Consider the following 143,788-nt stretch of genomic DNA (forward strand, 5'->3'; position numbering starts at 1 on the left):
TTGGAAAAACCTTCTCAGTGCAGAAGTTCACTCTGGACTGGGCAGAGGGCTTGGAGAACCAACATGTCAGTGTGGTGGTTCTGCTTTCATTCAGGGAGCTGAACCTGATCAGAGATGAGCAGTACAGTCTTCTGGAGCTGCTCCATGTTTTCCATCCAACATTACAGAAGGTCACAGCAGAGAAGCTGGCTGTCTCTCAGCTTTTGTTCATCTTTGACGGCCTGGATGAAAGCAGACTTTCATTGGATTTCACCAACAGGAAGCTGCTGTCTGATGTCACACAGAAGTCATCAGTCAGCCAGCTGCTGACAAACCTCATCCAGGGGAATCTGCTTCCCTCGGCTCTCATCTGGATAACTTCCCGACCCGCAGCAGCCAATCAGATCCCTCCTACATGTGTTGACAGGCTAACAGAAGTACGAGGCTTCACTGACGCCCAGAAGGAGGAGTACTTCAGGAGGAGATTCAGTGATGAAGAGCTGTCCAGCAGAATCATCTCCCACATGAAGACATCCAGGAGCCTCCACATCATGTGTAGTATCCCAGTCTTCTGCTGGATCACTGCTACAGTTCTGGAGCACATGTTGACTACAGAGCAGAGAGGAGAGCTGCCCAAGACCCTGACTGACATGTACTCACACTTCCTGCTGGTTCAGACAAAGAGGAAGAAGAACAAGTACCATGAGGGACGTGAGACGAGTCCACAGGAGCTGACGGAGGCTGACAGGGAAGTTCTTCTGAAGCTGGGGAGGCTGGCGTTTGAACATCTGGAGAAAGGAAACATCATGTTCTACCAAGAAGACCTGGAGCAGTGTGGTCTGGATGTGACAGAGGCCTCGGTGTACTCAGGAGTTTGTACAGAGATCTTCAAAAGAGAGTGTGTGATCTTCCAGAAACCAGTCTACTGCTTTGTTCATCTGAGCATTCAGGAGTTTCTGGCTGCTGTCTACATGTTCCACTGTCACACCAACAGGAAGACAGAGGTGATAGAAGGTTTTCTAGGGAATTTCCGAGAAGAATACAAAAACAGATCTTTTTTTAAGAACATGTTCAAGTCTTATAGCTTCCCATCAATGGATGTCTTTTTGACTAAAGGCATGTATAAATCCCTCCAGAGTAAAAATGGCCACCTGGACCTGTTTGTTCGCTTCCTTCATGGCCTCTGTCTGGAGTCCAACCAGAGACTCTTAGTAGGTCTGCTGGGTCAGACAGAGATCAGTCCAGGAACCATCCAGAGAGTCATCAACAACCTGAAGAAGATGAACAGTGATAAAATCTCTCCTGACAGAAGCATCAACATCTTCCACTGTCTGATGGAGATGAACCACCTCTCAGTACATCAGGAGATCCAAGAGTTCCTGAAGTCAGAGAACAGATCAGAGAAGGAACTCTCTGAGATCCAGTGCTCAGCTCTGGCCTTCATGCTGCAGATGTCAGAGGAGGTTCTGGATGAGTTGGACCTGCAGAAGTACAACACATCAGAGCGGGGACGACAGAGACTGATTCCAGCTGTGAGGAACTGCAGAAAGGCTGGGTGAGTCCAGATGTGATCATTAACATCATTGATCAGTGTAGGTTAGTAGTTTAATGTTGAAAATAAAATCAGATTGTAACCACAAAGTGTTTGTGTCCGTACGCTGCAACCTTCCACACCATTCCTTTATTGTACAGACTCAGCAGCAGCTCCATGGATCCCAAATCCAAGAGTGGAGAACAGATTTGAAGTGTGTCACATCCATGCAGTCACAGCTGTTTCCACCATGTTTCCACTGATATTAATCCTGTTCAATGACACGTTTCATATCAGTGAATATGTTCTTTAGGACGTCCACTGACATGTTTAAGTGTCCTGCTGGAAATCACTCAAATCATCCATGAAATCCATGAAAAATCCTTTTAGTGTTTCTAACTTCACCCTCTGTCCTCTCTCTCTCTCCATCCTCCTCACTGCTTCTTTCACTGATAATCACACAAACATCACAAACACAAACACAATAATATCATCTGATGATCATTATTATAAGAGCAGGATCCATATTTGATATCAGAGTAACACACTGCTTGGTTATGTGCAGTCATCATCAGTGACTGTGGGTCAAACAGAAGCTCTCTGATTGGTTGCTGACCTTGGTCAGCTGTCCACTCTCACCTGTTTGTGTTTGCTCTCTCTTTGCTGTCTCCATCCTCTCTCTCCTTTCTCTCCCTCTCTGTCTTTGTACGTCACTCAGGTCCAATGGAAACAGTGACATTTACAAACCAATCAAAGACAAACTGATCCATGTCAGGTTATAACAATATTCAAAGTGAATACAGGCTGCTGCTGGACACAGACAGGTAACATCATTTTGACTTGCTGTCACCTGGATCTGGACTCATAAACACTGAAGCCCTGAACAGGAATACAAATCATTTTCTGCCAACTAGCGACACACCAGCAGATAATGGCTCAGAAAGCTCAAATGAGCCAGTCATTTCTGTGTTTAGTTCCCCTGAAATCAGATCTGATATCAGCAGCTCTGAGTTCATTCATCATTATTGTCCAGTGATGAGATTTCTGCTCCGTTTGGTAACAGTCAGCAGGTTTTTCCTGCGTGTAGACGTGAACAGTCATACCTGACAGCAGGTAGCAAACAGAGATCATCTTTCCAGCTGGAACTCTTCACTGAGCTGAACTCATTCAAAATGTTCTGGAGTCAAAACGGGAAACAGTCCAAATGTGTGTCTTCACTCTGACTCTGGATCAGATCTCAGTGACAGACTGTGGACATTATGGAAGCCTAAATGTGACACCATCTTCCTCCTTCATCTGCAGATTAAAGCCAAACAAAGATTCTCATTAAAAGTCTGCAGGTCTGAGAGAGACTCAATCGTTGTGTCATGTCAAACACAGTAAGAGGAGCTGAAGCACAGATGTGAAGAGCAGATTCATCAGATTATGACCTCACTCTGTTTTGTCTTCATATACATTCAGTCTGTGTTTATAATGCAGATTTTCTGCTTTTATAATAACACATTTTATATTTTCTATCATCACAGACTGACTCAGTGTCGACTCTCAGAGTCTCACTGTGAAGTTGTGGCCTCAGCTCTGAAGTCCAACCCCTCCCATCTGAACGAGCTGGATATGAGTTGGAGCAAGCTGCAGGATTCAGGGATGAAGCTTCTGTGTGCTGGACTGGAGAGTCCAAACTGTCGACTGGAGACTCTGAGGTGAGTTCACTGACTGCGGCTGTTGTTGTTTTTCTATATTTCACATCTTTGATTGATGTTTGAAACTTTCTTTAGTTCCTAAATGTTCAGGATGTGTCTGAAGACAAATGTGAAGAAGTTTGAGTGCTTTCAGAAATGTTGTCTTTCCAAACGACTGAACAACAGTTTTTCCTTTTGGCTCCAAATAGAAGTGACAGACTTGAGCAGGGTTCATTTAAAGGCTGACAGAAGTGGAGTGGTGATGGGGAGATGTTTGACAGGACAGTGTTTCAGCCTCCACAGGTTCATGTTGTGCTCCATCAGTCAGTGAAGATGAAGTCAGTGCTGATGAGGCTGTAGAGTGTGTGAGGGATGTGAATGAGGATGATGAAGATCTGATGATAGCAGATAAAAACAGGCTGCAGAGACTTTGAGCCATACAGGGCGCACAGTGTGTGTACAGAACAGCTGAAATCATTATGGAGGCCTTACTGGAATATGGAAGCATCACAGTACAGCTTCAGTGAAGCATTGAAGTCTCTGATATGAGATGAGAAATGAAGCAGCCAGAGCTTTTTCATGAGTGGAAATCCGCTGTGACTGTGAGCTGCTGCTACAGCCTCCAGATTAGCCAGCAGCTCATCCTGCTCAACATTTTCTCACCAACTTTAATGGAAGTGTGATGTTTTCAGCTGGAGTGATGGTCAGGGTGGCCTCCCTCTCCTCTTCTTCTCCTCTTCCTCTTTCATTTGTAAAGCCACTTCTGCTGCTTTCATTCATTTGGAAGTCCTGTAGCTGAGTTTGGGAGAGACTAACAGCCTCGGCAGCAGAGGGGAGAAAGGCTGTAACACCACCACTTTACTCTGTTCTACCTGTCACATCATTTTATCAGGAAACAAATATGCTCATGTTTTTACTATGTTTGTCTTGAAGATGTAAGAAGATCACATGGTGCTTTTTATTATTGTGTTGGTTTGTTTCCTGTCTCTTGGATGGAGTCCAGCTGTGCGTGGCCTGTGGTCAGAGTGTGTGCTGGATAATCCGGCCCAGGATGAGGCCAAACTGACATGGGATGAAATGTCTGTCACATAATTGAGCTTAGTGAAGTTTCATTTCTGCACAATTTAAAAACAACCAAAACTTTGTTCTGTCTTTTCTATGTTATACTGTAGACTTTCTTTGATACTGTGTCCAAAAGGAGCAGCTTTTACTTTGAAGGGGAGGCGTCTCTGTTTCCTCTTCAGGTTGGATGATGGAAGCAAATGAGTGTGTGATGTTCTTTCAGTGTTGCACTTTGTAGACGCTCCCTGAGCACTGGTCTCACAGCCAGCTGCACATAGAGACCAGTGTTGTTAGTCCAGGTCAGAAAATGACTTGTTGGAATGAAAATGAGCTTGTAGTTTGTCTGCTTTAATAATGTGACTGGAAAAAGGTGTTGGACTTCAAATATGTCCATTTCTTTCACACTTCACCTTTAAAAGTGAAGCCTTGTGGTTCCTGGAAGGAAAAACACAACTTTTTCAAGTCTTTGTCCTGTTTTTATGAGAAATGTACGACTTTAATGTGAAACATTCAGAGTTTTTTCTCTTGTTGTGTTTGTTTGAAGCTGCTTCCTGTTGGCTTCAGCTGTTTGGAGTTTCCATTTTCTAAACTTCTACATTCTGAGCCTTCTTCAGCTCTGAACAGATGATGAAACACTGAATGATTTCAAGCTCACACTTTGTCTAATAAACTTACATCTTTCATTCTTTGTACAGATTGTGGGACTGTGGTTTGTCAGAGATCAGCTGTGATTATCTGGCAGCAGCACTGAAGTCCAACCCCTCCCATCTGAGACAGCTGGACCTGAGTAATGACTCCTGGTGGACGACTAACACCAAGCTGCAGGATTCAGGAGTGAAGCATCTGTGTGGTTTCCTGGAGAGTCCAGGATGTGGACTTGAAACTCTGAGGTCAGTCAGCATGTTTTAGTTGTGCTGAGATGAATATGATGTGAAAGTTGTGCAGACACTAAACTGCAGACATCAGGCTGATATTATACTGATCCACACTGAGGATCTTCATGGTAAAGTCTGTTTTCTTCTTCTCTGGTTTAGTCCATTGACTGCAGCAGAACAATGTTCACATTTCAAACCTTCAAAGAAGAAGAAAAATCCTCCACTGGATAATTCACTGTGGAACTCTCCAACTCTTCATTCCACCCTAAAGTCTGTCTGACACTGAAATCCAAAGCAAAATGTGCGTTTGCTTTACAGACAGCAGTCCAACACAAACATACACACATCATCCAAAGCACAGTCCAACATCCAAATCTCCTCCACTGCCAGCATGAATGATGGGAAAGAGAAGGAGGAACACTCTGACATTCAGGGTTAGAATGAGTTTCATGAAGCAGACTGTGAAGATCAAAGCTGCATTAGAAAGCTTACATGAATGAATGAGTGGACAGAAGTGGACAGAGATCATCTGAAGCACTTCAAAGGCTTTAAATCAGCACATTTCTCTTTATTCTTTATCAACTCTGTTAGTTTCTCTCAGTTTTCTGTGGAATGAAGCTAACAGCAGGCTAATAAGATGCTGACCAATAGGTTTCTATTAAAGGTTGTAATTTGTATATGAAAAAGTGCTTTGGCTCAGCAGGGATCAGCTTACAGGTAGAATACAGCTGCTGGATGGGATTAGCATGTCATAGCTATCTACCAAACTGCTAACTGGGGGATTTCAGGCCATCTATGGATCATTTTTGCTAGCTTAGGCTCACAGGGCTGCAGCCTGTGCCCTAGCTGTCATAGGGCAAGAGGCGTGGTCCACCTGCACAGGTGAGCAGTCCGTCACAGGGCCAACAGAGAGAGACAGAAAAGCACTCTCTCACATCCACATTTACAGCCAACTTAGAAGCACCAATGAACCTAAGCAGCATTTCATTGGACTGTGGGAGAACATCCAACCTCCACAGAAAGGCCAACAAGCTTCAACCTACAACCTTCTTGCTTTAAGGCACTAGTGCGAACCACTTTTCCCCATTTCAGCCCAAATCCTGCATCTTCCTGTTTCTGACTCCAGGCCAGCTCCACTAACACTTTCTCATCAGACACTGCCACCTAGTGGAGGAAGTCTTATTTCCATTTGAAGCTTCAGATTACAGTTAGTTCCTTTACAAAGAGGTGGAGGTGGTGGGGCCACAGCACCATCATCACTGATTGCCATAGGACACTTAACCTTTGTTTCCATATGCTGGGAACTTCCTGTTGTTCCAAGGAGGACTGGAAAATGTGTGAAAATCTCCCAGTCAGTTCCTCACAGCACACTTCAATCATTTCCCTCCCACAGCATCAGGACCAGGGCTTTTTCTCTCTTTGGTCCCACTAAGAGATTTCCACACAAACACCTCATCAGTGGGACTCTCAGAGCTACCAGCCCTTTGCTACAATCACAAAGCTCTTCATTGAAATCAATGATATCAAAGCTGGAATCCAATGAGTCCAAGTCTTCTGCTGATTCAGCATCACATTCATCTTTGCTCCTTGTTCTGCATCCCCACCATGGACTTCATTCCTTTCCAAGCCAGCCTTGAGTGTCCTTTATTCAGCTCATCCTCTGCTTTACTTTTACACCTGATTTTAGCTGCTTTATCTCTCTTTCAACAAGTTTCTGTGCCTCAATCTTTTTCTTCTCTCCCTCATAACAAGACAGCTTCTTCTGCCTGAGAACATGTTGGAGTGATTTACTAATCCAGGGCTGCTTATTGGGGAAAATACTTCCCGTTTTCAAAGTAATCCCCATTTTTCCCAGAAAGAAATGTAAGTAGAAATCGATGATCTAAGTGAGACCATGAGCCTTTAAAAAGTCCCAGTGGGTGCAGTCAAAGCAGTCCCCCAGTCCCAGTATAGTCTTTGGTCCAGACTGGAACAACTGTGTGCCCAGTTTGAGCTCTCTTCAGTCCTGTGACCTGACAGACCCAGAGGGGCCATCACATCACATTTAGAAGCTCCCCTAATGGAGCCACAACACATGTCCAACACTTAGTCTGTCTTGTTGGACCAACTGGAAGAAATGATTCAAGGACTTAGTCACAGAACAGAGATTCAAATCTCCAAAATCCAACTGGCTGCATCAGGACATATAGTCTGAAACTCTGCACAGTTTCCTGTTTGAAGCTGCTTCCTGTTGGCTTCAGCTGTTTGGAGTTTCCATTTTCTAAACTTCTACATTCTGAACCTTCTTCAGCTCTGAACAGATGATGAAACACTGAATGATTTCAAGCTCACACTTTGTCTAATAAACTTACATCTTTCATTCTTTATACAGATTGATCGACTGTGGTTTGTCAGAGATCAGCTGTGATTATCTGGCAGCAGCACTGAAGTCCAACCCCTCCCATCTGAGAGAGCTGGACCTGTACGGAAACAACCTGAAGTATCCAGATGTGAAGCAGCTGTCTGATCTTCAGCAGAGTCCAGACTACAGACTCTGTAACTCTCAGAGTTACATTTTCAGAAAGTCCGAAAGTCTCTCCCCAGTGGGATGATTGGGGTCCTTGCCAAGATATGGGAAGACATTGCAAATGTACTTGGATTTTAGGTCGCAAGCCACCCAAAACTTGATCCCAAACTTGTCAGGTTTACTTGCAGGTTATGTGTTTCATTGTGTGTAAAAGGGCTATGGAAATAACAATTTAACTTATTTCTTAGGTGTTTTCAACCTCTGAGAGTTACAGATCATTCACTGCAACAGATACACATGTGGTAAATGCAGACTACAGACACCATGGCAGTGCCAGGATTGTGAGTGATTGCTGAAAATGTTGAAATGTACTCACTTACTTTTTATTATTATTTGTAAATATGTGTACAAATGGTTGGTTTTTTGTACTGTTTTTATCAATAAATCTCAGCAACAAAGGACATACACCCATGTCTGTTGATTTCTCCCTAAGATGGCAAACTGAAACACTCCAAGTTGGTGACTTTTGGAGATTTATTTCCCTGGATGATTGAGAATGCTTCAAGATGAAACACAAAAGGAAGTTCACAGCTTTTAGCAGCTCCCCCACCCCCTCATTCACACACCCCCACTCCCCTCCCTCCTGAATTCCTAGGTAACAACCTAATATACATATGAATGACTAGCCAATTTAGCTTCCACTTGGCTGAAGCTAAAGCTTAGCTACCAGGCATTTGACTGCTCTCTGGCTTTTAAAGGTAGAAACGCAAAATGATGGCTCCGCAAAATGATGGCTCCGCGGGGGTTTAAGTGTTTAAATCATTAAATCCTAGCTATGTTCTCCCCACTAAAAGGTCATAAAAGCAGTGGAAATTTAGTTTTTACAGAATAAAATGTGAACAGGCAGGACTGACGCCTCAGTGTGTAGCTGTCCATACCTCAACGTTACAAAAGCACAACTACTGTCCACACCCCAACCACACCTCACCTCACAGTAAATGATCATTTCCATTTTAAGCATTTCCAAATGATCATTTTCCATACTGCCAGTATAAATATACACAGTATACTGCCATCACTACAATATAGATGTTTTACACACTCCTTTTGTTGTTGACATTTACAGGCTGTGTGCAAAAGGCCACACTCTTCAAATTCATGCCAACTACTATTTTTACGTCCAGTAGGTGTCCTACTAGAGCAAATGAAGCTTCAAGAAGCTTCGCGTTGGGGTGAACCAATTGGATGAAAAGCTTCAGTGCTTCATGAAGCTTCATCTGCCCATCACTAGTTTCTTTTGATTCGTAGACCCCAAAAATGGCGCTGCGCTCCCACAATGCATTGCGGCGTGACGTCAACTCCAAAGCCCTATACGAGGTGCTGTAAGCTTTTGCACTTCCACACACAAACTGCAGAGGGCGCCGCTGCTCACTCAGTGGAGGCAGCTTGAGGAAAAGCTTCATGACAACGCTCCTGATTGCATTTCGCTTTTGTGCAAAACAAAACAAAAAAACGACAAGAACGAAATATTTAGGAAATACACGAACTTATTTATTCTGTAAATGTAGAGAATGTCTACGGCTAGTCCGTCTGGGCTCAGTAGTGAGGAACTTGTTAGCCTTGTAGCGTGCAGCGGGCACAGTGTCAACCTGACACTCTTGTGCAACGAGTTTTAACTCTTATTGGCTGCCGACTGCGGCCCCGAAGAATACTGAATAAATGCGCATCAGTGTGCTACCCTGAGCAGGGAACATGATATCATGGAGTTTCTAACATGGAGCAAGGTGAAGGTGACGCGACTATGCAGGACCGCCCCTGTTTAGCTTCAGAGATCAGATGAGAACAGGCTGGTATGGCCGTAAGTGAGAGGCTTCCTCGACAACGGGGTTCATGTAGATACTGTAACCCATTTATTGGGATTTAAAAAACAATTTAGAGTGAAGCATATTGATTAGTTTCTACTTTTATTTTTAATAGCTGCCCATGACAGCACAGTTATAATGCATACTTAATGCTGCAATATTCACGTCATAAACAATTGTGAGTGTTTGCACAAAAACATCTACAGGTGCTCTGTGCATGTACAGTGATACTGATGTAACGCTTGAAGAATTTGACATTACTACATGAGTGGAAGAGCTCTTTGCACAAGACTCACTAACCATCCTATTCGAAAATGAGCTTAAAGAGTGCCTCAGATCCGTTTCAATATTTAAACTGTCATTTGTGTGTTGAAATGCAAAAGCTTACGGCACCTGGTATTCCCAGGCAGTCTCCCATCCAAGTACTGACCAGGCCCGACCCAGCTTGGCTTCCGAGATCAGACAAGATCGGGCGTGTTCAGGGTGGTGAGTATTGAGTTGTATTTTTGTTATTGACCAAATACTTATTATCCACCCTGATTTACGAATAAATTCTTTACAAATCCTACCATGTGAATTCATGGATTTCTTTTTCACACTTTTTCTGTCTCTCACAGTTGAAGTGTACCTCTGGTGCAAATTACTGACCTCTGTCATCATTTTAAGTGGGGGAACTTGCACAATCGGTGGCTGACTAAATACTTTTTTGCCCCACTGTATCTGGAATAACCCTGACATATTACAAAACAATAATATGATTAATTTCCCAGAATGGAGTTGTAAAGGAATTAAATACTTAGAACATATATTAGAGGGAACAGAATGTATCCCATTTGACAGACTAGTTGCACAATATGTGATCAACAAGAAAAGATTTTTAGAATATCAACAAATTAAATCCATAACAAAAAAGAAATTTAACCTTAGTCAAGTTGAATTACAAACACCACCAAGTGCGGCACATTTCCTTACTCTTAAATCCCCCAAATTATTATCTAAAATATACAGAACACTTTCTAAATTAGATGAATCAATATCCCTTCCTATTGCAAAGTGGGAAGCAGATTTATCAGTCAGTTTAGACCAAAACTTCCGGTCTCAGGTATGCTTAAAAACCTTTAAATTGATTAAAAATCCCAGTCTGCAATTAATACAATACAAAATACTACATAGAGTGCACTATACAGGTCATCGGATGTTCAAGATGGGCTTTACATCTTCCAACAACTGCTCACACTGTCAAAGCAATACACCAGACAATTACATTCACGCTCTTTGGTTCTGTCCACCAGTGCAGAAGTTTTGGCGCGAGGTATGTGAAGACTTATCAAAGTGTCTGAAATGTAACATTCCAACTTCCCCCTTAGTGTGTTTGTTGGGCAGCTTAGATAATGTCATTTCAGAAAAGAATATAGCCTATATGGTTTTCATTGCCCTATGCATAGCCAAGAAAACTGTCCTCATGAACTGGAAAAATAAAAACAATCTTAATTCTAACCAATATAGAAATTATCTATTAGATTACATTAGTCTTGATACAGCCTCTGCCACCACATCAGATCAATTGCTCTGGGCTCCTTTGATCAGCTTCATCACCTAGTGGGGGTGGGGGCTCATACTTTGGTCCCGCCTTCATTGTTGTGATTGGTGTGGGGGTAGGGACAGGCTTAGGGCATTGGGGGGTTCCCCGGAGGCATCTTCCTTGGGGGGCTCAACCCGGGGTAGCGCTCCTGTCCGGTTGGGGGCTCTTTTCTGACTGTTTCCTCGTGGCTGCGTGCAGCAGGGCTAGGGGAGGGTCTGTGCTGACGGACGTGGGTTACTGACCTGGTAGCCTGTCTGCCCCTGGGTGGGTCCGGGATGGGCGTGAGGTTCTAGGGGCGCTCCGTCTCTGGATTGGGGCCCTGGTCGGGCCTCGGGGCCTTGGGTCCTGGTTTGTGTGTTGCCGGGGTTGTGGGCGGGTGGGTGCATGGGGGCCCATCCCTGGCGCATGATGCCGCCGGTGTGTTGAGCCACCTGGGGGGCTCTTCAACTGGTGGGGGAGATTGTCACACCTTGCAGGAGCTTTCCTCTCCTCAGGAACTCTCTGCAGGAGGGGGAGATACAGGAAAGGTGGAGGAAGATCTCAGCCTGGGCGTCTATCGTCTCATGTAGTCTGGAAGATGAGTGGATGGGGGGGTGGGTGCAGTTTTCTCTGTGGTGGGGTTGGGTGGACTGTCCCGGGCTCTGTGGGGCCGGGGGGCGCCGCTGCGCTGGGCCCCGGTCTGGATGGGCCTGGGCTCCTTTTCCCTGGCGGGTCGCGGAGTATGGGAGTGCCTACTGGGGTCAGCGGGGGAGCTGGCCCATGGGAGGGGTCACCTGCCCATCCCTTCCTTCCCTCCCCATCTCCAGCTGCCTCCCTCTTCCCGCTCCACCACAACCACCCACACATGCAGGGCCTTGGAGTAGGGGTATGTCACCAGGGTGCAGAGGAGGCTACCCCCCCCCCCCCCCGTCCCCTTCTGGCTGCCTCTGCCTCAATTTTATCCCACAACTTAGACATTCACATTACTCACACCCTCATTACACATACATATAGGATCTTGGGGGTGGGCACGATACACGGAGTCCAAATTACCATCAGGGTGTACACCTCACCCCTGGCATCGTTGCCCACCTCTCACTTTTAAATACACATAGACATTGAGGGCTAGCAGGAGGGACTAACACCACCTGGGTCTGGGTGCAGTTCCCCCCTCCAGGGGCAAGGGTACCTAGACCCGGTTCGTAGAGTACGCTTGGGGAGTGTGATCGTGTATACAGCGTCTCTTTATGTCTGTCTCCACGTTGGTTGAGTGTGGAGTAAGTGCATATGAGAGCATGAGTGTGGGAATGGATGTTTGTGTCTGTGTGTGCCTGTATGTCTGTGTCTATATGTCAGGTTGGGTATCAGACGCCACCTCTCTGGGGACATCTCAGGCCCTCCAAGGTTTGGAGGCCTATCTCCACCCACCACCACTTCCCCTGCCAGTGGCGGACTCCCTCAGACATCGGTGCGTTGGTGGTTCTTTGTGTCTGGGGGTGGGCATCCGGGTACACACCGGCTCACTCCTTGGCGGCCGCTTATTGGGGCCTGGAGCCTGGGGCTCGCTCGGGCCACTTCGGAGGTGGGGTGCCCCCGGCCTCTCGGCCTGGGGCTCGGTCACTCAGGCACAGCTGGCTGCCGGCGGAGCTCACGGGCGCGTCACTGCAACTCCCCCTGGCTTCTGCTCCGCGGCTGCTGAATGAGCCCTCATCTGGGACTCTCCTCAGCTCTTACTGGGACAGTGGCGCGGCTGCCCCTCTGTTGGTCTTCCTTGGTCTCTTGTGTTCTGGGGGCCTCTGGATGTCTGTAGTTTTGATCTCCTCCATACCTGCTTCATACCCTGGAGGACGGGGCTGTGGCTCCCCACACTCCTGTTAAGGTTCAAAATTGAGGAAGGAGAGTACAAACCACCCTTGGTCCAGAAGCTCTTGGTCAAACAATGATTTTTAATGAATACACACGTGTGGGAAGAATAATCTGTACACAGACAGGAATTAATCTTCGACTTAATCAGAGCATACACAGATTTTTAAAGCATCAGGGTTTGCTTTACTGACGCCCCCTTCATACGTCACAGACAGGATATATACATACGTCAAATCAAAACCACAATGACCTTTTAACACAGTTTAAAAAGAACATCGTCTTCCATCTTCATAACAGGTGCATCCTGTCACTGCCGGATGCTCGCTTGTCATCTTGACACCTCAGCAGCAGTTCGGCGACAAACTGCTCTTTTTGCAACCCCAAGCAAAACATGATTAAACTTTCACCTATAAATGATTCTCTAACTGAGTGTGTGTGTGTGTGTGTGTCTGTGTGCTAACCACAATTGCACCCTGTTTCACCTCGCGACTAGCTCCTAACCTCTAACCAGACAGAGAGACAGAAGCCACTCTGATATGTAACAACTGAAACTATGTATGTGTCCTCTACTAAATAAATGTTTTAATCAAGAACCCCTACTAAAAGCTTAATACAAGAATATGAACATATAAAAGATATTAAAATGAACTGTTGTGTAAGCATGTACTGCAATTCCTTCTATGTTCTAGTTTTCCCTCAGCATGGATCATCTAGACACTCTCACTAGATGAAGCTTAAGACCATTAATGAACCTGAACATCAACTCAAATAAGCACAGATATGCATTGTGTACACAATAGTTATAACTGCATCTGAAATACAAAATTAACATCATCATAAACATCTTAAGGCCATCTTAAAGCTATCTGTTACATTGTCAAAGCAATGATCATACTGCAGATTATATTATTAATGCAATGGTAATAATGATGATTATTTAACAATAGCAGTAAAATAATTTCCCTGCTCCACACTCCCTCTCTCGACCTCTGGAACACCAGAGGTCGCAATACATTGTGTCCTCGCTCAGACCCTCTCTAGCCGTCCTCTGGCTCAACCAGCTCCCATTCGAGAACACTCCATGTGTAAGCTTAGGTTTTCTCGGTCCCTCTCTGGTGGCCTCGGACCTCCCTGTGGTCGTCGAGATCTTCTGCAAAGGAAACAAAACACCTTTTCCTGCACCTCCCTAACTTATCCTATTTGGGACTCTTTAATCAAAAGCATGATCCTAATTATGCTCTTAACTTATTGACTTGTATTTATATATATTCTTCAACGTTCCTCATCACTTTAAAATTCTTTAAGCGCTGGTTTCACATCCGGTTGCTCGCTCTATCTTTCCCTTATCTGATCATCACAAATTGTCGCTGCTGCAAGTTCCTCTACTCTAATCTTAAGTCACCTTTTTAACAAGAAATCATCGTAAGCGCCTATTCTACTAAAAGCTCCAAAAGAAAACAACCACTTTATTCAATTAAGTTTAAGCATATAAGCAATTACTCCTGTATACATTTCATCATAGCTAAATGCTGCCTAAAAACAACTCCTATGTGTTAACTTCATTTTAAAACCTCACATTTCCTATGTTATCACCTGTTTTTGGTATAGGCTTTTTATTTCATTTGCTCCTTTTAATTTAACAATACCTTCTAATTCTAATTTATCAGACTTAACCAAAATATATGCTTTCCTTCCTCTTTGGTCCTTCTTTAAGTTCAGTCAAAAAGCTAAATGAATTTGAGGCCTTTTGCCTGGAATCAATACTGTCATGTGTGTTTCTGTGTAATATCTGTCTGTGTAAGCCTACATTATAACCACTTCTTCTAAAGATCAAAAAAGAAATCAAACCTGTTCTCCTCCTTCAACCCTCACTAATTTTCCCTTAAGATTTATTCAAAGCTTTGAAAAACCGGCATTGTATCTTCTAAACAGGATTCAGTTCTTTAATCCTTTAACCTTAACATAAAAATAACAGTTTCAGTTTTACCATACCCAAATGATCAAAAACCCCAAAAGTCCTAAAATGATCCTAAATTATTAAACAATTAAATTAATACACCCTAAACTCCCTTTATTTTGACACATGAAATGTGTCAAAATACTATACAAAACTAAAAATGCTCAGTTTTCCCCACTCATGATCCAATCTATGTCATAAAAATAAACTTAAAACAGAACAGTTATCAGTCATGTGTTTCTACAATTAATGGTAACTGAGTTATATCAGAAAATGCCTCCCCCGTAACATTTGGCCTTCTCCCAACAATATACTATAATCCCATAATCTAACCCCAGTCAACAAAACAGAAATTTTCTCTGGTAAAAGCCAATTGTTTGTCCACATTAATTCATCCTCCTTCATCCAGCCACACATTCACATGCAGTCACACCATATATTCGCTAATAGTGGAGCGTCCCGCGCAACTTCTCCACCCTCAGCAAAATGAGCTCAGTCATTTTTTATTTTCCATAGGAAAATATTTCTTTATGCTTTTGGACTGGATTGACTCGCATAAAATCCTTTTTACAGGTAGCTTTCTCCTCAGCCAATTGTAATCTGGAAAGCCCCCTTATATTTGCTCTTCCCGAGAATTTTCAGCGCCGTTATTCACTGTTGCAGGCCTGCTTAAAACAGAAATGAAAAAATAGAGCTGATTGTTAGCTCACAAAACACAAAACAAAATCACCTGGCAGGTTTTCTTTAAGTGCACTGTTACAAAATAATGGGCCCAATTTTTAGACATGTCCATGTTTCCTAAAACTCCCTCTATTAAAAACAAAAACAACAACCCAAACCTAACTGACAGAATCAACCCATCACCACAACAACCTCAACAACCTTAAACACACAAAAATTTTGCCACCACATAATTTCACCTCCTCAATACACCGAAAGTCTCATTAAAACCACACAATTTGCACACAAAAATCACCCCCTTTAACATACTTAAATTCAGCATAAAACCCCCTTACGACAACATATAATCACTAAACTATAAACTATTTCCTACCCAAATCTGCACTCCTCTTGTCTGCCGTGCTTCCTCTCCTGAAAGTCACTTCCTCAGTCACACACACACACACACACACAGGAAGTTCCTTCGTCACCACTCACTCCAACTAATTTGCATACTGAGTCATCTCTCAATGAGTTGCTGTAACAACAGAAACATATGTATAAACATTATCTCCTTATTAAATTATTTTATTTCTTTCTACAGTGATCACTACTTGATCACTCAGTACGAGAGAGCACTCCTAAGTCACTCTTTTTAAAACTACTTTAATCACTTTTATTTTCATAACTCCCTTTGTCATATAGCTTCTTTGAGTTATTCCTCAACTACAAACTCAAATGTATTCCATTAACCATTCACACCATTCTACCACTCATACAAGTAGCAAACTGATCTTCATTGCGTATCTTTGTGTTCTAAGCCAGGTTTAATCAGTATCTATACAAATAATCATCATGAGCTTGTCTTGTCTTTATAAGGTTAATTCATTTTCTGTTTTTATATGTGAATTTGCATATGTTGCTTTTTCAGTGCTTCAGACTCCTGCACAATTCTCCACTTAAGCCGTCAGTTGTCTTTCCCAAATTTGCTAACCCAAATTTTAAGTTCCCACCTTATTAACAGCATTCCTGCTCCTCAGCCAGAAGTCAGGGCTCCACTTGCCACTTACCCCCTCCGCCTTAGCCCAGCGGCTTTACCCGTGAGGTCCCGTCTTCTTACTGAGGCCGAGTAATCATGACTGTGCCTGCCTTAGGTTGTCCCAGGGTTTCGAGGTGGGATCTTACCCGTCATGGGCTATCCAGCCTTCCATACTCGCCTGATACGGGGCCCAAGTGGGCAGGGGAGGGAACACACTGGCTCTGGAAATTAAAGGAGTGTAAGCTGGTTCCTTCATTGCATCTTATATTAAACTATCTCACTTCTGATTCCTTCCTAGAATAATTTCACATATGGCACTTTGTGTATGTGTGTTTTCTATTCATTAATGTAATTGTCAGTTATTTTCTCTCTTCATTTTACCTTCTTTATCTGTTTGTAACGTTCTACTTTAGTTCTACTAAATCTTGATGTAAAAACAATACTCCCTTATTTCACGCACACACTCTGCATTTTGCCTACGCACACACTTCTCTCTCAGACTTCCTTTGTTCACACACCGCCTTGCACTCACTCTACTATCAACTTTCATAGTGTCATTATTATTTAGTATTTTATACACCTCACACCCAATCCCTCAAAACCTACTACTCACAGCATTCACACACTTAGAATCACTCAAAATATGCTTTCCTAAAAGTATTTTAGACATGCTTGTCATAATCAAAAAGAGCAAGTCAAAAACAAAAAACAATTGAAACCCCTATTAATTCTCACAGCACACACAAGAAATTGAAAAAATAAAACACACCAGCAACTATTGCTTGAGAGAAGGTACTCAAGGTTCTTGAGTAATTTATAATACTTTGAAACAACAGTAAAACACCCAACAAAGTGTATGACTGAGGCAGGTCCAACCTTATAACCAAAAAATAACCAAATTCCCTAACATACTAAAATCATTGAGCAGTCCAACTGCTTACCACGGTCCAACCGTATTAAATCCTTTTAGCGGTCCAACCGCATTCAATCATTACCAGCAGTCCAACTGCTTTTAAATCCTCAGTACTGTCATGAGATTCTCATCAAAATCAAAGCAGACATTTACCGGCAACTTTTACTGAATAGACATTTAATTTTATCATCCAATTCAGCACACTTCGGATAAAATCAACAGGCCTGTGCCTACCTCTTTTTAAAGGCGCCTGTCCCCTCAGTTTGGTTGCCGGGTCACGCCTGCCTGTCTGACCACAACGGACCATACATCACCATCTACACCTCCAATCCTCCCTCCTCAACCACCGGACGAAGCCCCCAAATGTTAAGGTTCAAAATTGAGGAAGGAGAGTACAAACCACCCTTGGTCCAGAAGCTCTTGGTCAAACAATGATTTTTAATGAATACACACGTGTGGGAAGAATAATCTGTACACAGACAGGAATTAATCTTCGACTTAATCAGAGCATACACAGATTTTTAAAGCATCAGGGTTTGCTTTACTGACGCCCCCTTCATACGTCACCGACAGGATATATACATACGTCAAATCAAAACCACAATGACCTTTTAACATAGTTTAAAAAGAACATCGTCTTCCATCTTCATAACAGGTGCATCCTGTCACTGCCGGATGCTCGCTTGTCATCTTGACACCTCAGCAGCAGTTCGGCGACAAACTGCTCTTTTTGCAACCCCAAGCAAAACATGATTAAACTTTCACCTATAAATGATTCTCTAACTGAGTGTGTGTGTGTGTGTGTGTGTCTGTGTGCTAACCACAATTGCACCCTGTTTCACCTCGCGACTAGCTCCTAACCTCTAACCAGACAGAGAGACAGAAGCCACTCTGATATGTAACAACTGAAACTATGTATGTGTCCTCTACTAAATAAATGTTTTAATCAAGAACCCCTACTAAAAGCTTAATACAAGAATATGAACATATAAAAGATATTAAAATGAACTGTTGTGTAAGCATGTACTGCAATTCCTTCTATGTTCTAGTTTTCCCTCAGCATGGATCATCTAGACACTCTCACTAGATGAAGCTTAAGACCATTAATGAACCTGAACATCAACTCAAATAAGCACAGATATGCATTGTGTACACAATAGTTATAACTGCATCTGAAATACAAAATTAACATCATCATAAACATCTTAAGGCCATCTTAAAGCTATCTGTTACATTGTCAAAGCAATGATCATACTGCAAATTATATTATTAATGCAATGGTAATAATGATGATTATTTAACAATAGCAGTAAAATAATTTCCCTGCTCCACACTCCCTAGCAGATCATTACATGGAGAAACCTTTGGAATGCAAGCATGCTGATCCACACAGGTATGCACACAGGTGTACACATGGGTATTCACAGACGCGGACTACAGCTTTCTTGGCTGCTGCCTCAAAGCATATTGTGCACTGTCTATCTTGCGTGCTGCACAATATCGTTTATTATTTAGTAACTATTGATATCTACTGCTAGCTAGTTTATTGTGATGGTGCTGTTTTTTTTTCTTATTATGTTGCTCTTTGTTGTTTGCTTTCTCTTCTGTTTTTTTTTTCTCCATACAGGTGACCCAGGTGTTTTTTTTTTTTTTGTTTGTTTGTTTTTTTTCTCTCTTCCCCCCCTTCTCACCGTCTCTTCTCCCCTTTGGTTTTTTTTCTCTCTCTCCCTCTCTTTCTTTCATTCTTTCTCCCTGTCCTATCCCCCAGTCATGTCTGTCCCGTTTGTAGCAACTGAAAATAAAATAAATTCATAATTATAATAAAGGTCAATCAAATGGACCAATATGGCAAGGCCATGATGATCCACTTGGTAAAATAAATCCGCTTGGCATCTTTCTTGGCCTTAAGACAACAATTCTGATGGCTATAGATCCAAACGGGACAAAAAAACAAAACAAAACAAAAAAAACATGCATATTAGGGCTGGCATCGTCACTCATGTCTAGAATCGATTTGATTCAATTTGATTCAATGTGAATCGGGGAAATTTGGCCTCAGACAGTCAGAAATATTATAATTCAGGTCATGCATCAGTACATTTGTATATTTTTATATCTATAAAAAGAAATCTGACACTTGCGAGACTTTATCAAAGGTGTGAGCGTCACAGCAGATGCCTTTGTGTCAAAGTAGCTGAGGATCAAACAGAAAAACATGAAGGATTTCCTGGCCTGGGATGTTATACAAATATTCTGCAGTACATCAAAAACAAAAGAAAACCATTAATGAACATATGAACATTACCTGATGCTGCTGACGTGAAGCAGAGCAAAGTTACAGAGGTTTGATTACAGACACAGCTGAGCGGTTTGCAATTTTGCATCATTTTAAAAAGTTTAAATTTGTTCAGTATTGAACGGCAGAAACGAGACTTTGTTTTCGGAAGTAAGTAAAAGAAAAAAAAAACAGCGGCCGACAGGCTGTAAGAACGGTAGACTTGTGCGTAACAAGCAAGCGAATAATGCAGAAAACAGGAAACTGTTCTTGAAGTACAGAGAGAGAGAGAGAGAGAGAGAGAGAGAGAGAGAGAGAGAGCTGTGCATGAAGTGTGATTTTATCCTGGTGGCAGCAAAACAATCAGAGGGAATTCATGACGATGTTTATGTGAAGCGTAGTTTGGAGCTTCTTTTGCTGCTGGTTTACTCAATATTGTTTGGAGAGAGATCAAACCTGCAGCTTCAGAATCAGCGCAAAAAGGGCGTAAACACAAAGCGCGGAGCCGCCGAAACATCAGAATCAGCGAGCTGTCGGCTTTCAGCTCGTGTCCGTGCAGTCAGGTGAGAAAGTCACATCTCACTGATTCTGATGCGTCGGCGGCTCCGCGCTTTGTGTTTACGTCTTTGTGCAGAATCCGTGTTCCTGCTCTCATTTACTGTTTTAGCTGTTTGGTGGTTGTTGAAATTTTGGGAGGTTTAACCTGAGATTCTGGCGTTTTGGCCAAAATGAATTTATATTAAAAAATCGATTCAGGGTTTTAATGAATCGATATCACATTATCCAAGCGAGAATCGATTTTAATCGATAAATCGATAATCAAAACCACCCCTGTTGCATATACACGGGTCACACTGCTTATTGAAACCCCCCCAAACATCAGATCTTAATCAGACAGGTTTTTGTTTTTTGTTTTCAAAATTTAGACTTTGCTTCTATTGGACTTTTTATCAGTAACACGGGCTTACTTTTTGCAGGAACAGTTGAAACTAACATAAATAAATAACTCCAGAGGTGATAGTCAGCAGGGGGTTTACAAGTTGTGTGCCGCGTTGTCGCCGGTATAAGCTCGACCACTTGCAAGGTGAGCTGGCAGACATCACTGAACTCATCAGAGATGATTAGGTTCATTTTGACAAAGTGAGCAGATATTTAACCTCCTAGGACCTGGCGTCCACATATGTGGACATCACATTTTGGTAATTCTTTGTTTTTACATTCATCAGGTCCCAATCAGCCGAAATATCAAAGAGAAATTAAAAATGAATTCCACGGAGGAGTTCGGGTCTTAGGAGGTTAAAGATTGTGCCACTACATTCTTGTCTAGAAGATATTAAAGTGTATTTGGTGACACACAAAAAAGGGTAAAGTTTAAGTATAGTTTGGGTCCACACATGTCCAAACCCTGGTGTGTAGGCCTACTTAGTTTTGAGGAATTGTCATGGGACCGGGGTCTGGGTGACCCAGGGCCTGTAAGAAGTTATGGACATGTGTGTTTTTGGTGCTGCTGTCTCCTGTTTCCATGTTTGTGTATCTAGGTGTGTGTGTGTGTGGGGCTGTGTCCCAATTCAGGGTCTGCACGCTTGAAGTACGCGCACTACGCGGACTACGTACGGTGCGTACTATAAGTACGAGAAGTGCGGAAGTGAGAGGCTTGTGAAATGGGACGGTATACGCTTCGTCACGCTGTTCAGGTTGCCTAGCAACCATGATACTAACCGCGAGACACGTTACATACAGCATTGTTTGACAAAAATGAAGGAGAAAAATGTTTTGTTGGTCATTCATTTTTGTCATGACATCACTGTGATTAGTTGAGTATCTGAGGATGAGACCACAGGACTGTAAAACATGATTGTTGGGCTTCATTTCTGTACTGAACAGTCATTTAAGATTAGTTAGTAAATAACAATTAGCTAATGTTGTTCATGAGACTAAAGTCATCTCACTGTGGTAATGTAAATATAATATGGCCAATATTATAGTATTGTCAGATTATTATGATACATATATATACATATATATATACATATATATATACACACATATATACATATATATATATACATATATATATATATATGTATATATACATATATATATATATATATATATATATATATATATAGTTCTGACTACCTTCCCTCTCTTTGTTACCATCCGACTACACTTCTCCAGTCCGAACGACATTCCAATGTCATTGCTGTATAGCCTGGTAGTGTGGATCAGTGAATCGATGTCTCGTTCACTCTTGGCATACAGCTTGATGTCATCCATGTACAGGAGGTGGCTGACAACTGCTCCGTTCCGTAGTCGGTATCCGTAGCCAGTCTTGTTAATGATCTCACTGAGGGGGTTCAGGCCTATGCAGAACAGCAGTGGGGACAGAGCATCTCCTTGGTAGATCCCGCACTTGATGGTAACTTGTGCTATGGGCTTGGAGTTGGCCTCTAGTGTTGTACGCCACATCCCCATTGAGTTCCTGATGAAGGCTCTTAGGGTCCCATTGATCTTGTACAATTCTAGGCATTCCAGTATCCAGCTGTGGGGCATTGAGTCATAGGCCTTCTTGTAATCAATCCAGGCAGTGCACAGGTTGGTCAGTCTGGTCTTGCAGTCTCGGCTGATTGTTCTGTCTACCAGTAGCTGGTGTTTTGCACCTCTGGTATTCTTGCCAATTCCTTTCTGTGTCCCGCTCATGTATTGACCCATGTGCCTGTTCATCTTAGCCGATATGATGCCTGACAGGAGCTTCCATGTAGTACTGAGGCAGGTTATTGGTCGGTAGTTGGAGGGGACCGGTCCCTTCTTGGGGTCCTTGGGGATCAGGACCGTCCGGCCTTCAGTTAGCCATTCCGGGTGTCTCTCGTTAACTAGCAGCTGGTTCATTTGTGCTGCCAGACGCTCGTGGAGTGCAGTCAGCTTCTTCAGCCAGTAGGCGTGAACCATATATATATATATATATATATATATATATATATATATATATATAACTGACTTTAATTATTAAACATTCGCACATAAATAAGTGACGTCATATTCAGTACTTTTGACAGTCCACTCTTCGGCCGCTCCATCTTATTAGGGAAATTCCACATACATAAATGTAAATTTCAAAATTCAACCCCATCATTTAATTTGTTTTTGATTGAAATTGAATATTACTTAAACTCTCTTAAATTAACTTCCAATAAAAAAAGGTTTATCATTGATTGAAATTCATTCAGAAATGTTTAACGAATGAGCTGTCACAACTTTCAAGTACAAAGTTGTTATGAAGTCTGTCACATCCCCCCTTTTTTTTCTCCTTTATTTATTTATCCTTCTTATTTCATTGTACTGTATATTGTTAATCTTATTTGCCTTATATGTCTACTGTACAAACTGAACTGGAATGACTGACTGTTCGCTTTATAATTTCAATAAAGTTTGGAAAAAAAAAAGAAAAACTCTTCTGCTCCCTTCTGCCGTATTTTGCGGCAAAATTATCCACACCCACCGCCGCACTATGAATTGTGGGATATATGGGACCACGAAGCGTGCACCGGACCACGCTTGATATTTGGGGAAATCGACAGCGCATTTGGAGTATGCATTTGAAGTACACTTCGAATTGGGACACAGCCTGGGTGTGTCAGCCAGGAGCCTGGCCACACCTGCGGAGGAGAATTACTCACACCTGCAGCTGATCAAGCCTCGTCAGAGGAGCTACTTAGGAGTGTGGTGGAGCTGTCTCCGATGCTGGATCATTGCGTAACTTCACGTTAGTCTCTTGGCGAGTTAGTTAAGGTTAGTCTGCTGCATTGTGGTGTTGCTGACGGCTGCCTCTTTGTTATTCCCCAGGAGGAGTGTGGAGACGAGAGGGCAGCGAGCACGGGGTGCTCAGACACTGAGGAGTGGAGACAAAGAACACTAACACTGGCAAGAGGACATGTCAGAGTCGGGAACGCACTGGGGATTTATTGTTGTTTGGATTATTTTGCATCACTGTAAATAAACGCACTGACCTCATTAAAGAGTCCAGCATTTGGGTCGTCCTTCCCCTCATCAAAGTCTGCCACACAGGCCGTGACAGAAAAGCCCACTAAAAGAACGCCCACCAGACCAAAGCAATGGTTTTGACTTAACCCCGCCCACTGACTTTGATGGGTGAAGCTGACAAATGAAATGTATTTATGAACACCGATGCAGGGCCAGGAGTAGCAACGTAAATTAAATAAATACATTATTAAATAATTAATTAAATGTGTCAGTAAAATAATTAAAATAGAAAACAGATTCACTGTTATGTTTCTATTCTTACATTGCTGTGTGATCACTGTTCCCTCTGCTGACTGATGTGACCTTTTGTATCTTACACTGATACTTGTCATATTTGTATCTGCGCCTAAAAGATAAAAAGTTTTCCATGCTAAAACACAGCTCCACCTCCTGCAGTTCTCCCTCTGAACCACTAGATGTCTCTGTTATCTAAATGAAGACGTGCAGCACAGCAACCACAGCAGCGCTCAGACCACACGTGTCCTGTTATTATGTATAAAAGCATGAAACAGGTGAGGCAGGTGGGATCAATATTAATGTTGTGGAAATATATGAAAAAGCAACAGAAGAGTGAAAACATTTCCTGTTTCTAGAAAGATCTTTCAGCTCACAGCTGCTCACAGACTGTATTTACAAGTGACAAACTGCAACTCTACAGTACATCTACAGTATATATCAAATATATTCTGTATTCAAATCTATTGAGTGATGTTTGAAAGTCTTTCCAGGTGAGTTTGATCCAGGAGGGTCTGAAGCCAGAGTCAGACAGAGACTGTGCAGAGACTGTAGAAGGACAGAGCAGCAGCAGAGCAGTCCAGATACACTGATGATCCTCTGTCAGATCCAGAGGGACACACAGGGATGATGCTGGACTCTACATTGTGTCTGACAGTGGAGCTGTTCTCAGAGCAGTTCACTCTGCAGCACTGACAGTCATCTGCACTTCTTCTCATTCCTCTGTCAGTCACTGCTGGATGAAGCTCTCCTCTCCACCTCCCAGTAACATGGCCCAGTCAGAGCGTCTCTACACACAAGCTGCTACTGCTTCAACCTCTCTGGATCATCAGGACACAGCTCCTCCTCTCTCAGCACACACACCGTCCTGTTTACCATCATCAGCTCCACCTGCAGAGAGAAGAAGGAAGAGCAGAGGAGATAAACGAGTGTTTCCAGAGACTCTTCATCAGCTGTCAGTCAGTGATGCAGCACATCCAGTATAAAGAGCAGCAGGGACTTCAGTGCTGGGACTGTACTAGGACTCATTGTTGCTTCACTTTTTCTAATCTTTGGATTTTTATTGAAGTTGATGAAAATGTTTTTCCCTCCTAGTTTGAGTTTGGACTTTCATTCATTAGAAGAACCTTGGTGTGTCCACTCTGAGCTCTGTAGGAACCCCAACAACAAGCCCAACAATCCAGATGGACGGTTCCAGCTGTTAACTGGAGGAATTCCATCCAAACATCTGCTCTCACTAAATTCTTCCTCACCTACAGACTGTGTTCTTCACTGCTTTAAACTTGGAAATGAATGCAGTCATTGGTCTGCGTGCTGCTTTGTTCAGAGAGCTGATTGGCTGTTGACAGTGTTTGATCAGAGCGTGTCAGCCGTTACTATGGTGACCATAAAGGTCAGAAACAGGAAGTGTTTGTGTCCAATCCTGAAGCCTGTCACCACACTTGGTGTTCGCTCGCTCTGTGGTAGAGTATCACTTCCTGTTCCTGCTCAAACACAGTGGTGTTTCTGAGTAGCTTATTTGCTTAGCAATTTAATTAACAACTTTTAAATACATTCTTCTTTCATAGTATAATCTTCACGTGCTTCATCCGAAGCACACTTTCTGTTTACTCACTACCTAATTTATAGCCAAAGTATTCACTCACTGTCTCTGTACTGTCTCGCTAGCTTAGCTTAGCTCGTAGCCGACTCGTTAGCACCATGGCTACTTCACCTGTCCCTCCTGCACTTTCTTGCTCATTGTGTCAGATGTTTAGTTACTCCTCGGCCTCCTTTAGCAGTAATGATATATGTAACAAATGTAGCATATTTGCAGCGCTGGAGGCCAGGATTACTGAATTGGAGACTCGGCTTCGCACCCTTCATTCACCCGTAGCTAGCCAGGCCCCTGTAGCTGGTGCAGCCGAAGATAGCGTAGGCCCCGCTTGCTGTTCCCCGGCAGACCCCAAGCAGCTGGGGAAAGAGGGCGGCTGGGTCACGGTGAGGAGGAAGCATAGACCTAAACAGAAGCCCCAGGTACACCACCAACCCGTTCATGTGTCTAACCGTTTTTCCCCACTCGGCGACACACCCGCCGGGGGTCAAACTCTGGTAATTGGCGATTCTGTTCTCAGACATGTGAAGCTAGAGACACCGGCAACCATAGTCAATTGTCTTCCAGGGGCCAGAGCAGGCGACATTGAAGGAAATTTAAAACTGCTGGCTAAGGGTAAACGTAAATTCAGTAAAATCATAATTCACGTCGGCAGTAATGACACCCGGTTACGCCAATCGGAGGTCACTAAAATCAATATTGAATCGGCGTGCAACTTTGCCAAAACAATGTCGGACTCTGTAGTTTTCTCTGGTCCCCTCCCCAATCAGACCAGGAGTGACATGTTTAGCCGCATGTTCTCCTTAAATTGCTGGCTGTCTGAGTGGTGTCCCAGAAACGATGTGGGCTTCATAGATAATTGGCAAACCTTCTGGAGGAAACCTGGTCTTGTTAGGAGAGACAGCATCCATCCCACTTTGGATGGAGCAGCTCTCATTTCTAGAAATATGGACAAATTTATTAAACCCCCCAAAATATGACTATCCAGAGTTGGGACCAGGAAGCAGAGTTGCAGTCTTACACGCCTCTCTGCAGCTTCTCTCCTCCTGCTACCCCCCCAAAAACCCATCTCCATAGAGACTGTGTCAGCTTCCAAAAAGACAAAAAACAAACTAAAAACCAGCAACAAACAACTTAAACATAAACAATCACAAAGAAAGAACAATACAGTATCCACATCTGAACCAAAGAGTAAAACAGTGAAATGTGGATTATTAAATATTAGGTCTCTCTCCTCCAAGTCTCTGTTAGTACATGACTTAATAATTGATCAACAAATTGATTTATTCTGCCTTACAGAAACCTGGTTGCAGCAGGATGATTATGTTAGTTTAAATGAATCAACACCCCCGAGTCATTCTAACTACCAGAAATCTCGAAGCACAGGCCGAGGGGGCGGTGTGGCAGCAATTTTTCACACCAGCCTATTAATTAATGAAAGACCAAGACAGACTTTTAATTCATTTGAAAGCCTGATGCTTAACATTGTCCACCCCAGCTGTGAAACTCAGAAACCAGTCTTACTTGTTATCATCTATCGTCCACCTGGGCCTTACACAGAGTTTCTGTCTGATTTCTCAGACTTTATATCTAATTTAGTTCTGAGCTCAGATAAAATAATTATTGTGGGTGATTTTAACATCCATGTAGATGCTAAAAATGACAGCCTCAACATGGCATTTAATCTGTTATTAGACTCAATTGGTTTCTCTCAAAATGTAAAAGAACCCACCCACCACTTTAATCACACTCTAGATCTTGTTTTAACATATGGCATAGAAACTGAACATTTAACAGTGTTTCCTGAAAACTCTCTCCTGTCTGATCATTTCCTGATAACATTTACATTTACAATAATTGATTACACAGCGGTAAAGAGTAGACTTTATCAAAGTAGATGTCTTTCTGAAAGTGCTGTAACTAAGTTTAAGAATATAATCCACCCACTGTTATCATCTCCAATGCCCTGTACCAACACAGAGCAGAGCAGCTATCTGAACGCTACCCCAACAGAGGTCGATTATCTTGTTAATAATTTCACCTCCTCACTACGTACGACTCTGGATACTGTAGCTCCAGTGAAAACTAAGGTCTTTAATCAGAAGTACCTGACTCCGTGGTATAATTCTCAAACACGTACCCTAAAGCAGATGACTCATAATCTGGAGAGGAAATGGCGTGTCACAAATTTAGAGGATCATCATTTAGCCTGGAGAAATAGTTTGCTGCTTTATAAGAAAGCCCTCCGCAAAGCCAGAACATCTTACTATTCATCACTGATTGAAGAAAATAAGAACAACCCCAGGTTTCTCTTCAGCTCTGTAGCCAGGCTGACAAAAAGTCAGAGCTCTTTTGAGCCAACCATCCCTTTAACGTTAACTAGTAATGACTTCATGAACTTCTTCACAAATAAAATTTTTATCATTAGAGAAAAAATTACCAATAATCATCCCACAGATGTAATATTATCTACAGCTACTCTTAGTACCATTTATGTTAAGTTAGACTCTTTTTCTCCAATTGATCTTTCTGAGTTAACTTCAATAATTACTTCCTCCAAACCATCAACATGTCTTTTAGACCCCATTCCTACAAAACTGCTCAAAGAAGTCCTGCCATTAATTAATTCTTCGATCTTAAATATGATCAACCTATCTCTAATAATCGGCTATGTACCACAGGCCTTCAAGCTGGCTGTAGTTAAACCTTTACTCAAAAAGCCATCTCTAGACCCAGCAGTCGTAGCTAATTATAGGCCAATCTCCAACCTTCCTTTCATATCAAAAATCCTTGAAAGAGTAGTCGTCAAACAGCTAAAAAATCATCTGCAGAGGAATGGTTTATTTGAAGAGTTTCAGTCAGGTTTCAGAGCTCAGCACAGCACAGAAACAGCTTTAGTGAAGGTTACAAATGATCTTCTTATGGCCTCTGACAGTGGACTCATCTCTGTGCTTGTCCTGCTAGACCTTAGTGCAGCATTCGATACTGTTGACCATAATATCCTATTAGAGCGATTAGAACATGCTGTAGGTATTACAGGTACTGCGCTGCAGTGGTTTGTATCATATCTATCTAATAGACTCCAATTTGTGCATGTAAATGGAGAGTCCTCTTCACACACTGAGGTTAATTATGGAGTTCCACAGGGTTCAGTGCTAGGACCAATTCTGTTTACATTATACATGCTTCCCTTAGGCAGTATCATTAGAAGACATAGCATACATTTTCACTGCTATGCTGATGACACCCAGCTCTATCTGTCCATGAAGCCAGATGACACACACCAATTAGTTAAACTGCAGGAATGTCTTAAAGACATAAAGACCTGGATGGCCGCTAACTTTCTGCTTCTTAATTCAGATAAAACTGAGGTTATTGTACTCGGCCCTGAAAATCTTAGAAATATGGTATCTAACCAGATTCTTATTCTGGATGGCATTACCTTGGCCTCCAGTAACGCTGTGAGGAACCTTGGAGTCATTTTTGACCAGGACATGTCCTTCAATGCACATATTAAACAAATATGTAAGACTGCTTTCTTCCATTTGCGCAACATCTCTAAAATTAGAAATATCCTGTCTCAGAGTGACGCTGAAAAACTAGTTCATGCATTTATTACTTCCAGGCTGGACGACTGTAATTCATTATTATCAGGATGTCCAAAAAACTCGCTGAAAAGCCTTCAACTTATCCAAAATGCTGCAGCAAGAGTCCTGACAGGGACTAGAAAGAGAGAGCATATTTCGCCTGTTTTGGCTTCCCTTCATTGGCTTCCTGTTAAATCCAGAATTGAATTCAAAATCCTGCTCCTCACATACAAGGTCTTAAATAATCAGGCCCCATCTTATCTTAATGACCTTGTAGTACCATATCACCCTATTAGAGCGCTTCGCTCTCGCTCTGCAGGCCTACTTGTTGTTCCTAGAGTATTTAAAAGTAGAATGGGAGGGAGAGCCTTCAGTTTTCAGGCCCCTCTTCTGTGGAACCAGCTTCCAGTTTGGATTCAGGAGACAGACACTATCTCTACTTTTAAGATTAGGCTTAAAACTTTCCTTTTTGCAAAAGCATATAGTTAGGGCTGGACCAGGTGACCCTGAATCCTCCCTTAGTTATGCTGCAATAGATGTAGGCTGCCGGGGGATTCCCATCATGCATTGAGTTTTTCCTTTCCAGTCACCTTTCTCACTCACTATGTATTAATAGACCTCTCTGCATTGAATCATATCTGTTATTAACCTCTGTCTCTCTTCCACAGCATGTCTTTATCCTGTCTTCCTTCTCTAACCCCAACCGGTCGCAGCAGATGGCCGCCCCTCCCTGAGCCTGGTTCTGCCGGAGGTTTCTTCCTGTTAAAAGGGAGTTTTTCCTTTCCACTGTCGCCAAAGTGCTTGCTCATAGGGGGTCATATGATTGTTGGGTTTTTCTCTGTATCTATGAAGCGCCTTGAGGCGACTTTTGTTGTGATTTGGCGCTATATAAATAAAATTGAATTGAATTGAATTGAATTGAAACACTGGATCTTTGTTTCATACTGACTGTGTTTAGTACAATACTGCTGACAGCACCACCCACTCACTCCATCACTCTACTTACACCAGAGTCTCCAGTCTGTAGTCTGGACTCTGCTGAAGATCAGACAGCTGCTTCACATCTGGATCCTTCAGGTTGTTTCCCGACAGGTCCAGCTCTCTCAGATGGGAGGGGTTGGACTTCAGTGCTGCTGCCAGATAATCACAGCTGATCTCTGACAAACCACAGCCCCACAATCTGTATAAAGAATGAAAGATGTAAGTTTATTAGACAAAGTGTGAGCTTGAAATCATTCAGTGTTTCATCATCTGTTCAGAGCTGAAGAAGGTTCAGAATGTAGAAGTTTAGAAAATGGAAACTCCAAACAGCTGAAGCCAACAGGAAGCAGCTTCAAACAGGAAACTGTGCAGAGTTTCAGACTATATGTCCTGATGCAGCCAGTTGGATTTTGGAGATTTGAATCTCTGTTCTGTGACTAAGTCCTTGAATCATTTCTTCCAGTTGGTCCAACAAGACAGACTAAGTATTGGACATGTGTTGTGGCTCCATTAGGGGAGCTTCTAAATGTGATGTGATGGCCCCTCTGGGTCTGTCAGGTCACAGGACTGAAGAGAGCTCAAACTGGGCACACAGTTGTTCCAGTCTGGACCAAAGACTGTATACTGGGACTGAGGGACTGCTTTGACTGCACCCACTGGGACGTTTTAAAGGCTCATGTTCTCACTTAGATCATCGATTTCTACTTACATTTCTTTCTGGGGAAAATGGGGATTACTTTGGAAACAGGAAGTATTTTCCCCAATAAGCAGCACTGGATTAGTAAATCACTCCAACATGTTCTCAGGCAGAAGAAGCTGTCTTGTTATGAGGGAGAGAAGAAAAAGATTGAGACACAGAAACTTGTTGAAAGATAGATAAAGCAGCTAAAATCAGGTGTAAAAGTAAAGCAGAGGATGAGCTGAATAAAGGGCACTCAAGGCTGGCTTGGAAAGGAATGAAGTCCATGGTGGGGATGCAGGACAAGGAGCAAAGATGAATGTGATGCTGAATCAGCAGAAGACTTGGACTCATTTGATTCCAGCTTTGATATCATTGATTTCAATGAAGAGCTTTGTGATTGTAGCAAAGGGCTGGTAGCTCTGAGAGTCCCACTGATGAGGTGTTTGTGTGGAAATCTCTTAGTGGGACCAAAGAGAGAAAAAGCCCTGGTCCTGATGCTGTGGGAGGGAAATGATTGAAGTGTGCTGTGAGGAACTGACTGGCAGATTTTCACACATTTTCCAGTCCTCCTTGGAACAACAGGAAGTTCCCAGCATATGGAAACAAAGGTTAAGTGTCCTATGGCACTCAGTGATGATGGTGCTGTGGCCCCACCACCTCCACCTCTTTGTAAAGGAACTAACTGTAATCTGAAGCTTCAAATGGAACTAAGACTTCCTCCACTAGGTGGCAGTGTCTGATGAGAAAGTGTTAGTGGAGCTGGCCTGGAGTCAGAAACAGGAAGATGCAGGATTTGGGCTGAAATGGGGAAAAGTGGTTCGCACTAGTGCCTTAAAGCAAGAAGGTTGTAGGTTGAAGCTTGTTGGCCTTTCTGTGGAGGTTGGATGTTCTCCCACAGTCCAATGAAATGCTGCTTAGGTTCATTGGTGCTTCTAAATTGGCTGTAGGTGTGGATGTGAGAGAGTGCTTCTCTGTCTCTCTCTGTTGGCCCTGTGATGGACTGCTCACCTGTGCAGGTGGACCACGCCTCTTGCCCTATGACAGCTAGGGCACAGGCTGCAGCCCTGTGAGCCTAAGCTGAATAAACAGTTAGCAAAAATGATCCATAGATGGCCTGAAATCCCCCAGTTAGCAGTTTGGTAGATAGCTATGACATGCTAATCCCATCCAGCAGCTGTATTCTACCTGTAAGCTGATCCCTGCTGAGCCAAAGCACTTTTTCATATACAAATTACAACCTTTAATAGAAACCTATTGGTCAGCATCTTATTAGCCTGCTGTTAGCTTCATTCCACAGAAAACTGAGAGAAACTAACAGAGTTGATAAAGAACAAAGAGAAATGTGCTGATTTAAAGCTTTTGAAGTGCTTCAGATGATCTCTGTCCACTTCTGTCCACTCATTCATTCATGTAAGCTTTCTAATGCAGCTTTGATCTTCACAGTCTGCTTCATGAAACTCATTCTAACCCTGAATGTCAGAGTGTTCCTCCTTCTCTTTCCCATCATTCATGCTGGCAGTGGAGGAGATTTGGATGTTGGACTGTGTTTTGGATGATGTGTGTATGTTTGTGTTGGACTGCTGTCTGTAAAGCAAACGCACATTTTGCTTTGGATTTCAGTGTCAGACAGACTTTAAGGTGGAATGAAGAGTTGGAGAGTTTCACAGTGAATTATCCAGTGGAGGATTTTTCTTCTTCTTTGAAGGTTTGAAATGTGAACATTGTTCTGCTGCAGTCAATGGACTAAACCAGAGAAGAAGAAAACAGACTTTACCATGAAGATCCTCAGTGTGGATCAGTATAATATCAGCCTGATGTCTGCAGTTTAGTGTCAGCACAACTTTCACATCATATTCATCTCAGCACAACTAAAACATGCTGACTGACCTCAGAGTTTCAAGTCCACATCCTGGACTCTCCAGGAAACCACACAGATGCTTCACTCCTGAATCCTGCAGCTTGTTGTTGGAGCTCAGGTCCAGCTGTCTCAGATGGGAGGGGTTGGACTTCAGTGCTGCTGCCAGATAATCACAGCTGATCTCTGACAAACCACAGCTCTCCAATCTGTATAAAGAATGAAAGATGTAAGTTTATTAGACAAAGTGTGAGCTTGAAATCATTCAGTGTTTCATCATCTGTTCAGAGCTGAAGAAGGTTCAGAATGTAGAAGTTTAGAAAATGGAAACTCCAAACAGCTGAAGCCAACAGGAAGCAGCTTCAAACAAACACAACAAGAGAAAAAACTCTGAATGTTTCACATTAAAGTCGTACATTTATCATAAAAACAGGACAAAGACTTGAAAAAGTCGTGTTTTTCCTTCCAGGAACCACATGGCTTCACTTTTAAAGGTGAAGTGTGAAAGAAATGGACATATTTGAAGTCCAACACCTTTTTCCAGTCACATCATTAAAGCAGACAAACTACAAGCTCATTTTCATTCCAACAAGTCATCTTCTGACCTGGACTAACAACACTGGTCTCTATGTGCAGCTGGCTGTGAGACCAGTGCTCAGGGAGCGTCTACAAAGTGGAAGGTGGAGGAAGAGGAGAAGAAGAGCAGAGGGAGGCCACCCTGACCATCACTCCAGCTGAAAACATCACACGTCCATTAAAGTTTGTGAGAAAATGTTGAGCAGGATGAGCTGCTGGCTAATCTGGAGGCTGTAGCAGCAGCTCACAGTCACAGTGGATTTCCACTCATGAAAAAGCTCTGGCTGCTTCATTTCTCATCTCATATCAGAGACTTTAAAGCTTCACTGAAGCTGTACTGTGATGCTTCCATATTCCAGTGAGGCCTCCATAATGATTTCAGCTGTTCTGTACACACACTGTGTGCCCTGTATGGCTCAAAGTCTCTGCAGCCTGTTTTTATCTGCTATCATCAGATCTTCATCATCCTCATTCACATCCCTCACACACTCTACAGCCTCATCAGCACTGACTTCATCTTCACTGACTGATGGAGCACAACATGAACCTGTGGAGGCTGAAACACTGTCCTGTCAAACATCTCCCCGTCACCACTCCACTTCTGTCAGCCTTTAAATGAACCCTGCTCAAGTCTGTCACTTCTGTTTGGAGCCAAAAGAGGTTAAAGATTATGCCACTACATTCTTGTCTAGAAAATATTAAAAGTGTATTTGGTGACACACAAAAAAGGGTAAAGTTTAAGTATAGTTTGGGTCCACACATGTCCAAACCCTGGTGTGTAGGCCTACTTAGTATTGAGAAAAGCCCACTAAAAGAACGCCCACCAGACCAAAGCAATGGTTTTGACTTGGTCAGCATTAACCCCGCCCCCTGACTTTGATGGGTGAAGCTGACAAATAAAATGTATTTATGAACAGCGATGCAGGGCCAGGAGTAGCAACGTGAATTAAATAAATACATCATTAAATAATTCATTAAATGTGTCAGTAAAATAATTAAAATAGAAAACAAACCAATAATTGATTAAATATGTAATTAACTAATTTGAATTGTACATAAATACATAATGAATTATTTTAAATGAAATTAACTGATAATTAATTATCAATATATTTTTTTTAATTAATTATATACATTTTTAATTAATCACTGAAATAAATAATTCATTAGTGATGTATTTATTTAATACAACCATAAAATTATTGCTAGTTTAATCAAAATAAATTTAAGACATCAATATTAAAGGTTAAATTATGATAATGAATACATGCAACTATAACTGATGACGTAAGAATTTGGATTTTTTAAGCTAAAGCGAAGGTGCTGACTCACTTGGCATGTTACTCTCAAATCCTCCCTAATAACAATAACATAATTACACTTTAGCCACAAGAGGGCAGCAGCATTAATACAAGTCACGTGTATATAAAGGTACAGTGATTATATTACAGTGATTTTGACAAAAACAAAACAGAAGTTGATGGCAGTGTGTTTTTCCATAACAAACCAACCAAATTAAATAATAAAAACTTTGTAACTTACAGAGCTTTTTTAGCGGCTTTGACCACTGGCAGCAGCCTCAGAAGAGCCTCCTCTGAAGCAAAGTATTTCTTCAGGTCAAACACATCCAGATCTTTTTCTGATGACAGTAAGATGAAGACCAGAGCTGACCACTGAGCAGGAGACAGTTTATCTGTGGAGAGATGTCCTGATCTCAGGGACTGTTGGATCTCCTCCAGCAGAGAACGATCATTCAGTTCATTCAGACAGTGAAACAGATTGATGCTTTTCTCTGCAGACAGATTCTCACTGAGCTTCTCCTTGATGTACTGAACTGCTTCTTGATTGGTCTGTGAGCTACTTCCTGTCTGTGTCATCAGGCCTTGCAAACGAGTTTGTTTAGTCTTCAGACCCAAGAGAAAACGAAGGAACAAGTCCAGGTGTCCATTGGGGCTCTGTAAGGCCTTGTCCACAGCACACTGGTAGAAGTATTTCTCTGTCTGAGAGCTTGTTTGTTGCTCTTCCAGCAGATTGAGTCCAGAGTTGATGAAGGTCAGGTGGACATGAAGAGCAGCCAGAAACTCCTGAACACTGAGATGAACAAAGCAGAACACCTTGTCCTGGTACAGTTGTTTCTCCACTTTAAAGATCTGTGTGAACACTCCTGAGTACACTGAGGCTGCTCTGATATCGATGCCACACTCTGTCAGGTCTGGTTCATAGAAGATCAGGTTTCCTTTCTGCAGCTGATCAAAAGCCAGTTTTCCCAGAGACTCAATCATCTTCCGGCTCTCTGGACTCCAGTGTGGATCTGTCTCAGATCCTCCATCATATTTGATCCTCTTGACTTTGGCCTGAACCACCAGGAAGTGGATGTACATCTCAGTCAGGGTGTTGGGCAGCTCTCCTCCCTCTCTGGTTTCCAGCACATCCTCCAGAACTGTAGCAGTGATCCAGCAGAAGACTGGGATGTGACACATGATGTGGAGGCTTCGAGCTTTCTTGATGTGGAAGATGATCCTGCTGGCCTGCTCCTCATCTCTGAATCTCTTCCTGAAGTACTCCTCCTTCTGTGGGTCAGTGAACCCTCTGACCTCTGTCACCATGTCGACACACTGAGGAGGGATCCGATTGGCTGCTGCAGGTCGTGTTGTTATCCAGAGGCGAGCAGATGGGAGCACGTTCCCTCTGATGAGGTTTGTCAGCAGCTCATCCAATGAGGTGGACTTTCTGGTTTCAGTCAGGATTTTAGTTTTGTTGAAGTCCAAATTAAGTCGACACTCATCCAGACCATCAAGTATGAACACAACCTGGAAGTCTTCAAGCCTGCAGATTCCTGATTCGTTAGTTTGATTAAAGAAGTGATGAACAAGTTCCACCAAGCTGAACTTTTCCTCTTTCAGCACATTCAGCTCTCTGAAAGTGAATGGAAATATGAACTGGATGTCCTGGTTGGCTTTGTCTTCAGCCCAGTCCAGGCTGTATTTCTGTGTTAAGACTGTTTTCCCAATGCCAGCCACTCCCTTTGTCAGCACTGTTCTGATTGGTTCGTCTCTTCCAGGTGAGGCTTTAAAGATGTCTTCTTGTCTGATTGTTGTTTCTGGTCTGTCTGGTTTCCTGGATGCTGTTTCAATCTGTCTGACCTCATGTTCCTCATTGACCTCTGCAGTCCCTCCCTCTGTGATGTAGAGCTCTGTGTAGATCTGATTCAGGAGGGTTGGGCTTCCTGCTTTAGCGATGCCCTCAAACACACACTGGAACTTCTTCTTCAGTTGGGCTTTAAGTTCACGTTTACAGAGTGGAGCAAATATTTCTGAAGGTAAGAAATTCAGAAAAAATATTATATAATAAATATCATAGCCTTTCAGTACCCTGAAAGGATGAATGTCTATTGGTCCATTTCTTGAGCTATTAGGAAAGATCAATATTCAGTCTTTAGAGAAATTCTCTTACTGCTCTGCAGATGGTCAGCCATCTCATGCTGCTTAAGTCTCCTCAAGAAGTGGAGTGTGATCTTCAGAAATGCTTCTCTGCAGCTCTTTCTTTCATCTTCATCCTCACCTTCAAACATCTCCTCATCCTCCATCTGGCTCTTTAAAGTTTCTGGGTGATCTGGACTCAGAAGCTTCTGGATCTTCTTCAGCTCATTCTTCACAAACATGGTGATGTTGTCCTCCAGCCGCTGGAAAAGAAGACTATATGAATTACCCAGTGGTAAATGGACTGGTTCTTATATAGCTCTCTTTGATACTCTGTGCACACAAAGCATTTTATACAACATGCCTCATTCAACCAAGCACATTGTTCTATGCTTAAATACTTTCTTTCACACTCTGATGGATGCATCAGAGGGCAGCTTGGGTTTAGTACGTTACCCAGTACATTTGCCAGCCAGGGTTTGATTCACAAACCTTCTGACTAGTAGCTGATCTGCTCACCTCCTGAGCTACAGTCACCCCAATCTGACTGAAATCATGGAGCCCAAACTCTGATGTATGTTGGACACACTGACAATCCTCTGGTCCACAAAGTGCAGCATAGAGGTGACTGAAAAGAACAAATGTAAACGTAGTACTACAAACCATAACCACAGAGTCCAGGTGTGTTTGATGTTGCTGTGCAGACTGACCAGTGGAAACCTCTGCTCTCTCCTGGTCCACTCTGTGGAGGAGTAATGAATAATTAGCTCATGTTATGTCTGTCCACACACAGACACAAGCTAAAGGTCCATGAAGTGATGTTTGGATGGGTTCAGTCAATCAGATGACTGTCATGGTGAAGCTTTGCTAGTCCTGGTGATCCCACTGAGAATTAACAACTCAGTTTCCAGATGTCTGTAGTTTTCTGCTCAGTTTCTTTAGTCCCAACAGCTCTTACCATCTCCTGCATAAAGCTTTCCCTCCATGCTCAGATGCCCTGGAACAAGGTGCTCTCTTTATATCAGTGACTGGTTTAAAGTGCCAACTTGCAGTGCTCGCCAAACTTTGTGTCAGCAAAAGTAGTTCTAATGTTTCTTACATTTATTATATTTTTTACATTTTTACACACACAAACCAATGAACGCAAAAACATAAACTTTTCAGATATTTTGTTTTACAATGTTACAAAACTCAGTTCACAACTACACAGTCTGATTTACAAGTACAAAATATTTATGACCACAGTTTGAGCAGATGTATGTCCCGAGTCTGTGGACTCAGTGGTTTTGTTTTGATTGTCATTGTCTTTTGTTACAATTTCATTCTGATTAAGATTTTCTAGTTCTGAGGTTTTGGTTTCTGTGTTCCCTCTGTACTGTGTTAGTATTGTGTCTCTGTGTTCACTTCCTGTTTTATTTTGACAGTGCCATGTCCTACGTTAGTGTGTCTACTTTTGCTTCCCCTTGTCTGTTTATGTCCAATGAATCCTGCTGTGTCTCCCTTTTCTCATTCCCTGATGGCTCTTTTGTGTATATGAGCCCTTTGTTTTCTCCTGCTTGTTGCTGGTTCGTCTGTGTTGTCTCCCCGTGTCTCCGTTTAAGGTTTCAGGTTAGTTTTTTAGTTTTTCATTAGAGGTTATCTTAGCTTCTGCACCGGCCATCTCCACTGCACTTCACCGTTTCAATAAAGCTCACTCACGTCACAGCAGTGTCGGCATCTTGGGTCCTTTATTAGATTCAACATGGCTCGCCCCGCTAGCCGTGACATAAGATGTGAAAACAATATCCAAAAAACATGAGGGACAAACAGGGAATAGTTTTAAGGTGCAGGGCCAACAAACTGAGTCTAGCCATGAACTCAGAGTTGATTGAATTATCATTTTGAATTGGCTGATCTTAGTTACTTCAATCAAGTCTATGTTCACTTTGAGTTAAGATTATACATGATTAATGTAAAAGAAAAAAGCCATCATCAGCAACTGATTCTGATTTAGCAGGTTTTCAAATCTAAACGGTACCCATCCCTAGCTGGCTGTAGTTAAACCCATAGCTGGACTGGCCATCGGGCATACCGGGCATTTGCCCGGTGGGCCGCTGGCGATTTTTTGTTTTTATGGGCCGATGGATTTATTTATTTTTTTTAGGAAGGGTATATATAATGAAAGGTGTTGGATTGGCCAATTGGTCATGATCGACTCTGGGCTGGACCAATTACAGCCGAGGAGGCTGGATGCACCCTCCCCCTTGTTTAGCAATCACGTGATTTTTGCGCATTGCATGCCGGGAACTCGTGGCAAAACAATCCAAGTACCGCATCAAATGCAAGCGTTTGCAGCACCGCAAAACGTTCATTCTCCGGTTCCAATACCTTCTTGTTTTTTCTTTGCCACACAAAAAAGTAATGTACAAAACAAAAGGAGAACAATGCCGGTCCGTAAAAAGACATACTCGACGAAAAGACAAAGAAAAGATACGAGGAAAAAATCAAAGGAGTGAAAGGGTCAGACCCTTACGAGCACACAGAGTAGACAAAAGACGTCAGCGTGCTGCCCAACTTTCACCACGCTCAGATTTTTAATTATACGGTTCTTGGAGTGAGTGCATACACTCATGAAGTTTAGTAACTTCAGGTCACTGCAACAAGCCCAGGTACAGTTTACCGACGGATGGGTACAGGACCTTGAAATGCACCGTGTAGAACGAAAGACCATCGTACGAACAAAGGTAAGTTTACCAGTCTCACAAACCGTCGTCATGAATACACATTCGTTAACCGTTTATTAATATAACCTTTGAGCTCAACGGTAATTAATTAGTAGTGGAAATAATTTCTGGTAGCATTACAGAAATGTAGCAATGACAATAATATTGTATGTTGTAATCGCACTGGACAATTAGTGATACAAAACAACTGTTTTACCCTGTGAATAAAAGTATATGTTTTTGGCTACGTTCACACTGCAGGTCTTGATGCTCAATTCCGAATTTTTGATCAAATCCGATTTTTTTGTCTGCTCGTTCACACTACAAATAAAATGCGACAGCAAACGCGCTCTAGTGTGAACGCTCAAAGCGGCCCGCATGCGCAACGCGCTCTGTTTAGACCCAGAGCCAACAATATGTTTGACTGATGGCCTTAATATAAAGACTTCGGACTTCACGTTTCCCAATTTTTGCTTTAAGTTATTTTGTTATTTACATAATAATGCAGATAACATAATATTGATCCTTATTGCTGTTTTAGAGGAGCGGTGCTTCAAAGGATAGCTGCAGATTTCTGTCAGAATCTGGAGATTATACAGTACAAATAAAATGTTCACGTTTCTCCAACGTTGTCTTCCTAACAGTTTCACCGGATGGCCAGGAAGCGTGCACGATGTCTTCTCCGGCGCTGATAATTGGCGTCTGTCTTGTGTCAGTGAATTAAAAGACGGATTTAATGCGACATGACCGTTCACACAGCAGTCGCTTTCTGAAACATCGGATATGTATCGGATTCAGTACCACATACGAAAGTGACCCAGATCGGATTTGAAAATATCGGATTTGTGCCGTTCACACTGTCACACCATGATCGGATATGAGTCGCATAGGGTCAAAAAAATCGGATTTAATGCGCTTTCGCCTGCAGTGTGAACGTAGCCTTTGTCAATGTACCATGGTAATAACAGAAGCGAAACGCAATATTGTGTCAGGACAATTCACTATTTATGCACAATAAATAAAGGAGCATAGCGCGACAATTTCTGTTCAGCGCCAGACTTGCTTGTAACCTATATCACCAATTATATTAAGAAAAATGACGTATTAACTACTACAAAACACTGACTTTTGTGGGAATGCTTGGAGCAGACTAACATGTGAGCTGGAGTGTTCTGAGACGTTATATTTGGTATATCCAGATCATCCGTCGGCTCTTACTTCGGAAACATGGCTTAAAAAATTTCTCTTCAACGACGTAATCCGATTAAAAAAACGATCTCTTTACCCTTCGGCTTCCCGTGGCTGTCATGCGACCGGCTATTGCAGTTAATAATACAACAGCTTCTTGCCATTTTTTGGGTTTCTTTTTATCGCTGTGTAACTGAGTTCAATTGAACGCCTGCGTGCACTAGTACCTCTTGCCACAAGTTCCCAGAATCGTTTGCGGTTTTACCCCTGAATGACGTCACACATTGGTGGCCTCAGAATCTCATCTCTGATTTTCGCAGATGATGTGGTTCTGTTGGCTTCATCGGGTGAGGGCCTCCAGCTCGCACTGGAACGGTTCGCAGCCGAGTGTGAAGCAGCGGGAATGAGGATCAGCACCTCCAAATCTGAGGCCATGGTTCTCAGCCGGAAAAGGGTGGAGTGCCCTCTCCGGGTCGGGGATGAGTTCCTGCCCCAAGTGGAGGAGTTCAAGTATCTCGGGGTCTTGTTCGCGAGTGATGGGAGAAGGGAGCCGGAGATCGACAGATGGATTGGGGCTGCGGCTGCAGTAATGCGGACGCTGCACCGGTCCGTCGTGGTGAAGAGGGAGCTGAGTGTAAAAGCGAAGCTCTCAATTTACCGGTCGATCTACGTCCCTACCCTCACCTATGGCCACGAGCTGTGGGTAGTGACCGAAAGAACGAGATCGCGGATACAAGCGGCAGAAATGAGCTTCCTCCGAAGGGTGGCTGGCCTCTCCCTTAGAGATAGGGTGAGAAGTTCGGCCATCCGGGAGGGGCTCAGAGTAGAGCAGCTGCTGCTCCACATCGAAAGGAGCCAGCTGAGGTGGTTCGGGCATCTGACAAGGATGCCCCCTGGGCGCCTCCTGGGTGAGGTGTTCCAGGCATGTCCCACCGGGAGGAGGCCCTGGGGCAGACCCAGGACACGCTGGAGAGATTATATCTCTCGGCTGGCCTGGGAACGCCTTGGTGTTCCCCCGGATAAGCTGGAGGAGGTGGCTGGGGAGAGGGAGGTCTGGGCCTCTTTGCTTAGGCTGCTGCCCCCGCGACCCGGCCCCGGATAAAGCGGATGAAGATGGATGGATGGATGACGTCACATTTTCAATGTTTATCCTGGTGGGCCGGTCTCTAGTCAAAATGCCCGGGCCAATTTTTTGTCCCAGTCCAGCCCTGGTTAAACCTTTACTCAAAAAGCATCCCTAGACCCAGCTGTCTTAGCTAATTATAGGCCGATCTCCAACCTGACAATCCTTGAAAGAGTAGTTGGGGGGAGACAATCAGAGGGGCAGTGTGATGATCTTAGGTTACAAACGACTGCAGTCAAGTCATTAAGGGAGACGGGATCAAACTGCTCTAAGACAGCTGAGCACACAGGAGAAAGACTCGGATCTGAGGCAGCAGTCGGCGAGACAAGAGCCCTAATAGATAGAAGCTTGTTGTTAAAAATGCTAAAAAATCATCACAAATACTTGGTGAAGAAATGACTCTGACATTATCACATGAACGAAGAAAGCGATTGAGGACATTAAAAAGTACCTGAGGCCTGTGACTGTTTACTGACACTAAGTTTAAGACAAACTGTGTCTGCAGGTTTTACAGCTTCTTGGTGAGCAGAAAGACAGAAAGTCCTTAAAATCTGTAGAGAAACATACAATCTGTCCTTTTTCCATCTACTTTCAGCGCGTCTACAGTCACGTCTAAGGGAGCGCGCATGTTCATTCAACCACAGCTCTGATAAATGCTGAGTGCGCAGAGTCCTGAACGGAGCAATAGAGTCCAAAATATCAGTGCAGGTAGAATGAAGAAAGTCCGAAAGGTCCTCAACACTTTAACAGCTGGAGTTCATTATTCCAGAGTCCATAAAGGCAGCAGAAAAAGCGGCGCTGTTAGAGCATTAAGCGCTCGCTTTTTACGCGCTGAGGCACACGGCTTATCTACCGAGCGGCGCATAGTTAGAGTGAACAACCAGTGTTGGTCAAGTTACTTGAAAAAAGTAATCAGTAACTAATTACTGATTACTTCCCCAAAAAAGTAATCCCGTTACTTTACTGATTACTCATTTTCAAAAGTAATTAATTACTTAGTTACTTAGTTACATTTTAAAAACACGATTTACAACCTGAAGAGGTGATAAAGCGATAGATCTTTCAGCCCAATTCTACTTTTTCTACATAATCCATCATACAAAATGTAATCAAATGGAAAAGTCTCTTTTTTTTAACTTGTTTTATTAGTTTTAATCTTTTAACTTTATGCATCAAGCAAAGATTTAATTATATGCAACATTCTCTGACTTGAATAAATTAGTTTAACATTTAAACCTATTTTCTACACATTCCAGCACATAAAATAAAATATTTGTTGTGTTTACACTCAGTCTTTCAAATAGATACAAGTAAAACACAGCAGAAAGTAAATAAAGTCAAAGACTCAGCGGTCCTGTTGCTCTATTTTCACCTGTAAAGCAGGAGTGGGGTAGGCGGAGGTTTACCCTGGTGCAGGTGTGCAGCGGTCAATGGAAGTATCCGCGAGTTTCTCTGTGAGTTTCCCATTACGTCGTTGCGCACTCGGTGCTTGCTTGGAAGTTTAGGGGTTTTTTTCGCTGTAAAAAGAAGTTTTCTTCCCACGCACAACGGACGCTAATGTTTTTGTCACTTTTTATGGAATCAAACTCAAAGTAAGGTCAGTACTTCCACGCTTTAAACGCTGCACACTCATACTCTCTCCTGCACTCGATATATGATCCACTGTTGATCTGCACACAGCTGTTGTCACTAACGCCGCACTTGATTACTGTCGTGAGACATTCTCGCAAAAAATCACGGTTTTAGTAACGCAGTAACGCAGCGTTCCTACGGGAAAGTAACGATAATCTAATTATCGTTTTTGTAATAGTAATCCCTTACTTTACTCGTTACTTGAAAAAAGTAATCAGATTACGCGTTACTGCCCATCTCTGTGAACAACACAGGAAGATGATCGCAGATGCACAACTCAGATATTTCAGTGACGCACACATCCAGCCTGTGGGAAAGCTCCAAGTCTAGTGTGTGACCTTTTTCATGAGTGGGACCAGTAACCCACTGGGTCAAGTTAAAAGAGTCAATAATATTTAAAAAGTCCTTGACCAGAAGTTTAGAGTCACAGCAGACATGGATGTTGAAATCACCAAGGCAGCATCATCAGAAGACATAGCACACCCAGCTCTATCTGTCCATGAAGCCAGAAAACACACACCTATGAGTTAAACTGCAGGAATGTCTTAAAGACATAAAGACCTGGATGGCCGCTAACTTTCTGCTTCTTCATTCAGATCAAACTGAGGTTATTATACTCGGCCCTGAAAACCTTAGAAATATGGTATCTAAGCAGATTCTTACTCTGGATGGCATTACCTTGGCCTCCAGTAACACTGTGAGGAACCTTGGAGTCATTTTTGACCAGGACATGTCCTTCAATGCACATATTAAACAAATATGTAAGACTGCTTTCTTCCATTTGTGCAACATCTCTAAAATTAGAAATATCCTGTCTCAGAGTGACGCTGAAAAACTAGTTCATGCATTTATTACTTCCAGGCTGGACGACTGTAATTCATTATTATCAGGAAGTCCAAAAAACTCCCTGAAAAGCCTTCAGCTGATCCAAAATGCTACAGCAAGAGTCCTGACAGGGACTAGAAAGAGAGAGCAGATTTCTCCTTTATTCCCTTCATTGGCTTCCTGTTAAATCCAGAATTCAAAATCCTGCTCCTCACATACAAGGTCTTAAATAATCAGGCCCCATCTTATCTTAATGACCTTGTAGTACCATATCACCCTATTAGAGCACTTTGCTCTCGCTCTGCAGGCCTACTTGTTGTTCCTAGAGTATTTAAAAGTAGAATGGGAGGCAGAGCCTTCAGTTTTCAGGCCCCTCTTCTGTGGAACCAGCTTCCAGTTTGGATTCAGGAGACAGACACTATCTCTACTTTTAAGATTAGGCTTCAAACTTTCTTCTTACTTAACGATTAAGTCCCTGTATTCCACCGTTATATGGAAATCAGCCATTATAACTTGTGTCAAATCTACTTGTACCTCACAGTTTTCTAAGCACACAGAGAGCAGTAAACCTCAGAGCAGCAGCACATCAGACTGTGCAAAAAATCTAGAAGAGAAAATATTTCGACCCATTTCTAAATGATTCTTGTGACCATGCTGCACCACAACACCTGATCTCTGGTTTCCTGACCTCTTCAATCCCACTTTAATACTTGACTAAACTCATTTTCTTGTTTAGGTGTTGAGGCAAAGCCACCCATCTACAATGCAGGCAACAGCTAATTGAGCTATTTTTTATTCCCTTTGGGTTTTTTCTACTTTTGTGCTACAAAATGTTCAAGCTGATTAAATTCATTAGAATAAAAGTTCAGATAATTTTCTCATATTAATGTTGGAGGTAGAAATTCAGGTAACTTTGCTCAAAAACTGGCAGAAATTTCCTTCAAAGATGGAGTTTTTACTTTAATACTGTGAGTACATTTCAGAGCCTGTACTCTTTTACCTTTACTTGAGTAAAGAAGTTGAATCATTATTTCAGCTTTAAGAGGGTATTTTAACACAAACATCAGTCCTTCTACTTAAGTATGTTTGACACTTTGTTTACGTCTAAATTAACTTTACTGTTAACGAGTTTTCATGTTTCTGTAATCCACCAGTGTGCTCATGCTTTTTTAATTGAAAACATATTTTTAATGATCAAATATAATTATGTTTGTTATTTGTGGATTTTAAATGTCCTTGACAGAGACAGATGATGATCATTATCCTGCACTGTGGTCTCAGGTTTGGTCGAGCTAGCACAAAGAATGGCTATGTTGAACTTCCTCCTGGGATCTACACTAAGAAGTGAGTCCAACATTAGCAGGGTCTCTTTCCTTTATCTGGATTCACTTTAGCATTCACAGTCACGTGAAGCTTGTTAATAACTCGATAAGTCAACCCAGGGTTTCAGCTGAGCGCTCACATGAAACACATGGTGTTGGCAGCATCTGATCAATCATATTCATGGAGACGTGTATCAGCAACAGAGCAGCTGAGTTTGCAGAAGGAAGTCAAACTAAACCATAGGAACAATATGAGGAGATTACACACATAATAAAATACTAGCAGTAACACAGCTGCTGCAGACAAATCAGTCGTGTGATCGTGTGTGAGAGGAGAAGGACTGTAAAGGAGTTTGGTGTTAAAAGCTCTGTATGAATGTGGGAGACTTTGAAGGGCTTTAAAAAGGCCAATATAAAATAAAAGGCAGCAAAATTGCTGAGTGTGAAAGTCACCAGACTTATCAGAGCTCTGTGATTAAGACCTGTAAGAACACCTGTTTGTACTTGTTGGCATTATATCAAACACACACGTATATTAAGCCTTTGTTTGAACTCTGGTTGAATTTGTTACTTTCAGACTGTGAAACATCACAGAGGCTGCAGCTGCAGATCTTTTATTCACCTGGAAATTTACTTTAAATGTTAGATGGAAAATGTATTGCTCAGTTTAACCAAAGTAAGAACAAGAATCCATAAACCTTCATAAAGACAAACATCTCCCAGAACATTGAGCTGCTGAAGTGTCACTGAAGGGAAAAACTATTTGTCCTCCTCCATCCAGCAACACCTGAAACACCTGAGTGGAAGCTCCTCCCTACACTGTGTTTGAAGCAAAGCACAAAGGAGACACCTGCTGGAGCAGCTGGAGTCCTACAGACACTCAGCCTCTTCACTACACAAACACCTCCTACAACATCCACTCTTTCCACTCTGACTGCTGTGTTTGTGGAAACACTCCAACACACACCGCTTCACATACCAACATAGAAATGTGTGTGAAAAAGAGCTGAGCTGATATTAAACATGAGGATTTATTCAGAAATACAGAGTCAGGAACAACATCTAGACACACATTACCTCTCAGCAGCAGAAGAACAGCCTTTAAAGTAAACACCAAAATCCTTCGACCTGTTGCTCTTTAAGGAAACACAGCTGGGTTCAGGTCCAGGAGATTCTGGCCTCTTATTGATCCTAAAAGAAAACAGCTTCATGAGACAGGAAGGAAAAACTGGAAATATTAAATTAAAGACATGATGAACAATCTCATAAAAATAATGTACTTACTCTTTGTCACATAACAGTCTTTTGTTAAAGTTTACACGAATATCCTTCGACTCGTTGCTCTTCAAGGAAACACAGCTGGGTTCAGGTCCAGGTTCTGGATTAGTTTCAGGGTTATGTCCAGCTGAGCCTGGTACGCCCCACAGCTCTGGGCTTTAAAACAACACACACAGAGGTATGAGTGTGAATAATGATGGAGCAGTGATGTGAGTGCTGAGCTGTGACATGGAGAAGAGTCATGGACAGTTAGAGATGGTCATCTCACCTCTGAGCTTTGGTCTGGCTCTCATGTTCCCCACACAGAGTGCTTTTAGAGGGAGGGACTCCCTCCTCTCTGTCCTCACACTGATCCATGCTGCTCAATTCACATCAGCTCACACACACTTTCTACCTTCACCTGCAGAGGAAACACCAATCAGCGACACACTGACTGACCCACTCAGCACCCACTGATTAATTCAGACACGTTTTAATCCCCAAAAGTTGATTCTGTTCATCTGGATGTTTTCAGTGGGAGAAACGTTTCATGACTCATCCAGGTGACTCCTTCAGTCTCAGCTGACTGCAGGTTTCCAACCTTATAAACAGGACATTTGCACAATGGCTGGGAGGTCATGACCATTGATCAACAACCACTGATCAATGGCCATGAGTCCCATTCACAGAGAGTTGGGGAATGTCTGCAATCACAGCATTACTAACCTAACCCTTACCTGGATGATTGAGCATCAAGACACTTTTTAATATTTTACTAATTTCTGAAGCTTTTTACCAACTTTGATCAAATTGGTCTGCTGTCATTTTATTGTTGACAAAAAGAGATTTTGAGTTTGAGTGTTGACGTTTCCATGTGGGACTGTTGCTGCAACACCAGGATGTTACTACAGAATACACTTTATATTGTGAGCACTTGGATGTTAGTCCAGTGGTCCTAAACTGACACACCTCCACCTGGATTCATTCTGACCAGATTTTAACCCAACAGTGTTTCATACTTAATACATCAGACACAAACTCTGCAGCTGTCATTGTGTGCAGTGTGGGTGCAGCGGGACACTGTGTCCTATGTGTCCTCTGGAGTTCCCTGTATTAAGCATGTAAACCTGTGACACAAAAATCACAAAACTCGGACGACCACAGACTGTTTTCCTTCCTAGTGATGAAGGAAAACGCTGGGCTGGCATGCAAAGGGGCATTTATTCCCTTCAAGGACCCGAAGCTTCATAAAGCACCCCTCCAATAGCCAAACCCACCTGTTCTCTGATTGGATTGTTAAATTTGTGATTGACATGACATTGGCCAATCAGATGAAAGGAAGAAAAATAGGGACGTACTTGTAACTTGAAACTTGAGTGCAGAGTTTCACACGTAGTTCACACACAAATTCTTTTTCCACCTACAAATCCTGATTTACAAGTACAAAATATTTATGACCACAATTTGAGCCCATACATCCACAGACTGATGGAGGCAGGAGAAGCTGCCTACAGACATCAGTCAGTGGATCCACAGTAACATCGAGTTCAGCTGCTGATCATCAACTGTTTCTGTCTCGTTCCCAGACTCTGATCTCACATAAAACGAAGCAGATTTATGCTGAAACTAAGCTGCACACAGCTGATGTCAGCCAGGAAAACAGTACAGACTGCTAACGTTACCTTAACTTCGAGACGATCAACTGCGCCACAACATTCACGAAAGCGAAAGTAAAAGCGACGGAAGGAAACGCCCAGAGAGGCGTTTGAGGGACGGTCAGAGTCAGGAACCTCAGAAACGCATCAGGCTGGAGTTTAATTCTGTTTTCATCTTTAGAAACATCTGGAAATAGTTATAAAAACGCTGCGTAATAAAGAAAAATAGTGTAGATTAGTTTGAGTTGTGTTTAGCTGAGCTGTGTCTTTAATCTGAAGTTCATTTTGTGGAGGAGCAGCAAGACTTTCAGTGTTAATCTCAGAGAAAGCCTCCCAAATGTCTGTTGTCTTAATAGTGGAATTATCTGGAAAATGAACCAGTTCTTATGAGCTGCTTTTCTGTATGAGCAGTCAAAGCATTTTATACAGCGTGCTTCATTCACACAAGCACTTCTTTTTCTAACAATGACACTATGATGGATGCATCGGAGAGGAAGTCGGGGTTCCACATCTTGCCCAAGGATACTGTGGCGTGCAGACTGGAGCAGCCAGGGATCAAACCTCCAACCTTCCAGTTAGTAATTCTACCTGCTGAGCTACAGTCTGTACTTCCTGAACAACACACCCTCCTTTTGTTTCTTTATTTCCAGTAGCAACCAGGACCATAATGAACCCTGACTCCAACAGACACTCAGGATCCACCTGCCCAGTAAGTCACCCGCTAACTGCAACTATCAGAGCCCTGACCTTCTGCAGAGACGAGTCACACTGAACACAGCAAGTGTCCCTGCTCTCAGATACAAAACCTGCCTTTAAAAGTTCAGAGTAATGAAATCAGCAGTTCTGATTCTAGAATTTGTAGTCTCACACACTTTTGTTGTTTTGGTTCACATCGGTTGATTTTCTGCTGCAAACAACTAATGAGAACATTTTATAAACCTTTGAGTGTCCATCAGGATCCTGTAGAAACAGCTTCCTTCTCAAATACTAAACATTATTTACATTCTGTTTATTTATTTTTTAAAGTCACTCTAGCACAGATTTCTTTAGCTGAATGTCTTTCTGTGTCTTCCATACAAACATTAAACATGAAAACACACAACACAGCAACACTGAAAGCATTTGAGTGTAACTTTCATTCAAATCAAACTTTATACACAATTACAATAATGGAAAAAGACAATATAAATAGTAATACACAACAACCACTGCAGAAATAAATAAAAGAAAACCAAACACAATCCAGGCATGAATACACAAATACATCTACACACACACGTATATATGTATCACGATCAGAATCAGAATGAGAATCAGAGAGACTTTATTTATCTCCAAGGAAGGCGTAGTAAAAAGTCATCATGATGGGTGTGCTGACTCCAAAGGAGTTGAGTTTCCTAAGGAGGTTTAGCCGTTGGTTTTATTTCACATTCACCGATTTTCACTAAGCTTAAGTTCACACAGCAGAGAAATTTCTGTCTGACTCAGTGACTGCAAGGTGTTGCGCAGGTCCTGTGGCTGCAACGCAAAAGCATCCCTATCAGGCGTCCTGTGCTAATACGCCATGTTTGGTTTTGGTCTTGTGTTTGTTTAGATGCAACTTTGCAAACCTAAGCTGTACTGCCATATCATTGTTAGAGAGGAGGAAAGCTTTCCAACAAGCAGCACTGCATGGTCTAGGATTCATCTGCTGGGACAGCCACTGCTGCACTGTGTTGAATCCTCCAGAGCAACAAATGACCAAAACTTCTCTTTTTAAAAAGATGCTCACACTCGCTGATCCATTTATTAGTTACTGTGAAGTCCGACCACAGCAGGACTCTGAGGACTGGACCCTCACACGTCTGTACTTTGTGCTTCTACACAACTTTACATTGATGTTCTAACTTTAGCTACCAAACACAGTGATGTAGAGATGTGACTCTACAGTGAGGTTATACAAACAGCTGGTGAGAGTCCTGTTTACAGACAGAACCACAGAGAAAAACATAACCTGGTGGAGTTCCTGTGTCGCTCTGTTAGCTCCTCAACACAGAGCAACATGAACGTTACGACGCACCTCGTACTGCTCTGATTTAACTGTGAGCTGAGGCACCAGAGCCAAAAGCTCAGTGATGGCTTGAACCACCTCTGGCTGTGAGTGACAGCTGAGCTCAGGCCAAACAGTTCTCCATGCTGAGATAATATCCACCACCTGAGAAAGAAAGATTTGTTTTAAGACCAGAACTTTGGAAAAGATTCAAAAGTTATGATCCAGAAAAATGATGATTCCTGAATTTAAAGAGACAAATGGAGACAGGCGAGGTACCTCTGCTCGACACAGCTGCTGTAGTCCCTGCAGGACGAGAGCAGCCGGGGTTGCCAGGTCTGGTCTGTTGCACTGTTTTAAAGTGAGTGAAATGGCAGCCACCATGTCCCCTGCATGCTGGTAAGGCCTGGTTAACACACACATCAGCGTGAACAAAGTGGGAAATGTGTTTCTTCTAATTTTGTTACCATTTTTATTTTTAAAAAAAGCATTAAAAGTGCCAGGACACGTGTAAGTAAGTAAATGCCAAACACAGCTTCTTATCATTGCAAACTCTTCTGGCTGCAAATGTTTTACAATAAAAGCAAACGTAAGCATTTGTGAAAACAACAAAACAGCTCAATGATTTGCTAAATTTGTACTGTAGCATCCATCCAGAGGGTTTCCCAGGTTTTCACTAATGCTGCTAAAAAAGCTGCATGTACATGTTAGCAGGCGTAACAGGCCCCAGGAGGATGGACAGTGTGCACCAGCTGGTTAGAACAAAGGAAATAATCAAATAAAATCATCGTTTTATTTCATCAACACACATAAAGGCCAGTTCACAAAAACTGACAAGCATTAGCTAACAGCTAACATGTAAAGGACGTGTGCAGGAGCCTGGATGCAGTTTGTGGAGTTTATATGATCAACATAGTTTGGGTTAAAGGTTAAAAGTATAAAGTTATGGCTCACTTGCTTAGAGTTGTATTATATGGGAAACAATGCTTACAGACTGACATAATAATAGTTTGATTTCTTTTGCTTCAAATGTATGCTTTTATTTTGACAGTCTGGCAGAGACAGGAAGTTAGCTGCCTCTCAGTCTCTCTGTTTGAACTGAACTTTGTAAGACTTTGATCCTTCTGGATTCAGGCACATGTAGCTGCTCTGGACATTTGTACGGAAATATTTAAAACTGGACTCCTGCTGATTTTTGGAGAAACAGGGACTCAGTGGAGCGTCGAGCTGAGGCTTCATTCACTGCAAAGCTACAAAGTGCATTCATTTATCTTAACAAGCAAAGTTGATGTGACTGAAAAAACAAATATTTCTATTTTTCTGAACTTTCATCAGCTTGCTGAGCAGAAACATCTATGAAGAGTCCAGTCAGTGATTATTACTCATTAGAAGGGAAGATGAAGAATCCTGGTGTTGGAAGCTCACACTGTCTGCACTGTGCATGCAAAGTCCACTGAATGAATGAACCAGTGAATGTAGGAAGTGCCCACTGTTTCTGTAAGTATGGGAGGACCCACCTCTCTCTGCAGATGTCCCTGACACAGGCGGCCCTGGCCAGGATCTGCTCCCACTGGGCGTCCCTCCCCAGCACCACCCTGCTGTCCTGCTGGCTCATTAGACGCTGCAGCTCTGGGTAGACCCGGTCCTTACAGACATGACCAAAGCAGCACACAATCAAAGACAAACAGAAGCTTTGAACACATGAATATGACATTTATAGTAATGTGTTATTATTGCAAACCTGTTTTTTCCACAGAGCGGTCATGAGGCGCAGTCCCACTGCTCTCAGCTTGGGGGAGCCGGCCAGCATGTGCAGACTGTGCAGCACGATCGGGAAGCAAAGCTGGAATATTACAGCACATATGATCAGAGCCAAGTTTACAAGAGAAACACACGGTTACAGCTGAAGAAGGCAGATGTTAGACGATGACTGCTGGTTTGGAGAGTCCAGCTCACTGACAGAGTGCTTTATACTACAGAGCACTGCATCTATCAGAATCAGAATGAGAATCAGAGAGACTTTATTTATCTCCAAGGAAGGCGTAGTAAAAAGTCATCATGATGGGTGTGCTGACTCCAAAGGAGTTGAGTTTCCTAAGGAGGTTTAGCCGTTGGTTTTATTTCACATTCACCGATTTTCACTAAGCTTAAGTTCACACAGCAGAGAAATTTGTGTCTGACTCAGTGACTGCAAGGTGTTGCGCAGGTCCTGTGGCTGCAACGCAAAAGCATCCCTATCAGGCGTCCTGTGCTAATACGCCATGTTTGGTTTTGGTCTTGTGTTTGTTTAGATGCAACTTTGCAAACCTAAGCTGTACTGCCATATCATTGTTAGAGAGGAGGAAAGCTTTCCAACAAGCAGCACTGCATGGTCTAGGATTCATCTGCTGGGACGGCCACTGCTGCACTGTGTTGAATCCTCCAGAGCAACAAATGACCAAAACTTCTCTTTTTAAAAAGATGCTCACACTCGCTGATCCATTTATTAGTTACTGTGAAGTCCGACCACAGCAGGACTCTGAGGACTGGACCCTCACACGTCTGTACTTTGTGCTTCTACACAACTTTACATTGATGTTCTAACTTTAGCTACCAAACACAGTGATGTAGAGATGTGACTCTACAGTGAGGTTATACAAACAGCTGGTGAGAGTCCTGTTTACAGACAGAACCACAGAGAAAAACATAACCTGGTGGAGTTCCTGTGTCGCTCTGTTAGCTCCTCAACACAGAGCAACATGAACGTTACGACGCACCTCGTACTGCTCTGATTTAACTGTGAGCTGAGGCACCAGAGCCAAAAGCTCAGTGATGGCTTGAACCACCTCTGGCTGTGAGTGACAGCTGAGCTCAGGCCAAACAGTTCTCCATGCTGAGATAATATCCACCACCTGAGAAAGAAAGATTTGTTTTAAGACCAGAACTTTGGAAAAGATTCAAAAGTTATGATCCAGAAAAATGATGATTCCTGAATTTAAAGAGACAAATGGAGACAGGCGAGGTACCTCTGCTCGACACAGCTGCTGTAGTCCCTGCAGGACGAGAGCAGCCGGGGTTGCCAGGTCTGGTCTGTTGCACTGTTTTAAAGTGAGTGAAATGGCAGCCACCATGTCCCCTGCATGCTGGTAAGGCCTGGTTAACACACACATCAGCGTGAACAAAGTGGGAAATGTGTTTCTTCTAATTTTGTTACCATTTTTATTTTTAAAAAAAGCATTAAAAGTGCCAGGACACGTGTAAGTAAGTAAATGCCAAACACAGCTTCTTATCATTGCAAACTCTTCTGGCTGCAAATGTTTTACAATAAAAGCAAACGTAAGCATTTGTGAAAACAACAAAACAGCTCAATGATTTGCTAAATTTGTACTGTAGCATCCATCCAGAGGGTTTCCCAGGTTTTCACTAATGCTGCTAAAAAAGCTGCATGTACATGTTAGCAGGTGTAACAGGCCCCAGGACGATGGACAGTGTGCACCAGCTGGTTAGAACAAAGGAAATAATCAAATAAAATCATCGTTTTATTTCATCAACACACATAAAGGCCAGTTCACAAAAACTGACAAGCATTAGCTAACAGCTAACATGTAAAGGACGTGTGCAGGAGCCTGGATGCAGTTTGTGGAGTTTATATGATCAACATAGTTTGGGTTAAAGGTTAAAAGTATAAAGTTATGGCTCACTTGCTTAGAGTTGTATTATATGGGAAACAATGCTTACAGACTGACATAATAATAGTTTGATTTCTTTTGCTTCAAATGTATGCTTTTATTTTGACAGTCTGGCAGAGACAGGAAGTTAGCTGCCTCTCAGTCTCTCTGTTTGAACTGAACTTTGTAAGACTTTGATCCTTCTGGATTCAGGCACATGTAGCTGCTCTGGACATTTGTACGGAAATATTTAAAACTGGACTCCTGCTGATTTTTGGAGAAACAGGGACTCAGTGGAGCGTCGAGCTGAGGCTTCATTCACTGCAAAGCTACAAAGTGCATTCATTTATCTTAACAAGCAAAGTTGATGTGACTGAAAAAACAAATATTTCTATTTTTCTGAACTTTCATCAGCTTGCTGAGCAGAAACATCTATGAAGAGTCCAGTCAGTGATTATTACTCATTAGAAGGGAAGATGAAGAATCCTGGTGTTGGAAGCTCACACTGTCTGCACTGTGCATGCAAAGTCCACTGAATGAATGAACCAGTGAATGTAGGAAGTGCCCACTGTTTCTGTAAGTATGGGAGGACCCACCTCTCTCTGCAGATGTCCCTGACACAGGCGGCCCTGGCCAGGATCTGCTCCCACTGGGCGTCCCTCCCCAGCACCACCCTGCTGTCCTGCTGGCTCATTAGACGCTGCAGCTCTGGGTAGACCCGGTCCTTACAGACATGACCAAAGCAGCACACAATCAAAGACAAACAGAAGCTTTGAACACATGAATATGACATTTATAGTAATGTGTTATTATTGCAAACCTGTTTTTTCCACAGAGCGGTCATGAGGCGCAGTCCCACTGCTCTCAGCTTGGGGGAGCCGGCCAGCATGTGCAGACTGTGCAGCACGATCGGGAAGCAAAGCTGGAATATTACAGCACATATGATCAGAGCCAAGTTTACAAGAGAAACACACGGTTACAGCTGAAGAAGGCAGATGTTAGACGATGACTGCTGGTTTGGAGAGTCCAGCTCACTGACAGAGTGCTTTATACTACAGAGCACTGCATCTATCCCACACAGAGGCTGCTGTGGTGGAGTCCAATCCCAGCTCCTACAAACAGGGTACAAGAAACACTGTCTGTGTTCACACAGAGAAAACTGTGTGGGAGACGTGGGAATTTCTCTTTGCTCCTTTGTCAAAGTGCTAAACATCGAGAGGGGAACATTTCAGTTATTCACTGTTATTGGTGGATTGTGCTCACAGGCTGGTATTTGGGACACGCGGGTCCCTGGTTTTTAAACTCTAGAAGCCTCCTGGATGAAGAGAAGCTCCTCAGACTACATGACCTGGATGACCCCACAGATAAAAGCTCATCTGTGTGTATGATGGACTTAAACACACTGTGAGCGCTCAGATGAAGTAGAAAGGTGCTGCTGATGTTCCAGCCCCGTCTCCAGACGCTCACAGTCAGTACAGGTTCTTCTTAGTCGTGCTGCGTACCTTATGAGTGCCAAGGTTTGGCAGGCTTGTGAGAACAGCGTGAGCCAGGATGGGATTCTTTTCTTTGGTCAGTTTGAACAAAAGAAGCAGCACGAGGGGCGGGACCTGCAGAGGGAAACACCCACATCAGCAAACACACCAACCAAACATTAAATGCACTTTGTCAGACCGTACAGAGGCTGCATCACTGACCTGTACGTGCACACAAACTGACAGCTTCACAGGATGTTCAGCATAAACAGATAGAGCAGGGTTGAGTCTGCCCTTGTGATACTAAATGTGTGCTGCCCATCTTGTACTCTGCAGTCAGTTAAAGCTTCATAGATCACACATGAAGTCCTGACACTTTAGTATGAGACAGGTTACAAATAAGGAAACAGTGAGACAGCATCATGGTCCTTAGGTACACCACGCTGCTGTGCAGTGTCACAGCTTAATTACCACCACACACCTAATGGCACTCCGAGCCTTAACTGTTGCAGAGCGACCGCTTCACCTGCACGGCCCGAGAGCGAGAGGGAGGGGCAAAGAAAATAAAGCTGAGCGATGACACGTTTAATGCTGGGAACAACATGCATTACTTTATATTCAGTCCACAGATTTAAGAGAACAGTTGTGTGGGTTATCTACCTGGCAGGGGTCGGCAGCAGCGACAGCCTGGCTTGCTTTCAAAGCCAGCTGGCAGATGTTTTCCTGACCCATGATGATGAGATAAGTCACAATCAGGACAAGAGAGGAGGACAGGCGCTGGCTGGACGACAGGGCGGAGCTGACCGCCAACAGCCAATCGGTCGCTGCTGCTGGATTGTTGGCCACTTTGCGCAGTACCGACAAATAGGGATGGGTATTGAAAGGAGACGCTACCGGTAGACTGCAGCGAGAACTGCCAGCATCTGAGCCAGACTCTGTCTCTCTCATCATGGTCACTAAATGCACAGTAATGGCAGGTTTTGTAATAAGGCAGATCACACTAACATAATATGCACTGTTAGTTGATTATTTACCTGCCGCATTAACGGGAGAGGACGTGCAAACGTTACCGCTGCTGCTGGGTTGAGATTCACGAGTCCGGAATTAAAAACACGACATTCATTTAAAGTTATCGTGTGTTATAATATATATAATATATAATATATATAATATAAACTTCTTCCTCTCAAACAAATATTCCCAAATGTTTGTCCCAAACAAAGGAAACCAAGATTACCCTTCAGCCATCCATCCACTAACTAAACAACACTTTGGTTTTCTTACATATTTTAATAAGAATTTATGCTTCTTGATGTTATGCAAACGGAATATTTTGCACAAATAGAAATTCTCTTTGAGTTGGACTGAATGAATTTCACTTAACCTGATAATAATAACAATTATTTATTACATATACTAAACAATGAGGGGATGAGCAGCATCAGTAAATACATATTGTTTTTGAATACTATTAATATACTAACACAGTAACCCAACCCCCTCCCCAAACACACCCAGTCCCACCCACCTGCTGTTACCATAACGATAAGCCAGGCTGTACTGTCCACCTGCTACCAGCAGCCTGTTTACTGGCTCCCAAAAACAGGAACAGGTAAGTCAGCACCTGTTCATCTTATCAACAGCTTATTTACTACAATATGTAGAACAGAGTTACTGACCAGTCAGAGCATCGTGACAGTGCACACACACACACACACACACGCACACACACGCACACACAAACACACACGCACACACAAACACACACACGCACACACACACACGCACACACACGCACACACACACACACACACACATGCACACACACGCACACACAAACACACACGCACACACAAACACACACACGCACACACACACACGCACACACACGCACACACGCACACACACGCACACACAAACACACACGCACACACACACACACGTGTGCTGGACATTCATGGCTGCTTTGTGTAGTTACAGTTGAATAGAGGAAGTGTAGGATTCAAAATAAATAAATAAATCAAAATTTAGTTAAAAAAAGAGTAACAATTAAAAAGATGCAACACTGTTGTAATCTTGTTGAAATTTGGACAGCAGGAGGTGTAATTTCCCTGAATTTGTTTTCCTGAATTTCTCTGTATTTTTTGTCACTAAGAAGTCAGGAGGCAGCATGAAATATGAAGTAGATTCACAACTTTTTTAAAATTTGATTAATTATCCTTTACATTTGAGAGTAACAGATAGTTAAGTAAACTAGTTATCATACACTCTTTAAAAAAATGGAAATATAAATATTTAACATCAGATTTCTCACAGAAACACAGAATTTATATCAATAACCCTTAAACATAAAAAGCAACTAGTCCACCCAAGTTGTGAATGCAATAACATGAAAACGAAGGGACGTAGGAGTTTCAAACTGATACCACAGGTGTATCTATAATTGGTTTAAAATCAGTAACCATGACCTTGAGGTCAAATGTTTATGAAAATCTTGTAAATTGATAACTTGAGAACATGGCGACATAGGATATAGAAATTCATTACATAGGTACATCTGCTGGGAGGCTGAGGGGCACTACTGGCTGTTGCTAGTAGTTTTTCTTTGAAATTTTCTGTTTAATTAAAACAATGCAGACTGAGTCATCTACAACAAAGATATGATTACCTGACAAAATGAATCTCATATACATGTCTATTCAGCAAAAGAAATTCATTGTGTAATTGGTGACTGGCCATCCTGAGGTAAAATTGCCTCAGTCCCACCGTTCCTTTGTTTTCAAAAAGGGGGAACGGCGGGGTGTGCTTCAGCAACTCACACATGCAGGAATTTTTAAAAGAACCAAGAGAGGCACTGCAGAGGATCTGCATCAGTGAGCTGTTTTGATTTGGGAGGGTTTTATACGGGTGTAATTCATGGTTTGTATCACTGCAGTGAAAACTGATGTTACTGATCACGAGAGAGGAACATATGTTAGTGACAAGTTTCTGTGTTGTGTCCCACCTGTATCTACACAGACCCTGTGGTCTATATCATGAGCACCTACACATTAAACAACTGTAACATTATAATGGCATCAAGCTCACACTGAGGCCTGTGGGGCACTATCTGTTAGGAGGTGGTGGGTAGTTGTATTGTTGTTTTTGGGTTTTGTTTCCCTTTTTGGCATAGGTAGGCAGGGCGGGGCTTGATGGCATTCCGGCACACCTGCGGCGCATCGGACGTCATCAGTGAGCGCTTTTATGGAGCTGAGTCACGGACGTCTGGTGTCGGAGTATTGTCGCTGTCATAAGTGGTAACGTGTTGGTGCAAGCTGAATCTGTTGATTCCACGCTATTACGCTGCATGTTTTGAGGATCCATCTCCTGCCTGCTTCTCCTTTTTCCTAGCCTGTCCCGCTGCCTGCTTGCCTGCCTAGTTTTCTTTGTGTTGGCTTCTTTGGATTCGTGACGGAAAGTTACTTCATACCAGTCTGTGACCACCGCTACAGCTGTAGTTCTGTGTTTCAAGTAAGCTCTCCAACTCTCCCCGTCCACTTTAGTTTAACTCTCGGCTATCGACGTTACTCCGTAAACTTTGTTTGTCCCTCGTTTTCAGGTAGCTCCGGTGCGTCATCTGCCCACTCGCATACCTCGGCTCCGTCTCGTCTCTTCAGCTCTGCTCTCCTTGCACATTTTTACCTGTCACTGTATATAGCCCCTTCCCTTGTAAATATTTCCCATCATTGTATATAAATCTGCATCACTACTATCTTGTGCCCGTGTGTGTTTCTGCCACTAAATCCATCCGTATAAGTTCTCCTAACACTATCAGCCAGTGAGACAACAGACAAATTTCAGTGTTTTAACATATGAATATTAAATACTTAAGGGCTACTTGTTTAAACAATGGAGGTGAACGATACATCATCATTTTACATGATAATATCACAGATGATAGACTAAATGAATAGATTTTAGGTGCTTGTGCATTCTTAAAGTCTGATATGTTGAACTGAACTGAGTGTGTCAGCTGTTCAAAGCCTCTCCCAGTCAGTGCTGTTCTCCATGCCTGTCTTACTGCACATGGTGTTATTAGCACAAACACTTTAAAGGTGAACATTTAGGACTTACTGCAAATGTTACTATGTCAAAGTTTCTGTGACTCAAACAGAGGAAATTTTGATTTTTTTATTTCCACACCTAATTTATTTAAAAGTATTTAATAGCATATAACACCCAAAATATGCTTCGGTTCACATTTAACTCCAGAAAATCATCAATCAAAACATGGATATTACCTGACCACAGATTCGTGGTGATGTCACTGCTCTTTTAACTGTTTGGTGTCTTTGCTTTGTTTGCTGGTTGTAGAAATGGTTTATTTGAGCTTTGAGCTGAGATTCAGAGGTTTCTGTGGACACTGCTCATGTCGGCACTTATATTTCTGACCTTTTCTTATAGCCGATTAAACATGATCTCCTCCCTTTTGCCCCCATTTTTGGTGGTGTAGGCACAAATGATCAGGCATGACATTTTCATAATAAATAAGATACTGCAAATAATTATTTCTGCATTTGTGCGATTGAAGTGAATTGAAAATGTGTATGCAATCATACAGTTTTAAAGATTTGGCCTAAATAACGTTGGAGTGAATGAGTCTAAACATGATGACCAAACTAGTGATACCCTGACAAACACACACACACACACACACACACACACACACACACACACACACACACACACACACACACACACACACGCACAGCATGTTATGCCAGTTTCAGCTGAAACTATGTTTCAAACCATATTCTGGGTCTTTAGTTCACCATTTATGAGGTTTCAAGAAGAAAATAAAAGACAGATCTGAATGTTTGAAAATGTTTTGGAAAGATTCTGTAAAGATGAGATGAAAAATACTCAAAGGATAAATTTAATTGGTTTATTATTTAGATAAGGTGAAAAAAGTTAAACAAGCAAGTAAATGAAGAAACAAGGCAGAGGAGAGAAAACCCCAACAATCCCCTCTGAGCAAGCAGTTGGCGACAGTGGGGAGGAAAAACTGCCTTTAAACGGGCAGGAACCTCCGGCAGAACCAGGCTCAGGAGGGGACAGTCAACTGCCGGGACTGGTTGGGGGGGTTAACAGAGGTGGAGCAAGACGAGGCTACATCAGGTGAGGAAGCAGTAGCGTCTCTCCTCCGGAACATTTTTTCTTTTTTTTCATGCACTTTTCCACGAGCGCTTTTTTCTCCAGGATGAGATTTCTCAGCTCATCGATGGTTTCTGCGTTTTGTTCTTCAAGTTTCTCACATCTTTGTTCCACCTCTTCCAATGTTGCTTGTTGTTCTTCAAGCTTGTCTTTGAGTTGTTTGGATGTTGCCTCCTGTATCAGCTTGTCCTTGTGCATGTCTGCATTTCTCTGTTGGACCTCTTTGTGCTTGTCTTCTAACTGCTCGTTTCTTTTCTGGATTTCTTGGAGCGTGAGCTGCAGGTCTTCATGTATTTTGTCTTCTTGTTGTTTTTGCACCTGCATTTGAGTGTGTTCACGCTTCAAGTTATTGAATTCCACCAAAATCCCCTTAACGAGCTCGGAGTTGTTTCTCGCTATCTGATCGATACTTTTCTGCATCTGTGAGCAGCGTTTCTCCAGTTTGTCCTTTTCTTCTTCCACTTTAGTTGCTTTGTCCTCCAGCTGATTACAAAACTCTTGCAGTTTTAGATTTTTAGACTCAAAGTCCTGGACGATACGTTTTCCTTCTTTCAGTCTTTCCTGCTGTTGCTCTTTCTGTTGAAGAAGGTCTTTATTTTGGCGCAGTGTTTCATCCAGGCTTTCTTTCAGCATGCGGTATTTTTCCTGCATGCTCTTCAGTTTGTGCTGCATGTCTCGTTGGTTTTTGTCCTGCTCTTCCTTCTGTTGGAGGAATTCTTTCTTTTCTTCCACAGCTTCATGGAGCTGTCTTTGGAGGAGCCGATTTTTTCGGTCCATGTATTGGAGATCCCGTTGTATCTTATCAGTCATCGTTTTCTTGTCTTGGAGCTGGTTGGTCATTTCTTTTAGTTCTGCACTCTTTTGCCTGTTTTCTTTAATGAGGTGCACAATCTGCTCTCAGGTCTGAGCAAACTTGATTCCCCAGCCCTCATTAATAATTTTTATGTCCGGCTGGCGCTGTTGTCTTTCTTCCAGCTCTTTATTTTGGGCTTCCATTCGTCTACATTTGTCCTCCAGTTGAAGTTTCTCTTCTTCAATTTGTTGCATTTTTTTCTGGAGAAGGTAGTTTTCCTTCCTACTCTCCTCTAATGCCCTTTGGAAGGATGAGACGCCATTTGGGGAAATTGGCCGGCCACGCCAGGAAGGAGAGGCGGCGTAATCTTTTGGAATTGGTTGTTTTTTTCTTGGAAACATGTTGGAGTTTCTATACGATGACTTTGAAGAGCTTTCCAAATGTTTCTGTGGTGAACGTTTTGTAGGCTGCAAACACAGATGCTGCTGAGACGAACTAAACCTTGCTGTTTCTCACCCCTACTTAAGGAAAAACATCAAAGGACTTAAGATTCTTAGGATCTATGACATCATCACTCCCTAAGCCAATGAGATTGTCACAAGACATTTTGGAATGGGGTATTTTTTTTTTAAACTGTTTTCAAACTTAACTTAAAATTTCAGTGTTTTATTTGTATATTTGTATATTGCAAAATCACAATAATCTTCCAATTTAGAACTACAAGTAAAAAAAAAGAACTAACACAAATAAAATACACTTCAGCTAAATACTAATTTATTTTCATAAACCACGCAGAGCCGCACCATAAGGACTAAAGAGCCGCGTGCGGTTGCCGACCCCTGATCTAAAGGGTTTAACAAAAAGGGGGAGCTTCCTGCTGGAAAATGAAATGTCCCCACTGGGCGATCGTGGCTCAAGAGTTAGGGGTTCACCTTGTAATCGGAAGGTTCCTGGTTTGAGCCCCGGCTTGGACAGTCTTGGTCGTTGTGTCCTTGGGTAAGACACTTCACCCGTTGCCTACTGGTGGTGGTCAGAGGGCCTGGTGGCATCAGTATCCGGCAGCCTCGCCTCTGTTAGTGAAAGTGAAACATGCTTTCATCTGTTTTTGGTAATGTGCTGGAAAAGCTTGAAAATCGACCTTGAATGTGCTTAAAAAGTGCTTGAATTTGACCCTGAAAAATGTGTATGAACCCTGCATATATTGCAGTATTTACAGTTTATAGTAGGAATTTCATGGCAACAGCTAATCTTTATTTTGTTTACTGGGAAATGAAATGCTGCCAATTCACAAAGCTGTGTTTCAGCTGCACTTCCTGTTGTAGACTTGTGATGCACACAGGCTCTGTTCCAGCACTCAGCATGTTCTTCCTTATTTGCTCCACCAGGGGGAGTTCTGAAACTATGACATCCTGATAGGAGTGAACCAGGGAGAGGGGCTGAAGTTTGTGGACGACAGTGAGGACAACGACGGCATCTCAGCTGCGGCGTTCGACTACACCATCTCCAACTTTGTTGACAACCTCTACGGCTACCCAGAGGGTGAGGATGCCACCTCTGTACACTGCCACTTTTTCAGTTATTCCATTTTACAGCCTCCTCTCACTTAACTGCATTTTGCAGCATCATCAGGTTTTGTCTCATTAGGAGCCGCGTTTGTTGATTTGTTCGTTTTTTTCTGTTTGCTGTATTCATTGAAATAAACGAATAATCGTTAAAATGACAAATGTGGACAATAATCAAAGCTTACATTACAATTTTGACAGCTTGAGTTCACATGAATTTTCAAAAGAATATCAAAACCTGTGAAAGTGCTTTAAGCGTTTAAAACAGGGGTGCCCAATCGCGGTCCTTGAGAGCTACCGTCCTGCAGCTTTTAGATGCATCCTTGTTCCCACACACCTGAATCAAATGAATGGCTTGTTATCAGGCCTTTGCCAAACATGATGGCATGCTGAAGAGATCAAACCATTTGATTCAGCTGTGTTGGAGTAGGGATGCATCTAAAAGCTGCAGGACGGTAGCGCTCGAGGACCGGGATTGGGCACCCCTGGTTTAAAACATGCGAGTAAAGAATGGAATCAGTAACATGTGAGCCCAGTGAAGTGCAAGCGTCAAGAGACAAGCGTGCTAAAGAGAGCCACTCATCCACATCACGGCGTGTCTGCGCCTTAACCTTTGAGGCTCTGTGGGCAGTAATGCTATCATCCCCCAGGTAGTCGGCTCCCAATCTCAGTGTCGGTGTTTCTGACAGATCGGCCTGTGATAAGAGATTGTTTAATTTTGTGATTATGTTATTTGTAGCTTCATTAAAGGAAGAAAGCTTGTGAATTGGAGCCAACACAGAGAGAGAGAAATTGAAGCCATATGTTTAAAGGAATGTGGTGACATCCGGTTTTAACAGACAGACTGGCGCTCCCCCTCTCTCTCTTCCCTTTTATGGAGATGTCTGAATTTTCTATACATACCAAGTTATCTCCTGGTTCAGCTGACAAGCGAACAGTTTCTCCTTTTATGGAAATGTTTTTGCCACTCCTACTTCCTTGAAAACTTGTATAAATAAGGCAAGTCCTGGATGCCCGGGGCGGTTTTTCCTCTGTCTCATTTCTGTCCTGCACACGTCTGCTGCAGGATGGATTGGACGGTGGACAATCGTCCATGTGTGCACATGTAAAGATATCTTGAGTCTGAGTTCCTTTGCCTTCCACAATTTCTCCTCACAGCCTGCGAACCCCTCACAGCCGGACCACAGTCACAGTACAGACATGTTTGGATAATACAGTCATGCTTCCTCTCTGCTGCCTGTCACTCCTTCTGTTATCAGAAAGAGTTTTTTTTCCTCTCTAGATTTCTCACTCGCTTCCTGGCTCTTGGTTCATCTCACCAACATTTGCTTTGGTTTCATATCTGTTGATCAGACCGATCTCTTAAAAAATGTCTTGCACTGCTGTTACTTTACTCTTAGCAGTTTTCACTTTTATCTTTCTTCCCCCTCCTTTTGTCCCCTCCTGTGCTTCTTCACCAGGCAAAGACATCCTGAGGGAGACCATTAAGTTCATGTACACAGACTGGGCGGACAGGGACAACGGCGACATGCGGCGGAAGACTCTGTTGGCCCTGTTTACGGACCACCAGTGGGTGGCACCAGCTGTGGCCACTGCCAAACTCCATGCTGAGTTTCAGTCCCCAGTTTACTTTTACACGTTCTACCACCACTGCCACACCGAGACGCGGCCCGAGTGGGCCGACGCCGCGCACGGAGACGAGATACCTTACGTGTTCGGCATACCGATGATCGGTGCCACGGACAAGTTCCCGTGCAACTTCTCCAAGAACGATGTGATGCTGAGCGCTGTGGTCATGACTTACTGGACTAACTTTGCAAAGACTGGGTAGGCCTCATGTCACAGTAGTGTAAACTGTACACGTTACTGTATGTTCTCTGATAGCCATCTAGTCATCTTGAATACTTGAATCTGGGTTGCTAGTTTAATTCCCGTGTGGCTTTGAAGAATTGAACATACTGGTTCACCAAAAGCATCCAGATCCCAGAGCAGCCGGTTGGTCTTAGATAGTTTAAAGGTTGCACAGAGAATGGGCCTCCTGTCTGTATTCAGTGTATTGATGCCACATGTTACTTATAATGGAGACTGAATATAACTTTGAACTGAAACGTTTAACCTTTATGCTCCACCAGGGACCCCAACCTGCCCGTCCCTCAGGACACCAAGTTCATTCATACCAAGCCCAACCGCTTCGAGGAGGTCATCTGGACCAAGTTCAACTCGAAGGACAAGCAGGACCTTCACATCGGTTTGAAACCACGTGTCAGAGACAACTACAGAGCTAACAAAGTGGCCTTTTGGCTGGAATTAGTCCCTCATCTTCACAGCCTGCACGACGTGTTCTTTCCCACCACTACGTGCTCCCCCGCAGGCCGTGACCCCGGCACCATGAGGCCCAGAAACAACGTTCCTCAAACCACTCGTCATCCAACTCCCTACCAGATGAAGGACTGGGAGCACAACGCTCACCACGACATGGAGCCCCTGTGACCCCACGACATCCTGCGGTCCGCCTGCCCTGCCGACTACACCCTGGCGCTGCGCCGCGCCCCCGACAACGTGCCGCTGATGACGCCAAACACCATCACCGTGACCCTCAGCACCATCACCAGCATGCAGCCTCTTCACGCCTTCAACACATTCCCCTCCACCGGCCACAACAACACCCTGCCCCACCCCCACTCCACCACCAGGGTATAGTAGGGACAGGCCCGACACAGCGCCACCTAGGGACCAGGAACACTGGCTCTGCTACCCCTCTGGAAGGGAGGCCTCTGGAGGTGGGCCTTCGTTCTGTCCTCTGATTCTCTTTTTTCTCCAAAAGCAACTACACCTGCTGCGTCATCTGCTGTAAAACTCGGCAGCTCCCTCCACTGGTGGCATGTGGAGGTGCAACTGAAGTGTCCAGCAGCAGATGAGCAGTTTGGGGTGGGTGACTCAGATCTTTCAAAGATACTGTTTTCAAAGACGGTCTGCTGTTTCCAGGCTCAAGACCTCCAACATTTGTCAAAGGGACGAATGCTCTCTCGCTCCTCGCTGTTTTCTCTTTTTTACGTTGGCGTCCTCTCTTCTTCCATCTCCTGTGTGTTATGTGCACATTATGCTTCTCTTTTCTACATCCGTGTTTTATTACTGCTCTCTTCCTCTCATTTGACACGCCTCCCTCCTGCTCTTCTCTAAAAATTCTCGATCTTCTGAGCAGTTTGGAGGGGGAGGCGTGCACTAAACATATAACTATGAAAACACTGATATCTTTCATTCTACCAGCATTTTTAGGTGCCAAGTAAGTACTGCTGTGTTTCATTTCTCATCGAGGGAGAAGAAAAAAGAAAGAAAAATAGAGTATCGCTATTTACCGTCAACTAACAGAGTTCTGTCATGTTCTCATGACAAAGTGCCAAACTGGCCTCTGTTAGATATTTTAGTATTTTGGGAGCATGTACTGAATACCTTTTTTGATGATATTATACAAAGGACCCTGTTTCTGCAATGCCCTTTGTTTAAACTTCATCTCCTCTTGCTGTCACCCCACGGCAACTTCCTTTGGCCTGCTGGTCTGGAAAATCCAACAGTTCATCTATATGTAAAGAAGGCACTTAAACTGGAACAGGCATAGCTGCGTTGATCCTGCCGTGATACAATAGGACAGGTGCATTCCTCGAGTGCACATTAAGTTTGCAGCCTGCTAAAGATCACACACCATTGATTATGTGCCTCTAGGTATATATGGTTAAACATTTCCTAATGCAAATAACTACATGTCGTATTCTACCATGTGCAAACTTATATCACTAAAGGATTCTAAATGTCTAGTGTTTAATGGACCTGTCAAAGGTATGTTGAGATTATAGAAGGTCCCTTTCAGATCTAGGGGGAACTTCCTTATATGGTTGTAACTTGTAACTTGAAACTTGTTGACACACGAACCCTTCTGCCTATAAAAACCCTGCACAGAAGAATAAACTTTGAGTTGATTTTGGGAAAGCAACCTGAAGCAGTCTCTGTATCATTTTGTTCTCCCAGGCTACTCCCGGCGCTGTAACTAACCCGCTGAACGGCATACCTGAGCTTACTTTGAATAATTAATCTTATACAAAACTCTGCTTATCGCTGCCCACGTCTCGAAGGAAACTCGATCCACGGATGACCCGGAAGGAGAGATTTCTTTCAGCCTCAGTCGTGATTTTCTTTCTTTCATCTTCCCTTTTTTTGTTGTTTTGTTTGAAGCATTTGTTTAATTGTTGTTCTTTATTGTGTGGAAAGAATTTTTCTGAAAATATAGATATAGAGAAATGATATTATATATAGTTCTATATAAAACGTGTACAAAGGAGAAAGTATATAAAAGGGTTTTCTCAGTGGGGGATCTACAGTGGGGCAAAAAAGTATTTAGTCAGCCACCGATTGTGCAAGTTCCCCCACCAAAAATGATGACAGAGGTCAGTAATTTGCACCAGAGGTACACTTCAACTGTGAGAGACAGAATGTGAAAAAGAAATCCATGAATCCACATGGTAGGATTTGTAATGAATTTATTCGTAAATCAGGGTGGCAAATAAGTATTTGGTCAATAACAAAAATACAACTCAATACTTTGTAACATAACCTTTGTTGGCAAGAACAGAGGTCAAACGTTTACTATAGGTCTTTACCGGGTTTGCACACACAGTAGCTGGTATTTTGGCCCATTCCTCCATGCAGATCTTCTCGAGAGCAGTGATGTTTTGGGGCTGTCGCCGAGCAACACGGACTTTCAACTCCCGCCACAGATTTTCTATGGGGTTGAGGTCTGGAGACTGGCTAGGCCACTCCAGGACTTTCAAATGCTTCTTACGGAGCCACTCCTTTGTTGCCCGGGCGGTGTGTTTTGGATCATTGTCATGTTGGAAGACCCAGCCTCGTTTCATCTTCAAAGTTCTCACTGATGGAAGGAGGTTTTGGCTCAAAATCTCACGATACATGGCCCCATTCATTCTGTCCTTAACACGGATCAGTCGTCCTGTCCCCTTGGCAGAAAAACAGCCCCATAGCATGATGTTTCCACCCCCATGCTTCACAGTAGGTATGGTGTTCTTGGGATGCAACTCAGTATTCTTCGTCCTCCAAACACGACGAGTTGAGTTTATACCAAAAAGTTCTACTTTGGTTTCATCTGACCACATGACATTCTCCCAATCCTCTGCTGTATCATCCATGTGCTCTCTGGCAAACTTCAGACGGGCCTGGACATGCACTGGCTTCAGCAGCGGAACACGTCTGGCACTGCGGGATTTGATTCCCTGCCGTTGTAGTGTGTTACTGATGGTGACCTTTGTTACTTTGGTCCCAGCTCTCTGCAGGTCATTCACCAGGTCCCCCCGTGTGGTTCTGGGATCTTTGCTCACCGTTCTCATGATCATTTTGACCCCACGGGATGAGATCTTGCGTGGAGCCCCAGATCGTGGGAGATTATCAGTGGTCTTGTATGTCTTCCATTGATTTCTTCACACCAAGCTGCTTGCCTATTGTAGATTCACTCTTCCCAGTCTGGTGCAGGTCTACAATACTTTTCCTGGTGTCCTTCGAGAGCTCTTTGGTCTTGGCCATGGCGGAGTTTGGAGTCTGACTGTTTAAGGCTGTGGACAGGTGTCTTTTATACAGATGAGGAGTTCAAACAGGTGCCATTCATACAGGTAACGAGTGGGGGACAGAAAAGCGTCTTACAGAAGACGTTACAGGTCAGTGAGAGCCAGAGATTTTCCATGTTTGAGGTGACCAAATACTTATTTTCCACCCTGATTTACGGATAAATTCTTTACAAATCCTACCATGTGAATTCATGGATTTTTTTTTCACATTCTGTCTCTCACAGTTGAAGTGTACCTCTGGTGCAAATTACTGACCTCTGTCATCATTTTAAGTGGGGGAACTTGCACAATCGGTGGCTGACTAAATACTTTTTTGCCCCACTGTATGCATGAATCATTTTTAAAGATGCGGGGAAAAGGACACTGTACCTGTCGATGCACGTTTCCCAAAATCTAAACAAGTCATATCGCTCCATGTTTGCTACTTTTGGTTTTTGGTTTTCTCCCGCAGAGTAAGAGCATCGCAAGAGCTCCTGAAGTCAAATGACGCCTCCCAGCACTCATTTATTAAAACGGAGTCGATGCCAATAGTCTTAAACGTTAGAATTAAAGCAACAGCTGTGAACTCAGTCATGGTGTCATATGCAGCCTCCATCTTACTGTCACTACACTCAAAAAAATGAATGAGGTGGATTGTTCAGTGTATATTAATTATTTATTTTCATTTTACTTAAAATATATGTTTTTGTTAAGTTAACATGTGTTTTTCTAATCAAGTCTACGTAATTGTGTCTATTATTCAACGTACATAATACTAATGTGTTACTTGATCGCATAACATTTAAGTTAAGTCAATTAGGATCGATATACCTTGTATATCCACAAGGTGGCAGTAATGCAAAAACAGTTGTAATGAAACCGCGCAGAACAAGAAGGTTTCACGGCTTGTGCCTGCTCATGCGGAAGACTTCAAATTTAACTGAAAAAGGCTGTTTTGGCGCCAAGCTACTGTTTCTTTGAGAGGTAAGACCACTTTTTTTCTTTGACTATGTTGTGTAGTATCTATATGTCCAGCATGGTTATATTTTGCGTTTGTCTTACAAGACATGTTATATCGTTTGCGTGCGCTTGTTTTACATTAGTTTTACTGGGTCCTGGACATGCTTATTTTGTGGACTGTGTAAGAAACATTTTTATTGTTTTTTGTTTTATTAAGGGATTAGCTACAGGGGTTCATGGGGTTATTCTTTCAAGGGGTTATTTTTCCATTTGCTTTCTTGGGATTCCTTTTCTGTAATCCGAGAGTCGGAAATATCGAATAGGATAGCAAGGATAGCATAAAGTGACATTTAAAATCCAAAAAGTCAAGGGCGAAAGCCACTGTGACACCATTGTTCTGCTCTATCAGTAATCTGTATTATGTAAAAATGGTCTGTAAATACAGCATGTTTCCTAGCGGAGTTATACATATCAATGTAGTTATAAATTACAGTTTGTGAAAGTACACACTTAATTTTTTTAAATAAAATTATTCAAGACATATGAGTGGACAGACAATGGAGGTCGACAGACCTGGTGATAATTGCTTCTATAGAAAGTTAGCACATGGCAGTGTCAATCTCTTGCTTTTCTTCTGAGTAGTATTTTATTTAGTTGTAATTCAAACAATAATTTGCTTCTTGAAATTAAGTAATGGATTTCTTGTTTTACTTTATAAATCTCAGATCCTGCCTTTACCTGCTCCCTCCTATACTGATGTGGTGTATGTGGTATTGCTGAGCTTGTATGTGGTATGTGAACTGTTATACTTTTAAAAACAAAACTGTTTTATAAGTTAAGTTTTCTTTTGTGACCCATCCCATGCCCCTGTTATTTCGTCTCCACATCTGAACCATGGTAAAGGTTGCAGTTCAAGGGCCTGAGGCATGAAATTCTTTTCAGATCAGCTGTGATCAATATTTTTTGGAACTTGATAAATAACAATAAAAGCTGTAATGGCTCCATTAGCATTTTGTGTAAATGTTTGTGTTAAAATTATAGCTTTAATGAGGTCTTTCTACATTAGTTTTAGTTTGTATATGTGTACATATAGTATGTATATTTACAGTACAGTATGTTGTGTTTGTTGACATATTTTCAGGTGGAAGCAGAATATGTGAGGATTACTACTGCTGCACATGTTCCAAGGCTTTTTGCACAACTTGACCAATACACTGACCAGCTCATAAAAGTCTTCAAGAAAAAAGGAGGCGTTGCAGGGAAGAAAATTAGACAAACTTTGGCCCCAGCCACACAGGTGCGTTATTCTGTTGGTAGCAAAATATTATGGCTAATAAGATCATTTTCAAATTTAAACAGCTAGTGTATGGTAGCTGCACAGTGCACTTACATTTATATTAAGCAAGACAAAGTTTGGTACTCAAAACATTGGAAAATTTAAATTACCGTACTTTCTGGACCATAAGCCGCTACTTTTTCCCTAGGTCTTGAGCCATGAGGCTTATACAAAAGTACGGCTATTCTGTGGATTTTTCTTCCACCACTAGGGGGACTCTAACCAGAATTAGAATAAAAAACAAGATAAATGAAAAATCAATGCAAAGAAGAATACACTACTTTTTCTTTAGCAGATAGAACACGCACAACAAATTACCAACTGGTAATTATTTTCAAATCCTCGCCCCTTCATCATGGAAACCACACGAAGAAGTTCGTATGATGCAAGTTTTAAGTTGAAGGCCATCGATCTTGCTATCCAGGAGGGAAACCGCGCTGCTGCACGCAAGCTTGGCGTCAATGAGTCTATGGTGAGACGTTGGAGGCGGCAGCGGGAAGAGCTCATGCAATGCCAAAAGTCGAGAAAAGCTTTCAGAGGACATAAAAGCAGGTGGCCTGAACTTGAAAATGTCCTGGAGGAATGGGTGAACACACTGAGAGCAGGTGGCCGAGGTGTATCCACTGTACAGATCCGACTGAAAGCCAAAACAATCGCCCGCGAAATGAATATTAAAGATTTCAAAGGTGGGCCGTCATGGTGTTTCAGATTTATGAAACGTAAAAACCTGTCCGTCAGGGCACGGACCACTCTCTGTCAGCAACTCCCCCCTGACTATCAGGAAAAAGTTGAAAACTTCCACAAATTCGTTGAAAAAAAGATACAAGAAAACTCCATCGGACCAGACGACATAATCAATATGGATGAAGTACCTTTAACATTTGATCTGCCTCTGACCAGGACCGTTAACAAGACAGGTGCATCATCCGTGTTGTTGAAAACAACAGGCCATGAGAGGACGCACTTCACCTGCGTTCTGGCATGCACGGCATCCGGACAAAAACTTCAACCAATGGTGATTTTTAAGCGCATAACTATGCCGAAAGAACAACTCCCGAAAGGCATAGTGGTCAAAGTTAACACCAAAGGGTGGATGATAGAAGGTCTAATGAAGGAATGGTTAACGGAGTGCTATGGGAAGCGCCCGGGAGGATTTTTTCACCGGAAAAAAGCACTGCTTGTTTTGGATAGCATGAGGGCCCACATCACAGATTCTGTGAAAGCAGCGATCAAGAAAACAAACTCCATTCCAGCTGTGATTCCTGGAGGTACAACAAAGTTTTTGCAGCCACTTGACATCAGTGTAAATCGGGCATTTAAAGCTGCACTACGGGTTGAGTGGGAGACTTGGATGACAAGCGGTGAAAAGTCATTCACAAAAACTGGCCGCATGCGAAAAGCATCCTTTTCTGATGTCTGTCAGTGGATCCTAACAGCGTGGAGTGCTGTGAAAGAATCCACCATCACCAATGGGTTCCGAAAGGCTGGACTGCTGCGCGAAGAGAGCGGCGCACCTTCAGAGCCAACTTCACCGGAGGATGACAGTGACACGGAGAGCGAGACTGATGGAGACAGATGTGATGAAGCGCTTCTGAGCCTGTTCAACTCCGACACTGAAGAAGACGACTTCATGGGTTTCAGCGAAGATGATTAAAGTGACTTGTGGTTTCAAATACAGGAAAAATGGAGGTAAATAAATAGCGGTTATTTTCTCTTGGTTCTGTTACGTTTTAATCAGCAAAGTTGCTGCCGTGTTAAAAGGCATTGTTCGGAAAGAATCTGTTCAGGTACATACTTGTACATTTGCACTACAAGATTGTTCTGTACATGCAGTAAATATCTATTTTTTTCATCATAGATATCTGCGGCTTATAGCTGGGTGCGGCTTGTATATCTTTTTTTTTTTTAAATTTTTTAAAAATAGAGCGGATGCGGCTTATATACAGGTGCGCTCTATTGTCCAGAAAGTACGGTACCTAAACATATGTAAAATCTGATCCCTTGATTTAGGTTAAACCAGAAGTGAATGTTTTTATGTTATGTTTTGAATGCAAAAAAGATGATGTATTAGTTTGTCTTTACCTCCATTATGGACATATATAATGTGGTGGAAACCCTGCCCAACAGGTTAACTATTCATGTCCATGTGATGATTAGTTGGTCTTGTGTACATGTCTATCTGTGCAGTGGATATGTCATTCATTTTGCGTATAATGTGAGTTTCTGTCATCCTAAAGTATATCTGTTTTCTCTTCCTGTATCTCTGCCACTCTCTACAGAAGGAAAGTATTGAAAAGGGGAGGGAGTGTGTCCTCAGGGCACTACCTTTTTACCTGAATGAAGACCCAAGCATCCTCTTCAAAGAATAATTGGTTGGTAATTTTAGTTTAGTTTTTTATCTGTATTAAACCAAATTTTGAATAACTAATGTTGTTGCATGTTGTTGTTGTTGTAATTTGCATGGAACCTGTTTAAATGTTTTGGGAAATCTTCTTGTATACCCAAACTATTTATATTTATCGTTGAATCTGTAGTCTGAAATAGTGGCACACTGGGGTGCATGTTCCTAATATTGTGTTTACGTCATTAAAGGGTAGCTTTGGCCCTTTTTCTTTCTTTTTTTAAAACTGGATGCCATTTTTCTATGTTTTTGTGTCTAAGCTACAGCTGTTCAGAGGGAGCTGGAACAAATTACCCTTGCTATCTTTACCATCGAAAGAGCTGATGCCAGCACTCCTCCAGCCGATGTGGGTATAACCATCTAGTGTGTCCTGCATGACCTGGAAGACCTGGCCTCTGCATGTGCACTCTTAATGGGTGGGATATATGCACTGAATCTCAGTTAACCTCAAGACTGAAAGCTTTCTTTGAAGTACTTCAGAAGCTCTTCCTTCATCTGTATGTCAGCATACTCTTGACCAAGGTACAGTTGCTCAAGAATACACTGAATGAATAAGCCAACCTTTAATTTGGATGATGAATGTTCTGTCAGATGGACAGAAGTTTTTCGGAGGCTGAATGGGAATAAAATGGTAATTTGTAAATGACAGATAACGGGAAAATTACATTTAAGAGAAATTTAGAACATTTTGAAAAGTTTGTAAACTACTACAATTTGAGAGATTTTACTGTTGTGGGGGGCTAGTAAGAGACAATCAAAAGTATTGAGATTTAAAGGATTTAATTGAGAGATGATACTGCACCAGAAATGTTGAAGGGTGGTGTGTATATTAGTGTCAAGGCATATTGTTATGAGGTGGAAATATGTTCATATTCAGTTTGTGTTACATTGTGTGCATTGTAAAGGTAATTGCAATACATACTAAAAATAAGGGTAAGTTAGGAGGTTGATCTGATATCCTCGTGTTGGTGTTGTTCCCAGATCATCATACTAAATGTTGTTCCAGGATCAACATTGCAAGTGACCAATCAGAATGTTGTGACGTCATACTTTTGCGACTTCGGGAAAAACCGGCGTAAAACAAAAAACTGTACTTAAGCTGCGTGAAACCGCCTCTGTCTGCCGATCAACTGACCCTAACCCTAACCGTAACCCTTTAATAAACAGTAAGCAGAATTGATATTGTCCTTGCAACACTGGAATTTCATAAATGCACGAATGGCTTGGCGCGCAAAAGAATAATGTCACAACAATGTGACAACATTTTCATGATGGTCTGGGAACAACACCAACACGAGGATATCAGATCATCCAAGTTGGGAATGCAGGATGAATGTATATTTTGTGGACTTTTAAAGACGAACAATTGTTTCCATGTTAAAATGTTTCCATCTGAAGTTTTTTGCCCAAACACTAGTAAAATAAATGTTGACAGTGGCAAGTGTTAAATGGTTACTGCTGTGCTGTTGCAAAAAAACTGAACGCTGACAAGCTGTTTTATTGTTAGACCATAATGTTGGCATGTTTTGTTAAAGTTTTATTTGGGATGGTGATGTAATTTTCTTTGATTGCTAATATCAGTGGACTATTTATTATTATTATTATTATTATTATTATTATTATTATTATTATTATTGTTGTTGTTGTTGTTGTTGTTACATAAATTTTTTTTAAATTGTGGCTGTTGAGGTGGACACTTCACTTTGCATTGTTAAAGGAAAGCACTTCATTGGCATTGTGTTACTGGACTGACCCTAAGCAATCATTGCAAATAGCAACTTTGCTATCCATTTTAGACACTAAAAGAAAAAAACACTCTCAGACCTTACTAGCATCACATGTGCATAACTCAAGTGTCATCTTATCAATGTGTTATGTGATCTTCAATGCGTTTTTTTTTTCTCTCTTCTATTTCTGGTAGATACAGACATTTAATTTAAAGTCTTGATGTTGCATCTGTCTACATACTGTTAATTACTAATCCTAATGAGCTGTTGTGTTTTATTTTGGACTGGGTTTACACAAATGCTCACTGAATGTGTTGGCAATAAAAGAAATTTTAAAAAATAAGTTGGATGTACTTAATTCATTTGTGTGGAACCTGTTGACAAAATAGATTTATGTAAAACTAATTAATAAAGCACAAGGTGGCTGAAAATATAATATTTGAATTAATCTAACTTAAATTTAACATTTTACTGCCACAAATAAGAAATGTGTTGAAGTAACTAATCTAAACTATCTAACCTGAAAATATATCATCTTTGTTCATACAACATAACTTGATTTAGTTAGTCTTAAATATGTCTTTTTAATCTTAAGTAGTTTTTTTAAATTAGATGAACTAAAGATTTTTGCTTTAAACTAACATAATTCAATTTCGTGGAACCTGTTGACAAAATAATTTTAATTAAAGTCAACGTTTCATTTTTTTGAGTGTACTTTTTCATTTTAGGGTACGTGAGGTAAAGCGTCCGTCGATGTAGCTTGATTGTACAAAATTATTTTTCTACGTTATTAACAAAACAGAGCAGAGACTGATGCTGCTCCTGTCTGACCCCCTTATGTCTGGCACATGTGTATTCTGACTTGTGTGTGTGTGTGTGTGTGTGTGTGTGTAGGAGCTGCTGTCGCTGTGTGAGTGTGATATCACATCTGCATCACTCAAGGGTAGGCGGCCCCGCGTCAGACAACAATAAACAAAAAGCAGAAAAAGGCCAACAGTAAAAACTCAGACTCCAGCATGAGCTCCTTCCTGCTGCTTAACCAATCACCTTCCTCCATATCATCACTGCTCCCTCCCTCCTCCTCTCTCCATCCTACACCGCCTTTGTTATTTAACACCGACCCCCCCCAAACTGATAATCAGACAAATTCCCAAACACCTGACTTCACTGTGTCGACACCGTTCCTGACCATTTCTGACCTCAGTTCAGCTCTGCTATTATCCTCACATTAAGGGTTCGTTCACCTGCCTGCAGATGATCTGTGAGCTCGTCGGTTGTAAATTAAACTCTAAGCACACTGAGGGTAACCGGGAGGCGTTCAGGGCCTGCAGTGCAGAGCTGCAACATGAAAAAAAGGGATGGGGGCTCAGATCTCCTGAACAGGGTAGAAACAACACGGTGGGTTTGTGCTGTTTGTGATTCCTGCTCCGTCACTCTGGTGGAGACGACTGCAGCTCAGCAGCGCTCCCTGCTGATCCTCTGATGAAGATGTCAACAGTATGTAAACTGAGCTGATGTGCTGCTGTTTGAGCCCACATGGTAGCGTACGTCCAGTATGGGAGAACTTAGTCACCGGTGCTGTCTTTGCTTGTGCTCTAGCTTTAGCCTGTTTGATTGTTTGTTTTCTATTTTATTACTGCCTAAAAGGGGAGGTGGGGGAAACACATGCCTGACTTCTCCTGTCAGAGGTTTTGTAAGCTCAGTGGAAGGGAAACGTGCACAATGTAAATCATAAAACAACTGACTGGGGCTGTGCTGCAGGTGGATCAGTGCTGTGGACAGTAGCTGTGGAAAAGAGACTGGACAAAGACTCTCAGCCTTAAATACAGGACAGAGGATGATCCGATCATCTTTCAGCTAACAGTGTCGAGCAGAAGGACGGCCGGCTGATGCGTCCGTACGAACCCTTTTGTACTCACTCCTGTGTATAAGGAGGTGGCGAGGGGTTGTGTAGTTAACCTCCCTGAACCCTGAACACGCCCGATCTCGTCTGATCTCGGAAGCTAAGCAGGGTCGGGTCTGGTCAGTACTTGGATGGGAGACCGCCTGGGAATACCAGGTGCTGTAAGCTTTTGCACTTCCACACACAAACTGCAGAGGGCGCCGCTGCTCACTCAGTGGAGGCAGCTTGAGGAAAAGCTTCATGACAACGCTCCTGATTGCATTTCGCTTTTGTGCAAAACAAAACAAAAGAACAACAGGAACGAAATATTTTGGAAATACACGAAGTTATTTATTCTGTAAATGTAGAGAATGTCTACGGCTAGTCTGTCTGGGCTCAGTAGTGAGGAACTTGTTAACCTTGTAGCGTGCAGCGGGCACAGTGTCAACCTGACACTCATGTGCAACGAGTTTTAACTCTTATTGGCTGCCGACTGCGGCCCCGAAGAATACTGAATAAATGCGCATCAGTGTGCTACCCTGAGCAGGGAACACGACATCATGGAGTTTCTAACATGGACCAAGGTGAAGGTGACGCGACTATGCAGGACCGCCCCTGCTTAGCTTCAGAGATCAGATGAGAACAGGCTGGTATGGCTGTAAGTGAGAGGCTTCCTCGACAACGGGGTTCATGTAGATACTGTAACCCATTTATTGGGATTTAAAAAACAATTTAGAGTGAAGGATATTGATTAGTTTCTACTTTTATTTTTAATAGCTGCACATGACAGCACAGTTATAATGCAGACTTAATGCTGCAATATTCACGTCATAAACAATTGTGAGTGTTTGCACAAAAACATCTACAGGTGCTCTGTGCATGTACAGTGATATTGATGTAACGCTTGAAGGATTTGACATTACTACATGAGTGGAAGAGCTCTTTGCGCGAGACTCACTAACCATCCTATTCGAAAATGAGCTTAAAGAGTGCCTCAGATCCGTTTCAATATTTAAACTGTCATTTGTGTGTTGAAGTGCAAAAGCTCACGGCACCTGGTATTCCCAGGCAGTCTCCCATCCAAGTACTGACCAGGCCCGACCCGGCTTGGCTTCCGAGATCAGACGAGATCGGGCGTGCTCAGGGTGTTGAGTATTGAGTTGTGTTTTTGTTATTGACCAAATACTTATTTTCCACCCTAATTTACGAATAAATTGTTTACAAATCCTACCATGTGAATTCATGGATTTCTTTTTCACATTCTGTCTCTCACAGTTGAAGTGTACCTCTGGTGCAAATTACTGACCTCTGTCATCATTTTAAGTGGGGGAACTTGCACAATCGGTGGCTGACTAAATACTTTTTTGCCCCACTGTATCTGGAATAACCCTGACATATTACAAAACAATAACATGATTAATTTCCCATAATGGAGTTGTAAAGGAATTAAATACTTAGAACATATATTAGAGGGAACAGAATTTATCCCATTTGACAGACTAGTTGCACAATATGGGATCAACAAGACAAGATTTTTAGAATATCAACAAATTAAATCCATAATAAAAAAGAAATTTAACCTTAGTCAAGTTGAATTACAAACACCACCAAGTGCGGCACATTTCCTTACTCTTAAATCCCCCAAATTATTATCTAAAATATACAGAACACTTTCTAAATTAGATGAATCAATATCCCTTCCTATTGCAAAGTGGGAAGCAGATTTATCAGTCAGCTTAGACCAAAACTTCTGGTCTGAGGTATGCTTAAAAACCTTTAAATTGATTAAAAATCCCAGTCTGCAATTAATACAATACAAAATACTACATAGAGTGCACTATACAGGTCATCGGATGTTCAAGATGGGCTTTACATCTTCCAACAACTGCTCACACTGTCAAGGCAATACACCAGACAATTACATCCACGCTCTTTGGTTCTGTCCACCAGTGCAGAAGTTTTGGCACGAGGTATGTGAAGACTTATCAAAGTGTCTGAAATGTAACATTCCAACTTCCCCCTTAGTGTGTTTGTTGGGCAGCTTAGATAATGTGGATGGGCCTGGGCCCCCTTTCCCTGGCGGGTCGCGGAGTATGTGGGTGCCTACTGGGGTCAGCGGGGGAGCTGGCCCCAGGGAGGGGTCACCTGCCCCTCCCTTCCTTCCCTCCCCATCTCCAGCTACCTCCCTCTTCCCGCTCCACCACAACCACCCACACATGCAGGCCCTTGGAGTAGGGGTATGTCACCAGGGTGCAGAGGAGGCTACCCCCCCTCTGTCCCCTTCTGGCTGCCTCTGCCTCAATTTTATCCCACAACTTAGACATTCACATTACTCACACCCTCATTACACATACATATAGGATCTTGGGGGTGGGCACGATACACGGAGTCCAAGTTACCATCAGGGTGTACACCTCACCCCTGGCATCGTTGCCCACCTCTCAATTTTAAATACACATAGACATTGAGGGCTAGCAGGAGGGACTAACACCACCTGGGTCTGGGTGCAGTTCCCCCCTCCAGGGGCAAGGGTACCTAGACCCGGTTCGTAGAGTACGCTTGGGGAGTGTGATCGTGTATACAGCGTCTCTTTATGTCTGTCTCCACGTTGGTTGAGTGTGGAGTAAGTGCATATGAGAGCATGAGGGTGGGAATGGATGTTTGTGTCTGTGTGTGCCTGTATGTCTGTGTCTATATGTCAGGTTGGGTATCAGACGCCACCTCTCTGGGGACATCTCAGGCCCTCCAAGGTTTGGAGGCCTATCTCCCCCCACCACCACTTCCCCTGCCGGTGGCGGACTCCCTCAGGTGTCGGTGCGTTGGTGGTTCTTTGTGTCTGGGGGTGGGCGTCCGGGTACACACCGGCTCACTCCTTGGCGGCCGCTTGTCGGGGCCTGGAGCCTGGGGCACTTCGGAGGTGGGGTGCCCCCGGCCTCTCGGCCTGGGGCTTGGTCACTCAGGCACAGCTGGCTGCTGGCGGAGCTCACGGGCGCGTCACTGCAACTCCCCTTGGCTTCTGCTCTGCGGCTGCTGAATGAGCCCTCATCTGGGACTCTCCTCAGCTCTTACTGGGACAGTGGCGCGGCTGCCCCTCTGTGGGTCTTCCTTGGTCTCTTGTGTTCTGGGGGCCTCTGGATGTCTCGAGTTTTGATCTCCTTCATACCTGCTTCATGCCCTGGAGGACGGGGCTGTGCCCCCCCACACACACACACACACTCCCTAGCAGATCGTTACATGGAGAAACCTTTGGAATACAAGCATGCTGATCCACGCAGGTATGCACACAGGTGTACACACGGGTATTCACAGACGCGGACTACAGCTTTCTTGGCTGCTGCCTCAAAGCACATTGTGCGCTGTCTATCTTGCGTGCTGCACAATATCGTTTATTATTTAGTAACTATTGATATCTACTGCTAGCTAGTTTATTGTGATGGTGCTTTTTTTTTCTTATTATGTTGCTCTTTGTTGTTTGCTTTCTCTTCTGTTTTTTTTTTCTCCATACAGGTGACCCAGGAGTTTTGGTTTTTTTTTCTCTCTTCCCCCCCTTCTCACCGTCTCTTCTCCCCTTTGGTTTTCTTTCTCTCCCTCTCTTTCTTTCATTCTTTCTCCCTGTCCTATCCCACAGTCATGTCTGTCCCGTTTGCAACTGAAAATAAAATAAATTCATAATTATAATAAAGGTCAATCAAATGGACCAATATGGCAAGGCCATGATGACCCACTTGGTAAAATAAATCCTCTTGGCATCTTTCTTGGCCTTAAGACAACAATTCTGATGGCTAAAGATCCAAACGGGACACACAAAAGAAAAAAAGAATCTTTTATTCTGGATAAAACAGGGAGCCAATAAATGTTCTGTTTCTAGTCCCTGTCAGGACTCTCGCTGCAGCATGTTGCTCAGAGCAGTCTGGAATTGATTTTTGACTAAATAATTAAAACTAATAATAATATATTACTATATTATATTACTAACAAATCCAGGACACCCCTGTTGATCCAGCAGCTCTTAATGAAGTTTGAAATAAGAATCGTGGTGAGTTCATTAGAAATATTTCACTTTTCTTTTTTAAATCAGTCATTACTGGAATCATCTGAAGTGCAAAAACAGTGGGATTATATATGAGAAGGACGGACTCAAAGACTGTCGTGTATCACATATATATTACATAGATGTCCAAAATCAATGCATCATTAATGAAACTGAAACAAAAGTACTGAATTTCATGTGGAAGACCAAACCTCAGCATTCAGGAAAGTCTTATACAGGAGCAAAGATAATGGACGTTACCCGGAGTTTTCCACTGTGAAACCAGGAATAACAGCTTAAAAATGTTTCTGTGATCTAAATCATTGTCAGCCTGGCAGGCAAATAGCGTGGACACCAAAGTTTGTGAACGTGAAAACCTGAGAACAAAGACATGTAGGATTTTAAATCGGTACTGTTAAGGTTCAAAATACTGGGGATGGAGACAAGAGAAAAATCACAATAACAACACTGGTCCGGTCGGGTTGAGTCAAACGATGATGATCACACGCGTGGGAGATGGACACTGATGCAGACAGCCTCAGATCTCAAAATGGTGGAGCATTGCTCAAACTCTTATAGCCTCTGGTTCTCCCACCTTATCATAAAAGCCTAAACATTCACATGCTTTTCTCTCACACGGCGCCTAAGCTACGACCTTGGCTCCCCGTTTATCTGCTCCTGCTGAGTTGGGGCAGAAAACTCCAGCATGCTCTGTTCTCTTCTAATCAGACAAATAAGGCGATGACTTTCTGCAGCAGTATTATGCATCATAAAACAATATCATTCATCCACAATAAATCAGCAGTCTACTTTAATGCAAATCAGTTTAACTAATGCAATAGTTATCAGCTTCTTCTAATTCAGGAGAATAATGCAAACTAAAACTACATAATAATTCACAATCTTTAGTTAGGGGTATAACATGGCATAAAATAATATTATAATCTAACAGTACCATAGGTGTGTCTACTGGGAGGCTGAGGCTTGGCGCTGCTGGCTGCCAGTACCAAGTATTATTATACAACCCTTATTTAGTTGATCTTATCTTCTTTCCTTGTGTTTCAGTTAGTTTTTACTCAAACTGGGTGTAGAAGGAATCCCTGCAAAGGTTTCTTTTTCTTCTGTGTTATGTTTTATGTATTTCTCAGCTCTTTGCTTCCTTTTTTCTACTTTAAACTTGTTTGTATGCTGGTGTGTAAATGTTCACACTTATCATAAAGTTTAAAAAAGTAGTAGGCGTGGTGATGAGCAGGAACAGGAGTAAAACTGCAGTAAGTGTACCAGTACTGTACCAGTGTGTAGCATTAAAGTCAAACTACAGTGGTTGTAGTATCAGTAGAGTAGTGTTAGTACTAGAGGTGGGAGGAGTAGAAGCAGGTGGAGGCACTGGCTTTAGGTTAGTACTGCCTTTCTCTGGCTCTCCTTTACAACTCATCTCCTTCTCATTTGCTGACAATGTGCAGAGCCATCATCCTTCAGAGCACACCGACTGATGACCCGTCAGCACTGAGCAGCCTGTACATCCTGACAGGACACGAAAGCAGCTACTGAGAGAGGACACGGGGCTTCTCTTTCGACGGTGTTACCAAAGAAAAGCACAGCCTGTCTGTAACTGTGGGGTGGAAACGATGCTCTGTTTCACTGAGGCTGTGCCAGGAAACGGTTCAATGCTGGGAATGACAAATGTTAGGAAGGTATCCTGCTGACTGTCCAGCCTTCACCTGCACACAAGACACCTGTCAAGGTCCTCACTGGGGTTATAGTTGATAAAGCTTTCTAGCTTTTCTTGTCTATTCAGCTTACCTGCTTAAATCAGACCTTTCTGTTAAAGCTAATGCAGACTCCACTGATCCGCCCGCTCAGTGTGGACGGGAGAATAACCTGAACATGGCCTCTGGGACATCATCATACTGATGTTATGAAGCGCTCAGTCAGGTTTTCTTCTTGATCAGACTGAGGGGCAGACTGAGTGTGTTTTGGTGCCTCAACATTCAGTCATATTCTGTAAAGCCATTTTCTGTCTGCATGCTGCACATAAACTCTTTGGACCAGAGTGCTGTGACACCTACACCTTACACCTGCAGGAGCTGCTCGGCCATAGAAAGCTGCTCTGTGAAGTGCACGGCTTTTTTGCCAGTGTTGATCTTATGGGTTTAATGTAATAACTAATTTTTCACATCATCGTCTGAGTCGTAATCCCAACGAGGAAACCTGGAATGTAAAACTTGATGGACGCTCCAGCTGAAGAGTGAAGTGTCAGACTTTTAATGGATCTTTCAAGCATTAGCGTACTTACAATGGCAGAAACAGTGCCACGTCTAAAGCATAGGAGCCATCTTCATCTCATGCTTCCCATTTCATGCAAGTTTCTTCTCTTCCTCAGATGGACAGAATTTGGTTTGCTGACTTCATTCAGTCACACCATACTGTTGTATGCCCACCTTATTACTAAATTAGGCAGAGCACTCTGAATTGAATCAGGACATAAAGCACGGTCCTTATGTTGCTTTATTGAACACTGTCCATCTTACAACTAGCCACTTAACGGGGCTTCCTTCGGACAACAACAACCGGTTCAAAGGTCATCACCTTACGACATAGCCATATCAATACATAACATCCCCCTTTTCCTTAGACTCAAACTTTAGTTGTAATAACTTTGATGTCTTTTTTTTTCCAACACTGAACATTCTTCTTGTCTTACTTTCTAACAAGTATATAATCTGTCTCACCACACATGTACCTTTCTTTTTTCAATATATACATGTCAAAATACACATATGAACTTGAAACTTGCCAACTTTAAGTTACCTCTTCACCTTAACATATTATAGTTCATTTCACCACAAAATCACGAAACCTCTCGGGTATCTTTTTAGCCCTCTGTGATCTACTTGGTCTCTCTGGCCCCTGGGAGCCCTCTTGTGGTGTTGGAGTGAAGGTGTCAGTCTTTGTGGGTGTTTCACCTTCCTCCCTTTCAGGTATTGTGTCATAGTGTCCTTCTCTGGTCTCATTTGTCTCGTATTTCTTCACATGTGTGGTATTCCGGTGATAGCGAGCTCCTGTTGGTGATTCAATAATGACTTGGTTTCCAGTTCTGCTTACAACTTTGTGTGGTGTTGCGTTGAATGGTGTTGTAAACTTGTCCACTTTGTCTTGTTGAACCAGCACTGTGTCTCCCGAGTCAACTTTTGAATACTCAGCTCCTCTTCGTTCATCAGCATAAAGCTTTGATTTTCCTTTCTGTTCAGCGTCTCTGTCACGCACGTCCAACTCCGTTGTTTTTGCCTCACTGATGTTCGGTAACTTTCCTCTCATTTTGCGGTTGAACAGTAGTTCTGCTGGACTTTTGCCCGTGGTTGGATGTTCGATGCTGCGATACACTGTTACATATTTTCTTAGCTCTCGCTTCCAGTCAAGTCCATCGGCTTGTGCGATCCTGATTTTTTTCATCAATGATGCATTTTGCCGTTCCACTTCTCCATTTGCTTGAGCCCATTTTGGTGTAGTTCTTATATGTTTGATTCCATTAGTTTCACAATATTCTCTGAACAGCTCAGATTTGAACTGTGGGCCGTTATCAGATTTGATTGTAACTAGTAGCCCATGTCTGCTAAATATACAGTCAATAGAGTCAATGACTCTTTCAGCAGTTGTAGATGACATTACATCATACTCATAGTACTGACTGTAGTAATCTATCAGTACAAGTATTGAGTGGTTCGAAGGTAGCGGTCCCAGTAAGTCTACCGCCACATCTCGCCACGGTCCATCTGGTAAAAGTGTGTTTCTCAGTGGTTCAGGTGGATCTGGTCTGGCTACTATTTGACATCCATGACAAGCTTTACAAAACTTTTCTGCAGCTTTGTCCATCCCTGGCCACCAAACTTTTGTTCTGAGATGCTGTTTGGTTCCAACAATTCCTAAATGTCCTTCATGAGCTAGTGACAGTGCTTGAGCTCTGAGGTTTTCTGGCAATTGTTAAGGTTCAAAATATTGGGGATGGAGACAAGAGAAAAACCACAATAACAACACTGGTCCGGTCGGGTTGAGTCAAACGATGATTTAATGATCACACACGTGGGAGATGGACACTGATGCAGACAGCCTCAAAATCTCAAAAATGGTGGAGCATTATTCAAACTTTTATAGCCTCTGGTGCCTCCACCTTATCATACAAAGCCTAAACATTCACATGCTTTCTCTCACACAGCGCCTAAGCTACGACCTTGGCTCCCTGTTTATCTGCTCCTGCTGAAATGGGGCAGAAAACTCCAGCATGCTCTGTTCTCTTCTACTCAGACAAATTAGATTTCTTATAACTCAGCAGTATAATGCATCATAAAACAATATCATTCATTCACAACAAGTCAGCAGTTTAATGTAATGCAAATCAGTTTAACTAATGCAATAGTTATCAGCTTCTTCTAATTCAGGAGAATAATGCAAACTAAAACTACATATTAATTCACAATCTTTAATTAGGGGTATAACATGGCATAAAATAATATTATAATCTAACAATTCCCCCTGATGAGGTCATTAGAATAATGACCTCACAAACACCCTGTAGCCCAGTGTGGCCGGGTTCATCTCTTCTCACTCCTGAGGTCCTTTGTCCCCCTGACGGGCAAACCATATGTAAGATGACCTCTGTGTTTGCGCAAGTCAGGTGCAAGACAAACTATTACTACAAGGATAGCAGATCCAGATGACACTCCCCTGTTCTCCCACAGCTTTATTTGGTGTTCCCTTATACCATTCAGACGTAGACTAGAACCTCTGTCCGAAGAGCTCTTAACCTTTATTTTATTGCTGCAGCTACCAGTATCGTCCAGTTGCGTGATCCTCTGTTCTTCTTACTTCAACCTCAGGGGTTAGACAACCCTTCAGTGGTGACACAGATCAGGGGATTATTCTGCCCCTATTTCAAACAACGATCTGTGTATCCTCGGGTCCTGTGTCTCCCGTGTATCCTCCAGAAAAGAACAGGAAGGCGTCCCCCTTTTGCCCAAGAGCCTCTCGAACCTCGTTGGTCTGGTGTTTCCGGATTTCCGTCAACCCCTTCATGGTTATTGCTGTATTTATGGGATTCATCCTTTTGAAGTGACTAGCTGGAGCCCAAACGCCATGACCCTTGGACCCAGTTGGTGTCTCGGCAGTCACTGTATCTGTCTCTGCTGCGAAGGACCCTCGTATCTCTGTGGCCTCGTCTGGTGTCTGTTCCTTTCTCTGTAAGAGACAGAAAACCAAAACACCTCTCTTCCTAACCCTAATAATCTAATGTTGTTATCTACTGACCTTCTAGTGATTCAAAATTGGTCTAAAACATTCAGAATGTCCCAGGGACTTATTCTAATCATATCTTATGTGTGTGTAAACGTGTTTGCATTTAGCCCTCTGCACTCAAGGCGTTTCCTACACTTTATCAGTCCGGACAGTCACGCCGAACGAAGCTTCTGACCTTCAAAAGGCCGAGTGCCAACTCGTTATAAGCACATTTGCAAGGTGTGTCTGAAAATTATTGAAACCCCTCTTTTTAACAAAAGACAAAGAAATTAACAAATCTTCTAAGCGCTATTCAGTTCATTTCAATGAGAAATGATTAAACATGAAAGTGATAGTTTATGCTTTTTCACTGATTCTCTAAAAGGTCCGTCTTCTCGGACCGCTATTAGCTTAAGCTTTACCATTCCTAAATTATTAAAGACACAAATGAAGTTTTAAATTGTTCAAATAATCCTTGTTTGATGTTAAAGCTCAACCTTCCCCCCCTTTTTTGACACAATACAATGCGAGTTCCCCGCAAAACTATGTAGCCGATGACACACAGTTCATTTGCAATGGGTGCATATGTTTTGCATTTTTCAAAGTGTCCATTTTCAATAGCTCTTCGCACTTCTGTTAATTCTGAGTCTGTAGCAGAGGCTTCTTCAACCTCTCTTGTTGTGAGTGCTTTTGGAGTAGCATTAACTGCAACAAATCTCACATATTCTTCAGATTCATGCTTATGTATCTCTTTTGACGTGGTGTCAGCCAGCAGTCTTGACAGTGAATCCGCAATGTTTTGCTTTCCCGCAATGTGCACTACTTTAAAGTCATATGGTTGCAGTCTGAGAACCCATCTTTCTATGCGTGCACAAGGTTTAGATTTCTGGCTGTATATGACCTCTAATGGCTTGTGGTCTGTGATGAGGTCAAACTTCCTGCCATGTGGATGTATTCTCCCACATGCCCATACCAGTGCTAGGGCTTCTCTTTCTGTTTGAGAATATCTTCGCTCACAGTCTGTTAAACTCCGACTTACGTAGCACACTGGTACCTCGTCTCCGTTCTGTATTTGTATTAGCACTGCGCCCAAGCCTACAGGGCTTGCATCTGCTATGACTCTGGTTGGGGCTTCTTTGTCAAAATAGGCTAGGGTACCTGCTCTGGCTAACTCAGTCTTTAGTCTTTCAAATGCTTGCTTTTGTTCTGGCCCGAATGTAAACATAGTTTCTTTTCGAGTTAAACGTCTTAGTGGTTCAGAGAGTGTAGCAAACTGTGGAATGAACCTGCTACTGAAGCCTACCAGTCCAAGAAAGCTTCTCACCTCAGTAGCATTCTTCGGTTCTCGGGCTTCCACCACAGCTCTCACTCTTTCTTCAGTCGGGCCGATGCCTTTCTGTGTCAGCAGTATTCCCATGAACACGAGTCTGTCCATGTTGAACTGACACTTCTCTGAGTTTAGTGTCAGGCCACAGTCAGAGAGTCTCTTCATCACAGCATGCAGGCGCTTATCATGTGTTTCTTGGTCTGGCGCGTGTATGATTACGTCATCTGAAATGTTCTCAACTCCTTCAATGCCAGCTAGTGCATTGGCAATCTCATGCTGATACTGCTCACTAGCTGATGAGACTCCAAATATTAGCCTTTTGTACCGGTATACTCCGTTGTGCACTGCAAATGTAGTTATCTCTCTTGACTCCGGGGTAAGCTCTAGTTGATGGTATCCCCACTTGAGATCGAGTTTGGTGAAGATTGCAGAGCCGTTTAGTCCTTGCAAGATTTCATCCACAGTGGGTATGGGGTATCTTTCCCTGATTATTGCCTCATTTGCTTTTCTCATGTCTAAGCACATTCTGATATCTTTGTCACATTTCTTTGGGAGTACCACTACAGGATTTACCCAAGGTGTAGGTCCTTCTACACGTTCTATAATGTCCATGTCAATTAGTTCATTGATCTTTTTCTCCACTGCATCCCTCAAATGATAAGGTATGCGCCTCAGTGGCTGTGCTACTGGTTTCACATTTCAAATCAAATCAAATCAAATCACTTTTATTGTCACATCACATGTGCAGGCACACTGGCACAGCACATGCGAGTGAAATTCTTGTGTGCGAGCCCCACAAGCAACAGAGATGTGCAAACACAACAACACAAACGAGCAAAATACAAGAATGGCCAACCTGAAACTAATAAATATATGTACAATATATAATAGTGTATGCATTTCTGGATGTGTATACTAAATATTTTCCTACGTGTGTGTGTGTGTGTGTGTGTGTGTGTGTGTGTGTGTGTGTGTGTGTGTGTGTGTGTGTGTGTGTGTGTGTGTGTGTGTATGCACATTTTTACAAATTAAATAGTTAAAAAAAAAAAAATTAATAATAATAATAATAATAATAAAATATATAAAATATACAGAGTTGAATATGTGCAAAACAAGTGGCATTTATATACAGTGTGGAGTGCATAATGTTGAAGTTCCAGTAGTGAAGCTGAGGTGTCTATGACGTGTTCAGCAGTCTGATGGCCTGATGGAAAAAGCTGTCTCTCAGTCTGCTGGTTCGGGATCGGATGCTGCAGAACCTCCTTCCTGATGGAAGCAGTCTGAACAGTTTATGGCTGGGGTGACTGGAGTCCTTGATGATCCTCCCCGCTTTCCTCAGGCAGCGCTTCCTGTAGATGTCTCGGAGGGAGGGAAGCTCACCTCCAATTATCCGTTCAGAGCACCGCACTACTCGCTGGAGAGCTTTGCGGTTGTAGGCGGTGCTGTTGCCATACCAGGTGGTGATGCATCCAGTGAGGATGCTCTCAATGGCACAGCGATAGAAGGTCCTGAGGATGCGGGGGCTCATGCCGAATCTTTTCAGTCTCCTGAGAAAGAAGAGGCGCTGCTGCGCCTTCTTCACTGTTTTGTTTGTGTGTACTGACCACGTAAGATCCTCAGCCAGATGTACTCCAAGGAACCGGAAGCTGCTCACTCTCTCCACAGCAGCGCCGTTGATGGTGATGGGGGTGTGTACTTCTCTGCACCTCCGGAAGTCCACTATCAACTCCTTTGTCTTTGCGACGTTGAGGGTGAGATGGTTGTCTTGACACCAGTGGGTCAGGGCGCTGACCTCCTCCCTGTAGGCCGTCTCATCACCGTTGGTGATAAGACCCACCACTGTAGTGTCGTCCGCAAACTTCACAATGATGTTGGAGCTGTTAGTGGCTGTGCAGTCGTAGGTGTAGAGTGAGTACAGGAGAGGGCTCAGTACACACCCCTGTGGAGCACCAGTGTTCAGTGTGATGGGGGATGAGGTGATGCTGCCCAGTCTGACCACCTGGCGTCTGTTAGACAAGAAGCTAAGGATCCAGCCGCAGAGGGAGCTGCTCAGTCCCAGATCCTGCAGTTTCCTGTCCAGCTTCGAGGGAACGATGGTATTGAATGCTGAGCTGTAATCTACAAACAGCATCCTCACATACGTGTCTCTCTTCTCCAGGTGTGACAGGGCAGTGTGTAGTGTCAGGGCTATGGCATCATCAGTGGACCTGTTGTGGCGGTATGCAAACTGTAGAGGGTCCAGTGAGTCGGGTAGTGCAGAGCAGATGAAGTCCCTGACCAGCTTCTCGAAGCATTTGCTTACGATGGGGGTCAGGGCTACAGGTCGCCAGTCGTTCAATGAGGAGATGGTGGAGGATTTGGGTACAGGGACGATGGTGGCCATTTTGAAGCAGGCTGGGACTACAGACAGAGAGAGGGAAAGGTTGAAGATGTGCGTGAACACTCCAGCCAGCTGAGCCGCGCATGACCTGAGGACGCGGCCGGGAATCCCGTCCGGACCAGTAGCTTTGCGTGCGTTCACCTTCCTGAAGCACTTCCGCACATCCTCCTCAGACACAGTGTGCGCACTGACGTCATCCGCGGTGCGCACACTGTCCGGTCTCATGGTGTTCGCTGTGTCGAATCTAGCGTAGAATACGTTTAGATCCTCACACAGAGAGGCCGTGGTCTGCGGTGTGCTGGTTTTCCCTCTAAAGTCTGTGATCGTGTTTAGTCCCTGCCACATACTCCGAGGGTTGTCAAACTGTTGCTCCACCCTGTCCCTGTACTCACGTTTGGCTGCTTTGATCGTCTTCCGGAGTTGGTAATGTGCGTGTTTGTAGTCCGATGTGTTCGCGGAGGCAAAGGCGGTGTTCCGTGCCGCCAGTGCCGCGCGAACATCTCCGTTAATCCAGGGTTTTTGATTTGGGAAGGATTTGACTGTTCTGGATGGGACGACATCTTCCACGCATTTCCTGATAAATCCACAGACTGAGTCTGTGTATTCATCAATGTCTCTGGCGGCCACGTGAAACATTTCCCAGTCCGCGTGATCAAAACAGTCCCGCAGCGCAGACTCCGATTGGTCCGTCCAACAGTGCACCGCCCTCCGGGTTGGAGCTTCCTGTTTCAGCTTCTGCCTGTAGGCGGGCAGGAGCAGGATGGAGCAGTGATCTGATTGGCCGAATGGGGCGCGGGGGAGGGCTTTGTACGCATCCCGGAAAGAGGTGTAACAGTGGTCGAGTTGCCGGTTTCCACGTGTGTTGAAAAGGATGTGTTGATGGAGTTTTGGTGAGACTTTCTTCAGGTTTCCCTTATTAAAGTCTCCGGCTGTGATAAACGCTGCCTCTGGGTGTGCGGTTTCCTCGCTGCTGATCGCGCTGTACAGTTCCCTGAGTGCACGGTCAGTGTCGGCTTGTGGGGGAATGTAAACAGCCGTAATAATCACTGCTGTAAATTCCCTCGGTAGCCAGAATGGCCGGCACTTAATCATCAGGTACTCCAGGTCCGGTGAGCAGAAGGATTTGACCGGGTGCACGTTCGCATAATCACACCAGCTGTTGTTGATCATGAAACACACACCACCGCCTCTGCTTTTCCCAGTAAGATCCTGTGACCTGTCCGCGCGGTGCACAGAGAACCCCGGCAGTTGTATTGCGGAGTCCGGTACTTTGTCCGATAGCCAGGTTTCTGTGAGGCAGATCACGCAGCAGTCCCGCATCTCTCGCTGGAATGAGATCCGTGCCCGAAGCTCGCACAGCTTGTTCTCCAGAGACTGCATATTAGCCAGTAATAAACTGGGTAACGGTGGTCTGTAAGTGCGCCGTCTCAGTCGAACCAGAACGCCAGATCTTCTCCCTCTGCGTCGGCGTTTGCGGCCTCCAGGGCCAGAGAACAAAGGCGTCTCAGGTGAGATGAATGGGGGGTCTGCAAACGGAGCGTCCGTGTTGCAAAACTTGAACTCCGGAAAGTTATTAGAAAGACCGTCTTTTATGTCCAGTAAGGTTTGTCGGTCGTACACAAGGAGACAAGTGCTGCTCGTGAAAAAATAAAGGAAAAGTAAAATTAAACACAGAAGAAAGCCGTTGCTTGGGGGAGCTCGCGACGAGGCTGCCATACTCGGCGCCATCTAACTAGCAAATGTTTTTGCTAGTTAGATGGCGTACATTTGGATCAATGTACAGGCTGATCTGTTTGGTGTTTAGCTTTCCTACACCTTTGAACACTTTTGGATACTTTTCTTTAAGAGTGTGCTTTAAATCTGTGACAGCCGCCACATTTTCACCTATTTTCAACACTCCTAACTTTATGGCAGTCTTTTTCCCCAGGAGTGGTTCACCATTACCTCTAATCACAATAAATTCAGCCTCTTCAGTCCTGTCACCAATCTTGATTTCACATCTGAATGCACCTTTAACCGTGAGTGCCTGTGCTGAGGAATATGCATATAAATTCCTCTGCTCTTTGGGTACATATGAGTGATTTTTTATCTTTTCAGCTTTTAGCTTTTCCCATATGTTTTCTCCCATCACATTACTTGTAGCTCCAGAGTCAACTAACATTTTCAACTCTATTCCCCCAACAGAAAAGGTAAGTTTCTCAGGTATATTATCATCATTTACAGTAAATGCATAATCATCTTGTTCAACAGCATTCACATTTTGTTTCTTTTGTCTTTTTGTACGACACATTTTTGAAAAGTGGTCCTTACCATTACACTTGTGACATGTTTGTCCTCGTGCTGGGCATTTGGGATCTTTGCCCATGTGGTCAGTATAACCACACCTGTAACACTGTCTTTCTGTTTTATTATCATCTTTCATTTTTCCTTTTGGTCTGTTGTTCTTCTCTTTCTTTGCTGTAAAAATCCGGCTGACTGTGTCCTCTCCTTTCTTTTCCCCGGCGACGCTCATCGCCGCCATCTGCTCCTCCACACGTTCACAGTGTGAAGCCACCTCTAACGTGCGATTTAGAGTTAAGCCTGGACCCTCCTCAAGCAGCTTTCTCCGTACATATTCAGAAGTGCATTTACTCAGGATAGCGTCCCGTATCTGGTTATCATTGTCAGCTTGAAAGTCACAGTCTTTTGCAGCTCGCCTCAAACGTGTACAAAATTGTTGCACAGTCTCACCTGGTGTTTGGGACAATTTGTGGAAAGTTTGGTGTGCGTATGCTGCATTCACTTGAGGAACAAAGTAAGTGTTGAGCGCAGTCACCGCAGCGCTGTAATCCTTTGCCTCTCCCGTCTGTGGTAGAGTGGAGAAGACGTCCTGCACGTCCTGTCCGGCCATGTGCAGTAGAAGAGCGCGTCTCCGCTGTCTGATCGCGTCTGTAGCATCATCCGTCAAAATAAGACCTTTCCCATCAGCAAACAACTCGAAGGATGTTAACCAGCGCGTCCATCTCGGTCCGAGCGTAGCTGGATCAGTGTAGCAAGCGAACGGTTGAATACCCGACTTTTCCATGTTAGCCCACAAGTTGTTTTTTTTCGCTAACACCGTGCCGCCGCTGGGTCTACTTCTCACAAAAACAAATCCAGGTCCGTGTCATCCTCGTCGCCATTGTTGTATGCCCACCTTATTACTAAATTAGGCAGAGCACTCTGAATTGAATCAGGACATAAAGCACGGTCTTTATGTTGCTTTATTGAACACTGTCCATCTTACAACTAGCCACTTAACGGGGCTTCCTTCGGACAACAACAACCGGTTCAAAGGTCATCACCTTACGACATAGCCATATCAATACATGACACATACTAGAGCATAAAAAGTGGAAATAAACTGGCCAGTAAGAAAGTGTGATGCTTGAAAGTATAGCGTAAGGACAGCAGCAGCACTGCATTTACAGCTGATATGATGACTTCAGCATCTTTAAAGAACTGTGAAGGAATTATCAGTGCTAACACAACCTTAAGCACGTGATGTGACCGCATACACTGCTTACACTTTCAGTATCCTTACTTAAAGAGAACATCTCAGAAAAAAGTACAGTTAGCAAGAAGCTTTGAGAACAAGGCAGTGTTATTGTATGCTAACCACCATGGTGGTGTAGCTTGTCCTGATAAAAAGTGAATGTGGTCACATTATACTTGTTAACTAAAATGAAAAAATAAAATAATTCCACTACATGGGTAAAGATATTTATGATATTTATGGAAAGGATACTATAAAAGTAACACTGGCCTTTCCATGAGAGAAACTTGAAGTACAGTATGCATGTTGAGATTAATGTTTGTTTAATATGTTTTTGCTACTATGTGAAGATGTGATGTTATTAACAACACAGAATAGACAGAAATAAAGATTTTCATACTCTTGGAGTTTTATGAAGAGTTTGTTGGGTTGTTCTTCTTTGAATGTGTGGATCGATGCTTCTGCGATTTATATCTTAATCCTTCAATTTGTAAAAAACATTTTGAATTCCGTTTGAGAAGATAAATGAAGGTTCTTGCGTTCAAGCGGAGGCTCTAGCAGACTGAGAAAGTAACTGCATAACTGGTCAAAGGAGCTTGTAAAGAAAAGCGTCTGGACTTCTTTAAGTTACTTGAAGACGTTTCACCTCTCATCCGAGAAGCTTCTTCAGTTCTAAGGTCAAATGGTGGAGAGTCCTAGATAACTGCATAACTATGTTATTCCTGCACCCATAGCAGCAAGTAAGTGAAGGCAGTGAGGAGCGCTGATGAGTTCTCAGATCACTCAGTCAGTCTCTGAGCGTCACCTTTATTGTGATCGCGCACTTTAAGCTTTCATGCCTGTATTTTTGCACAATTGTGATAATACTGTATTGAAAGAAATCTGTGCACAGACGAACATGGGGTGGCTTTGCTCAGGTAGTAGAGGAAGGTGCTTCAATCCCCGTCTGCATGCCAAATATCCCTGGGCAAGATACCAACCCAGAGTTGCTCTCCGAATGTGTGTGAACATTACACAGAAAGTGCTTACAGAGAAAAGTGCTTGCGTACACCTGAATGAGGCAAGTTCTTTAAAGTGCTTTGAGTACTATATAAGAACCAGTCCATTTACATCGCCAAAGCACTCAATACTCTCTTTACGAAGTTCTCTGTAGTTTGTTTCTCCAGCACCATATTTGACCGCGGTCAAGTGAGCCCTCACTTACGACGACACAGTCAAGCCAGCCGCACCTAAAATGTTGTTGCACTATTCTTATGCATATTACGGTACGGGTGCCGACTGGCTTAGAAATGCAGTCTTTTGTGTCCTGACCAGAGATGGGCAGTAACGCGTTACTTGTAATCCGATTACTTTTTTCAAGTAACAAGTAAAGTAAGGGATTACTATTGCAAAAACAATAATTAGATTACCGTTACTTTCCCGTAGGAACGCTGCGTTACTAAAACAGTGATTTTTTTGCGAGAATGTCTCATGACAGTGACGTAAGCAAGTGCAACGTCCGTGACAACAGCTGTGTGCAGATCAACAATGGATAATATATCGAGTGCGGGAGAGAGTATGAGCGTGCAGCGTTTAAAGCGTGGAAGTACTGACCTTACTTTGAGTTTGATTCCATAAAAAGTGACAAAAACATTAGTGTCCGTTGTGCGTGGGAAGAAAACTTCTTTTTACGGCGAAAAAAACCCCTAAACTTCCAAGCAAGCACCGAGTGCGCTACGACGTAATGGGAAAGTCACAGAGAAACTCGCGGATTCTTCAACTGACCGCGGCACACCTGCACCAGGGTAAACCTCCGCCTACCCTACTCCTGCTTTACAGGTGAAAATAGAGCCAAAGGACCGCTAGTCTTTGATTTTATTTATTTTCTGCTGTGTTTTACTTGCATCTATTTGAAAGAGTGAGTGTAAACACAAAAAATATTTTATTTTATGTGCTGGAATGGGCAGAAAATAAGTTTAAATATTAAACAAATTTCTTCCAGTCAGAGAATGTTGCATATAATTCAATTTTTGCTTGATGCATAAAGTTAAAAGATTAAAACTAATTAAACAAGTTTTAAAAAGAGAGACTTTTCCATTTGATTACATTTTATATGATGAATTATGCAGAAAAAGTAGAATTGGGCTGAAAGATCTATCGCTTTATCACCTATTCAGGTTGTAAATCGTGTTTTTAAAAAGTAACTAAGTAATTAATTACTTTTGAAAATAAGTAATCAGTAAAGTAACAGGATTACTTTTTGGGGGAAGTAATCAGTAATTAGTTACTGATTACTTTTTTCAAGTAACTTGACCAACTCTGGTCCTGACACTATTGTACTTCACAATCCACTCCCAGTTTTGGTTCATCTCCACTTTTCCACTTTTTCCACTCCACCCTGTGATCCACAGCCCAAATTACTGTACGATTCAGAGAAAATTAACAGTAAAATTTACCCAATTTACTGTACTGTACTCTATATTTTCTCATATTTGAGCTCAGATTACAGGAAAACTGTAAGAGGTGACACTGATATCTCACTAGATTCTGACTCTGGGTGACCCCCACACACCCAAGATTACTGTACGGTTTCTGAGATTGCTTTGTTAACCCTCTCAAGGCAGGCGTTGCAGATATGCAACAGTTAAAAGCTAACAACCTGATCACCCCACATACATATTTCACGAGTTTTTTACTCAGAAGTACCACTGCAGGTATTCTTTTGTGCATTAGCAACAAAAACTTAATTTGAGCCTGAGAGGGTTAAGCATGAGTATGACAAAGGCTAAGAAAATATACTGCCTACAATAATATCAAATTTAAACAACAAATTACAAAATTGCCACACCTGCTGTTATTGCCAGGTGTTCGATAGAGCATTATTTAGTCATAAAAAATACATATCACTGAAATATCATCAGTAAAAGAAACACTCTGTCATGGTCCTGGGTCGGTGACCCAGTGCTTTTAGTTATCATTTTCTAGTTTATGATGATGATGATGATTATTATTATTGTTTGAGTTCTATGTGTGATATTCGGTCTGCCTTTGAGTCTGTGTCTCTGTCTGTCTATGGTGTCACCCCATCTGTTTGTGAAGCTGTCTGTTTAGATCTGTGTCTTGTTTGGTTCCCCGTGTCTGAGTTTCCTGTTTTATTGTGAAGGTCTCTGTCTGATGTGAGTATGTTCAGTTTACATTTCCCCTGTCCCATCAGCTCTGATTTCTCCCAGCTGTGTTGCCCTCCTGTCTCTCATCCCCTGATTACTGGTGTGTGTGTATTTAAGCCCTGTGTGTTCTCCTGCATGTTGCCGGTTCGTCTGTATTACTCAGTGTATCCACCGTGCCTTCTCCTTGCTTTTCATCGTCATTCTCCTCTGCTCGTTTTCAATCAGGATTGTGCTCTGTAGTTTAGTTGTTTCCCAGTTTAGTTTAGTTCGAGCCCCGTTTGCTGTTTGTCCACATTCTTTTTGTGTTCAATAAATCACCTTCACTTCTCCACGACTGCCTGTGATTGGATCCTCATTTATTCCGCACGGCTCGCCTCGGCAGCCGTGACACACTCACTATGTAAGACATGTTAGCAAATTCAGTTAATAAATAATGTATCAAATCTATACAGATGTTTGAAGGTATATTGCAAAGCATGTTTGTTTCTTATGGCTTACAAATGTGTTTGCCTTTAACATAATTTACATTTTATTTATACAGTTTCACAGACGAAACAAAATAGGTTTCCTGAACTGTTCTTCGTGGCCTAATTTTGAATCCTTCTGAGGGGGATGCATTATCCATGAAGGTGGGCAATTTGTTCGTCGATCTCTGACCCTCGCTGACTCTGACGCCTCCTAATTCTGCTTCCAGCCTCGCTGATTAATTTGTTGTCACTGATGCTGTCACCAGTTGTACACAACATCTGTTTGTCCACCAGTCTAATCTGTAATTCAGGTGAACCCAGAATTACCTGCATCTTTGTAATGTTTCAGAAAATATACACTATATGTTGATGGGCTTTGTCCCACTTTTCTTTCCTTTATAAGTAAGAATCTCTGTGGTTTTAATGACAATTCATATACAGATTGTGGAGGACATTTTATTCAACACTCAAAAAAGTTCCTCACCAGCAGACTGTAGTACAATTTCAGCCCACAGTTAATAAACCCATCCAATGCAGCGTTATCAGAGAAATTATGCAAGTGTTATGTTTGTATGTACTGGTAATCTATTTATCATTTATCATGATTCCTGCTCTGATGATTACTTTCTTCTCCTTCTGTAATTTTAATAGATAAAGGATGTTGAACATTAAGCTCCAAACAGGATGAATGAGGAAGACCACAGAGGAGAATCGTGGATGTAGTGAAAGAATATATGCAGATGGTTTTTTTCCTGGTGGAGGAGCAACTTCTGATACCATCTTAAAGAAAAAACACATAAAATTGAAGAGTAAAAATAATGACAACAATATGTCTAAATTTTTTATTAATTCTTTAGAGCAAATGCAGTCTTGTCATGGTCAGAGTTGCCCACTCATATTTAACTAATTCAAATACAATTACTCCATTTAAATGCTTATGTTCTAATAAAAGGCATCGTTTAATACTTCTGCCATGACAACCCAAATAAATCAATGAGAGGGAAACGGGAAGATTAGTCATCAGGCAAGGTTTACTGTTCATTTACCATGCCTTGATAACAGTAAGCTTAACAAAAGAAAAATGTTGGCGACGAGAACAGGTGTTCTGTCAAAACATCCTACCGTAGCGTAAATTTATAGTCTTGTCTATCAATCCGTGCTAACTTATCAGAATATGCTACCTTACGTGGTTAATGGCTCCGTTGTATAGGTAGCGTGTTCAGATGACCCAATCACACTATTAAAACATGCTTCCTGCTGGGATTTATATAGGTAGCATGTTCAGATGACCCAATCACACTATTAAAACATGCTTCCTGCTGGGATTTATATAGGTAGCATGTTCAGATGGCCAAATCACACTATTAAAACATGCTTCCTGCTGGGATTTATATAGGTAGCATGTTCAGATGACCCAATCACACTATTAAAACATGCTTCCTGCTGGGATTTATATAGGTAGCGTGTTCAGATGACCCAATCACACTATTAAAACATGTTTCCTGCTTGGATTTATTTAGGTAGCATGTTCAGATGGCCCAATCACACTATTAAAACATGTTTCCTGCTTGGATTTATATAGGTAGCATGTTCAGATGACCCAATCACACTATTAAAACATGTTTCCTGCTGGGATTTATATAGGTAGCGTGTTCAGATGGCCAAATCACACTATTAAAACATGTTTCCTGCTGGGATTTATATAGGTAGCGTGTTCAGATGACCCAATCACACTATTAAAACATGTTTCCTGCTTGGATTTATATAGGTAGCATGTTCAGATGACCCAATCACACTATTAAAACATGCTTCCTGCTGGGATTTATATAGGTAGCGTGTTCAGATGGCCAAATCACACTATTAAAACATGTTTCCTGCTGGGATTTATATAGGTAGCGTGTTCAGATGACCCAATCACACTATTAAAACATGTTTCCTGCTTGGATTTATATAGGTAGCATGTTCAGATGACCCAATCACACTATTAAAACATGCTTCCTGCTGGGATTTATATAGGTAGCGTGTTCAGATGACCCAATCACACTATTAAAACATGTTTCCTGCTTGGATTTATATAGGTAGCATGTTCAGATGACCCAATCACACTATTAAAACATGCTTCCTGCTTGGATTTATATAGGTAGCGTGTTCAGATGGCCCAATCACACTATTAAAACATGCTTCCTGCTGGGATTTATATAGGTAGCGTGTTCAGATGGCCCAATCACACTATTAAAACATGCTTCCTGCTGGGATTTATATAGGTAGCGTGTTCAGATGACCCAATCACACTATTAAAACATGCTTCCTGCTTGGATTTATATAGGTAGCGTGTTCAGATGACCCAATCACACTATTAAAACATGCTTCCTGCTTGGATTTATATAGGTAGCGTGTTCAGATGGCCCAATCACACTATTAAAACATGCTTCCTGCTGGGATTTATATAGGTAGCATGTTCAGATGACCCAATCACACTATTAAAACATGCTTCCTGCTGGGATTTATATAGGTAGCATGTTCAGATGACCCAATCACACTATTAAAACATGCTTCCTGCTGGGATTTATATAGGTAGCGTGTTCAGATGACCCAATCACACTATTAAAACATGCTTCCTGCTGGGATTTATATAGGTAGCATGTTCAGATGACCCAATCACACTATTAAAACATGCTTCCTGCTGGGATTTATATAGGTAGCATGTTCAGATGGCCAAATCACACTATTAAAACATGCTTCCTGCTGGGATTTATATAGGTAGCGTGTTCAGATGGCCAAATCACACTATTAAAACATGCTTCCTGCTGGGATTTATATAGGTAGCGTGTTCAGATGGCCCAATCACACTATTAAAACATGCTTCCTGCTGGGATTTATATAGGTAGCGTGTTCAGATGGCCCAATCACACTATTAAAACATGCTTCCTGCTGGGATTTATATAGGTAGCGTGTTCAGATGACCCAATCACACTATTAAAACATGCTTCCTGCTGGGATTTATATAGGTAGCGTGTTCAGATGGCCCAATCACACTATTAAAACATGCTTCCTGCTGGGATTTATATAGGTAGCGTGTTCAGATGACCCAATCACACTATTAAAACATGCTTCCTGCTGGGATTTATATAGGTAGCGTGTTCAGATGGCCCAATCACACTATTAAAACATGCTTCCTGCTGGGATTTATATAGGTAGCGTGTTCAGATGACCCAATCACACTATTAAAACATGCTTCCTGCTGGTATTTATATAGGTAGCATGTTCAGATGGCCAAATCACACTATACATAACATAAGTGGTGGCTCGTCCGGGATCTTTGGACATTTTAGTGGAGAGTGAATGTCAGTTTGTTTTGCTTTTAAGTGGGTGAGTGATGGTGTTCATTGTAATTGAGCAAACTCCCTTTAGTGTGTTTCAGCTGGGTGACTGTGCTGCCCTTCCATCGAAGCACTTGTTTGTTGTTTTGCTTTATTGTTTTAGTTTGTGTTTGGTGGCTATCCTGGGTGGGGGTACGCTTCAGAGTTTGGTAGGAGACTATATCTCTGGTCTGCTGCCTGCTCTCGAGTTCGCGTTTAAAGTTGCCTCGAGCCTGGTACACCACTGAAGACTAGGGTAGGGAAAGTAAGGGATTTGTTGTTTTTAGTGTACTTTTGGTTTTGTGTTGTAGCAGGTCAGGTAATCATTTTGGGTTTGACTGTTGTGCTCTTTTGTGTTGGTCACATGTTACTTTTTGTGTGTTCAGTGTGGCAACTTCAGATCCTCATGTAGGGGCATCCATGCTTAAAGATGCCAACTTGCTTCAGAGGAACTTTTAATTTGTTTAGGGGTCCTAGAGGAACCCTTTTAAGGGAGGAGGTGTTACGTCCCTCTGCAGCTTCTAATCGTCTCAGTGTTTTCAGCTGGTGCTAATTGGCCACACCTAGTCAGGTGTGGATAAAAGCATACCTGAGGCAAGCTTCCCGGCAGTGCACTAGTCTTTGCCTTGGTGGCACCAGCCATTTTAGCCAACCTGGTTTTCCATTTTAGGATGAAACCTCTTCTCACCCACACTCTGCTATTCATCTCTGTTTTTATGTTGCGGCTTTTGAGCCGGGTCGTAACACTGAAGATTACAAAGATCAACATTAAGACCAGTCTGTGCATTCAAAGCAGTGACAGAAAAGAGTGTGGGGCATTAACCCCCACTCACTGAAATGGCATCCAAGATGCCTTCATAACTTTAAGAAAAGGAAAGAAAAAAGGCAATAAAATGCAACAGCCTTTAAATTTGGTTTTATTTGTAGAGTAAATGTAATAGCGTACATGTTAAATAAACATTTAATTCCCACGAAACATACTAATGATATGGCAGACATCGAAACAGGTAAAAGAAACAATCATATTTATTCATTTTCATTCATTTAAAATACCCTTTACAAAGTATATATATAGAAACATAATCCAACATATGTGGAAAAAAACAAAAAAAACTGACACCCTGCTTTAAACGCACATATATAAAAGTTACTCTTTTAATAATTTCTACTTTGTTGTCCTGATGACGCAGTCGTTCACCTGCATGTGGTGCAATCCAATTAGGCTGTCAGTAGTACTTCAGGTCTCCCAGCCCTTTGCCAGACAGGAGGAGACACCAACCCCCAGGTAACTCAAACAAAGATGTATTAATATAACATAAAACAGAGCTTTGACCTTGCAAGGTTAATATGTGTGCACGCCATATAAACATTGGAAGGTGTGATGGAAAAATGAATACATTTAATAAAGAAACGATATTGAACAATAAATGGAATATTTTAAAGTAGTGACTGTAAATTAAACTAAAGTGAATCAACGGGTGGTGAGGTGTGGAGCTTACCATGTGTGGCATGCCATCACACATGGCAACTGTCATGACCAACTCAGCGTGGAAACCTGAGATGAACCTAAAAAGTAGAAAACTCAGGGTTTTTTTTTTTTAATAATTCTACTTTTTGTTGGCAGTCGCTGTCCTGATGATGCAGTCGTTCACCTGTGGGGGAGAAAACAAAACAAAATAGTCAAAAATGTTAAAGTTACAGTGAAACTTCAAATCCTTGTACAATTCAGTGGTATTTATACTGTAAACTTAATCCCTATGCTGTAAACTGACATGTAACTCTAGGAATCACTCATTTCAGCCACCTTTGCCACCATTTTCCACATTAATTAGAAGAAGAAATGAAATAAATGAATCGATTAGCTCAAAGAAATTCCACTGCAGACGAGTGTTTTGGTGGTTAAACTGCAAAGCAAGCCACGCACATGGTGCAGGCCACTTCTGTGGGCTCTCAGGGATTTATGTGACTAGTCGACTAATTGTCACTAGTCTGTATCAGACTTACCAGTCGTTCAATCTAATTGTTAACATTTTAATTGATGCCCAATGCTGGTACATTGTGTTCTAAATGTTAGGCAGCGATCTACCACCAGATGGTGCACTGTTGTTGAGAAACGCCATAAATCTATTAATCTACCCTGATCTTCTTGTTAACACTGAGATCGCAGATACACGCAGAGGAAATTAGTTTCCTGAGAGGTGGAAAACCTCTCCTTTAGGAGAGCAGTTAAGTCAATGGGGGAGGGGCTCAGAGTAGAGTCACTACTCCTTCACATCAAAAGGTGACAGCCACCTTGGCCAGGAGGCTGTTCCAGCTGGGCACGTCCTACCAGTAGGAGGCCCCAGCATCCTTGGTCATGCTAGCCAGTTTACATCTATCAGCTGTGGTCAGGAGTGGTCCTTCCTGCTGCCCCCACAACCTGACTAGAAAACGGCTGTATAATGTATTACCTGAATCATTCTCGCCACACTTAGACGTACTTTTAGATTCTCAAATGATTGTCATATTTTAATAGAACATCTTTTGTAGTAATGCATTTTCATTTGTATTTAACAGAATGTGATGAATGGTTTAAGATACCTCTGCGTCTAGTTTGACAGTTTCTATTAATCAGTTCTGAAAATCAACTCAATATCTGAATGTTCCTTAGTTTTACATTAGTTGGTTAGTCTAATTATTTCCCCCTCGATTAGTCGACTAGTAAATAAGACGCCAGGAACATCCCTACTCTTCAGACAAAATGTGAGTATGAATTACACACCAAGGTATTAAAATGGATATGGAGTATGGCTTTGGTTTACCATAAACAGCTGATGTAAGGACATCATTAATGTACTCTGTCCAATGAACACTGGAAACAAGACTGCACTGACCTTGCTGGCAAACCTCAATGAGTTCAGAGTTTCCCCAAAGCTGTCGGGCTCCGGAGCAATGTTAACAAACATCAAGCTGCAAATAAAGACATCCAAAATTAGTGCCAAAGAATAAACAGTCACAATCTGAAGTGATGAGATCAAACGCTGTTAAATATTTTTTGGGGATAAATTCCTTCAGTTTTATGTGTCGTCATTATAAAGATTTGTGATGTCAACAAACTCACGTTTTGCCGTTTCCCCCCCAAACATCCCTGAAGGAGGTACGTGAGCTTCGAGTTCCTGTAAGCTACGTAAGTCTCCTGGAACACAAAGGCCAAAAAAATCATTAATACTGTAAATGTAAAGAAAGCAGGTGTGACATCTAAGACTACAGAAACTGCAGCTGCAGACCTTTTTGGCCAGAGCGGCGATAACGACGCCCAGGTTGGACAGTGAGCTGTTGATGGCGGTCATCTCTTTGAAACGGTCACCCTGAGACTGGCTCTTCACCATTCGCTCACTGCCAGCCAAGTCCACCAGGCACAGAGTGGCTACACACACAGAGAAAACCAACTCTTATAGGAAGCAGTGATCCGTTTTTCCTTCCATTAAAGGTAGTTTTAATACTTTACAAAACACTTCTTTTAGCGCTCAGGGGCTCAAACATTAACGTTGAGTCATCAGAGCAGATTTTGCACTGGTTACAGTAACAATAACTAACCAGACTAAATATTATAGATCCAAAAAGAAGAAGCCACATTCCTGATGCTGGTACTTCCAGTGTGATACATTTGCACTTGACATCCCTGCCGGCATTAACTCCCTCAATATCCAGCTGGAAGACTGAGTGGGAGCGAGACGAGCGGTCATTCTGGGCTGTCTGGGCAGTGGAGCGATTCTGATTGGCCAAAGCAATCAGACGGAGAACCTGAGAGGACGAGGGAACGTTTTAAAACATAGAGCATCGATAAAGTTTGATGTATTTTCAAAGTTTGGTAACAATTTGTCAGCAGATTTGAAATTAATTTGTTCTGAGCTACAGATGTCTGTCTGCTGTACCTGATCCTCATTGGAGACCCGCTCATAGGTGAGATTAGTGATTGTCAATTCGTTGCTGGCTGTCTTGCGGATCTCATGCTCAGGTCTCTTGCTGGACTTGCCGGTGAACACAAGGTCCCTCAGGGTCTCATTGTAAATTTCGACGAAGCTCGCTGTGAACGTGAACTGTGAAGTGAGTGGGGGTTAATGCCCCACACTCTTTTCTGTCACTGCTTTGAATGCACAGACTGGTCTTAATGTTGATCTTTGTAATCTTCAGTGTTACGACCCGGCTCAAAAGCCGCAACATAAAAACAGAGATGAATAGCAGAGTGTGGGTGAGAAGAGGTTTCATCCTAAAATGGAAAACCAGGTTGGCTAAAATGGCTGGTGCCACCAAGGCAAAGACTAGTGCACTGCCGGGAAGCTTGCCTCAGGTATGCTTTTATCCACACCTGACTAGGTGTGGCCAATTAGCACCAGCTGAAAACACTGAGACGATTAGAAGCTGCAGAGGGACGTAACATTCAGTATTGATATTTGTAAATGTAAACTATGAGGATTTATTTATTTTTAATTCTTTTCTTTTTTTTTCTTTTTTTCCCTCTTTTTTTCTTTTTCCAAATAAATGTCCCGATTGAGTAATGAAACTAACCCAAAGGAGAATTCTAACAATATTAGACAGGCCATTCAATATGCTTTATCGTGGACAACTCGTGGCTAAAAACCCACACACACACACACACACAAACCTCTAATCAAACATGAAAACGGATAATCCAGCTGAAGCTTCAGACAGCCGTCAGACAGTGAAACACTGCCATCTGCTGGACTCGAATAACAAAGACGCTGCTTTGACGGGTGAGGGAGTTTCAACAAGTCTGCAACGACTCAAGCATCAAACTACAGAACTATTCTAGCGGACATGGTGCTCTAATGACTGCTTCATTAACGCAGGTCAGAAAGGATCAAACATATCAATAAATTATAAAACACAAAACGTCTCTTATTGCCCAGGGCTCAGGAAGTGAGTGTGTTCCTTATAGCCTATTAAACCTTAGCAGGTTATTTTGATGTGTTACAGATGAAACAGCTATCCAGTAACATTCAGCTACAAAAACGCTTTTTTATAATTACTTTTTTACAGCTTCGCACTTTTACACAAGTTTTATCATCAGTGTCACAATGGCTGCTGCTAAAATTGAGTACAAGATATTTGTTGGCCTGATTAAAAGGTCTTGATGCGTGCTCAATCATCAGGGAAGTAAATCTCCAAAAGTTGATTCTGTTCTTCTGGACGTAGCGTTTTCAGTCAGAGAAACCAGCCGACTGAAGGAACAATGGGCTGGGAGGTCAGTTCCTTAATCATGATTATGCAAATTCTCATGACCATTGATCAACAACCACTGATCAATGGTCCTGAGTACCATTCACAGAGAGTTGGAGAACGGCTGCAATCACAGCATTGTAAGATGGTGACAGATGTACCCTTAGGCCCCCTCCTTGATTCAGAGAGGGTCTTTCCCTTTTCACGTAAATGGCCTCCTTGACTCCGCCCTCAAACCAGCGTTCATTGCAGTTATTGTTGACAATCACATTGTGTCGTGTAACCATCCAGCTCACATATTCAATGTAAATGATTTGTTGAACTGAAGACATGATGAATGTTCCTGCATTAAAACACATCCAGCCTAGTGTTCTCACTCTCCCTAAATGGATCTGTTACATTAGTGATATATGGGAGTTGTGTTTCAGTCTTTTCCACATGAGGACATTTACATTTAGTTTTTGCTTTACTGATGAGTGGCTGGTTAACCTGCAGTGGTTGAAGCATGTGTCGGTCGTCTGGAAGAGTAGGTGTAGAAGACGTCTTTAATGAATGTAATGCTCTGAAGGTGTCAGTGATTACTGTGAATTCATTATAAAAGTGGATTTCAGTGAATAAAGTGAATAAAGACAGGCCCTCATGGTGACGCTCAGGTGTCCATAAAGTGTAACAGGAGAGCTTTGTCATACTTTCAGAGATTTTACATGAGCCAGTCTTTCAAAAATTACATAAATAAATAATTCATTCATTCATCCACAGGAAACACAATGCTCATATCTGAAAGTAAACTCTGATATATATCCCCGACTAGAGTTACTACTAAATAAAGGATCGCCCCAAAATGACTAAATATATAAAGACACTCTCCAGAAGAAGTTAAAGGGATTTTATTTATTGTACAAGCAATATCTTCATAAGAATTACAAATTCTGCAGACATATTACCTTCTTACTGAACCTGAACAACTCACACACAGACGTGTCTGCTGCTTATCTTTGTTCAAACATGATGTTTTATCTTCTCTTCAAAACACATTACTCATCTTTCTGGCATCGTGTTACATGAAAACACCTGCATTCTACCTGTGTCATTGTACCACAAAGACAATGATTGCAACACTGTGCTTGCAAAATAGAAGAAATAAGACGACCAGCAAATACATAAAAGATGGTAAAAGTGATTCCATCTTTGTGTCTCCTCCCATTGTTTCCCCAGTCTGTCTAGTTCCCATATTCCCAGGACACCGCTGGACAACAAGTGGGTATTCCAAGACTGAGAGACAGCCAGAGTTGGCAAAAGATCAGACATTCTCCACTTAAGTAGAAGTAAAAATACTATTGTTCCAGTGAAAGTTAAAGTACTGATTCAACTTCATTACTCAGCTAAAGCAAAAAAGTACAGGCTCGAAGCGCTTACAGAGAAAAGCAGACAACAGAATACAACAGAATGCTGATGGCGGCAGTAACACACACTTGGAGGAGAGGCTCCAGCCGTCCATTCCAGCCCTATCCCTAACATTAACTCTAACCATAACTTTAACCTTAACCCTATCAGGTCTTGTTTTACAAAGCGATTCATGATTAGAACAAAAAACACATTTACACATACCGATGATTTGTCACATAGCATCGTTACCTGTTGGGATGAGAACGTGTTGTTTCCAGAGCACCACAAATTGGGGTGTCTGTAGCTCAGGTAGAGCAGGAAACCTACTAATCAGAAAGTTGCTGGTTCAATCCCCGCCTGCTCCAGCCTGCATGCCAAATATCCTTGGGCAAGATGCTAACCCCAAGTTGCTCTCCGATGCATCCATCGGGAGGATGAATGCGTATTAATGTTAGATAGAAAGCACTTACAGAGAAAAAGCATAGAAAAAAGTGAGTGCATGAATGAGGCAAGTTGTAGAGAGTAGAAAGGTTTTATACAAGAACCAGTTCATTTACCGTTATATTTTAGTTTCATTTTCAGTTCTGTACTTTTTACATGTAATATTGATTCATTAGATTGACTACATGCATTAGACCTAACTTGCTGACAGCAAATTTAAACAACCGTAATAATTTATTTTCAGCGTCTGAAATATTTATTTAGTTTGTTTTTTGTTTTCTTTTTGGCTCCTGATATTAGTCAACTACTATTTGTCAATGTTGAACTAATAATGAATCTAAGAAAAGCTATTTGTCACGGTTGGCCAGCGTCAACCGTGGGGATGTGAGGAAGGAGGAGCCAGGCACGGAGCTCTGAATGCAAGCAGTGCGTTTATTTACAGTGAATGGAAAATAACAATAAATCCGCAGTGCGTTCCCGACTCCCGTGAAATGTCCTCTTCCCAGTGCTAGTGTTCCTTGTCTCCGCTCCTCAGTGTCTGAGCACCCCGTGCTCGCTGCCCTCTCATCTCCACGCTTCTCCTGGGGAGATAACAAACAGGCAGCCGTAAGACACATACAATGCGGCAGACTATCCGTACTGACTGGCCGAGAGACTAACGTGAAGTCACGCAATGATCCAGCGTCAGAGAGAGCGCCACCGCATTCTTAAGTAGCTCCTCGACAAGGCTTGATCAGCTGTGTGATGGTCTTCAAGTGTGGCCAACCACCTGGCAGGGCCACACCCACCAGGCCTGAAGGTGCCTGTAAACAGGTGCTCTCAGAAACTCCGGCATCCACACACACACACAGATATACCTGCAAGCAGGGAGAACGAGGGACAGCACACCAAAAACACACATGTCCATAACTGCTGGGTCGTTTAGACTCCTGAGCTGTGCACGAGGGGTCGAACACCCACTGGAAGGCCGGGCACTGGTTTTCAACCGTAATATACCTGATGTGCTCAGGTAACCTGTAGCGCCATGAAACCACTGTCACACCAGGGCGCATAAGAAATGATGCTTTAAGAGACTGATGGGATCGGGCAGCAGGGAAAACATCCACAAAATGCTACTTTCAGTTTGACTCCCTAAGACTACCTAAACTAAGTAGAGTCATTACATGCTTGTTAAAAGCAAACTCTCATATAGTTTTTAATGTGCTTCTTTCATTACAATGACTAGATAAAGAATGTGGCCCTGTCTCTATTTAACACTGGCTACCCCAAAATGTTTCCAAACCTACAACCGTAACTTTCACTGAGAGATTTTTAGATACGGTTATTGAAGCTGTGGGGTTAATTTTTTAAGTAACATGAGAGAGAGGCAGCAGCATACTGTTAGATTATAATATTATTTTATGCCATGTTATACCCCTAACTAAAGATTGTGAATTATTATGTAGTTTTAGTTTGCATTATTCTCCTGAATTAGAAGAAGCTGACAACTATTGCATTAGTTAAACTGATTTGCATTAAAGTAGACTGCTGATTTATTGTGGATGAATGATATTGTTTTATGATGCATAATACTGCTGCAGAAAGTCATCGCCTTATTTGTCTGATTAGAAGAGAACAGAGCATGCTGGAGTTTTCTGCCCCAACTCAGCAGGAGCAGATAAACGGGGAGCCAAGGTCGTAGCTTAGGCGCCGTGTGAGAGAAAAGCATGTGAATGTTTAGGCTTTTATGATAAGGTGGGAGAACCAGAGGCTATAAGAGTTTGAGCAATGCTCCACCATTTTGAGATCTGAGGCTGTCTGCATCAGTGTCCATCTCCCACGCGTGTGATCATTAAAATCATCGTTTGACTTAACCCGGCCGGACCAGTGTTGTTATTGTGGTTTTTTTCTCTTGTCTCTTGTCTCCATCCCCATATTTTGAACCATAACAATACACACAGAGCATCAGTGATAGAAAGCTAGGCTAACATAGGGTAGCTACCTGTTCAAGGAGAAACATGTATAGGCCCATCTCAAGTGCCAGTGAACATCTAAATGATTCAGGGAAGACTTTGGAGAAAGTGCTGTGGGGAGATGAAACCAAATTCCAATTATGTGGCTTTAACTGACCTTTTGAAATAGGAGTGTGATGCAAAAAATAGCATCCCCGCAGTCAAGCAGAGAGATGGAAACATTATGATGTGGGCTACAGGACGACTTAGTCGGGGTTCCAAGCAGTCAGGAAATGTGACATCGTCAGACTGCAGGCCACGGATTGGCTCGTCAGTCGCGGCACTCAATGAGTCATGAGACGGTGTCTTTCACTAAAATCAAAACTGCAGTTTTTTAAAAACCCTGCAACAAGGCAAATAGCTGCACAACACCGTGGTTTCCAAGTGTGACAAAAAGCCACAGATACATCATTCACACATTCACACACTGGTGATGGCAGCTACATTGTAGCCACAGCTGCCCTGGGGCGCACTGACAGAACATTGCAGAACCTTCAGCACCTCGTATGAAAAATATTTGACTGTGTGCATGCTTTTAGCACTGTTTGGATTTGAGAAAATCTAAAATAAATCGAAATTTGCTTTTAGAAGTTGTTTTATAAAGTTCAGTGGTATATTATGCATACAATAGGACATCTATTTAGATTTACATCTTCCACAGAAAAAACTGCACATTACTGAAACTTAGTATACTGGACTTTGTTGTTGTCCCACACAGGTTCAATTTCGAGTGGTAGATGGCTCAGTGCTCAGTCAACCAAGATTTTATGATAGTGGGCACAATGAGATAGATAAGCTGCTTGTAAACAGTACTTTTATGCTCTCTTTTTCCATTTGGATAAGAAAGAAAGAACCAGGAAACAAAGGCAAACAAATAATCTGTGCCTTTATCCCAGATTCACATTATAGGAACAGCTGCTCAATGACCACTGTAGTCTTTGCTTACAGCACTTTTATCTAGATCTATGCAAAGTGATCCACTACACCTACTTTTACAGTTAAATCATTTTATGAGCACTGATGCCATTTTAATCTGAGTTTCTACTCAAATACAATCAGTAAAGAAAAACACAGTCTGTGACGTTTGTTTTGAAGGAAAAGGTATTCCCTGCAAATGTTTATCTGTGTGAGACTATTCAGAAAACAGTCATTTTGTTTTATAGGTGAGACACTTGGCCTCTTTTTTCCTTGTTCTACGTTTGTCTTTTGTCCGATTACTCTGGAACACAAGATGGAAAACTGATATTCTCATGTTAAAAATATAGAAAAAGGATTTTATCACCCATAAATGTTAACTTCTCATGCCTCTAAGCACAAGCAGGAGCAGAAGTGCCCTCTGCAGTTTGTGTGTGGAAGTGCAAAAGCTTACAGCACCTGGTTTTCCCAGGCGGTCTCCCATCCAAGTACTGACCAGGCCCGACCCTGCTTAGGTCACGATATCGGGCAAGCAGAGCTGAAGAGGAGGATGCAGGAGGCCTGTGTGTGTTCAGCAGCCTGCTGCATTGGAGTTTGCCTGGTAACAGATGACTCAAACAGCCCACACACCCGCTGGACGTGACCGCAAACATGCCCCCCTACACCTTTTACATAGCCCGGCTGCTCGAGTTCTTTTGCTGGTTTTTCCCGCGACCCCCCACCTTCTTCAAATCCAACAAAAGTGGTATCAAACGTTTATGCTACGTTTGTGCTGTAAAAATTTTTGTTTGTGCTGCTATCATTTTAAAGATATTCAAGAAAATTTCTAGAGGTCCCCAGAGGTCAACCAGCCCCCCCACATTAATTAAATCAAACAAAACTGGTGTCAATCAACTGTGCTACGCTTGTGCTGGTTTGTGCTGCTAAAATTCTCGTTTCTGCTGCTTCTGTTTTAAAGATATTAACGAAAATGTAAAGGTCAAAAGGTCTCTTCAGTATCCTTCCTGATGGCAGCAAACTGAAGACGCTGTTGAAGAGATGAGTGGAGTCACCTGTAATGAAGAGGACCTTTCGAATGAGGCAGGCACAGTAGATCTCCTGGGGAGGGAGGCAAGAGAGGACCCTGCAATCCTCTCCACTGCTCTCACTACCCGTTGTCATATTTTTCCTGCAGGACCCAGTGCAGGAGTCATACCACACAGTGATGCAGTTGGTGAGGATACTTTCAATGGTGCTCTTTAGAAGGTGCTCATAGTGGGGGTTGAATCTCTTGTCAGCAGAGTGAAGAGAATTGTTATGTGCATTATTATTCAGCCCCCTTTGGTCTGAGTGCAGTCAGTTGCCCATAGACATTGCCTGATGAGTGCTAATGACTAAATAGAGTGCACCTGTGTGTAATGTAATGTCAGTACAAATACAGCTGCTCTGTGACGGCCTCAGAGGTTGTCTCAGAGAATACTGGGAGCAGCAACACCATGAAGTCCAAAGAAACACTCTGATGGACGTGTGGACAGCAATGCTGCCTTGAACAGTACCGATGTTTCAGGGCTGGGTGACGTTGTTGGGTGGGACATCTACATCCTGACATATCAAGGTTACTTTACTTTTAGGTCAATTTGCTTTACAGAAAAATAATAGCATTTGTCATCAAGATATTTATATGACTGCACTTGATCAGGTTTGTCCGGATTTCAAACTGTTCTAAAAGTCTTTTGATTCAAATCTGGGGCTGTGTTATTGAAAGAAGCAGAGAAATCGATGAACTGAAGTCCTTTACTCTCTACATGTTTGACAATCAGGTGAAGTAGAATCAAAAGCACGTCCTCCACTCCTCTATTGGGCTTATGTGCAATCTGCATTGAATCAAGCTGAAGTTCAGTGTCTTCCATAATCACATTTCTGATGATTTTTTCAAAGACTGAGGTGAGGGCAGCAGGCCTGAAGTCGTTTAGAACTTTTGGACGACTAGATTTAGGACCAGGAACCACAACAGCTTCTTTCCAAAGAGAGGGCATGAACGATTTATTCAGAATAACCTAAAATATGGGACTGAGTTGTCTGTGACGGTTCTCAGTCATCCAGGTCATTGTAGACTAAGGAGCTTGCAAAGAAAAGCGTCTGGACTTCTTTGAGTTGCTTGAAGACGTTTCACCTCTCATCTGAGAAGCTTCTTCAGTTCTAAGGGTCAGTTGGTGGGGAGTCCCAGATTTAAACCCAGTGGGAGTTTCCCCCCAAAGAGGGACAAAGGACCCCCTGATGATCCTCTACGTAATCACATGAGCCAAGGTGTGAAAGCGGGTGGGGGTCCTAATCAGCCAGGGTTTCGGGTGAGCTCATTGTGAAACCTGGCCCCACCCTATCATGTGATTTCCTGAGGTCAGTAGCGATACGTCTTTCAGATGGATGATTTTCATTGGGACTGGCTTTCTTCTGTGTCTGATGATTTTAAGGCACGCTGCTTGTTTTTAAAACTGACTCAAATTATTTAAAGCCTCACACGCCTTGATACTAAACACCCAGATAAATCTGCTCTTATTGACCTTTTTAACTAATATGCTGCGTAAGTTTTCCACATCTGCAGTTTTTGCCAACGACCTGAGTGATCACTGCGTAGTTGTGCTGTGAGAAAACACTAAATCTCACGCTCCGAGCCCCGCATCAGTTTGAACTGGGGTCGTATTAAACAGGCTGCACAATGTCGTTTGGGAAACATTTACAGGGAGTTGTGTCTACTTTGTGGACAGACAGGCCCCTTTTTGCCAGGTCAGGGGGTGAAAGGGTCGGGACAGGCCTGGTTTGGTTCAGTACCTGGCCGATCTCCTACATGAGAGAAACCCAGGCCTGGGCAGGAAGTTCTGGCTCTGATGCTGATTGGCTACGTTTTCATTAGCTGTGTAATCGGATTACTGCCTCCTCATCAAGATGTAACTATTTTTTTACTTTAACGACTGACAGTCCAAACGACCGGTAGGAGGTTTTGGCAACTATAAAGTGTCTCTGGCCAGCTGGTGACTCCTCAGAGCTTCCTCCTCACTTAAATATCGACTCCACTCCTGTGTCACACAAAACTGAAATGTTGCTTTAACAAACACTTTGTTGCTTCTTGCTCTTTGTTCAGCCCAGTATCTGATGGTAAAACCTCTTGCACACAACTCTGCTCGTAGTTCCTGCTTACTGATACCTTTTCCTTCACACCTGTCACAGTAGAAGAGGTTTGTAAGGCTTTGGAATAGCCCCAACACCCAGAAACTCGTCCTCACAATCGTTCTCCTTCCTTCTTGCACTTGGCTGGCAAATATCATAGCTGAGGCCAGTGTCTTATATTTTAATCTTTCTCTACAACAGAAGAACACCACTATACTCTGTGTTCTCTGGTTAACTGGTCCTCATTGGTCTTACACAGGATGGTCCATTAGTATCATTTTATCTATCAATCTGTTTCTGGGTTACTGCCTCCTATTCATCAGAGTACATGTTAGGCAAACAGTTTAGTCCAGCCTGCAGTCTCAGGACATCATTAATCCACTTGTTCCATCAGTTCATGCAGAGCTGGGAAGAAGGCGTTCTCCTTTTCTGCTCCGTCTTCATGGAAAACATAACGAAGGATTTAAGGCCTCCTCCGTTGATTTCACTTGCAGACTTCAAAAGACGTACACATGTTTTTGTGAAACCATCATCTGGGAACTTGTTCTCGTTTTTAATGTGACTGAGTACATTACACAAACTTTTCTCTTATTGTTGTTAATTTTAATATGTGTGTCTGGAAACAGGTCTCTCTGTAAATGAGACATTGAGTCTCAATGAGCCGACCTGTATAAATAAGCTTCATTACAAAAAGTCCCTTTGTATAAAAAGCTCCTTCAGCTCCCAGTGGGAGCGTTGCCTGGTGGCACTATCGTTTGCAGAGCCCTTTATATGTTTAGTTAGAATACACATAACTAGGCTCACTGTATTTTCAGCAATCAGAGAAACTGATTAACCAGGAGAGGAAACTGAGTTGTCATAGCAGCAAATATACAAGAAACAACAAGCACTCATATAAAGTGAGTGTAGAAACAGAGTTATGATAAATAAATATTCAGATAAATAATATCAATATATAATATAAATAATCTATAATCCAGTTTTGAGTTCCCTCCCCAGACACCTTAACAGCCCACTCACATCCTGGGCCATCTGAACCCTGGCATTTGCAAATCGGGAATATCACGCATCACCTAGTCGCCTTTCACCAAAACAGCCATGCTTGAGGAAGTAAAATGGACTGGACTGGGAAGCGCCGTCGGTAGCCACTGTGAGAAGGGCAACTGGAGTGTCAATGAGGGTCGACTCATCCAATGCGTCCGCCTGGAATAGACACAGTATCAATGGTAAATGGCCTGTATTTGTATAGCGCTTTACACATTCAGTCATCCAGACATTCACACCCATTCACACACTGGTGATGGCAGCTACATTGTAGCCACAGCCACCCTGGGGCGCACTGACAGAGGCGAGGCTGCCGGACACTGGCGCCACCGGGCCCTCTGACCACCACCAGTAGGCAACGGGTGAAGTGTCTTGCCCAAGGACACAACGACCGAGACTGTCGGAGCCAGGGCTCGAACCGGCAACTTCTGATTACAAGGCGAACTCCCAACTCTTGAGCCACGATCGCCCCAATTAAATAAGTAAGGTTGGTTTGAGAGAATGTGACAAGCATGACCTGTAATCTAGCAAAACATTCAGCAGTGTAGTGGGTTACTTTGTAACGAGTTAGGGTACTCTACTTTTTTTGAAAAATGTACATTAACGTGTTAGCTTCTTGCATTACATAATTTGTATTTTATTTATTTTTCTAAAAAAAAAAAAGTAATTTTTTATTTCATGACTTTATCTCAAAAAGAAACAAATCTTGACTTCAGCCTGGTTTTGGGCCACCTGCAGCATAATCTCTCTCTTTTTTCTTATTTGCTTTATTGTTTGGCTTGATCTATGCTCTGCATTTAGACTACCCCAGGAAGCTGGTTCACACATTTGCCTTAGTCCAAAATATCTTCATGGGGCTTGATGACGGCAAACCCCTGAAACCCCTGCCTACATGCTCTTAAGGATATAAGGCAATGTTTGTTAGGACACGCACTCTGTTACTGAGCACTTTGTTTGAAGCACTTTAAGCACTTTAAGTTTACTACAGGCTTTGGGTGGATTTAACTCCATCAGTTTACCTAATTTTCCTATACTTGACTGCCTTATCTGGTTATTTGGAAGCTGATCGTCTTTGTACCCATTTTAAAAAATTGTTTTTCATTTCTATTTAAAAAAAAAAGTGATTAGTATTTGACTTTTTGTTTTGCATTTTTGTGTATTTTGAGAAAGATGCAATTAGGACTGATGTCGTCCTTTGTGAGTTTATAAAAAGATAAAAGATAAATGTTCTACACAGAATTTATAATGCTCACTTTTTGGTGCCGATGTCCATGTTAGTTGTTTTATAAAAACATTTGTGATGTTTTTAAATTTTCATGAAAAAATGTTAAATAAACAAAATGTAAAGTAACTGAATTTCTGTACTTTTTTTTAGTAGTCTACACTCACAACATAAATATCTTTTAATTAATAATCAGATAATTTGAGTTTAGGTTGTAATATAATTGCATTGTGTTGCATCAAAATAATAAACTACAAGAAACACAAAAATATTGAAATTAAAGTATACAGTCTTTGAGTAAAGCTCAATTAATAAAATATAAAATATAATTTAAAATTTTTAGGTTAACAATAAATACAAATTTTGAGTACCCCATACTTAGAAGATATGAGTTTTTGTACTTAAAATCTTTTGAGGTAATCAGTTTCCACAAAAGTTTTAAGTTCAGTCAACTTGTTCGGGTTTACAGTGCAGATGTGTTATAAACTACGAACAATTTCACGTATAAAAGTCTGTAAAATGTTCGGACTCATGATTTATAAAACGATGTTTTTCTCACCGTGTGTGAAGAAAACATTTTCTTCTTTCCAAGATGGCCGACTACGTTCCTCCGTCAGACTGCTCGACCCACCAACACCTGCCAGGAAAGAGCTTTATTAGGCTCCGGAGCCGAAATGCACATTAAAGTCACTTTACATCCAGATGACTTAGACCGTCCTAAGATAATAAACTTTTAGCCTGGTCTAGATTAAACTGAGCTGATGGCAAGACGGAGGATCAGAGGACTTGAAGCTTTAAATAATCCCTCAAGGAGACAGGTCTAACCTTTCCTTTGAAATATCTCTGAGGTAGCATGGACAACATACACGTGCAGATGAGAAATGACACCCTGATTCAATCATTCCCTCTCTGTAAACACTTTAACTGGGAAGCCAAGCTAAAGGTTAAATGATCAGCGGCTGTAGGTTTAGCTGTGCTCGTATGCCCGGACAATACAAATATATAAATAAAGAACTGCACACAAACACAATTACACTACTTGATCTGTTACAATCGAGCGACATTACTTGTCAGCATCTGGAATCATGGAACTCTTTGGTCACGGTGAAGGAACAGTGTGCAGGGCTGTTTTTAAAATGAGGTTTTTCACCAAGCATCCTGATGGGCTCTTCCCAAGAGTTAGTGGACAGATTGGAGGTCATGTTCCCAACAAGCAGCAACTGGTGCCGAGGATGAAAGGAACCATGAATGTGCTCAAAGCTAGATTGCGAAACCGCGATATCAGAAACACATCCTGCATGTGCTGAACTTGCTTTCTAGCAAAGCACCCTGGTTTGCAGTGTCCCAGGTGTAGGCCAGCACTGAGGATTGTTCTCCAGTCACTGTACACACAGTTTAAGGGAGGACAGCAGTTCCTACTTTGAAGGTAAACCTTAAATGATCAGCAGCTATGAGTTTAGTTGTGCTCGTACAAGTTATTGTCTCCAGTGTCTCTGCGGGTCCCTAACACTCCCTCACAAACACACCTGAGCTGGGAACATACCTGAGGGAGAGCAGCAGATGACAGCATGCAGGAGACAACAAACTAATCTAAACATATAAAACAACTCCAACCAACATCAGCTTGGTGGTTACCTTTGGAGGAGCCCAGCCCATGAGCTGTGCTGTGATGACTTATGGTGAACAGGTGTGCCAACAACTAAGAGCCGAGACAGAGCCTCTTAAAGCTGTAGGACAAAAAACAGCACGTCCAGAGCACCTGAAGGCCAGAAGGTGGCAGCAGCAAACGGGTGTCAGGTACAATCTTCAGCTTCCATAGTATCTACAGATCATACACTCCTCCCTTTGCTCAGTGTTTTCACCTTCAGCACATAAAGGTGAACTTCAACCACACCAACAGACTGGAATATGTTCACCCACACAGACCTGGACCAGTACGCCTCATCTGTACTGGATTACATCTCCAAAACCACAGACAGTGTCACCACCTGACAGTGGGCAGGGATAGCTCAGTAGGTAGAGTGGTGGCACCATGATCGGAAGGTCGGTGGTTTGACTCCACTGAACGGCTACCCTGAGGTACCCCTGAGCAAGGTACCGTCCCTACACACTGCTCCCCGGGCGCTGCATTGGTGGCTGCCCACTGCTTCACTGGGTGAATGGGTTAAATGCAGAGGAACTATATCCCTACGGGGACTAACATGCACACTTTACTTTACACCCAGAAACGGATCACCATGTACCCCAACCAGAAGCCTTGGATGAACCGGGATCTTCGTCTCTTCCTGAAGGCCCGCAACACCGCCTTTAGGTCAGGAGATGCACACGCCTACAGCACAGCCAGGGCTAATCTAAAGAAGGGCATCAAAAAAGCCAAACACCATTACAAAAAGAAGGTAGAAGAACACTTCTCCAACTCCAACCCCCGACGCATGTGGCAAGGACTCCAGACCATCACAGACTACAGGACCACCAAACCCTCCCCCGCATCCTCTGATGTCTCCTTCCTCAATGAGCTCAACAACTTTTATGCTCGTTTTGAGCGAGGGAACCCCACAACCACGACCAAAGCAGACCACCAACCTCTGACTCTCTCCCCCACCGATGTAGGAGCGGTGCTGAGCAGGATCAGTGTCCACAAGGCTGCAGGTCCTGATGGCATCCCCGGGCCTGTTCTCAGAGCGTGTTCTGGGGAGCTTGCAGGAGTGCTGACAGACATATTCAATCTGTCCTTGGCCCACGCTGTGGTACCGGCCTGCTTCAAATCCACCTCCACCGTCCCGACACCCAAAAACTCCAACCCATCTAGCCTCAATGACTACCGCCCAGTAGCACTCACCCCCATCATCACTAAGTGCTTAGAGCAGCTGGTCCTAGCACACTTCAAATCCTGTCTCCCCCCCACCCTGGACCCCCACCAATTCGCATACCGCCAGAACAGGAGCACAGAGGATGCAGTCTCCATCGCACTGCACTCTGTCTGTCTCACACCTGGACAACAACAACACCTACGCCAGAATGCTGTTTATAGACTTCAGTGCAGCATTCAATACAATCCACCCCTCACAACTCATCAGGAAACTGACAGACCTGGGCATCAGCTCCCTCATCTGCAAATGGTTACTGGACTTCCTGACCAACCGCCCCCAACATGTCCGGCTGGATAACCACTGCTCATCTACCATCACAATGAACACCGGTGTACCACAAGGCTGTGTGATGAGCCCTTTCCTCTACTCCCTCTTCACCCACGACTGCAGACCTGCTGATGGTTCCAACACCATCATTAAGTTTGCAGATGACATCACGGTGATTGGCCTCATCAGTGCTTTGAGCGCTCAGATGAGTAGAAACGCGCTACATAAGAACCAGTCCATTTACCATTTGGGTAATAAAATTGCAGGTAACATTTCCAAGGCAGGTAGGAAAAAAATGAGCTGCTATCAGTGTATGTTTGTTTTAAGGTGAGGTGGCACGAACCCGCATGTAGGGAGATGTAACCTCGTACCTCAGAAGTGTCGATATGGGTGTATTTCCATCTGTACAGCAGTATTTAGTACATCCTGGTACTTGGCAGGATGTGCAGGAGGCAGAGAAAGAGCATAAGCTTTCAGCACCTGTTAGAAATGTCACTTTCCCACATAAGAAATAAAAGGTGCTCCACAATAGTGCTGCAATTGAATATATTTTGCAATGAATTGAAGCCCATGTCAGTATTCATAGAAGAAATTGTATATGAATGCACAGCTTCCTTACATGTGCATTTGTTTCATTTGCAGATCACGCCAGACAGCTCACAAAGTCCATGATGAGGAAGCCAACCATAGACAAGCTGGCGGCTAACAGAGAGGCTGATGTCAATAACTTTGTCAAGTTCATCACCAAGGACTCTATTCAGAAGTCCCTGGGGATGTATCTGGAGATGCTTAAGAGAAGAAAGGCTTAGAGAGGGGAAACATGTTTGCACACTTTGTAGCACCAGCTACAGATGTGATCTGACATCAGGCAGTGAGCAGTCTACATGTTTGGGGGATAAAACCCAGCATTTACCCCTCAAGGTGTTAATAAAAACACTCGAGGTTAGGGTGTGACTTTTTGTTTTGGTTTGAAGAGCCGTACACTCGGGCAACCTGCCGAGCCTTCTCCATCACTCAGCATTACCTGCAGTATGCTTACGCGAGCAAACTGCTAATTGTTGCAAAAGAGTCTCACATATGAAGGACTAACAGCAAATCTGACCTTTAGTGCATCTAAATGTGGCAAAGCCTTTGTCATCTCTAACAAATGTTTGGTTTTTACTGTGAAATATCCAAATAAATGTCTGGATTCATACATTAAATGGATTAAAACGTGTGGTTCTCATTCATTATCTCTGTAACTCAGACGTCTCTACATTCAAATGACAGCTGAGAATGTTAAAAATTCAGCGGACAACCAAATCAAAATGAATCTTGCATTCTTATAACAAGGAGCATTTTTCATTCTTTGTATGTTTGTGTTTTGGACAATTGAATCAATATACGACACTTCAAAAGGACCTGAGTGTCAGCGCAACACAATCGGCTAAACTTCAGGTGTGCAGTGTCTCCACACTTTTCACTGTCACGTCCTGTGTGTGACAGACATGAATGACCTCTGCTGTGGTGCTCCCTGTTTTCTTTGAGCACTACATTTACACATTTAAGAGTATTACCCTCAAATGTGTTTGGATTTGTCAATGTGTGAGTCGTCTACTAAGCCTAAAGCTACAAGTCACTAATGTGACTCCTGGAAAAGTAAATGTTCTTTCATGTAAAGAGATGAAATCAGCACGTGTATTCACTTTAATATTACATCCTCGGGGGGGAGGCTAAGTATTTTGCAGCAGCTTGGTATTGAACTGCAAACCTTCCAATTAGTAGAACTGAACTACAGCAACCCCAACTCAACTGTTCAGCCAGGACAAGCAGTGCTTGTCTAGTCAGTTATACCAAAGCATAAGTGATGTGCTTCTACATCACTGCCATCTTGAGGCTGCAGTCAGCTATCGTCTCTCCAAGCACACTTCTCTTGGACGCTATTAGAAACTCTAGTGTCTCTATTTCCCAGGCGTCTTTAGCTTTTTGTATGCAGACAACCTGATTCTCCATTTCAGTGTTTAAAAATCACAGGTTAACATATGTGGTGAACACATTTCAGCTTTACAGGAGTAACTGAAGATGACTGAAAATAATCTTTAATGAATACATTGTTTCTTCTTTTGTGTAGGGGAGACCGGGGATAGTTGTAACGTGGGTCAGTTGTAACACTTCCAGTTTCTCCAATCAGGGCTAAGTTTCAAATGATGTGACTCATCCTGTGCATGCCCAACTCAGTTCTGCTATCACATGTGAAAAATCAGCACATTTTGTCAAACACAGACAATTTAACATGAAAAAAAGTCATTTGTATGCCAAAAAGTAAGTTTTTCTACTTTATTTCAATTTCTAATAGCATTATCTGCTTTGCAGTTAAACTCATCAAACTTAAATTGTGTTATTTGTATGTCTATGGGGATATATTCTGTGCAGGTCTTTAGTGCTAGTGTTTTAGCCGTTGGCTGTAATGTTAGCTAGTTCATGGCTATAGGAGTCTGGGTCAGTTGTAACAGCTACAGTCGGGGTCAGTTGTAACAATAACGCAGATGTTACAACTTACCACACTATTACTTTAACTTATATTAAACAAGTTGGGGCAACGACATCAGCAGAGAGAGGTTCACTGGTCGCATTTGTATATGCGGTTAATGCCATTGGCAACACAATTCCTCCACTGTTTGTGTTCCCACACATACATTATGCTGACCACTGTGTCAGAGATGGACCAGTAGGAAGTACTGGTAGTGGAAATAAATCAGGATGGGTGCAAGAAACAGATTTCCTCATTGTAATGGTGGCCGGTACTAACCAGTCCTCATGAAGAACAGTGCTCTTTAATGAATTCAGCACAGACTAACATCCAAGGGATAGCAGTGACACACATCAGTTATCAGCTAGCCATCTAACTGTATTCTATCTCTCTCTTCTAAACTTCTTCCGGCTCCGCTTTACTCTTATTTTGCAACACCACCCTCTAGTGGTGCAATACGATATAAACATTACAGAACACAACATCTCCTCTCTCTTTATAAAAAGAGTTCACCAAATAGCATAGTACAGAAATAAAGTAATTCACTGTTTAGCAAACCAAACATGCACTGGTGAACTTAAATGTCGCATTAGTTATAACATCAGAATACTACAACTAGAAAAGCTAAATAAGCCTGAAATTGTAAAATGAAAAGCCATTATTCCAGTTTTTCCATTACAATATTTTTAGTGCATTGGTGGCAGGAAATCAGTTCTTCGTAACCCAAAATAGAACAAGTAATGACATTTCTCTAATGTCCTTTTCAAGCAACCTATTATGGTACAATATAGTCTTTGTGCCAACGAGGCTTGTACTTGACGCGTGGCAGTCTTCTGGCAGTAGGTGAGCCAGTCTGGGTGTGGTGCAGCCTAGCAGTGTCAGCGTTCTTTTCAGTCACAGGGCGACAACGTGCTAGATGAGTGGCATTCCAAACCTTGCCATCACTCAGCAAGAAGGCATTCGAGCCTTTGGCTTTTGTTACTGTTACAGGAGGGGTAAATCTGGGATGTCCTTTAGGGACATGGTGGGGTTTCCTTATCCTCACACTCTCTCCTGGTAGAAAAGAAGGTTTCTGTGCGTGACGCCTACCATCAGTGTAACGTTGCATTTTCAACTGATATTTCTGAACTGAGTGACGTGCAACGTCATCCAGTGGAGACACAGCAGGAGGCAAAGGGAGGACATCCAGTTTAGTACGCATCTTCCTGCCATACAGGAGTTCATAGGGAGAGAGGGAAGTAGTTGCATGCTGTGTTGCACGGTAAACTTGAAGCCAATCCAGCACAGTCGCCTTCCATGGTTTTGACTGCTGGATTGCTGTCTGGATACAGGTGTGGAGAGCACGATGAAACCGTTCGATTGCTCCGTTTGAAGCTGAGTAGTAGACAGATGTTCTGCTGTGGGAGATGCCTCTATCCTGGAGGAATGAGGTGAACATTACAGAGGTGAACTGTGTACCATTGTCAGTCACGATGTTCTCTGGGTTGCCATGACGACTAAAGACAGATGAGAGGAACTGAATGACATCATCAGTAGTAGCAGAAGGAGAAAAGGCAAGCTCAGGCCATTTGGAGTAGTAGTCAGTCAATGTTATGACATATCTACAAGCAGGTATAGCAGTATCAAAAGGCCCAACAATGTCAAGACCAAATTTTTTCCACGGTCCATCAGGCAGTGGGACGGGTTGGAGAGGAGCAGGGTTAGTATGTGCAGTTTTGTCATTGGACTGACAGAGGAGGCATGAGGTTATGGCAGACTGAACTTGTGAGTCCATTTTTGGCCACCAGTAGAGGTCTCGTAGTCTTTGTTTTGTGCGCACAATCCCTTGATGACTTTCATGTGCCAGTGCAATCAGTTTAAGTCTCACTGAAAGTGGTGCAATGAGCCTTGAGCCTCTGAGAACATAATCACTCAGGGTTGAAAGTTCATTACGGATTTTGTAGTAAGGTGCAAGCGTGACATCAAGTGCTTTGATTGAGGCAGGCCAGCCACTTTGTATTTGTGAACGCAAAGCAACCAGTTCAGGGCAAGTTGAACAGGCAGAGTCAAAGTCCGCAACTGGAAGAGAGGACATGGCAGCAGAAACTTGGGCTACCATTTCATGATCTGCATCCGATGTAGGATGGGAAGAAACAGGCAGGGGCAGGCGAGAGAGACAGTCAGCTGTATAGTTCTGAGAACCTGGGCGGCAAATAACATCATAGTCAAAACACAGGAGGCGGGCAGACCAGCGGGCGATGCGCATTCCAGCCCTATTAATCCCTTTGGTGCTCAGCAGTGTTGTCAGAGCTTGGTGGTCTGTCCGCAGAGTAAAACGTCGGCCCCACAAATATGTTCTCCATTTCTCTGCAGCCCACACACAAGCATAAGCTTCTTTTTCAACAGTTGAGTACTTTTGTTCTGTTGCAGACAGTGTGCGGGAAGCAAACGCCACAGGTTTTTCTGTGCCATCAGGTTGCACTTGAGCAAATACAGCACCAAGCCCATAGTCACTTGCATCAGTAGAGATCACGACACGCAAGGCAGGGTCAAACAGTGCCAGTGCAGGACTATTCACCAGGAGTTTTTTTACTTCTTCAAAGCTCGCTTGTGCATCTAAAGTCCATGTGAAGGTGTTCTTGTCATTAGCACAGGCAGGCATAGGGGCTACAACAGTTGCAAAGTTTGGCAAGAACTTGGAGTACCATGACACCAAGCCCAGGAAGGATCTTAGAGCAACAGCATCAGATGGGGGAGGGGCTCTCAGAACAGCATCAATATGCTCCTCATCAGGAAGAATGCCATCAGCAGTGACAACATGACCTAGGAAGCGTAGCGATGTCTTCCTAAAATGGCATTTGTTTTCGTTAAGCACAAGTCCAGCATCTTTGAGCTTCTGCAGGACAGTGCTAAGGTTTTGGTCATGCTCAGCTGCACTTTTACTGTAGACAATAAGGTCATCCAGGTAGTTTTGGACACCTGGGAGGTTTTTAAGAATTTCAGCCATCACTTTTCTGAAAAGCTGAGGGGGCAGAGGCCAGTCCATAAGGTACTCTGCAGAATCTGAAGAGTCCATCATGTGTAATGAATGCTGTCAAATCTCTGCTATCTTCATGCAGGGGCAGCTGGTAGTATGCATTTGCAAGATCAATTGTAGAAAACCTCTTTGCACGCTGTAAGCTGGCAAACAATTCATCTACATGTAGTAAGGGGAAGCAATCAGTGATCACAGCTTTGTTTGGTTCACGGAGGTCTGCATACAGCCTTATTCCACCAGTTTTCCATCCTGTCACAACAATTGTGGATACCCATGGTGATGCATCAATCCGTTCAATGACACCAGCTTTGAGTAAACGATTCAGTTCTGCTGAAACTGAAGCCCTCACAGCAAACGGGAGACGTCGCAGCTTCTGACGGGCAGGTTTGACTGTTGGGTCAACTTTCACTTTATACACAAAGGCACGCACACAGCCAATATCTGGGGCAGCAGGGATGCAAGGAGCAGGTGATTGGTTTGTAAACATCACAAAAGCAGTACGATCAGTACATGGAGGTAGAGCAGTATTGCCTGCAATGCTGACATTCAGTGCTTCCATCAGATTTCTTCCAAGAAGAGGAGTTCCTTTTTATTACAACAAAGAACACAGCTGAGGCAGATGCATTTCCTCTGCTCACTGTGACTTGCAGGCAACCTAACAGGAATTGTTTTCTTTGTGTATGTAACCAGTTGAAGGTCAGGTGGTTGTAGTGGCGTATCACTGAAGTGCTCTTTGTAGATGTGGTTAGGCAAGATAGAAACTGCAGAACCTGTGTACACAATCAGTTCAATGTCCTTAGCTGATGAGATAGGTGTGCTCACATTTATGCTGCATTGCAATCCTTTTGATGCATGCGAAGGATCTGTTAAGTAGAGGACTGTGAGTTGTGGTAAATGGACTTCCCATACATCTTTTTTCTTGGATGAGCAGCAGACACGAGCAAAATGTCCAATTTTATGACACATTTTACATGTAGCTTTGGCAGCAGGGCACTGACGAAGGTTGGCTAAATGACTGTTTGAACCACATCTAAAACAGTTCTTAGATGTTTTTGTTGCATGAGATGGCTTTGCAGGGTGAGCATTGTACTTATGTTTCCTCTGCATGGAGTGTGAGTGAGACTGCACAGCTTGGACTGGAGTACTGCTGTCTGCAGCTATGGATTTAGCTTGTTGAACTGCAGATTCCATTTGTGTTCCCAGTGTAACAGCTTTATCTAGAGTCAAATCGGGTTCAAGCAAATTTCTTTCTCTTATGCTGGGGCTAGACACATATTCAACTAGCTGATCACGGATCATTTCTTCTGTCCTGTCATCAAACTCACATTTAGAAGCAAGGTCACACAAGCTGGCCACATACTGGATAACAGTCTCATGTGAAGCTTGTGTTCGCTGTCTGAAAGCATGTCTTTCCACAACAACATTTGTTACGTTCCCCCCGAAAGGGTCTAGGCATGTGAGTGAGGGGACCAGTAACAAATGAGTCCAGAACAGAATGAAAGGAAAACAGACCAGTGTTTTCAGTAAATAAAATAGTCTTTATTATAGATCATCTTAACATAAAGAGCCGGCAACGCCGTTTTACCAATAACACTTGGAAAAAGAGAAAAAGGGTTGCAACAACAAAGAACACAATAACCAAACAAAAACTCCACACCACGAGGAGGTACTTCCAGGGGCCCACAAGCTCACCCTGTCACTAACAGCAGTTGGCTTTGCTGCTGCCAAGGCTCACAAGCCCACACTACTCACGCAAAGCAGCTATGCTGTTTCCACAACTCCACACTTTGAGCAGGCAAGGCTCACAAGCCCACACTACTCACGCAAAGCAGCTATGCTGTTTCCACAACTCCACACTTTGAGCAGGTTAACCACACACAACGCAGAAACACCAGAGAACACCCCACCCTGTTCACAGCTCATTCCCAGCTTATATGACCTCCGAGAGGTGATTGCTGACTGGGCCCAGGTGGTAAATGAGTCCAATGAGCAGCAGCTGTGTCCTGGGGAGAGAGAAGAGCAAGAGAGAGACGGGGGGTGGAGCAAAAGAGGAGGAGGCGGAGAAAAACACCACGCCCACACAAGGGCAGTATCAGGAGGCCCAGCTAGGGCCGTAACACCCCCTCCCATAAATACAAACCAGTGGTTTGTCATAGAACGTCCTACCCAGCTTTTAAACATATCACCTACCATCCACCATAATAACGGTTAGGCATACCCTGCCGAATCTGCCAAGACCTTTTTGATGGGTTGAAAACACTGCACGGGGTTGGCTCAAGTCCCTCAACATAGTGTCCCAAATGACAGCCAAATGTTTTTTGAGCCATCACATATGGAGAACCCATCAGGCAGCTAGAAGGCCTTACAGCAACACTTCTCTGACGCTTCTTCACTAGGTCATGGCAAAAGGCATGCTGGTTAGCCAGAGGTGCAGGTTGAAATGGTTGTGTCACACACAATCTATCACACTGTAGGTCATCTGGACCCGAGAGACCGTCATCAGGTGGCAGATTACAATTAGTTGATCTCTGACAGTGACCAAATGACACCACTGAGCAATTATGCTCCAACTGTTGCCTAGGACTGGCAACTTTGTCGGTTTGTGAACCACAGTTCACTCTTTTGAAAGCAGATCGATTTTGCTTTGAGTTTGCTTTCAAACAGTGAGCAACCAGGTGGCCAGGTTTGTGGCAGAAGAAACAGAGCTTTGTTTTGGCTCTTGAAACCACGCCTGTATCGGCTTTGTTAGCTGGCACACTCCTAACTCTCAAGACTGACTGTTTCTGTTTGTAGGCTCCACAATTTGCTATTAAATGGCCAGACTTTAAGCAAAAAAAACACTTTCGTTTCACACTGGAATGGGACACAAGTACCTCACCCTTTCGGTACTGTGTAGCTGGCACATCACTAACCTTCACTGGGGCATCGCGCCGGTCATACCTACTGACACTGGTTTTATGGACGAGCGCGAACTCATCAGCCAGCGTCGCAGCCTGCTGTAGCGAGGAAACCTTCTGTTCATTAATATTTACTGCGATGCGCTCAGCAATGCAGTTCTTAAATTCCTCTATGAGCATTAGTTCCCGGATCGAAGCCAGGTCAGTGGCTTTGCAGGCCGCACACCACCGATCGAAAAGAACACCTTTTTCCCTGGCGAAATCAAGATAAGACTGACCCTGTCCCCTTTTCAACCCCCGGAAACGCTGCCTATAGGCTTCTGGGACCAGCCCATAAGCCAGCAGGATAGCACTTTTCAACTTGTCATAGTCCAAGCTGTCCTCAGCTGACAACGAGGAACAAACTTCTTGAGCCTTACCCGCCAGCTTACATTGGAGCAAAATGGCCCACGAATCCCGTGGCCAGTGCAAGGCCGTGGCTATTTGTTCAAACGACTCGAAGTAGCTGTCGACCTCAGTGTCACGGAACATCGGAACCAGACGACTGTTTTTCCCTACGTCAAACGGGGTGTCTGCCTGACGAATGGAGGCAGTCGGAGGAAGGGAAACCTGCCGGAGTTCCAGCTGTCGCAACCTCACAGCTGTCTCTGCCTCCACCTCCACCTTCCTCAATTCGACCTCCCTAGCCGTAGCCAGTTCCACGTCCAAACGCCTAAGCTCTAGCTCCCTTTTCAGCTGGAACTCTCTCTCACGCTGCTCCTTCTCCAGCTGGAGACGAGCCAGACGGACACGGAGCTTAGCATCCAGCTTCGAGCCTTCACTTGATTCAATGGAGAGGGGTTCGAAGCGAGGCACTGTCATGGGTTTGTCCTCAGGCAGCCCCTGATCAACAGGTGTCGACACCAATGGACCTACAGCTTGAGCTGGCGCCTGCAGAACGGGCTGAGACGCTGCACCACGCTCACCCTTAAACACTGCAATATCAAAGGTAGCCATTGACTCTAACACAAAAACTACCTGAGGCTAACAATAACAACAAAGAAGCACCACCTCCAATACACAAATGAGAAACAGGCGGGAAAAGTGTGGCCACAGGTTAACCAATAAATAAACCCTCTCCCCAGACCTGCCTACTAAAATCTTAGCCTAGTTAGCTTCTGGAGTGTACCAGGCTCGAGGCAACTTTAAAGGCTAAGCGTCAAGTGCACAAAGCACCGACAAGCCTACCCCCGACAGGGAACTAATCCCCACCCGGGATGACTCCGAAAATAACAAAGGAAAAATAAAAAATGAGTGCCCGAAGGAGGAGCTTACGCTCAGCTAGACACTCCCCTTTGCTAACTGGAGAGAGAGCGCAGCAGATACAATACAACTAAACAAGCCACCGGCAAACAACTCACTAAAAACTCAATTGCTGTTCCTTCCAGTCATATCCCGGACGAGCCCCCACTTTGTTACGTTCCCCCCGAAAGGGTCTAGGCATGTGAGTGAGGGGACTAGTAACAAATGAGTCCGGAATCAGAATGAAAAAGGAAAACAAACAGAGTTGTTCTGCATCAATAAAACTTTATTACAAAATGGTACAGGTTAACATCAACTTAAAGGGCCGGCAACGCTTCCCACACTTCCTACCCTACTCCCCACCACGGGGAGACACTCTCAGGGCCCACAAGCCCGTCTGCTCACTGGTCAGAAAGAGGCTGTCTGTCCAAAATCTAGCACAGAACCGCGTAGAGCCACCGAGGAAAAAGCCACCCTGCTCACAGCTCATCCCCAGTTTAAATAGCCTCAGAGGATGATTGCTGACTGGAGTCAGGTGGCAAACGAGGCTAATCAGCAGCAGCTGTGTCCTGGGGAGAGAGGAGAGTGAGAGAGACAGAGAGGGGTAGGAGTGGCAAGAGGGGTGGAGGCGGGGAGAGTGGGCAAACACCCCACCCACACACTCCCACAGCCTCACAGAACGTAACATTCCCCCCCCCTTACATTGAAGCCCTACCAAAACAACAACAACAACAACAACAACCTATTGCGAGCTGCGTGAGAGTGCATCAGCCACTATATTGTCAGTACCTTTCTTGTGTATGATCATCAGATTGTAATCCTGGGCCAGGAGTGCCCAGCGCATCAGTCGCTGGTTGTGATTGTACATCCGGTTCAGAAAAACAAGGGGGTTGTGGTCTGTGAACACGGTCACCGGGGAAGCGCTGGAGCCCACATACACTTCAAAGTGCTGCAGAGCTAGAAGCAGAGCTAAGGCTTCCTTCTCTATGGTAGAGTAGTTCAGTTGATGGGGTTTGAACTTTGCAGAGAAATAACAGACCGGATGGCACACACCTTCCCCATCATCCTGCAGCAGGACTGCCCCGGCTCCGGTGGCACTGGCATCGACCTCTAGCTTAAAGGGGTGAGAGAAGTTTGGAGCTGCCAATACAGGGGTGCTGCACAGAAGAGATTTTGCCGACTCAAAGGCATGCTGGCATTCAACTGACCATTCAAAAGGCACCTTTGGGCTACACAGTTTGGTTAGCGGGGTCACGACCACAGAAAAGTTCTTACAGAAACACCGGTAATATCCGGTCATCCCTAGGAACCGCCTTAGTTCCCGTCTGGTGGCTGGACTCGGGTAGTCCAGGATTGCAGCAACCTTCGCCTCCACTGGGCGGACCTGCCCAAACCCCACCTGCTTACCTAGGTAAGTGACGGTTGCCTTACCAAACTCACACTTAGCGAGATTGAGGGTCAACGAGGCCTCGGCTAGCCGCTGAAACACTGTCCTCAGAAGGGACATATGATCTGCCCATGTGTCTGTGTACAGCACCACATCATCTAGATACACATTGCACTGGGGCACATCTCCCAACACCAACTGCATCAGTCGTTGAAAAGTAGCTGGGGCATTTTTCATGCCAAAGGCCATTACTGTGTATTGCATGAAGTGGTCAGGGGTGACAAATGCGGAAATCTCTGAAGCTCTGGGAGTGAGAGGCACCTGCCAGTAGCCTTTAAGGAGATCGAGTTTGGTGATGAATTTGGCAGGGCCGATGCTGTCAATGCAGTCTTCCATACGAGGAAGCGGAAAAGAGTCAGAGACCATTACAGCGTTTACCTTCCGATAATCTGTGCAGAAACGGGGTGTGCCATCAGACTTAGGTGTTAGTAGACATGGGGAGCTCCAGGGGCTACAACTAGGTTGTGCCAAGCCGTTTTCTACTAAGTACTCAACTTCTTCTTTCATGACCTCACGTTTGGCGAAGGGGCAACGATATGCATGCTGCTTGATTGGGACTGCGTCTCCAACGTCAATGTCATGCTCACAAACGTGGGTACGCGAGGGTACGTCACTAAAAAGAGACAGGTAGGAGTGCAGCAAGTCAAGTACCTCTTTACACTGGGACGGAGGAAGGTGAGATAGGTTGGCCTCGGCCTTAGCTAAAAAAACGGAATTTGACAACCGCCCACATTGCTGTCCCTCAGAAAGGGTACCCAGATCATCATCACCCTTAACTTCAACACTTAGCAGGGCAACAGGGACTGAACCGGGGACAGCCGTCCCAGCAGTGTCTGATGATTCTGTCATGCTGGTGTCTCTGGTATGGTATGGTTTCAACATGTTGACATGGCATAGGCGAGTCTTCCTTCTGCGTTCTGGGGTGTTGAGAATATAGTTGGTGTCAGACACTTTTTTCACTATCACATAGGGGCCTGAGAAACGAGCCATGAGGGCAGAACTGGGCACGGGCAACAACACAAGAACTTTGTCCCCAGGCTGGAACTGTCTTTCCACTGCTTTTTGATCACATCGTTTTTTCATGTTTGCCTGGGATACACAGAGAGCCTCTTTTGCTAACAAAGTAGCCCGTTGCCACCTGTCCTTGTATGTTTTTACAAACTCCATCACAGTAGTTTTAGGCACACAACCACTGAGAAAACTCTCCTTCAACACCTTTAGCGGACCCCGCACGTCGTGTCCAAACACCAGGGTAGCTGGGCTGAACCCCAAAGACTCCTGCTTCACATCACGTATAGCGAACAATACAAACGGGACCCCGTCATCCCAGCTTTTTCCGGTGTCGTGGCAATACTTACTCAACATCGCCTTGAGAGTTTGATGCCACCGCTCCAGTGCACCTTGTGACTCTGGGTGGTAAGCACTAGACACAGAATGAGAAACTCCAAGGGACCGTAGAGTCCGATTAAAATCCCTGGACATGAAATTGGTACCCTGATCTGTCTGCACGGTTTTCGGGAGGCCAAAGGTGGTAAAGAATTTGACTAGTGCTTTGGTAATGCTTGCTGTCGTGATTTTCCGCAGAGGAATCGCCTCTGGGTATCGAGTGGACACACACATTATGGTTAACAAGAACTGATTCCCTGCCCGCGTCTTTGGTAAGGGGCCAACACAGTCTACCAGGATATGCTCAAAAGGTTCACCGACAGCAGGGATAGGACGTAGGGGGGCGGGGGGCACCGCCTGGTTCGGTTTACCCACAAGCTGGCAAGTGTGACAGGTGTTACAAAACTGCACTACATCTGCTTTCATTGCCGGCCAAAAGAAATGCTGCAGTATACGGTCATATGTTTTAGTGACACCCAAATGACCTGACCATGCGTGATCATGTGCTAACTGCAGCACATGCCACCGCAGACTGGTCGGAACCACCAACTGCCGCACTACGCTCCAGTCTTCTCCAGGCCTTGGGGTCCACTTGCGCATCAATAAACCTTCCCAAACGAAAAATGTCTGCCTCTTGCTCCCCTCACCTCCCTTATCCTGAGCTGCTGCGGTAAAACACTGAACTAATGAAGGGTCTTCTTTCTGAGCCTTCACAAGTGCTTCCCGGGTGAGCAGAAAAGGAGCTCCAGACACAGGAGCTGGCTCAACCACACTGTGAGCTAACTCTAAGGCTCCATTATCTCCCTCATCGGTGCAGGGCATCACATCCTTCTCTAGAATAGAGCCGATCACTGAATCTGACAAATCAACCCCCCCACCTTGTTGCTGGGCACGTGAACGAGTCAGAACGCTCACCGGGAACACATCCGGGTGCTGCAGGCTGAGGGCATCTAACACAGGCTCTATAACAGGATTGTTGGTCACCTCAGGGGTAGGGTAAACTTTCCCACCCGCGATATCATTTCCCATTATAAAATCCACCCCATTAATCGGGAGAGAAGGCCGCACACCCACTGAGAAGAAACCACTCACCAGCTCACTCTGTACCCAGATACGATGGAGGGGAGCAGGCACAAAACTCATCCCAACACCTCTTACAATGATGCTAGAGTCACAGTCAGACTTCTCATTAAATTCAAGCACACTAGCTAGTATGAGGGACTGTGAGCCACCAGTATCACGCAGAATGGTCACTTCACGCTTATCCTCGGTCTTACCAGAAAGCGAAACTATCCCCTTAAAAATGAAAGGCTTAAAACACTCATCCGGGGTCTCAGGGGAAGGGGGCCTACTGACAGGAGGCATGGTTTTAATCAGCCCAACCCCTTTTGGTTTACGTGAAGACGAGACTGATTGTTTCCGTCTGTAAGCTTCACAATCTGCGATCAGGTGGCCAGACTTAAAACAGAAAAAACACTTTCGGTCTGCCTTGGGACGAAACACAAGTACCTCACTCTTTGGGAGCTGTGCAACTGGCACCTCGCTAGCCTTCACTGGGGCATCGCGCCGGTCATACCTACTGACACTGGTTTTATGGACGAGCGCGAACTCATCAGCCAGCGTCGCAGCCTGCTGTAGCGAGGAAACCTTCTGTTCATTAATATATACCGCGATGCGCTCAGCAATGCAGTTCTTAAATTCCTCTATGAGCATTAGTTCCCGGATCGAAGCCAGGTCAGTGGCTTTGCAGGCCGCACACCACCGATCGAAAAGAACACCTTTTTCCCTGGCGAAATCAAGATAGGACTGACCCTGACCTCTTCTCAACCCCCGGAAACGCTGCCTATAGGCTTCTGGGACCAGCTCATAGGCCAGCAGGATAGCCCTTTTCAGCTTGTCATAGTCCAAGCTGTCCTCAGCTGACAACGAGGAACAAACTTCTTGAGCCTTACCCGCCAGCTTACATTGGAGCAAAATGGCCCATGAATCCCGTGGCCAGTGCAAGGCCGTGGCTATTCGTTCAAACGACTCGAAGTAGCTATCGACCTCAGTGTCACGGAACATCGGAACCAGACGACTGTTTTTCCCTACGTCAAACGGGGTGTCCGCCTGACGAATGGAGGCGGTCGGAGGAAGGGAAACCTGCCGGAGTTCCAGCTGTCGCAACCTCACAGCTGTCTCTGCCTCCACCTCCACCTTCCTCAATTCGACCTCTCTGGCTCTAGCAAGCTCTGCGTCTAAACGCCTAAGCTCCAGCTCTTTCTTTAGCTGGAACTCCCTCTCACGGTCCTCCTTCTCTAACTGGAGACGAGCCAGGCGTACACGGAGCTTAGCATCCTGCTTCGAGCCTTCACTTGATTCAATGGAGAGGGGTTCGAAGCGAGGCAATGTCATGGGTTTGTCCACAGGCAGCCCCTGACCAACAGGTGTCGACACCAATGGACCTACAGCTTGAGCTGACGCCTGCGGAACAGGCTGAGACGCTGCACCATGCTCAAGTGGACTGGCAGATACTGGCAAGGCCACTATCCCTTTCTCCACCAAGCCAGCCACAAGAGCAGCTTTCAGCTCAGCCTTACGCAGAGCTGTGGAAACAGAAATGCTATAACCTGATGCCACCTCATGCAAATCCCTCTTCCTACAGGCGTCCAGTTGGACAAGCGAGGGGTTTTTATTAAACACGGCAATATCAAAGGTAGCCATCAACTCTAAAAACAAAAAAACTACCTGAGGCTAACAATAACAACAAAGAAGCACCACCTCCAATACACAAATGAGAAAACAGGCGGGAAAAGTGTGGCCAGAGGTTAACCAATAAATAAAAGTACCGCCGACCCTCTCCCCAGACCTGCCTACTAAAATCTTAGCCTAGTTAGCTTCTGGAGTGTACCAGGCTCGAGGCAACTTTAAAGGCTAAGCATCAAGTGCACAAAGCACCGACAAGCCTACCCCCGACAGGGAACTAATCCCCACCCGGGATTACTCCGAAAATAATAAAGGAAAAATAAAAAATGAGTGCCTGAAGGAGGAGCTTACGCTCAGCTAGACACTCCCCTTTGCTAACTGGAGAGAGAGCGCAGCAGATACCATACAACTAAACAAGCCACCGGCAAACAACTCACTAAAACTCAATTGTTGTTCCTTCCATTCATATCCCGGACGAGCCCCCACATTGTTACGTTCCCCCCCGAAGGGGTCTAGGCATGTGAGAGAGGGGACCAGTAACAAATGAGTCCGGAATCAGAATGAAAAAGGAAAACAAACAGAGTTGTTCTGCATCAATAAAACTTTATTACAAAATGGTACAGGTTAACATCAACTTAAAGGGCCGGCAACGCCGTCTTACCAATAACGCCAAAGAAACAAAGAAAACGCTCGCAGCCACGAAAGGCAGGAGGACTACCAAACAAACACAATAAAAAAGGAGGCACTTCCCACACTTCCTACCCTACTCCCCACCACGGGGAGACACTCTCAGGGCCCACAAGCCCGTCTGCTCACTGGTCAGAAAGAGGCTGTCTGTCCAAAATCTAGCACAGAACTGCGTAGAGCCACCGAGGAAAAAGCCACCCTGCTCACAGCTCATCCCCAGTTTAAATAGCCTCAGAGGATGATTGCTGACTGGAGTCAGGTGGCAAACGAGGCTAATCAGCAGCAGCTGTGTCCTGGGGAGAGAGGAGAGTGAGAGAGACAGAGAGGGGTAGGAGTGGCAAGAGGGGTGGAGGCGGGGAGAGTGGGCAAACACCCCACCCACACACTCCCACAGCCTCACAGAACGTAACAATTTACCTTGGGTGAAAAGTATTGTTCTAGGGCAGTAACAGCAGAGGCAAAAGTGTCACCTGTATTTGGCAGTGAGTAGAAAATCCTTTGTCCCTCAGTTCCTAAGCAGTGAAGTAAAGTAGCTCTTCTTCGTGCTTCAGGCCAAGCATTCCCTGTTGCATTGATCACAAGCAAATAATTGTTGAACATACGCATCCACATGTTGAATGGCAGAGGAGGGTCTCCAGGGCAAGGCAAAATCATCGGTGGCGGATGGACGTTTGCAGTCATGATGACTCGGCAAAAAAACTCAAAGCAGAGAAAAAAAAACACGCAGGGTTACTCGTCGCCAAAATGTAATGGTGGGCGGTAATAACCAGTCCTCATGAAGAACAGTGCTCTTTAATGAATTCAGCACAGACTAACATCCAAGGGATAGCAGTGACACACATCGGCTATCAGCTAGCCACCTAACTGTATTCTATCTCTTTCTATTCTCTAAACCTTTTCCGGCTCCGCTTTACCTCTTATTTTGCGATACCACCCTCTAGTGGTGCAATATGATATAAACATTACGGAACACAACACTCATCTTCCTGAAGCACTTTGCAAACCACACCAAGGTAAGCCATGATAAAAAGTAATGGAATTGCGATGCTGGTGCACAGCTACATTTTTTCAGCTTCATTGTTATGTTCAAAGTTGGTGCAAGAGTTGTAGGTTATAATGCCCACTGAGCCAATGAGGCCAAACTCAAGGAAGACCAACCAAAATTAATGAAATATTCAGTTGCAGAAAATGCCATAATTTGTCTTTTTTGGGGGGTTGGAATATGTTCAAAAGCTAGATTTCTGCATTCTGTCACACACACACATAGTTGCATAAATGGATGTAAGTGCATTCATGTGTTGAATAAAAAAGATTACATGTTAATGTTTTGTTAGTACTCTTATTTCATTGTGTTACATTTTACCCCAGGATATGTTACAACTAACCCAGACTATGGGGTTAATTGTAACATTTCACTCTTCGTGTTTGAGGCCATACCATGTAATGGGTAATTGTGCTGCAGAGAAAATAGCTGCACTATTTAATAGCAGAGACATGTAAATACTTTGCATTACATTTTGAATCCACTACCTTAAAAGAGCTCCAATTTACAGACAGAAATGTCAAAGATGTGACAACTATCCCCGGTCTCCCCTACAGATGTATTACTCTACCGCTCTTTTATGTTTTTTCAACATTTTTGGCTCAGTTTTGCAGGTTAGTGTTTTGCTGTGTGTCTGAGCTGTTTTGGGAAATTAATTAAAAAACTTCAGTAACTCAAAACTCTGAAGACATTTAAGCAGACAAAAGAAGTGAAATAAAATACACACGCGTTATTAAAGGTTTCCAAATCAACAAAGGGTCTCAGTAAATGTTCCAGACAAATGTGCTCCACTGCAACAAGAAGCCGAATTCTTTACAACACACAAGTTTTCAGTGAAATTCTTTTAGTGGCTTTATTGTGCATTTGCATTTCATGAAGCTGTGGCTGACAGTAGTCCCCAACTGAATGATCATTGTGCTGGCTGCAGATTGAGCACGATGTGTGGAAAGCTTGTGGAAGTCACGGTTCAAGCAACGTGAGCCTAACCGCTCAGCTTCACCTCCACGGGGAAGTGGTCGCTGACAGCCAACGCCTGAGAGACAGAGAAACCGTTCTTTTAGTGGCTCACAGTTTGTGCTGCAGACGGCTTCAGTTTCCACAGGTTTCTTTCCAGTGCTGAAAAACTCAACGTGCCTGCATGGTAATGCCATCACTACAGTATACACTGCATTATGATTTTGTTTGCATCTCTGTGGTCGTTACTACAGCCACTGCTTTACAAAGTTGCTCGATTTTCTGTAGCTCAAAGCTGATATTAAAAAAGCAAAAGTGCTTTAAAACTGCATGATTTCTGATGGGGCAACTGCTTTGCCCTTTGTGTAGAATGCCTCTCTTCTGATTGGAGCTCAGTAAACATTTTGCTGACGAGTCTATGGTCTCAGTTGCAGTGAATACAGCATTATGTTAACTTTTTATATTGACGTTTCCATTAGTGTCAGCGGGGAATGAGGCAGGTTGTGCTTTTTAGTTCAAATGAATTCTTACAGAGATAAGGATTGAAATTCATCTGTTACCAGATCTTGTTTGAGATTCAGGTCCGTCATGTAGTTATACACCTTCGCACTATCTTTCACCACTCCTCTCATCATGTCCGCAGTGACCACAATCCTGCAAACACAGAAAGATGATTAGAGTTTAGAGTTTGCGTGCACACATCAGAACGACCTGCCACAATCTGTCTACCTGTCGTAAGGGCAGACAGTTTGCGACACGGTAGTGTCGGCCGCATCAGTGATCAGCCAATGGAAAGTCTTGTCAGTGAAGATGCGGATCTGCTGCCAGTCAGACCCGGACACATAACTACAGCCTGCGTTGAAGTCACCCAGCAGCACGATGTCCTGCAGGGAGAGTAGTGTGAGTCGCATTTACCGAATGTGTGTTTTTCCACCAAATAAATGATTTTTACTTGTAGGCTGTAAATACATCATTGTTCCAGCGAGCGCGGACATCTGCCACCACGTCATAGAGAGCATTTAGCTCCCGAACAGCTGATTCTGGGGAGGTGTGCTGAGGGATCAGAGTAAAGTCTCTCACAGCTACAGAAGAGAAGGGAACGAAGGAGTGTTGACAGTGACGGAGGCGCTTACACCGCATGAGAATGATAAAGGACTAGTGACTAACATGTCCCAGGAACTACCACGCACAAATGTTTGAATGAGGATCCACATCATTATCAGTGTGATGCAGAAACAGCTGTATAACTCGAGCCACAGCACCTACCAGTGTGTTTGGAGGAGAACATTACGACAAACGGCTCCCTGCTAAAGGCGTCTTGTCCAGTTTCCTCCGGGCCGTCGTCATAGGTGTAGCTTTTTGCCACCGATACCAGCGCCTCCCTGTGGAGAAAATCACCACCTTTTCATTTGCTGCCAGTGTGTACTTCATTTCTAAACATGTCCAGTTGCTTCTCGGGACAAATTTATTGTAGTTCTGCTTTTCCCCTTTTTTTAAATCACTTCTTCTGAATTCTGAGTGTGTATAAGATGTATGTTTATGCCAGAACAAAGACGGAGGATTTGCCGTTAAATTACTTCAAACATGCCTCAAACACTACAAACATGCTGGAAATATAAATTTTTAATCAAGTTGTTTTGAATGGTTATTTGAGAAACTTATGGGAGGTTCTTTAACCCTCTGAGGTCTAAGTGATGATGATGATCCAACACCAATCCTGACTTTAACCCCGGGCAACGTGAACAAGTCATTTTTATTTTTGTTAAATTGTTTGGCTTTAAGAAACAAAGAAAACAATCAAACTATTCACATTCTGCCATGAAAAAGACTTTTTCCCTTTCTACAAAATACATATTTAGAGCAAGAACTAAAAATGCTTTTTACACGGCATCACTGCAACGAACCATGTTTTGTTGCAAACAGCCGCCCCTCCCTGAGCCTGACTCTGCCGGAGGTTTCTTCCTGTCAAAAGGGAGTTTTTCCTTCCCACTGTTGCCAAAGTGCTGCTCATAGGGGTCATTTGATTGTTGGGTTTTTCTCTGTATGTGTTATTGTAGGGTCTACCTGACAGTATAAAGCGCCTTGAGGCGACTCTTGTTGTGATTTGGCGCTGTGTAAATAAAATTGAACTGAATAAATATCATTTCACTGTGTGTAGAGTAGAGACTTATTTTTTTCATCGTGGTGCACCTGTAAAGGAAGAGATATCGCTCTTTATAGGTGCTCGCACCGAGAGGCTCGCTGACGATGTATTTGTACTGAGGAGAATCTCTGGGGGGAAACAAACACACACTTTTATGTTTCCATACGTTTGCATTTCATGCTCAGTGTTACTCTGAATGTTCCATGTTCGGTGTGTGGACTCACTTGTTGACGTACTCCATGAGTTTTTGGGTTGCTGAGAGATCACTGTCTCTGACCTCTTGGATCAGAATGACGTCATAGCGTTGGACAATCTGCAAAACACACATAAAAAATGAAAATGAATCAGCTGATTGTCCATCTTGCAACATCACGTTTGTTTATATTTTACCTTGCACGAAAAAATTCATGTGTTAAGCTTTAGATTGTAAAGGCAACGCTACAGCTGTTGCACATCCAGTTATTTCATTGATCATTCCTTAAGCATAGAGGTGGGAATATTCTGGGAATATTCAGGTTTACTTCTGCAACAGGCCAAATCATCCAAAGCATTTCTCAAAATTCAGTTCAAACTATTTCAAAACGCACACACAAGATAACACTTCTGGATTGGTTTTGAAAGCACTCTGACCCAAATTGCATTACAAATGGGTGGATGTAAACATTTTGTACAAACTGTCATATCTACCAAAGAGGGAAAAGTCCCAGACCTTGGTAATGATGTTCATCAGAGTGGTGTTGGAGGCTTTGGTGTCTCCGAAGGATTTGATGTTAAAGGCTCCCAGCAGCAGCGAGTTAGAGAGATGCAGCAAGGTCAGAAAAAGCCCCAAAGTGCCCACCAAATGCATCCTACACCAAACAGGTCACATGTTAAAAATGACTTAGAAATCACATGAAACACTGACGCTTACAAATGATTTCATATTTATTTTACACGTATGTATGCAAATGACTTCCCAGGTTATCAGGTTAATAATTTCCAGTTCCTGTGCATTAAAAACCGATTTGCAGGCTGAAGTAAGGCCTTTCCTTTCACTCCATATTTCTCTGTCATAAAGTCCAGTTTAACATGGAGGTTAGTCCAAAACAAAGCGGCTCATGTTCCACCATCTGCTGAGAGCTCATGACATGAGAGTGAGAGACCTAACACCTGCTCCTCTGGATGTATTTTTGGCAGTTTATCTAACATGCTATTTAGCGCGTCGCTATTTGCAGCATGTTGCAAGGCTTGGTAAAATATTATCCTTTTAGGACAATATATTACTCTGTTGCCCTGGTTACACCGTCCTGGAGCTGTTGTGGAAGACCAAAGGTTGCCAAATATGGAAACAGAGAGCTGCATTTATACTGTGATGGTTTGCATGTGCTGCTGAAATGTGTTTGTAAACGCACAATTACTGCAGGAAAAATGCACAAAAGTTACTGTAATGCTGCTGTAGCCTGAAACATCCACTCTAAACAAGAAACTGGCTCACAGTATTGCACCGAATACAGCTCAGATGTTTTTGTAGCGAGTGAGAGGTCCATACCTGCTCCTGTATGTCTGCACGGTGGAGACGCCTGAACTCGTGAATCTTCTGAAAGCTCCTGAAAAGCTTCTGAGCAGAATGGCGACCAGTGTCTCTTTTGAGGTTTTTATCTACCTGCAGGCGCATGTGACTGCAGGGTGCTGGGGAGGAGTACAGAGAAAAGGTGTGTTGTGGATGGGGTACAGATTTCAGGCTTTCAGGTTCTCACATCCCAAGATTGCAGTGCAACAAGGATAACGTTGCAACCTCAAATTCTTTTCTGCTCGTCATACAATAAAAACACTTCAGCATTGTTTTAACTTGCTGTTGTCCTGTTTGGCATTTGTGTGAAGTTCTGTCACACTTCACAAATGAACTCAGAATGAGTGTCGCAGTGTTGGGATGACCTTAAACTTTGGCAAAATCCTTACGGAAACTGAAGAAATTCCTTCAAGCAGTTTGAAAGATGCCTTGTTCATGAGAGCAGGGACAGACAAAACATAATATCTACTCTAGGTCTGCTCCAGCAGAGACACGTAACAGTCATTAACAATAACAACAGTAATATTGCTACAGCCTTGTTAAACTATCATCTGTCCCAGTGTTATATCTTATATCATCCAAGATGGCGCCGAGTATGGCAGCCTCGTCGCGAGCTCCCCCAAGCAACAGCTTTTTTCTGTGTTTAATTTTACTTTTCCTTCATTTTTTCGCGAGTAGCACATGTCTCCTTGTGTACGACCGCCAAACCTTACTGGACATAAAAGACGGTCTTTCTTATAACTTTCCGGAGTTCAAGTTTTGCAACATGGACGCTCCGTTTGCAGACCCCCCATTCATCTCACCTGAGACGCCTTTGTTCTCTGGTCCTGGAGGCCGCAAACGCCGACGCAGAGGGAGAAGATCTGGCGTTCTGGTTCGACTGAGACGGCGCACTAACAGACCACCGTTACCCAGTTTATTACTGGCTAATATGCAGTCTCTGGAGAACAAGCTGTGCGAGCTTCGGGCACGGATCTCATTCCAGCGAGAGATGCGGGACTGCTGCGTGATCTGCCTCACAGAAACCTGGCTATCGGACAAGGTACCGGACTCCGCAATACAACTACCGGGGTTCTCCGTGCATCGCGCGGACAGGTCACAGGATCTTACTGGGAAAAGCAGAGGCGGTGGTGTGTGTTTCATGATCAACAACAGCTGGTGTGATTATGCGAACGTGCACCCGGTCAAATCCTTCTGCTCACCGGACCTGGAGTACCTGATGATTAAGTGCCGGCCATTCTGGCTACCGAGGGAATTTACAGCAGTGATTATTACGGCTGTTTACATTCCCCCACAAGCCAACACTGACCCTGCACTCAGGGAACTGTACAGCGCGATCAGCAGCGAGGAAACCGCACACCCAGAGGCAGCGTTTATCACAGCCGGAGACTTTAATAAGGGAAACCTGAAGAAAGTCTCACCAAAACTCCATCAACACATCCATTTTAACACCCGTGGAGACCGGCTACTCGACCACTGCTACACCTCTTTCCGGGATGCGTACAAAGCCCTCCCCCGCGCCCCATTCGGCCAATCAGATCACCGCTCCATCCTGCTCCTGCCCGCCTACAGGCAGAAGCTGAAACAGGAAGCTCCAACCCGGAGGGCGGTGCACTGTTGGACGGACCAATCGGAGTCTGCGCTGCGGGACTGTTTTGATCACGCGGACTGGGAAATGTTTCACGTGGCTGCTAGGAACATTGATGAGTACACAGACTCAGTCTGTGGATTTATCAGGAAATGCGTGGAAGATGTCGTCCCATCCAGAACAGTCAAATCCTTCCCAAATCAAAAACCCTGGATTAACGGAGATGTTCGCGCGGCACGGAACACCGCCTTTGCCTCCGCGAACACATCGGACTACAAACACGCACATTACCAACTCCGGAAGACGATCAAAGCAGCCAAACGTGAGTACAGGGACAGGGTGGAACAACAGTTTGACAACCCTCGGAGTATGTGGCAGGGACTAAACACGATCGCAGATTTTAGAGGGAAAACCAGCACACCGCAGACCACGGCCTCTCTGTGTGAGGATCTAAACGTATTCTACGCTAGATTCGACACGGCGAACACCATGAGACCGGACAGTGTGCGCACCGCGGATGACGTCAGTGCGCACACTGTGTCTGAGGAGGATGTGCGGAGGTGCTTCAGGAAGGTGAACGCGCGCAAAGCTACTGGTCCGGACGGGATTCTCGGCCGCGTCCTCAGGTCATGCGCGGCTCAGCTGGCTGGAGTGTTCATGCACATCTTCAACCTTTCCCTCTCTCTGTCTGTAGTCCCAGCCTGCTTCAAAATGGCCACCATCGTCCCTGTACCCAAATCCTCCACCATCTCCTCATTGAACGACTGGCGACCTGTAGCCCTGACCCCCATCATGAGCAAATGCTTCGAGAAGCTGGTCAGGGACTTCATCTGCTCTGCACTACCCGACTCACTGGACCCTCTACAGTTTGCATACCGCCACAACAGGTCCACTGATGATGCCATAGCCCTGACACTACACACTGCCCTGTCACACCTGGAGAAGAGAGACACGTATGTGAGGATGCTGTTTGTAGATTACAGCTCAGCATTCAATACCATCGTTCCCTCGAAGCTGGACAGGAAACTGCAGGATCTAGGACTGAGCAGCTCCCTCTGCAGCTGGATCCTTAGCTTCCTGTCTGACAGACGCCAAGTGGTCAGACTGGGCAGCATCACCTCATCCCCCATCACACTGAACACTGGTGCTCCACAGGGGTGTGTACTGAGCCCTCTCCTGTACTCACTCTACACCTACGACTGCACAGCCACTAACAACTCCAACATCATTGTGAAGTTTGCGGATGACACTACAGTGGTGGGTCTTATCACCAACGGTGATGAGACGGCTTACAGGGAGGAGGTCAGCGCCCTGACCCACTGGTGTCAAGACAACCATCTCACCCTCAACATCGCAAAGACAAAGGAGTTGATAGTGGACTTCCGGAGGTGCAGAGAAGTACACACCCCCATCACCATCAGCGGCGCTGCTGTGGAGAGACTGAGCAGCTTCCGGTTCCTTGGAGTACATCTGGCTGAGGATCTTACGTGGTCAGTACACACAAACAAAACAGTGAAGAAGGCGCAGCAGCGCCTCTTCTTTCTCAGGAGACTGAAAAGATTCGGCA

The 143,788-nt window shown here is 43.4% G+C and overlaps 7 protein-coding genes, 2 long non-coding RNA genes and 2 pseudogenes across 11 annotated transcripts in view; 4 read left to right on the top strand and 7 right to left on the bottom strand.

Annotated features, from left to right (window-relative positions):
• The window catches only part of LOC113033024 (protein NLRC3-like), a 13,785-nt gene extending 10,125 nt beyond the window's left edge, over window positions 1–3,660 (top strand). Inside the window, exons 5-7 of the mRNA XM_026186276.1 lie at window positions 1–1,534; window positions 3,037–3,210; window positions 3,399–3,660. The exon at window positions 1–1,534 is cut by the window's left edge and continues 306 nt beyond it. Coding sequence (XP_026042061.1) covers window positions 1–1,534; window positions 3,037–3,210; window positions 3,399–3,435 — 1,745 coding nt within the window. The 3' untranslated portion in view covers window positions 3,436–3,660. The remainder of the gene's footprint in view (window positions 1,535–3,036; window positions 3,211–3,398) is intronic.
• Window positions 3,661–34,853: 31,193 nt separating this feature from the next.
• LOC113033027 (protein NLRC3-like) lies at window positions 34,854–47,098 on the bottom strand. Its single transcript, XM_026186283.1, has 6 exons — window positions 47,073–47,098; window positions 46,811–46,960; window positions 46,604–46,717; window positions 37,398–37,476; window positions 36,769–36,997; window positions 34,854–36,628 (listed from the first exon to the last, which is right to left on the bottom strand). Exons 4-6 carry the CDS (start codon window positions 37,398–37,400, stop codon window positions 34,854–34,856), a joined length of 2,007 nt encoding a protein of 668 aa, XP_026042068.1. The 5' UTR covers window positions 37,401–37,476; window positions 46,604–46,717; window positions 46,811–46,960; window positions 47,073–47,098.
• A 3,285-nt stretch (window positions 47,099–50,383) lies between these two features.
• On the bottom strand, window positions 50,384–52,453 carry LOC113033037 (focadhesin-like). The gene is made up of 4 exons (XM_026186307.1): window positions 52,209–52,453; window positions 51,985–52,112; window positions 50,747–50,873; window positions 50,384–50,632 (listed from the first exon to the last, which is right to left on the bottom strand). Exons 1-4 carry the CDS (start codon window positions 52,275–52,277, stop codon window positions 50,465–50,467), a joined length of 492 nt encoding a protein of 163 aa, XP_026042092.1. The 5' UTR covers window positions 52,278–52,453; the 3' UTR covers window positions 50,384–50,464.
• Window positions 52,454–53,109: 656 nt separating this feature from the next.
• Window positions 53,110–55,208, bottom strand: LOC113033036 (focadhesin-like). Its single transcript, XM_026186306.1, has 4 exons — window positions 54,935–55,208; window positions 54,711–54,838; window positions 53,473–53,599; window positions 53,110–53,358 (listed from the first exon to the last, which is right to left on the bottom strand). Exons 1-4 carry the CDS (start codon window positions 55,001–55,003, stop codon window positions 53,191–53,193), a joined length of 492 nt encoding a protein of 163 aa, XP_026042091.1. The 5' UTR covers window positions 55,004–55,208; the 3' UTR covers window positions 53,110–53,190.
• Window positions 55,209–60,734: 5,526 nt separating this feature from the next.
• Window positions 60,735–61,973, bottom strand: LOC113034065 (trichohyalin-like). Its single transcript, XM_026188359.1, has 2 exons — window positions 61,706–61,973; window positions 60,735–61,675 (listed from the first exon to the last, which is right to left on the bottom strand). Exons 1-2 carry the CDS (start codon window positions 61,971–61,973, stop codon window positions 60,735–60,737), a joined length of 1,209 nt encoding a protein of 402 aa, XP_026044144.1.
• Window positions 61,972–65,884, top strand: LOC113034066 (neuroligin-2-like; annotated as a pseudogene).
• Window positions 65,885–69,656: 3,772 nt separating this feature from the next.
• Window positions 69,657–74,402, top strand: LOC113033047 (uncharacterized). Its single transcript, XR_003273987.1, has 5 exons — window positions 69,657–69,724; window positions 70,426–70,491; window positions 70,842–70,997; window positions 73,316–73,408; window positions 73,698–74,402. It is a non-coding gene; the product is annotated as an uncharacterized LOC113033047 (long non-coding RNA).
• A 2,708-nt stretch (window positions 74,403–77,110) lies between these two features.
• On the top strand, window positions 77,111–77,235 carry LOC113034442 (uncharacterized; annotated as a pseudogene).
• Window positions 77,236–101,595: 24,360 nt separating this feature from the next.
• Window positions 101,596–104,634, bottom strand: LOC113034067 (carboxy-terminal kinesin 2-like; the record flags this gene model as incomplete). The annotated part of the gene is made up of 7 exons (XM_026188361.1): window positions 101,596–101,826; window positions 102,037–102,189; window positions 103,411–103,486; window positions 103,630–103,712; window positions 103,804–103,943; window positions 104,182–104,320; window positions 104,452–104,634. Coding segments are annotated over 6 exons (666 nt in total), but the record flags the coding sequence as incomplete, so codon positions are not given.
• An 11,824-nt stretch (window positions 104,635–116,458) lies between these two features.
• LOC113033043 (uncharacterized) lies at window positions 116,459–117,616 on the bottom strand. 2 transcript variants are annotated; one of them, XR_003273983.1, is made up of 2 exons: window positions 117,536–117,616; window positions 116,459–116,537 (listed from the first exon to the last, which is right to left on the bottom strand). It is a non-coding gene; the product is annotated as an uncharacterized LOC113033043 (long non-coding RNA). The 2 variants fall into 2 exon arrangements; XR_003273982.1 differs by lacking the exon at window positions 117,536–117,616 and adding an exon at window positions 117,444–117,529.
• A 19,198-nt stretch (window positions 117,617–136,814) lies between these two features.
• On the bottom strand, window positions 136,815–140,721 carry LOC113033038 (deoxyribonuclease-1). 2 transcript variants are annotated; one of them, XM_026186309.1, is made up of 9 exons: window positions 140,613–140,721; window positions 139,794–139,932; window positions 139,309–139,397; window positions 139,132–139,212; window positions 138,208–138,323; window positions 137,911–138,023; window positions 137,671–137,825; window positions 137,502–137,595; window positions 136,815–137,020 (listed from the first exon to the last, which is right to left on the bottom strand). In XM_026186309.1, the coding sequence occupies exons 2-9, from the start codon at window positions 139,929–139,931 to the stop codon at window positions 136,970–136,972; spliced, it is 837 nt and encodes a 278-aa protein (XP_026042094.1). In that variant the 5' UTR covers window position 139,932; window positions 140,613–140,721; the 3' UTR covers window positions 136,815–136,969. The 2 variants fall into 2 exon arrangements, with proteins under 2 accessions (XP_026042094.1, XP_026042093.1); XM_026186308.1 differs by having other exon boundaries at window positions 139,132–139,233.
• Between the last annotated feature and the right edge of the window lie 3,067 nt (window positions 140,722–143,788).

The sequence above is a fragment of the Astatotilapia calliptera genome, chromosome 12 (assembly GCF_900246225.1).
Source record: "Astatotilapia calliptera chromosome 12, fAstCal1.2, whole genome shotgun sequence".
NCBI lineage: Eukaryota > Metazoa > Chordata > Actinopteri > Cichliformes > Cichlidae > Astatotilapia > Astatotilapia calliptera.

What these genes read in the sequence shown, in the direction of transcription:
- LOC113033037 (XM_026186307.1), bottom strand. Translation starts at nt 52,277, where the DNA reads ATGCTGGCCGGCTCCCCCAAGCTGAGAGCAGTGGGACTGCGCCTCATG. An exon ending in AGGGACATCTGCAGAGAGAG is followed by an intron (nt 50,874 to 51,984) that starts GTGGGTCCTCCC and finishes TGTGTTAACCAG; the next exon opens with GCCTTACCAGCATGCAGGGG. An exon ending in AGCAGCTGTGTCGAGCAGAG is followed by an intron (nt 50,633 to 50,746) that starts GTACCTCGCCTG and finishes TTTCTTTCTCAG; the next exon opens with GTGGTGGATATTATCTCAGC.
- LOC113033027 (XM_026186283.1), bottom strand. An exon ending in GGCTGACCATCTGCAGAGCA is followed by an intron (nt 36,629 to 36,768) that starts GTAAGAGAATTT and finishes TCTTACCTTCAG; the next exon opens with AAATATTTGCTCCACTCTGT.
- LOC113033036 (XM_026186306.1), bottom strand. Translation starts at nt 55,003, where the DNA reads ATGCTGGCCGGCTCCCCCAAGCTGAGAGCAGTGGGACTGCGCCTCATG. An exon ending in CCGCTCTGTGGAAAAAACAG is followed by an intron (nt 54,839 to 54,934) that starts GTTTGCAATAAT and finishes CATGTCTGTAAG; the next exon opens with GACCGGGTCTACCCAGAGCT. An exon ending in AGGGACATCTGCAGAGAGAG is followed by an intron (nt 53,600 to 54,710) that starts GTGGGTCCTCCC and finishes TGTGTTAACCAG; the next exon opens with GCCTTACCAGCATGCAGGGG.
- LOC113033038 (XM_026186308.1), bottom strand. Translation starts at nt 139,931, where the DNA reads ATGCATTTGGTGGGCACTTTGGGGCTTTTTCTGACCTTGCTGCATCTC. An exon ending in CTCATGGAGTACGTCAACAA is followed by an intron (nt 139,234 to 139,308) that starts GTGAGTCCACAC and finishes GAAACATAAAAG; the next exon opens with TGTGTGTTTGTTTCCCCCCA. An exon ending in TGAATCTCAAACAAGATCTG is followed by an intron (nt 137,021 to 137,501) that starts GTAACAGATGAA and finishes TCTGTCTCTCAG; the next exon opens with GCGTTGGCTGTCAGCGACCA.
- LOC113034065 (XM_026188359.1), bottom strand. Translation starts at nt 61,973, where the DNA reads ATGTTTCCAAGAAAAAAACAACCAATTCCAAAAGATTACGCCGCCTCT. An exon ending in CATAAAAATTATTAATGAGG is followed by an intron (nt 61,676 to 61,705) that starts GCTGGGGAATCA and finishes CTCAGACCTGAG; the next exon opens with AGCAGATTGTGCACCTCATT.